The following is a 142455-nucleotide window of genomic DNA, read 5'->3' as shown; positions in this document are numbered from 1 at the left end:
TTATTTTTCAAACTGATTAAGTTTACACTTCAGATTGTATACCATTGCACAACGCATGGTGTGTCACTGAGATAGATGGGGCTGGAGCAGGATGGAAAAAAAGAGCATCACATGAGAACACAACAAGGATCACTTATAGATGGTTTTAATTCCCTCATTTTCAGCACATCTCAGCTTTCCCTACTGCAGTCTTCCTCTAAGAAAAGAACTAGTCAGCGTCCTACTTCCTTCCTTTTTGGGAAGCATTTGATCTGAATCAAAGACCTTCATTGACTTTTTTTTTCGCAAGACCTAGTCATCAACACAAAGCAGCTTTACAGAAATCTGGATTTAGATCCATAATGAGCAAGCCAGAGGTGGCAGTGGCAAGGAAAGAGGGCATGAGGAAGAAACCTTGAGAGGAACCAGATTGAAAAGGGAACCCATCCTCTTCTGGATGACAGCTAGGTGAATTATAAATCATTTTTATCAGTACCTAGCCTAATGCAGACTACAGCCGTGGGGCAGACCATTTTCCTACAAATCCCCTCAGTACTAGAACAGCCTTCCAATTAGCATTTGGGACTCAGACACAGTGTCTTTTTCCACAGCTTCAGGTTTTGACTTTAATTCTTTTCCTTTTCTTTTTTTTTTTTTTTTTTTTTTAATTTTAACAAGTATTTTTGAGTGTGCATCCCATAAATCCAACAGTTCGCTGCCTTGTGAAGTTCAAGCATGTGTTGTGCACAGGCTCTACTAACTCTGTCTCTCTCAGGTTCCCTGCGTCTACAGAAAGGAAAACACACACATAAGTAGTTTGCTGGTGCAGGTGAGGACAGTCATGATTTACCTGCAAGCCACTAAGGTAAGGCCCCTGGTGCCACACAGGCATTTTGTTAAATAGCTTTTCTCTTAGGTAAAGGTGCAGAGCTGGGGGGTCATTGGCATAGAGTGTGGAAGAAAACCAGAGCACTCTGAGGAAACCTACATGGACATGGGGGGCAGCCAAACACAGACAGTAACCTGAGCTAAAGATCCAGCTGGGGAACCTGGAGCTTATAAGTGATTTTTGAATAAATTCCAATTTTTTTCTCAGTTCAAACAAATATGTTGAAATTATTATCCATGGTAATCATATACACTACAGATGCACTTAGGAAAAAAAATTGAAGTAGTCTCTCTCTTTCTCTCTCTCTCTCACTGGATCTTTACATTTGATCTAGGAGCAGGGGAGAGGATGAATAATTCTACAATGCCTCTGTATTTATTATTGCACTTAGTTTATTAGGAGTGTGTTTTTGAGCCAGCACAGGGTTAGCGTGTGGCTGTGTATGCCAGACAACCTGTTCAGAATTCAGAGATGATGGGATACCTCTTACCACCACCCCCAACCACCCACCCCAACATCTCTCCTTTAGTCTGCCTTTCTTCCCTTCATTTGCTCTCTCTCTCTCTAAGCAAGCGAGCATGTTGCTCCCCCTCCCATTCTGTAGAAGAATTGATTCTAAGAATGGAAAGTCATTGAGAAGAAATGAAAATGCACCATAATCTAGCATGTACACACCTACACCCTTACACACACGTACACTATTATATGTCGATTTTCAATTTCAAAACACATGCACACTTTCATGCTGAAATTTATACTATACCCTTGTCGGTGAAAAAACTTAACCTGTAATGGAGCAACCAATTTCTGTGCAGTGTTACCATGCAGCTGTTACTGATGACTCTCCTCCACTGACATTGAACCAGAGAGATAGAGTAAGAGAAAGGGTGAAGATAGTGGGAGAATGGAATAGAGCAGAGAGAGAGGAAGTAGTCCTGAATCATGAAGTAGTCTATGTATTTAACAGTGAACACACTTATGTACTAACATGCACACTCAGAGTAATCCTCTGCCACTGCATTTATTCTTGGAGTCATAAAAATGACAACCATGACTGCAAAGGGAGAAACACATTCACACCCATTTGGCTGGAATAGCTACAGCCGAAGTGAAATAAACAACGAGCGTACAAATGAAAAGAAGAAGAAATATCTGGGGTGAGAGAGATGTCAATTTCATTTATAGCAGCAATATGTAACGTCTAGGGATTTGGACAATTTTCTTATAGAAATATATTATTGGAACCAAATGTAATGTGCATTTAGGGGCAGGATGTAAGTGTGTAAAATTAGCATGCAGTTTATTGAGGTAAATCCAATACTGATTGTCATAATTCCGGGCAGGGAACAAATCACAGGCAGACATCATAAAATAAAGATAATCTGTATTTCAAAACACAGGAAAACAGGAGAGGGTCAAAACCAGGAAATACTAGACAGAGAACTATGAAACGAGGTACTGTGAAAACAAGGAATAGAAACACAAGACTTAGCAACAAAACTGTAATACAACATGGTATAAAGACTTGACACAGTCTTAAAATCAAAAAGACTACAAATTAATCAAGGACTTTAGGCAGAACAACTGGACACCATCAAGAAATATACAAACCACAGGACAGCATTCAAAAGCAATATATGTCCATGAAATAGTCTCTTTTATTCTATTTACATTGTCATGTGCATGTCTGACTATTTCATGGACATATAATGCTTTTTGTACACTATATGGCCAAAGGTTTGTGGACACCCAGCCATCACACCCAAATGTGGGTCTTCCCCAAACTGTTGCCAGAAAATTCTAAGCACACAATTGTATAGAAAGTCTTTGTATTATATAGCGTTACAATTTCCCTTCACTGGAACTAAGAGGCCCAAACATGTTCCAGCATGACAATGCCCCTGTGTACAAAATGAGCTCCATGAAGACATGATTCGCCAAGGTTGGAGTGGAAGAACTCGAGTATCCTGCACAGAGCCCTGACCTCAACCCTACTGAACACCTTTGGGATGAACTGGAAGGCCAACTGTATACCAGGCCTCCTCACCCATCAGTGTCTGTCCTCACTAATGCTCTTGTGGCTGAATGAACACAAATCCCAACAGCCACACTCCAAAGTCTAGTAGAAAGTCTTCCCAGAAGAGTGGATTATTATAACAGAAAAGGGGACTAAATCTGGAATGGGTTGTTCAAAAAAACACACGGTTGTGCTGGTCGGGTGTCCACAAACTTTTGGCCATATAGTGTATATATGGTCTTCACGTAGTAATAGTGCATTTTCATTGTTAAGTTTTGATTAGAAAGTAAAAATATGACATGCCAAAAGGAAAATTATCCAATCAGATTTTCCCCACACAGGGTCTAGCAAGCTATAGCCATTGTTTAGATTTCAGGAACAAGACAGAAAGCCTTAATTAGTGAATTAGTTGAATTAACCAATTACATTTTGATTCCCAATAGGTGGGACTATTTTATGAAAACGTGTCCCACTACACTTCTGGCACAATTGAGTGCAGCATAACCGTTACTTACACAGAATTTACACATCACACATTTTACATACAGCTAATCGCAGTGTCTGTGTTGAGAGTGCTAACAGAGCAATGAACTAGTTAGTCGTGTTGCCGCTGGTGGTCTATAATATCCAAGTGCTATACAGTGAAAGAGAGAGAGACAGAGTGAGAGAGAGAGATGGATGGAAAGCAAAAAAAAGAGAGTGCTACTTTTGTCTTTTGCATACTAGGATGACTCATCTCACTGCTGCACTATGACTATGTGCTAGGGGTGAGTAAAGCAGTGCTTGTGTGTGTGTGTGTGTGTGTGTGTGTGTGGGTGGGTGTATTAAAGTTGCAACAAAATGACCATGACTTGCATTCACTAAATTAAACTAATTTGATCATTAATTTAATTGAAGACCAGTAAAGTATTTTGAAGTATCGACACTTGCTATTAAACCTCTAACTTCCATAGATTTTCCACGTTGACAGACAGTGTGTTCAACCTTCTTAACACAGAACCCAAGATTTTATATTTCACTATAGCTAAGTAGACACATCCAACTGAAAATGTGGAATAGAATCAAGATGGTTGTGCAAAAACATTTGAAGTTTGGGAAATGTAAACATGTATGTAAACATGAATTAGCACAACAGCACAACTTAGATATCTGAGTACCTGAACACTGACAAAACATGCCGGAGTTAGCACCTGAGTGCCTGAGATTCTGTAAGGTGAATTGACTAGCACTAAAATAGCCATTGGTAAGACAAACTGTTTTTTAAACTGCTCCGGTCTGCTAGCTAACTTTCCTAAGAGGCTTAAAGTCCTCATGGAATAGCTTCTTGATTTCGTATGTTGAGATATTTCCTTCTGAAACAGGAAATCAGAGTGACGTCATTTTGACATGCTTGACTGACTGACAACCTCTTCTGAGAATTAGTGCCCATCACATAACTGTGACTTCATACAGTTTACACCTTCTTCAAAATGAATAAACTCCACCTGTTTTGTCTCAACCAATGAACAGTGAAAAGTACTCGGGAAGACGCATAGTCAAAAACACACGGAGGAACCTTGTTTTCTGCTAATGAGTTGCTACTGTAGAGCGTGGGACATATATGTGGGACATATATGGTTCTAATTGGATAAGCAAAGTTTGTCTAGATATGAATCATTATATTTTTGATTTGTAGTTTTTCAATCTATAGTACCATATTGGTGACCATAACACTAAAGAACAGGTACAAAAACCCCTGAAACACCAAATTTGATTTCAGGTGCACTTTTGATTGAATTCAAGCAAATGAAAGAATGCTAGCTTGCTCTCTGGAATAGTAGTCTGTTCCTCAGAGTAGTTGTTTAACACATGCTCAGGTATACAGCCTTTTTTTAATCATTTATCCTCATGTTTTGTCATTTATCAATCAACATTCAGACCACAAAACTACTATTAGCATGCAAGACAGTCACCTCATAAGACTGGAAGCATTATTTGATATGGCAGTGAAAGTACTTAAATTAAAAACTCAGTTGGTCATTATAAAATCTAATTTTATTGTCATTTTTGTTACCTCTGTGTCATTTATGCCGATCAGCCATAACATTAAAACCACCAGCCTAATATTGACTCCACAAGACCTCTGAAGGTGTGCTGTGGTATCTGGCACCAAGACGTTAGCAGCAGATTCTTTAAATCCTGTAAGTTGAATTTGGAGGCCAAGTCAACACCTTGAACTCTTTGTCATATTCATCAAACCATTCCCAAAAAATTTTTCTAGTGTGACAGGGTGCATTATCCTGCTGAAAGAGGTGGTACGTGTCAAAGTAACATCCACATGAATGCAAGGACCCGAGGTTTCCCAGCAGAACATTGCCCAGAGCATCATACTGCCTCCGCCGGCTTGCCTTCTTCCCATAGTACATCCTGGTGCCATCTCTTCCCCAGGTAAGCGACGTACACGCACCCAGCCATCCATATGATGTCAAAGAAACATGATTCATCAGACCAGGCCACCTTCTTCCTTTGCTAAATAGTCCAGTTCTCACACTCACTTGCCCATTGTAGGTGCTTTTGGTAGTGGACAGGGGTCAGCATGGGCACTCTGATCAATCCCATACGCAGAAAGCTGCGATCTACTGTGTGTTCTGACACCTTTCTATCACATCCAGCATTAACTTTTTCAGCAATTTGTGCTACATTAGCTCTTCTGTGGGATCAGACCAGACGGGATAGCCTTCACTCACCATGTGCATCAGTGAGCCTTGGGTGCCAATGACCCTGTCGCCGGTTCACCGGTTGTCCTTCCTTGGACCACTTTTGGTAGGTACTAACCACTGCATACTAGGAACACCCCACAAGACCTGCCATTTTGGAGATCCTCTGACCCTGTTGTCTAGCCATCACAATTTGGCCCTTGTCAAAGTCACTCATATTCTTACACTTGCCCATTTTTCCTGCTTCAAACACATCAACTTCAAGAACTGACTGTTAACTTACTACCTAATATATCCCACCCCTTAACAGACGCCATTGTAACGAGATAATCCATGTTACTCACGTCACCTGTGAGTGGTTTTTAATGTTATGTCTGATTGGTGTACAAGCAAGCATTTTCATCTGCCTTGTTTATTGTTTGGCATGGGAAATTTGTTACTTATATAGTGTTGATAAAGAATATGTTTTAAATGTTAAGCTTTATTTAGATTTAATGGACTGATGTCCCACAGAAGAGCCTTTCATATGATTTGCATTCTACTGTTGTTTTAATGAATGCGTTAAATGTTGTGCTTTTCTTATAGAATATAGTACAGTATATAGAATATTCAGAATATAGAATAATCAAATATTCAAGCCATTATTCATCAGAATACCTAAAAACCAAAATAATTGATAGTTGCAGTCCTAGTGTGTGTGCATGCACATGCACATGCACATGTGTTATACAGCAGAAGAAGAGGCTGTGTGAGTTCTGCCTGTCACTCCCTATTCTGCAAAACATACATCTCCCATTGCACTCAAGGCCATATCAGCCTCCTCTCTCTCTCTATCACACACACACACACACACACACACACACAGTTACATTTTACATCCCCCAGAGAGCAGATTCAGACCTTCCGAATGTTCTCATCAACCTCAGAGTTGTAACATAAGCCACTCACACACACTGGGGAACACACACGATGCAGCCAGTGGTGGATCCTCTCCCAACTGTACTGGCAATCAATCAACAAACCAGAACTGCAATCAAACAATCAATAAGACCTTCAAAACACAAGTGACCACAATTGACTTCTCAAGCGGTTGAGCACACGCTGGAAGATTGCTCTTACCTTTTAAACTGTAACTGAGTAACTGCAACAGACACTAAAGAAGCTTAGAGCAAATCCCACATGGACAGCTGAGGTGTGGATCAAGATCATCCATGCTGCATTCACATAGTATGTTGTAAACCAGGCATTCCCAGCTAGAGGTCGCAACCCCCATGTGGGTGTCAAGTTATTTCTAAATGGGGTCGTGAAAGAAATATACAGCAAAAAATGACAGCAAGTGAAAGTATCTTTAATTTAGTCAGATTTATGTAGTATTAATAGAGTACCATAAACCAAATATAAGATTATTATAGATTTGTTAAATGTTATTATTATTATTTTTTTTTTACTAATTTCAAGCTTCTGATAAAATTTCTTATTCTACTGGCTGAATAGTCTTGTTCTATTGGCAGGTAATTTAGCTTTTTTCTAGAAAAAATTTGCTTAAACACAGCACTAGTGTAGGATTTCAGCAATTAAAATGGACAAATATCTCCATCCATCTACCTCTGCTAAAAAATCTGAAACATTTACTGAATGTGGATTTACAAGTGTAAATGCTAAGGCTTGGGGTTGTAGGAAATTCATAATGTCCCTTTGGGGTCATTTACCTAGAAACCCCTGTTGTAAACTATACATGATTATACCACAGTGCTGTTGAATACTTGAATTCGGTTTCTCTGTAACAAGCAATGTTTTTTTCATCTTCAAGAGAGAGAAAAAAGAGAGAGACTGGTGAGGGGATGACTGTTTATACTGTTATAACGAAAGTGTTTACGGGAACTCGCTTGTTTCCTAGACATTCCACAAAATTACATGTAACTATAAATGGATAGAAAGTAGGATGTGTTGATATTTAATTAATTTTAAAAAATGTTGGCAAATTGCTGTGGTGTTAGAGAAAAAAAACACTTTAGGACAAAGTCAACTTTGGAGAAGTAACCTTATGGCTGTATTTATTCTTATCACTACTGAGATCCAACTTATTAGTTGAAATATAGGAAACGTGTAACTAGTGATACAGCCAACAAAATAGAGGAGAAATGGAGGGAAGCTTTGCATTTTCTCTGGTTTATCCCTTGTAAAGTAATGAGTTAAAAATTTGTATTTCCTTTGGGATGTCTCGTTTAATTTAGTCGCAGAGTCCTGTAGATTCAGATTAGTACACAGGATCAGTTTTTATGAGCTTTACAGTGGAAGGTTTGGAGTAAAGCTTAAGCTTAACCAAAGCAGCCTAGTGGCTGGGAAACTGTTTTAGGTTACTTAAAAAATACTTAACATGAGTCTGTTCACTGATTAGTCTGGGACTCAAAATATAGCAAAAATATTAGATTGGTTTGATTTTTTAGCAAGTCTTACATCTGGGCTGGGGTAACATGAATTACTGGCTGTCATTTTACCCATCTTGTCTAAATTATATGATGGACGGAAAAGAAATGTCAAATAATCAGCTTTATCAGGATTTTGCAAGTCCTTGACTTGATATAAGAGACTATGTTCTATGTTTAAGTAAGAAATAGTATACAGTATGTCATAAACTGCTTCTGAAGAACTTGATGATCGCAGCTCTCATTAGTCTGTTTAATCATTAACATTGGTGGGATAATGATGATGGTGTCTGTAATCTTCAGTACCCTCAGACAGAGAGCATCTTCTCTGGTCCTTCTACCCACCAATCCAACTTTCCATTACGAATCTGGGTCTCTAAAAAGGGACCACCAACTTTGGAACACCAGGATCAGACCCTTGAGGAACACCAGTCTTCAAAATAAAAACAAACATGAACACCTATGCTGGAGCTGCCTCCAAGCAACGTCGACTGGACAGCATTCAGTTCCTCAAACCTCTCTGGCTGGCAGCTCATCCAGGGGGAAACGAAAGGGCTGCTTGCCAAAGGAGAAGAGACAGATTCTATAAAGCACTGTAAAGCAACAGTACCTCACACTAACATATTTTTCTCTCCTCCACTCCAGATTGCCCTGTGCAAGTGTTCCCTTCAGCTTGGCACTAAGCCAACAACCGTCCCATCCTATTCTTGATGCACGAGGATTCCTCCAATCACCAACATGGACACCACGTCAGACACATTTTCACCTTCACTTTGCACTTTCATGCAAAACCTTTCTGATGTTCAAATACCTACTGAGTTACTGTATGTGTATTTTGTGATCACACTAGGTCCTTGCCCACTTGAAACATCACATATCAAAATAATCTGCTGATTCCAGTTTCTGATTTTTAATTAAGTTTTTTTTTTTAATGAGCACATAGTGATCAGCAATAATGCAGTTGCTGAGCCAGACAAATTTCTGGGTTAATTGATGCTCTTGTGTGTTTGTGTCTGCAAAAATGCTTCCAACTCTAAATTGTCATTCAGTTCACTGGTTCCTTCTTTCCAACTATTTATTGGATGCAATGCCATATATCTGTGTGTTTTCTACAAGTCTCTACAAAATTGTAGTGGAGGGATGACCACTGGTCTACCAAAAGATGTTCTCTCAGTGTGTTTTGTTGACAGTGATGGAGAGCGCTCTCTAACACGTTGCTTCAATATCTCCCACAGGTGTTCAACTGAGTTGAGATCCGGTGACTGTGAAGGCCATAGCATGTGATTTACATCATTTTCTTCCTCATTTGACCATTCAGTAAACTCTTGATCCCTGTTTACAGGGGCTTAGTCATTCTAGAAGAGACCACACCAATCAGGATAGAAATGTTTCATTATAGAATCAAGGTGATCAGAAGAACTTTGTATTGATTTGCAGTGAGCCTTCCTGCCAAAAGGACAAGAGGACACAAACCACACCAGCATAATGTCCACCTTGGCATGACAGAGCCACTGGCTTTTTTTTTATTTGTCACCCATCTGTATAACTTAACAACAACTAGAGCTTTAAATCACCCCAGATAAAACCAAACACACATAGATTCCATCATTTTTCCATCTGTAGTGTATTTATGATTATCATGGACAACAATTTAAATTTTTCTCTGTACTGAGAAAAGAACTGAAACTATTTCAGACACTTATAATGAAAGTCTAGGGACACTATTTGTGGCAGTCAATAAACGTTGAACACTTATTGGTAGAAATGGTTGAATTTTTTTTAAGTCAATGGTATTTGTATATCTGTATAACTTGACAGTATTTTTTTTCATAGGGAAGAATCTGTGCACTGCAAACAGGGTCAACATAGCAATGTTACACTTGTTTACACTTTCCCTTATGGAAAGCTCAAATAACCAGAACAGCTTTTTTTTTTTTTTTTACTGTATCCTTTTACTGTATTACTGATTGAGTAAAACCACATAAGAACCATTTCGGTAAGACTTTCTCTCCTGTTGGTCCTACAACATTTACCAATTGTAATTTTAAGTTTGTGTTTAATATACATATTTTAAACTCGCCAAGGTTTATAGCAACTGGGCTTAGACTTCCTTTATAAGTAAGTTTTGAATACATAAGTTTTCTTTTCTTCCCACATTACAGCACCAAATTTCTTGTCTATGGTTATTACACATATGCTACTGATCCTGTAGATAGATATTAAGATGAAATACACTGGAATATTCATTTAACCTAATCGCAGAATTACAGAGATGAGCTTAACAAAGGTCTACGATGGTGTGTTATCTGGGAAACATTAAAAAGCTATAAAAACACACATTTGTTACCAGATGCTTCTACATCCTTGCAATCAAAGTGTTATGAATATTCATATTATGAGCTGTGGCCAGAGGAGCAAATGCATCAGAAAAGGTGGTTTTGTGTGTGTGGGTGTGTGTGTGTGCATACAAGCACCTATAAAGCGCCTCCATTTACATTTCTTCCTGTCTCTGAGTAGTATAGAAAGTGCACTAGGTACATATGTATAATCATGCACAGGCATGCGTGTGTTTCTGAAACAGAACTGGTATATGTGTAAATCAGGGACACTCTGTGCTAGTCTCCCCAGAGGTGCCTCTTTCTCAGCTGGGATGCTCCTCTCTCGCAGCTCTGATAAAGACAAATGGGACATAAAAATTCCAATTAAAGTTTTGTGAGCGTGAGGGGCCCCAACACATTGGGAACTAATTCATTCTGCAACTCCTCCTGTCCTTTAGCAACTCTTCTTACACCCTCCTGCTCCAGCCGGCACCCCATAACTCCCTAGTTCTTCCTGCAATTTCTCATTAGACATTTAGTGTTCATCTCAGAGCACTGCATTTGAGTGTACTCTCACACTCAGTTATCCCTCTGCTCTCTGTGTCTGGGCTTTAGATTCTGGATCACAGGCTTGTTTAATCCTGTTAGGTGCAGCACTGGCACAAAATGGAGTAATACACACACACACACACCTACGCACACACATCACTCCCACGCTGAAAGCTCTTGATGTGGCTTTCATCAGACGGCAGTTGATGTGTATTATGTAAGCCGCGTGTGTGTTGTGGGGGTGGGTGTCAGCGTGCTTGCTGTGTCATCCCCATCTTGTTTTAAGCAAAGCCATATGCCAACTTGTCGCTTACACACGCGCACACACACACTCACACACATACCAACACATGCACACACACAGCATCCACTGCCAGACTGTATCCGCTTAATTCAACGCCAGTGTAGCCAGAGGGGAAAACTCTGCAGGGGTGCATGTCACACACCGGCTCTGCTAATACATTTCCATGAAGGTCACACATTCTGAGAGATGAAGTAAATGCAGCGTTCTGTTTAACTATGCTTCAATCTCAATATTACTGCCAGTACTATTACAGCAATAAAACAGTTTATTTCTTACACTAGCTACATTTAGTCTAATGATGCATTAATAATCTGACAACTGAAATAAAGAAATGTCATGTAAACACCTAAATCAGATTGGGGCAAATTGACTGAGGTCGAGCTGAGTAAAATTTCTCTCGGATTAAATGAGGTGGATAATCTATTTAATAACCACTTCAACAAAGCAATAATTACAATATAAAAAACTTTATAAATCTGAATAAATCTTTGCAAAACCAACATGACAGATGAAAGCATTGTAGCCATTATGAAAGGAACTTCATCTTTCATATGTTTAAATGTTTAAGCATAATAAACCTACAAAATGGATAGTGGTGAACAGTGGTGTATAGTCATTAATTAGAAATAATGTTTTCTGTACTGAATTATGTTTGGTGGTAGTTTTATGTTAGGTGGTAGGGGGGGCTTTTGTTTTGTAAGATGATTTTTTTAAATCTGTGATTTGGCTTTAAACATTCATCTAAAAGAGCCAATCCAAAGATTTGAATCACCAGCAAATGACAGATCACTACTTTCTATCTAATCAGAGAAGACTCCTAGGGGATGACTGTAAGTCAATAATGTTAACATTAAAGACAGTTGTTTTAACATTAAAGACCGTTGACAAGGTAACTTATCTCAGATACTTTAAACCTTGTACTTAAGACATTTCCTCTGGGTTATTTTAACTTTTAACTGAGACATTTCTCAGTAAGGTGGCATTTAATTTTACTCAAGTGTACAACACTAGAAGTGGGATAGGCATCAACCTAATATTTTGAAGCAGAATGATGCAGGACACAAAATGTTCTTATACATTTTACCTTTCCATCTGCAATAGAACAGCTTTTTTTTTTACTATTTTCTTTTTTAATCTGGATAAATGAAGCTGGATGAATCCAGCTTTTGCATTATAGTGTGTATGAGGGAAAACATTTTTTTGGTAAAGCTCACATATGATGTCCACAATTCCAAGATGGTGGAACTCATAGCGATGGCATTTTCTGTCTTAGCTATTTTAATTACGCTAACACATGAGACTTGGGCGAAGTTAGAGACTCACTAGTGCTTGAGGTTTACTATAAAAAGAAAACAAACAAATTGACAGTCCAAATTTACAGTCAAAGTTCAGGCAAACAGGTCAAAAGGAAATCAAGGAAAAACACAGAAAAAGAGCAAATCCAAGCATGTAATTGAGCTAGCATGGGAAAGGTCAAGATACACAATAGACACTGACTAAAACCAATGCTCAGACTTTACACACACAATGAAAGAGGCAAGATTTTGCACTGAGTATGAGGGTTCACTGTCCTTATGTAGAGAGCAGTTGAGCAGGTTCAGTATTCAGTAGAGGGGTACCTCTTCTGAAAGGGTGCAGAAAGGAGCCCATGCTGGTATGACATGTGCGGCTGCTTTGTATAGCAGACAAGCAATGGTGGGATTTTCAGGAGAGCAAGTTTTATGTTCATGTTGTCAAACCAAACAAAATTGGCAGGAATGAGATAAAGGTCATGGGTCAGATACCCAGTATGGAATTAAATTTCACATTTTCACTGTGGATTGGAAATATCTGGGAATAGAATTCAAATGCTTGTGTGGCCAAAACCTAAATAACTGTGTTTTCAAAATGAGCCCTGTTAGTGTGAACTAGGCAATAGATTACATTTTGCTGAAACTGTTAAAAACTCAAACCGTGTGATTTGAAATGAACATTAAAAATATACCCATTGGTGGTGATGATTAGGGGAATAATAGACTCAGTTATGAAATCGATCATTGTGTATTTTTGGGAAACCTCAGCCTACGACTGTTTTGATGCTTCACATGTCATTATTCAAAATTCAATGGACAAATAAGTAAATAAACCAAGAGCATATGACAGCGATGGCACCAACTGGACAGAATGAGCATAAGCACTCTTGACATTTTTCAGCTTATGCAAGATGGGTCAAACACAAATACACACACCAGAGACATGGGGGACAGATGTTTTAAGATGAAGGCCTGACCTCTCTTCCTCCCGTTGTCACTCTTTTCCTTCATGTCTCTCGCTTGTCCAGTTGAATGTGCTGTGATGAGTGGTCAGGTAGCACATGCCTGAGACCTTGTTATGGCAGCAGCTGAAAGCTTCTCCTCACTTTGATGACTTCTCTGACCTCCACTGAAATAACCACTTCAATATGGCATATCAGCCTGAAAAGGCCATGGAGCAGTCATAAATACAGTCTGCACACTTTATTTACACAGAAAGACTGGCGTTTTGACTGACTGTCTTCTCCCTGACCTCCACTCAGAAATCCAGCCAGAATAACACGAAAACTGACGTCGCTGTCCTCCATCTTGATTTATTCAAACAAATGATTGGTACAGAGAGCGCAGCTGCATCCCAAAACAATTTCCTTCTCCCTTCTCTTCTTACTGTAGGGAATTTTCTTCTGAATATCAACATCCAACAATAAAGGACATATCTTAAGGAAATGAACTTCCTCTGCTCATTTCCATTAAAATTAGCACAGCACTGAGTGGAGCAGATTAGAAAAGATTTAAAGGTCACAACAAGACTTTTAGTGCTTTTAATGACATCACATTCGTTAGGATACAAGAGTGAGAAATTGATCTTAGTTCCATGCTGTTTGATACATCAGCCCCTTTGTATGCTTGTGTTTGATTTACTGCAGTGGAGAGGCAACTTAAAAAATACTGCGTAGAAGAAACCATGACTCACAAGCAGACATGACTATTATATGCATTTTATTACAGAACCCCAGGGCACAGGACCAACATAAAGAACCAGTCAACGGAGATTAAAAAAGACCTCCTAAATCTGTCTAATATGTTATACAGTCTGCTCTCTAGGCTATAGATTATGCACAAGCAGAGAAAAAGGTTTTCACGCTTAGACATAGAGCCATGAACATAGAAGCGAGCTTAACCATTTTAGACCTACATTAAAGGGAAAATCATTCCTGAACAGCTAGCATATTAATCTTTATTATTAACATGTGATCTTCAATACCATCCAATATTTCTTTTGTAATGAAATTCTGAGTTGACTTTTTATTTTAAACTTCTTTTGCTGACATGTTGGACTATTTTATGCATTACCCACAATGCTACCTAGATCGACTACCAGCTGCCGGTGGGATTTAGCCCTCACTTTATCTCTACCTGAAGACAGCAGCGCTTTAACGCTTTAGTAGTTAAGACAGACTTTTTCACCTCATCTGTACACTCTGCAGATCAGCTTTCAAAACTCTTTTTTAAAAAGAATTTTAATTATAGCTGCACTTCATTCCAGGAGCGTCAGTCCAATGTTTGCTGTCTCCACTACTTTTACATTGGATTTCTCATTTATATGACAATGAACAATGCTGGAAAATGGTGAGAAAAGAAGCGCTTGCTCTTTTGTTTTTGGAGCTAACAGTGAAACCTGAATGTTGCTTATGTTTGAGATTGTTAAAAATATTTTCCTATTGAATGCCATTTTAACTGCGTAAGCAGTATCACACTGCAACGTTTGTGTGACATAAAGTCGTGAACTTCTACCTGGAATAATGAAAATACAGCAACAGCAAACCACATAGCATCAGTATCATGAAACACATCAGAAATATTTCAATATAAACATATTTATTGTGTTTCAGGGTGGAGACCTTTAAGGGTCCTTTTTGTTTTAACCAGAGTTTTAACCGACAAAGACTGGATGAATACTGACTTGCATGTGAAACCACTGAACAAACAACACACCAGAAAAACTATCTGGTTTTTTTTTCTCACATAGACACAGTAGTTTGAAGACAGAAGGAACCAGACAATCTACACAAATTGGCATTTTCCTGGGAGCACAACATATCTACAGGGTGTCCCAAAAGTCTCCATACATAGGGGAAATCAACACTTTTTAGCAAAATATCTTCCAAAACTTTTCATACTTAGTTTATATATATATATATATTTCCAGATAGCCTTTAAAAATGCCTTTGACAAAAGAAGAACGTATTGAAATCATTCTCATGGCTGGATCGGGAAGGTGTTGCAAGCTTCAGAAGGATCAGAAGGATGCTGCTAGACTGATAACCAGCTGCCTTTTTTAGGATACATTTTTTCCCTCTTGCTTCAGTCTACACTCCCTAAACACTGAAGACAGAACAAGCTGACATTTATTCTTCTTGCACTTGTTAAACACTGTCTGTTGGCTTTAAATATTTGTCATGTCTGTCTGGCATATTTTCTGATCTACTGCTGCTAGGCCTACATCCTTTCAGAGCATTAAAGATAAATGTGTCAACTCAGTTAACTGTAAATTGGCTGAACCTTATCCCTTAGCTACGGATATGAGACCACACTACATTCTACTGTACCACATGTTAAACTGGACCCAGTGTCTTCTGCCAACCTGAACTTAGTGATGAGATGACCACATTTTATTTGTACTTTAGAACATTCCTTTGATGAATGGTCACTGAGAGCAAGCCGGGTTTCTGTTTGTTTGCACTCAAATTGCCTGATTCAGCTGGAAGAAGAGATGCTGAGAGCTGGCTGTATCCATGAACAGCTTTGTTCAGAGTCAGCCTCTCCATCTTCATTGGAGTGTGAACCAGTGAAATATTGCACTATTCTAAAAACCCCTGGCCTGTTTCTCTTTTTTTATCTCTCCCTCGCTCTTTTGGATCACAGGCAGCTAATCTCAATCTGTTTCACAGCGATAGTACAGCAGTGCTATTGTCAATGTTCTGCCATCTGATTGGTTGGGCAGCCCTGTCCCAGAAACCCCCAGCTTCTCAACTTAAATGCTCATGTCAGAGGTTTTGACTTAAGCCTCCATTGATTCTTCCTGCTCTCAATCACTCTGCTCTTCTTTCTCGGACGTGATCCTTCCTGCTCGTGTTTTCTCTTCTCTTTATTTTTGTCTTCTGTTCCCATCACTTTCTCAATAGCTTTAATCGAAATTACGTCTTCTTCTTCTTCTTCCTGCGTATTCAGTGACGTCAGAACACTTCCCATCCAAAGGACTCATGTATTTATCCCAGTCTCATGTTCATCATTCCTGTCCATGTACTCTCCAATACTCCAGTTTAAAGCAGTGATGAATTGACATAGCCTGGACCAACATTATATAGCTGGCGCCAAATTACTTCTGAGGATCGTTTCATCTTCCTGGCATGATCCCAAAGCTAAATAAATTAGATCTTTTTTTTTGGCTAGCTGATGTTTAATAACAGATGTATAGAGGTCATCATGTTCTCTCTGCTTGTGGCCGGTTATCCATACACCCAGCTCTGTCCACCCACTCTTCCTCTCAGCAGGCAGCCTGTTTATTTTTGACATTCATCCGTCGACAAACGCTCATCTGCATGTACACTCTGCTTCTCTTTTTAATCACTGCCTGAAAAGCCTATTCTCACTAAGCTTGTGCCAAAATTAAGCTTTTATATAATGCTTTCAGATTCACTTTAATTAAAAATAAAGGAATAAATCAAAATTTTAAGCATTTCCTACAGAACAGCTAATGGCTAGGGTTTTCGAAAATGGAATATAAGAGATAGGACGAGCAGACGGGTTCAAAGAAGGACAGAAAATGTTTTTTCTGCAGTCCTTTTTCATTTTCTTTCCTGAATTTGGCTTGTGAAGTTTATTCAAATTGAACCGTTATGGTGAAGGGTGTATTGACCGTTGCAGAGACGTAGCATACAGCTAGGAAACTGAAAGATTCAAATTAATCTTCTTTATCTTTTAAGATAAGTTAACACTTTTTTGATCCCAATGGGAAATTAGAAAATTTAAATATTCATCTGCTACAGTAAATCACTGGCTTATGACATTACCTTACCGTTAATCTGAACAGTCCAAAATGATACAGTATAAGCTTAATAGGTTTCCTCAAACTATGAAATTGCTATGATAGTATTTCAAACTTTGATTACATTGCAAAGATATTAAGCTTCTTCTATGAAACAATGTGTAATATGAGGTTAATGTCAACCAGTTATTGTATTTAACTTACTACATAGGAGCTGAAGATGCTGTGTAGCACAGCTGCTTTTGTTCTAAGCGGTCGTACATCATCAGTGGGCTTCTCAGGTAGAAGAAGCTCTTGTGATTTACATTCAGCAGGAAAGTGACCTTTTCCCCACAGTACAGACAGAATCCAGCCTTCCTCTGTACTTTTTTCTTCTGCCAACAATTTAGCATGACCTATCTCCATTTGCTTCACATTCTGGCTCCAGGGCGATCAATGGCAAACTATGCCAGGCTCAAAGGTGTATGATCATCCTTACAAGCTAGCTCAGTCTGGAGATCAACATTTACTCCATAATGGAATGCAGTTTTCAGGGCAGGCTCATTCCAGCCATGATATGCAGTGAGGGAAACTGAGTACATAATCAGAGGCAGGTAGTTTTCCTTGTTTCAGCAATTGCACTGCTGTCACAGATTCACATCAGCTCATCTATGGTGTGAGAGATCTACTTTAGTTGATGGGCCCCTAGAAGATGACCTCGTGAAGCGACTGATAATTGGAAATTCCCAGACTTCCTCTGGATTTACAGTAGAAGATGAAGTCTTTTGTAATAGACCAGACTCAGGAAGAGAGTTAAGATCCATGCGAAGAGGTACTTTACAGGATTGATAGCGCAATTCAGAACTCAGCATGGTAACACCGGCAATGGTCAAAATGCACAGCTGAAAAGACAGAGGAAAATCCAGAGATTATTCAAGAGAACAGACAGAGGGTTGAACACAGCTAGGAACACAAATAACCAGTTGTAAACAAGGTTGAGAACTTATGTGTTAGGAGTGGCAAGACTTTGCAAAGTTATGCAGAAACTGTATACCATTATACATTATATATGGTAAAGCCAGGAAGTGAAACAGAAGTGGTTAGCAAAGGTTTTTCTACAATTCTGGAGATCATGACCTCTTCTAGTGGGAGGGGTAATGTCCTGGGCTGGTGTTACACTCCACTCACATTAACATATCATACTCACTAAAGTCAAGGGCATCAACAGACATAGTTTAGGAGAATTGGTAACCAATGTAGACACTCTACAAACAGTCAAGCAACTATCTATAGATTGTCAACAACCTTACCTGACTGTCATCAACCAGGCTAGCAATTAAATTTAAATATGTTTATGATTTATATTCTTTACAATGAACAGATCATAGAGGGAAAACTCAGAGTACCTTTCCTTGCTTTTAAATGATTTACATTCATTCATGTTGTCATAATAAAGCATTGTGTGGGCTAGAAGTCTTTTAGTTTGTGGCTGAAAAGCAGCACCTCATCCACATCTTCTTTGGACATCATGTGAACACAACTCATGGAGACATCTGTGGTTATTAAAAAATAACAATAAAATAAAAGGACCCTCAGCTGTCTGCCCTCTGTGTCTGAATGTGAGTATTTGTTCAGTTGTATCTGTTTGAGTGTGTTATCTTTTCCTCTCCTGCCAGTTAAATCCTTGTCCTTTGAATCTTTTGTTTCTTGTCAGTCTCATCTTCTCTTTCATTTTTTTTCATAACAGTCCTCTCCTCTGGGTTATTCCTTCTCCTTTCCTTAGCTAGCTGGAATGCTCTCCTCATTTTTTTCCTAGTTTTCCTCAGTGTGGCTGAAAACCCAACTGAACGTTGTTTAAAACAGGCATTCTCAGGTCATGTTATTCTACTGAGTGACAGCACAACAGATGGGATCTGCATTATCCTAACATTGAGACACTTTAATTGCAACAGCTGGAGTTTACATGCACACACATGCACACACACGCACACACACACACACACACACACACACACACAGCTGGAAGCAGGGATTGGAGGGCGTTCTGTGATCCGTGTAGAGCGTCTGTAATCTGCTATAAGGCCGTTAAAAAAATGACCCTCGTCTCCTCTGCCATAGACCAGAGCTGAATTGAGCTGCGTTCTGATCGCTGACCTGTAACACTGCTGATGTCCCTCTCGGTAAAACCAGAATATCAGTTCTGCAGTAATATACTGGTTTTATTGTGGCACTCAACATGCCATTTTCCACCTGACTTCAGCCAGTACTGCCATTTTTTTTGCCACATCCTTGCTGCCTTAGGAGCACTTTTACTGCTCAAGGGTAGATCTGGATTTCCACTTCTGATTTTACAGCTCCATACCACACTACCAGAGGTCTCCATCTCCAGAATACTAATGCATCTCCAGGACTGCTGAACTCTCACCTGTAGCTCATTACTTCCTTATTTACCTACAGCTTATATACCCTGGTTCTGTAATAACTCATTACCAGATGGATACCCTAAAAATTGCACTTCCCAAAAACAAATTACACCCAAGGCTCATCTTTTCTTCAGTGGATATCTCACCTGGACACTGTAGACTTAAAAAACTGCTACTGTACCTAAAAACTGCTGCTGTGAACATCTCAGCTCATACTGAACATCCTTTCAACACACGTAACCGTTTAATTTTATAGTATACAATTGAAAAATGTTGATTTATAATTCGTCTGTCTGTTGTTACCCAGAAGAGGATGAATTCCCATCTGAGTCTAGTTCCTCTCAAGGTTTCGTCCTAATGTCATCTCAGATTTTTTCCTTTCCTCACCTCTGGCTTGCTCATTGGGGATCTATATCAATTTCTGCAATGCTGCTATGTAACTATGTCTGTTGTCAAAAGCAATACAAATAAAATTGAACTGAGTTGAATTGAAATCTTGCCATCTCCTAGATTATATTTCTGAGCTGTCTTATATCATGCTAGTTTGTTTAGTTTTAACTTCCCATTTTGTAATCTAGTATAATCCTCTTGCTTTTTATTTTGGCATGCTTTTCGGCATTGACCCTTTGCCTGAGTTCTGACCACAGATTGTGAATTTCCCTGTTTTGTAATTGAATCCAACCTTCTTCCACTGTGCCTGCTTTAACCAGGAGTCTCATGTGTGGATGATCCTCAAGCTGATACATTACCAGAAAAGATTCAGTGATATGTTTTAAGATGTCTGAATTATAGCAGCAGAGTGCGTTAAAAGTAACAGAGCTATGATCCATTCATGCTAAACATTAAATTCTTCTTTCTACTCTATAGAATGTGCCATTTATGAGCGAATCACCAGCAAAATGTGAGAACCTGGTGAAAGGATCTCAAATTTCACCAAATCCCACATTGCTGGTAAAGGCTTTCCTATAATGTCATGGGTTTTGATGAAAACACTATGTAAGTTTTGCAGCCAGGGACCCCTTTAAGTGTAAAAAAAAAAAATCAACTGACCCTCTCAGAACAAATTAATCCAACTATTCAAACATTACTCACATTATTTAAATATGTACACTAATATATCAGCTATTTATTTGAGCCATAGAGCTTTTTCCTGAACTTTCCACCAACAGAATACATTTTTTGTCATTAGAATCAAGCTGATGTTATTTATTAGCCTACTTGTTTTTGAGTTATTGAAGAGATTTGATTATGGTGAATTGTGATTTCTACCACTATAACAATATTAAAAATAAATAAATAAATAAATCGTAGACCCCCTGGCTATGCTTCATGCAACCCTAGGTCTGCTCTCCTTCACTGAATTGTCTCTTACTCCACTGCCATCTCAGTATACCACCCACGTAAAGGACCGGATTGTTTAAAGCAATAAGACTATTTCATGTCCCCTGTCTGCATGCTGATACCGCAGCCTGCAGTGTTTGAATCTTCCAGGGTGTTTTGCTTTATTTGGTGTACCTTATGTTCTGTAATAGAATACAACAGGAGAAGGTAGGAGAATATAAGTTCCTGAGAGAGTCTGGCACCCTTTACATACACACACCCACATATATACTCAAAGCCAAAATTTGCCCACTCAGTTGTGCTGTGTTTGTTCAGACAGCTAGCTCAATTCTGGAAAGCTGAAAAAAAAATAAATAAATTGAATAAATTTTCATATGGTGTCTAATTTGATTCAAATCAGATTTCTGGATATGTGACCCAATTTAACAAGGTCAAAACAGGGTTGATATGATTTATTTATTTATTTTCGTGTTTGATACCAGATGTTTGTGACATTTATTCACAGATATATATCCATAGCAAAATCTCCTAGTTAGTAGATAGCTAACTAGCTAACTTTAGCCTACCATGCAACACTCAGCATAGGTTACTGTATGTAAGCAAATATGACTAAAGTCCCATAGCCATAACTCTTATGCTGGAGATGTGTTTCCACCACATTTTAAAAGTGCAGTCCTTTAAAAATCATTTTTATAACAGCTTGCAGGGGAAACTGATCCGCACAGTTTCTAACAGTATCAGTTTAGCCCTATTTACATTGTTAATTTTTCAGAATGACGTATATAATAAAATGTCTTCTCTGCATCTTTTGCATCAAGGTATCTATAAATTAACACAGCAGGCATGAGTTTTTGGCAGCCTTCCTTTCCTGTAAATCCGGATGTTTACGTCACGCACATATTAATGTATAAAGAACACATTTATGGAAAACGTGTAATCATATTGTGGCATACTGTATGTGGATATAAAGTGAGATTTTATACGACTGCAGTTGTCATTATAATGGACAGTTTAGCCTGCAGGATTACGCTCTTTTTTGATTTACTTCATTTTTCTTGTAAGGGACTCAGTGAAGACTGACACAATGTAGGTGATGTAAAGCAATAATGACTAAAAGACTTCAAAAAAACCTAAAAAATGTCCATACTGTGTTAAAGATTTAAACTGTTAAAAGGAGGATTTTTTCCCATAAGACACATCTTGCAAATGAGGTTTGCTCTGCTGTGTGAACTCTAATTACCTTTTCATTTAGTTAGTGATAGTGACATCGTGTTCATTGGTGTCTGAACAAACCAATGTGGTGCTATTACAGTGATTCCTGCATTCAACACATCCAGTATCTTTTATCATCGTTTTTGATTTGTCATCTCTTTTGCAGTAATGCAAATTTTCCAAGAAGTGCTTGGCTGTTTCCACAGCTCTTAAGTGGCTCTCTCTCTCTCTCTCTCTCTCTCTCTCTCTGATTGACCCAAAACCATAACTCAGCAGACCTCAGTCCTGACACACACACCACTTCATCAACACTATATTTACCTTGTTGAGGCATCATTAAGACATTTACTATATTTCCCATTTCCCTTCAATGCAAGCGTGTGTGTGTGAGAGAGAGTAATGGAAATAGTGTGGCGCATCTTCACTGAGTTATACGGTTATTAAACACTCCCTGGAGGCTGGTTCGCAGTATCAATCCTTGTTCTCAAGTGATTCATTCAGACTGGTTGCCAGTTAACAAGCTCGGCCTGACACCCACTCTAATGCACTAGTAACAGATTCGGGCTTGCTGAGTGTGTGTGGAGGCTGTAATTTACACAGCCCTGAGTGGGACTATATCAACGTATTTCTCTCTCTGCTCTCAGAAGTCTAGACACTTGAGCTAAAGTGACTTCCTCTAGTTTTCATCAGTGTACAGATTCCAGCTTCTTTTTAATTGCTCGCATTATTTGAGCTTTTGAGTTTCTTATTTTGACTCTAAAATCCTGTGGTATTATATTGACGCCATTTACCTTTTTCCACTCATTCCTGTCTGTCATTCCCCTTGAGCTCCATCCATCCCGTGCCCTTTCCATCCCTGCTGCTATTCCTCGCTTTCTCAACTTCCAGTGGATCAGCACTTTCTGTCTGCATTGGCAGATACACTCTAATTCCCATAGATCTGTTAAGATTAAGCATTATGCTAATTACTTCCTCCAAAGCTTCCCTCACACTCCACTCTGCTCTTTCACTCTCTGTCACTCTCTCTGCCCCCCCAACTCTCTCTTTCTTCCTGCACAAGATTAGTGTTATCACTATGCCTGCACTGAGATGCAGTAGGCTTCATGTTATAAAATAAATCTGAGCATTTATGAAAGTGAGGTTATGCCCTCCTATTCTTAATCTCTTGTCTTGTGTAAAGGGCATTGTATTTGACATCAAGCATTTAATTAATTATTTTTTAGTAAATAATGTTCATCAGAATAATGATCAGAAGTGAAAAAATACAAAGGTCCTTGTGTAGAAATCCATAGTTTGTTCTGCACTAATTAAAAATACTTTGTATAAATCACAATTCTTCTTCTTCGTGAGTGATCAGTGAGCTGCATTTTTTTACAACTCTTTCTTGTATATCCTTTTATGTCAAAATTAGATTAGCAATGGAATAATATTTGATCAGGAAGATGAGAAAATGTCTGTGCATTAATATTTCTGAATGAATTGTTTGGTTTTGTAAGGGTAAGGATGCACCCTCATATTTTACACACCAAGAAAACTACTGTACATTGCTGGGCATGTCTCGAGTCTGAGACTTTATGTCCTGAAAGGGAGCAGCGGATTTTAAAAATGTTTATATCCCACTACACGTAAGCACCTCTCCAAACCTCCAAAAGTGTGTCCAAGCCAAAGTAATGGTTTTCTTTAAACGTCAATAGTCACACTATCTTTGCTATCACTTCTTTATGTTCTTTTGATACAGACCTTCTATTTCAAGTTCAGATTTTGTCATGAGTTACAATAACTACAAAACTAAGACAGTGTGTATGTACTGCACAGTGTGTGTCTGTGTGTGTGTGGTATAACTGTATTTGCACGACACACTTGCAGTCTAAAACTGTGACACAGTCATTACGTTGGAATTTAAAGTAACTCTCAGTGTGCATGTTTTATAGGGATTTCAAAAGATGTCTGTTTGCCCTCCAATAAAATGAAATAAATAAAATATTCACCGTAGTTTAATATGGATTTATGGTATTTATGGCTCTCAAACTCTGATCCATGATAATACTATGGTTTTATTAGGGTACTGGTAACGTCTTTTACATACAGTATTTATTACATATTTTACTGCCACAGTTTTACTGTGGTATCTTATAGTGATTCTGTGTGTGATACTCTTGCTCATGACATCACACTTGAATTATATTGTATTTGCATTAACTGTTGTACAAGCAAGTCCATAAGTATTTGTACAGTGACACAATTTTTGTAATTTTGCCTCTGTACACCACCACAGTGGATTTGAAATGAATCAATCAAGATGTGAGTGAAGTGTACTTTCAGTACTTTCAGCTTTAATTCAGGTTTAACAAAAACATTGCATTAACCGTTTAGGAATTACAGCCATTTTTTGCATAGTTCCTCCTTTTGGACAAATTATCATAATCATAAATATTACGATTATTTCTAATACTTGAATGCAAATCCTTTTTTCAGTCAATTCATTTCAAATCCATTGTATGTATGTATAAATGTATACAGACATGCCATAATAATCAGGCATATACAAAAATGATGGTTAATTTTTGTAAGGCTTCAGCCATTAATCACACACATGCTGCCTATGGAGTCTGTACAGACACCTCTGAAGGCAACTGAAACAAGCCAGAATGTGTGTGTGTGTGTGTGTGTGTGTGTCAGCCAGGAGCTGTATGCTCACTGGTAAGTGTGTAAGTATCTCCTCAGCCATGTTGTTGATTGTGTTTCTCAGCAGGAGTTTGGAGCTATGCGATACACACTCTGAAGGCCGTCTGATTAAAATGGAGCAGGTCCTTTCCTCCTCAGCCCTCGCACTGTTACTCACATTATTCAGCCCCTCACTTCCCCTGCATTGCTGCACTCCCCCCGCTGGCATGCAGGCTTCATTCATTCTGAGATGTTTGAGTGGTTTTAACTTCTCACACACACACACACACACACACACAGACACCACACACATACACAAACATTTCCTTTATAAATGACAGCCACTGCATAATATATCTCTTAAGATTGATGATATACTAAATGACTAAGTCTCTTGTGTGTGGGTGGTCACATCACATTCTCATGTAAATACATAAAAGAAATTGCATCATGCAACGTGCCATTAGGGTATTACAGTGCGTAATAAGGATATTCACACCATTATATAATAAGCAAAGGATGATTTGCAGAAAAAGTCTACTTCCACATTGAGTTAAAGACAGAACAAGAGAGAGAAAAACGTGGTGACAAAGGGAGGTTTCACTGGATTGTGACAGGGTTGACAAGAGGAGAAGGAGACGAGAGAGGGGAAACTGAATAAAGGAAAGTAGACACACAAGCACACACACACACACACACACACACACACACACACACACACACACAGTCGGAGGCTGACTGTAATCTCTTTAGATAGACAGTACGACCTGGTCACATAATGTCTGCAGGTTTTGACAATAAAAATGCAGCTCATGTAAGCACTTACGTCAATATTGTGTCATACAGAGTGTCCTCTACAATAAGGCCCCACAGTCTGCTTAGTCAGATTATTTCAAGCAGCAAGTTCCTCTGACGCAATCTATAGCATATCCACGACAAGTGTACATTAAAAAATGTGCCAACATAATGTCCAAGAATTAGTCTCAATAGAAGCTTACTGAGCATCTGTCTTATTTGTGACTAACTGGCAATGTAAAATATAGTGACATCAATCTTCTTGTGTTTACTCCAATATTTAAGAGACTATTTTCATTTTTGCATTTTCCTTTACTTTATCTGGCTTTCTAAAGGAAAGGAAAGATAAGCAAAAAAAAAATCTGTTATTTGAAGAAATACTATATATCAAGTTATAAGTTAAGGGGAAAAAATGAAAGCATTTTACACAACCTTTATGTAGTCCACTTGGACTCTGTGGCTTGTGGACGTTGGATGCCAAGCTTTTTTAAAGGTTTGATAAGAAATGTCAAGCCAAACTGTATACAGGCTACTGGATAATTTTGTTAATTCATTCATCCATTCATTTTCAATAACCGCTATATCCTGGTCAATATTGCAGTGGCTCTGGAGTCTATCAGAGGAATACTGAGTGTGAGGTGGGAATACACCCTGAATGGGACACCAATTCATCACAGGGCACCCCACACACACACACACACACACACACACACACACACACACACACACACACACACACCACCACCACATCAAGGGGCAAATTAGTCCCTAATTAAGCCAATGTTTTTGGGAAGTGGGAAGAAACCAGGGAACCAGCAGGAAATGCACATGAGCATGAGAAACTTCATACATACAGCAACGCGAGCTCAGGATAGGACCAGGGACCCTGGAGCTACGCGCTGTCACTGTGCGACCCACATACAATTATGTTCCTTTTATTTAAATTGTATTTACTATAGTAATAAAACCCAGGAAAGAAGGAAAATATGGTTATACATCTGTGTACACAGGTAGAACAGGTAGGAGCTGAAATTGTGAGAGAGAGTCTCACAATCTGCTACATACTATAGGATTGTTCCTGGAGAAATTTACTATGACCATTTGGATTTATTACTTTTGCACATCCTAATTTGTCAAAATGTGTTGCTGTCTCCATTATTATAGCTCCATGTTACAAACTTACACAACAAATCAATGGTCAGTGGTTGCTGTGTGACTTGATATTCTGACCATAAGATATCTTTATCTTTAAAAAAAAATGCCATGAAGGTCTTGGTCTGCAACGATGAAGTGAAGTGAAGTGACTTGTGGCCAAGTATGGCGACCCATCCAAGTGCACACAGCCTTTTTTTGCTGTGGCGCCCAGGGAGCAGTTGGGGGTTTAGTGCCTTGCTCAAGGGTCTCACCACAGTCATGGTATCGAGGGTGGGAGAGAGCGCTGGTCATTCACTCCCCCCCACCTACAATCCCTGGCGGCCCTGAGACTCGAACCCACAACCTTCAGGTTCACCTTCGGGTTACAAGTCCGAGCCTCTAACCATTAGGCCACGACTGCTCCCAAAGTAACTACTCTGTCACAAGCCGGGCTCGAACTCGGGTCCCTGGTGTGGTGGTTGAGAGCTCTACCACTTAGCTACAGAGGCAGTTTAGGTAAGTTTAGGTAAGTTTAGGTAAGTTTAGGTATGTTTAGGCATGTTTAGGTAAGTTTAGGTATGTTTAGGCATGTTTAGGCAGTTTAGGTATGTTTAGGTATGTTTAGGCATGTTTAGGCAGTTTAGGTATGTTAACCCTTCAGAACATTGCCCAGAGCATTACACTGCCCCCAACTGGCTTGCCTTCTTCCCATAGTGCATCCTGGTGCCGTCTCCTCGCCAGGTAAGTGACGCACACGCACCCGGATGTCCATATGATGTAAAAGAAAACATGATTCATCAGACCACCTTCTTCCACTGCTCAATGGAAGTTTAGTGGTGTGTATGATCACCTGCATGCATGTCTTTCTGCTGTGTCAAGTTATGATGTCTTATTCTCCCAGCTTATGTCCAGGTTTTAATAAAAACTCATCTGCACCATTCAGATCACCAGAGGCAGAGCTCTGGCTGCACAGTCTCAGCTCTGGGACAAATTCAACAACTCTCCCTCACTGTGGACGGCAGAATGTGCCTGCCAACCATGAGGAGTGTGTAGCACTAGTGCTTCTGTCAGTGCTGGCAGCCTCATGTCTAAATGTCAACATGCTGGCCTGAGGTGCAGGAGGCGACTGCAAGAGAAACACTAATGTCATGATTCACGTGGCAGCTGCATTAGAGCCAATTTCAGAGCCACGATTGGCAAAGCAGCTTGGTGGAGCTTATCACAGTGTTTCTCTCATCTGTTAGAGAGATTGTGTGTCTGTGTGTGTTGGATTTAAAAAAAAAAAAAAAAGTAATATATAAGGGAAAGCAGGAGAGACAAAGTAAGAAAAAAGAATGTATGGTTAGTGTTTTTGCAGGTAACTAGAATTGTTTGGAGATTAAAGCTTAAGTTTCTACAGTGGGATGCAAACCTAATAATACAACACTTACAGGGACATATGAAGACATTAACTTCCTCTGCTCTACACACAAATATTTACATTTTCAAAACAATTTTTTTCTATCAAAATTTCTAATGAACTCATAGGCAATGTGTTTATGTGTGCTTTGTGATTGTGTGGCATACATGGCATACATGCCGTGGTCTGGGAAAACCCATTGGATGTTGCTGTGGCTGAATTCTGGAAAACATCCAAAAATTTACTCTACCAAAACAGCACGGGAATGTTTTGTTATATATTTTAGGGGTGTAATGCAGTGTCATGATCTGTAAAAATATTCATATCTGTATCTATATTCAGATATAAACCAGCATGAACTAAACCAGGTTTTTTTTTTATTATTATTATTTAAATATGAACTGTATCACTATGCCCATGGAAAAATGAAAAACACTGGGGTGGAAAAACAGAAGTAGAAATGCCGGCACTTTCAGCATGGTCTATAATTTCTGGCTCTTGACAGTTCCTCAACCTCAGCTACATCACTCCAGTTCCTACTTGGTCACAACTAGGGATGTGTGCAGAACCTTCTCACACAGTTATTATTTTTTGTTTGTAAACATCCACAACATTTTAAAATTAATTTTGTTGGTTCTATTTCCCAATATATAAACAAAGTAGGCTAATTTAAACCACAGCGACCCTGGCTAGGCAGTTACTAAGGATGAATGACTGAATACCATAAATGCATCATGCAGTGACTCAAGTTCACGTCTTTGTCCCATGAGCTTTATATGTGTATGTGACTGCTTGCTAAAGCCCACAAGCTTCATATACCTAAAGTCTTTTTATTGTTGTTTTTATTTAGACTATCTTCCTAAGGCTATGTTGAACCCAATTTAACAAACACGGTGGTGAAAACAGTCTATCACAGATCTTTCAAAAAGTGTCTAAAACCTTGCTAGTAAGTGTTACTTTCTCACACAGTGAATGTCAGGATTTGTTACCTGCTGTAGTAAAATGGACATAAGCCTAATCATTCAGTTTCCTAATCATATACTGGCTGTCAAAATACATGTGATGCTCGGGCGCCACAGTCAGAATGCAATCTTTAAATGCGATTTTCTCTGTTTTCTCTTGTGTGGGTAACTACACTTTAAAATGCTAGAACTTTACTTCTGGTTGAGATATGTGTAAAAGGGAACATATTGTAGTTTCACTTACAGGAAAGTCTGTTGTTTTCAGAACTATATATAGTGCAGTAATGTCAAAATTTCACAATGTGAAGGGTTTTGCCTGACATATGTCAAATTGTCAACCTCTCAAGCAGCTCAGACCTGAAAAATGTACAATTATCGTAAGGGAGGTGCAAAGTTTGTTGTAGTTTGTGATAGCCTGAAGGACAAAAAGAAATAAAGTACCAAAGCTGTCTTATACTTCCTTCTGAAACCTTCAGATTATCAGAGAAAATGCTTCAAAGTCTCCAAAAACAGTCACACACAAACGTCCCACTCACTTCTACAGCAATTCACAGTGACCTATCGAGAGGTCGGAATAGCTCTGTGATGAGATGTGCGTGTTTAAAGCGAATTTGGATGAAATGCAATGCTAGGAACCAGTGTTTCACAAGTAGTGAATTTATAGTTTATCTCCATTCCCCAGGAGAAGGATGGCGTGATTGCTCTATTTTAAATTAAGTAGTTAAACAATGTTTAATTTTCTAAGTATAGTTTAAACAATATATATTTTTAACCCATTAAGTCATGTAATTCCTCTTGGTTGCTTAGAGGCACTTTTTTCTTCAGTTTAATGCTATGGATAATTCCCAAATATCTAAGCCCATAGTTTAGATCAATTTAGAGTTTACAACATAAACAGACAACATTAGAGAAGGCAGACAAGCACAGGTCAAAGGCAGGAAACACTACAGAACTAGGAAAATATACAGGAAACTAGAACTAGCAAATGGCTTGGAATTGAAGGTTAAATGAACAATAAAGGATTAAACCTTCATTCATCTTCAGTAACTGCTGTATCCTGGTGAGAGTTTCAGTTGAAGAAACCTTAGATATCAGTCCATTACAGAGCATCACATCCGTTCAGACATTCACTCACACCAACGGGAATGTTGATGTTTTGCTGTTTTGAGACACGAGAGAAAAGCAGAGGACCTGGAGGAAAAACATGGACACCTGAGTTAAAGGAGCTCAGGATCCTGGAATTGCCCAAAGAAATACACGAGCTAAATCAAAACAGAAGCTCAAATCAGGGAGAGCAAGATTGTGACACAGTGTTTAGGTTTTAATTTTGTAGAAAAATTTGTGGCTTAGATACTTACATTTTTAAACTGTCTTGCCCAACACTTCCAAGAAGAAACGTTTATTTCATCTTCCTCTGATAAGGTCACAGTAAAAAACTCCAACATCTTCAACTCTATCAAAGTGAAGTGCACCACCCTGCACCCTTGTATGATACATCCATCTACTCTTCGGGAAAAACCATTAATATTCCTGGCTCTCAGAAGTTCATCATCTCTGACCAAGCAGGATAGAGTATACATCAGTATCAGTGATACATTAGCGACTTTGTATATTTTACAGTTTTGTTGTTAATATGAATTTAGGTAGTCATCCAGTTTTTTAGCTGCTATACATTCTTTGCATGTTGAATCTTTATTAATTGCTTATGAGGCACTTTGTCGGTATTAGCAGTGTGGACAGCACACACAGTCACATTACTACACTACTCACAGTCTCATTCTCTGTCCCTTTAAACCAACATCAGGCAGGCAGGCTTAATTTTTTAACACTCCAGTCCACACCACACCGCAGCCGGAGAGAGAGAGAAAAAGAGAGAGTGAGAGAATAGACAAGGGGGAGGGAAGCAGAGGAAGTCAGGAACGAGACGGGAGAAGGAGTGACCGTGAGTGATCGAGGAAAAAAAAAGGAGGGATATGAATGACAGAGGGAGGGAAAACAGGAGGGAGGAGAGAAAATGGGAGGGCTTTGAGAAAGAGGGACGGAGTAAGAGAAGCATGCTTCCAGTGTTGGCTCGCTAATACAGGCAAGAGGGGGAGAGACAGGGAGTCACACACTCATACACTCTCTCTGTCACACACTTATGCCGTCTCTCTCTCACACACACATACACATACACATACAGAGTTCCATACTGACAGAGTTGCCACAGAATCAGGACCTGGGGACTGAAGAGAACTGGACCAGAACTCCCATAATTGGACCTGCGGGACAAGGTTTCTTTCTCAGGACTTGTAAAGCAGGACCGGTGCTCGGAGATGACTGACACGTAGAGCCATTCATAAAGTAAGGGACAGAAATCTGCATCCATCTTCTCCACACCTCCCTCTTCCCACTCATCCCTCATTCATTCATTCCTCTCTTCCTCGTGTCTCAGCGTGGGTGAAGGACACAGGACTGCCTGCTCCTCTGTGCTAGCTGCACACCACAGTGCACTCCTTCCTCTCTCCCTCTCACTCCCTCTCATTCATTCTCCGCTCTCTCCCTCGTTCCTGAATGTCACCTCTGCATGGGGGAGCCTTTGGAATTTACAAACCTTTTCCCAAAGGCCAGAGATGGAGCGAACGCTGAGGGGGCTAAAAGAGGACAGAATCAGTCTTCCGTCCAATTCCTTTCATCCTCGCTTCTCTTTCTGTCATCCCGTAATCTGGACGTGAGCTTCTGGCATTGTTTGAACCTGGTTTAGATTTCTTCATTTTTTTAATGTATTATAAAAATGATTTCTTTGCTTTTGAAATTGTGTCATTTTGTAATTGAATTCCACTGCGGATTGCCGCATTTGTAGTTTTTTCCTGGAACATTTCTGTACATTGCAATTTGCGTTTTTGAATCTGGCTCGCACAATGTTCTCTGCTGTGAGACACTGATAACATCTGGAGTCGATGTAAAGCTGAAGTGTCTGCTCGAGGTTTCTCTGTGTGTGTGGAGCTGGGACTTACCGGACAGGTCAATCTGCGACGGGACAAGAGACACAGACAGGTCAAAACTAGACAGAAGCATGCTTTGTCAGTGCTTAGTTCTTCCAACAGCAACATGACTCTGATAATAACTCACTGTCACACTCGAGGTCCGACACTGGCGTATCAGAGCGACTTCTGAAACACGACACCAGCAACCCAACCAACAACTTCAGCATCAATAACAGCCTCCACCCTCAAGAGACTTTTCTTTAATTTGTATCTTTCTGGCTGTGCCCCGTTGCCCGTCTCTGTCCATCATCCTGGGTGGTTGGGCGGCTTGGCGGCTCAGTGACGCCCTCCGTGCCCCTTGGGTGAGCTGGGCACAGCAAGATGGCCGCCCTCGCCAGCTCGCTGATCCGGCAGCGCAGGGAAGTGAAGGACCAGCAGGCCAACCGGCAGATCTCCAACAAGCGCAAACCCTGCCCCAAGAGCAACAAGTCTCTGTGTCAAAAACAGATCCTCATCCTCATCTCCAAAGTGCGACTATGTGGCAGTCGGGGGAGAAAACTGGAGAAGAGACCAGGTAAGTCCAAAAAAGGCTTCAATTTCTCCACTGGTTGTCATCTCATGACACAGACACTTTACGTTTTAGGGTTATATGGTTATAAAAGACACAAACAGTCAGTATGAGTGTTTGAAATTAACAGTCATAGCTTATAATTCAGTTATTCATCTTGTAGCATATATGCAGTAACTGCAATGAAACTAACAGGAAGTGTGTGTAGCTATGAGGGTGAAGAACAGAAATCTGCACCTGCCAACTGGTCCTGGGAATTTTATGGAGTTAATTTGAAAAAGTACACATTGAGGTTTCAAAATTCATGCATAAGCATGTGAGTGGTTTGCATACATTTGTATGGTGAGGAAACACTTTAACAAAATTATCATGACTATCAGAATGTGTGTATACATGGTGCTCTGCGCTGGAACGGCATCCCATCCAGAGTATTTCAGGGACAAGCTCTGGATCCACCATGACCCTGAGAAGGGGTTACTGAAGATGAATGACTGAACTACAACTTTTCAAGTCTAATTTAAAGCTTTCCATAAAAATATATTTGTATGCTCTGTGTTGTCCTTCTCTCCACTGGTAGGAAGATATCACTGTTTGCTGTGATCTGATTGTCTGCCATGTCTCCTCACCTGTAAGCCACATACAAGACAGTAATAGTGTGTGTGTGTGTGTGTGTTTTGTGCTGAATGCTTGAGTGTCATCTGTTTGTGCAATAAAGCACATCGAGACCTTTACTCTGTTACAATAAATCAATCACAGCACTGATGAGTTCATGGTCAGAAACACAGTAAAGAAGGGGGAAGGCCCTCCCGAGCTTTACGGCATCATGGGAGAAGTGATGTGGAACAGAACTGTCTTGGTCAGAGCTGCTCCTCTTCCTCCTGAGACAGCATGATGCATTGTTTACTGTCACCCAGCCAGAGTGACCTTACACAGCTCTTGGAAAAATAGCTGCATTAGATTTGTTTTAGACCAAGAATTCAATTTTCCATAATACATCTATTTTTATGTGCCCATGACCAAATTACCATATTTTACATGTACATTAAGATGGAAATATCAAAAAATAAATATCGGTTCACTGAAAAACAGCAGCAAAAGATTAAATCTAGAGCAGCAGACCAGAGACTATAGTATGTGAAAAGGCATTGCCCTTGATTCAAATGGATTTAATTAGTAACTACCTGTGCCAGTAGAGGGCGCCACTGAGATTAATGCTAAATAAGTCACAGAAATGCCTCTAAAGCTTAAAGAATGTGTGCTGGATCTGACAATACCAGACTTTATTTTCTATTTACACATTTTTGTATCTTAGAAAAAGTTCCACACATTCCAGCAGCTGTCTTTAGCATATCTGCTAGAGAAGCTTTCTGGTCTCTGTAAATATATATATATATATATAAAAAAAAGACCTCTCTACTTTCCTGTCAAACAATCACAACAAACCTGTTAATTTAAAATGCTCCACCGCTTGCACTAGTGTTCAGGGGTACTAGTTTAGATGTGTGTGTTTTAGGGTGTGGTTTTTAAAACAACAGTTCTCTGTCCTGAAGTCTTTCTTGTAGGCTCCTTCAACAAGCATTAAATAAACATCTCCTTGCAGAAAACTTATCAATGATTATATATGTTTTTTAATCTATTCATGTGGAGTGTAAATAAAAGATCCTCTGTACATTGTTACTACAGAAACAATAACATATTAGTATGAGTGCATTAATATAAATCTTGAAGCTGGAACTATGGTTGAAGCTGCTATTATAGAAAATTAATCAACACCTTCCGACCAATCAGAATCAAGCATTTTCTAGTGCTGTGGTATAATTAACATTAACAATCACTGACTTTAGTATTAATGATCCATAAGTAATGTTAACATAGTAATCAATACTTGTGTTAATTGATGTTTGTTTGAAACTCCTTAATTTGCTAATGTTTCTTCCTTTCCTGACTAAAACATGAATTAATGCATAAGTTCTTAGGAGTTATCATTTTTTAAAATAATTCTTATCAACAGAATGGCTTGGCTCACTTTTTTTTTCCACTCTGCAAGTTAATATAACAAGAAAACACAGGTTCATAATGTCATGTTACCAAGGATCCATCAAAAAAAATTCTCTGTCATGATAGACAGATAGAAAACTTACTGACCATTATAGTGCTGACACTGGAGTGGTGGCGATGGGGCAAGATGTATATTAGGGTGTGTGTTGGGTTGCATATGTTGGAGTGTGTGTGTTGGAGTGTATGTTGTGTATATGTTGGCGTGTGTGTTTGAGTATATGTTTGGGTGTATTTTGGAATGTGTGTTGGGGAGTATGTTGGGGTGTATGTTGTGGTATATGATGGGGGTGTATTGGAGTATATGTTAGAGTGTATAGTATATGGTGAAGTGTATTGTTGGGTGTATGTTGGGGTGTATGGTGGAGTGTATGATGTAGTGTATGTTGCAGTGTATGCTGTAGTGTATGGTGTAGTGTATGTTGGTGTGTATAGTGGAGGTGTATGTTGTAGTGTATGTTGGGGTGTATAGTGGAGTGTATTTTGAGGTGTATGTTGTAGTGTATGTTGGGGTGTATGTTGTAGTGTATGTTGTAGTGTATGTTGGAGTGTATGGTGTAGTGTATGTCGGGGTGTATGTTGGAGTGTATGTTGGAGTGTATGCTGGAGTATATGTTTGGGTGTATTTTGGGATGTATGCAGGGGTGTATGTTGGAGTGTATGTTGGAGTGTATGCTGGAGTATATGTTTGGGTGTATTTTGGGATGTATGCAGGGGTATATGTTGGAGTGTATGTTGGCAGGTATTTTGGAATGTGTGTTGGGGAGTATGTTGGGGTGTATGTTGCGGTATATGATGGGGTATATGATGTATAGTATATGGTGAAGTGTATTGTTGGGTGTATGTTGTAGCATATGTTGGGGTGTATGTTGTAGTGTATGGTGGAGTGTATTGTGGGATGTATGTTGTAGTGTATGTTGGAGTGTATGGTGGAGTGTATGATGTAGTGTATGTTGGGGTGTATGTTGTAGTGTATGGTGTAGTGTATGTTGGTGTGTATGTTGTAGTGTATGTTGTAGTGTATTGTGGAGTATATGTTCGGGTGTATGTTGGAGTGTATGTTTAGCGCTTTTTTGTTTCTTATTTTCTGTAAAGCTGCTTTGAGACAATGTTCATTGTTAAAAGCGCTATACAAATAAAATTGAATTGAATTGAATTGAATTGAATGTTGTAGTGTATGTTGGCGTGTATGTTGTAGTGTATTGTGGAGTATATGTTGGGGTGTATGTTGTAGTGTATGTTGTAATGTATGTTGTAGTGTATGTTGTAGTGTATGTTGGGGTGTATGTTGTAGTGTATGTTGGGGTGTATGTTGTAGTGTATTGTGGAATATATGTTGGGGTGTATGGTGGAATGTATTTTGAGGTGTATGTTGTAGTGTATGTTGGGGTGTATGGTGGAGTGTATTGTGGAGTATATGTTGGGGTGTATGTTGTAGTGTATGTTGGGGTGTATGGTGGAGTGTATTGTGGAGTATATGTTGGGGTGTATGTTGTAGTGTATGTTGGGGTGTATGTTGTAGTGTATGTTGGGGTGTATGGTGGAGTGTATTGTGGAGTATATGTTGGGGTGTATGTTGTAGTGTATGTTGGGGTGTATGGTGGAGTGTATTGTGGAGTATATGTTGTAGTGTATGCTGTAGTGTATGTTGGGGTGTATGTTGTAGTGTATAGTGGAGTGTATGTTGGGGTGTATGTTGTAGTGTATTGTGGAGTATATGTTGTAGTGTATGTTGGAGTGTATAGTGGAGTGTATTTTGAGGTGTATGTTGTAGTGTATTGTGGAGTATATGTTGTAGTGTATGTTGGGGTGTATAGTGGAGTGTATTTTGAGGTGTATGTTGTAGTGTATTGTGGAGTATATGTTGTAGTGTATGTTGGGGTGTATAGTGGAGTGTATTTTGAGGTGTATGTTGTAGTGTATTGTGGAGTATATGTTGTAGTGTATGTTGGGGTGTATAGTGGAGTGTATTTTGAGGTGTATGTTGTAGTGTATTGTGGAGTATATGTTGTAGTGTATGTTGGGGTGTATAGTGGAGTGTATGGCAGGGTGTATGTTGTAGTATTTTGGGGTGTGTTTTGGGGGTTAGGAGGTGAGGCCCAGTGGCACACACAATGCACAAGTCTAAAGATTTACTTCTCTTTCACTTATTACACACACACACACACACACACACACACACACACACACACTGATGCACATTTCAGAGAGCTGCATCAGTTCAGAGGGTCAGGCTCTGCATAGTCTCTGTGTCTCTGTGGGTATATTAATGACAGTCATGTGGCAAGTTCATCATGGTAATTATGAGGGAAACCATCCTCCCATAGCACAGCATCTGCTGCAGCAGAGTTAATTCCCAGCTAAAATACCACACCGTTCTCCTGGACACAGACTTCCTTCTCCCTTGGTCAGTGTGTGGATCAGCATAAACTCCTCCAAAGCGCTGCAGTTATTCAGTTATTGTTTTATTATGTGGATGATAGAAGGAGATCTGTATCAGAGAGAGTGAGAGAGAATGAGAGAGAGAGCCCTTTGTGAGTAATTTCACAATAAACTCCTTAGAGAAGGCTGAATTCTCTCTCTCTCTCTCTCTCTCTCTCTTCCTCTTTTTGTTTTTACTTTTCTGTCATTGGGTGAGCAAGAAAAATGGGATCACAAAAAGGTAATCCCTCATTCTAACTCTCTTTCAGTCCTGTCAGAGAACTTCAAGTTTACTCCAGCTTGTTAAACCTAGATTGCAAAGGAATTGGTAGATATTTGTGTGTGTGTGTGTGTGTGTGTGTGCCCATTCCAGGACTAACTCAGTGAGGGGACTCTTTCTCTCTCTCTCTCTCTCTCTCTCTCTGTCAGTGGGGAGCAGGTAGGTCACTGTGACTGCTCAGTGATTTTATTGATTGAGTTTCTGATCTTTCACTGCACACAGATTTATCTTCACCTGCAGGACGCAAGTCTGGGTGCTGCAGCTCAGCATGGAACAAGTGCTGTCACGAATGAGCAGAGTGTGAGTTGATGTGTGTCTGTGTGTGTCTGTGTGTGTGTGTGTGTGTGTGACCTCTGTCTTTTTTGTTCAGGGAGCTTTGGCTGCACCAAGCCAAAACACAAATACACACACACACACACACTCACACACACACTAACCCTAACCTTAACCATAGTAACCACAAGTACTTTTTTATTTTTATTTATTTATTTATAATAAAAGTTGCTTTTTCGTGTAAAAAAAAAAAATCAGATTTCATTGTGGGGACCAGCCAAATTCTACCCACAACTCTAAAAGACCTAAAACCTATATAGGAATAAAGTGAAAAAAAAAAAATTGAATGTGAATAAGTGCTACAGAAGCAATAGAGTAATCCCTAACCAGTATCCAGACCACAGTAAGAAAAAAAGGAAAAAGTAAAATAAAGTAAAAGTATAAAGGGAAAATGGGGACTTTTATGGGGACATTTGGGACACGAGGTTCCCACAGTGCTATATCTCTTGTGTCAAAGAGTAACAAACATGTGATACAAATAGACACACACACACACACCAACTCACAAGAAAGGTGATGACATTTCAGTGACATTTAAGCATTTGCAGGATTAAAATACAATGGAACACTGGAGTCACTGGTGTGCAATGCATCCAGAGGGCAACCTGCATCCTATTCACGTCACATAACCTCACTGGCTTTATCTGCCTACACGCTCACAAATAAAGAAATAAACTGGACCTTTTCTTGTTGCTGGGGTTGAACTCTCAAGGATACATCTTTTATACCTTTACAGTGTTTCTTTTACTTGGGAAGGTAAAGATTTATAGTATGTACTAACTAAGACACAAAGTAATCCCAATGCTCTAATTATGTGTGCCTATAATTTAAAAGGCACACTATATTCACATTTCCCAAAGAAAGATACTTGTGAAAGATGAGGGTACTACCCCAGCGACAAGACAAGGTAGAGTTTAGTGACAGTGACAGTCTGTGTGCTGTTTCTGATTTCTGAATTTTAAATTTAACCCCAGTACTGAGACACTAACTAAATAAGCACTGCTAGAGTGGAAAGGCTGTGTGTTTAACATCTTGGCTATAATGAGAGAGACCTTTTACTTAACAGCAGCATCAGTCTGAACGGTCAGTGATAAACTATCTGAGAACTGTTTTATATTTACTCAGGCTGAAATAGTTTTCATTACCTCTACTAAAATGCCCTGGAATGAGAGAAACACACACACACACACACACACCTGTTTTGCATGGCTCTATGAAATTCACTAACTGCACCATCACTCACACCTGCTGCGGTGGTGTCATTGTGTTTCAGATGGGTATTAATGTTTTTACACAGGCTCAACTTCAAACATATATAGATTTCTTTCACACACTCTGCCAAGAGTCCACCCCTGTTGGAGTGTTAAGCTGAGTGTCTAAGGCAGGTGGAGGTCAGCAAAGCACCATACACTCAAAAAATACTGTGGCAGAACATCTGTTCAGAGTCCATGACATTAGTCAAAGGGAGTAATGTGAGTAAAGTGCCAATGTGAAACAAAACATAATCACTTCTCTTTATCGCATTCATAGCCATGAAGTAAGCATTAAGGTGGAACTGTTGTCGCCATTCAGTCATGTTAGTCAAGTCGCTTATCCAGATGTTTGTAAGCAAGGAAGTTTATTTAGCTAAAAATTTTTGCTTATAAATTGGCAGCGTTCAAATGAAATAAAGTGACAATGCAATGAAAATGCAAATTTTAAAACAGGATTTCAAGAGTGTTTCATTTTTGGCAGAGCTGGAGCATGAAGATTAAAACCTGACTTTGGCAGCCACTGTATGTTGTTATGCACATAAGCTTGTTTGTGTCTGAATATAAATTATGTATTTTATTTTAAGACTAACACAGGAAGTGCAATTGTGAATGCAGGTTTGAATTAGAATTTTCTTAGGCTTTGAAAAAGTCCAGAAAATTCGCCCATAGTCTGAGAAAGAAAGAAATATTTCACTGGTATTTGCTAAGAACACAGTAGTTGGAGCTGCAGAAATAACAAAAAATAGTAATGATAATAAAAAAAAAAAACAGGTATTTAACTTTTTTGTGTAATTATTGTCTATGATAATGTTTTTGTGCTATAGATAAATGCTTTGGATGAAAAAGCCGGAGGTGCTACTTGTAAATTCATCCAAGGTTGTCATTAATTTTACACCATGCATTAGCAAAACTCCCACATCTGACTACATAATGGCTCTGCTTTTATACTCATGGAAATACACACTGGTTCTTAAAAAGGTTTCCTAGTTCCCAGAACAGTGCTAGCTCTGTGTCAGTGGAAAAGAAAAAAAAAAAGAGGAAAAGCGGTCAGCTCTCCCCTCCAAGGTCTTTCCCTTTTAGCTATGTCTTCCCTTCAGAGTAAAACACCCTCATTTGGATCCTCCTCCCAAAGAACTTGCCAGGTAGATATTTTTGGTGCTGTGTTGTTCTGCAGCAGAGGCACAGTCACAAGATGCATTAACAGAAATAAAAATCTATTCTATGACACTTTTATGTTTGGCTTTATGTTTTGCCATCTTGTAAATTTGACTCGAGCCTTTACATTAAATGTAATTTAATTTTCTACAAATTACCATCATAATTACCAAATAAGTGAAAAATGAAGTCTGATTAAAATCATCAGCTTATGTGGGATTGTTATTCCGTACTGTAAACATTGAATAACAGAGCTAAACTCTCACTAGTACATATACAGACATTTCCAAATAATCATCTGCTGCTGTCTGCGAAACAAATCGAATGAATTCACTGCTTGTAAAGGACACATATGACAACTTTGAAAGCTTAGCAAAACCTTTTATTTGTCATTATTTTCTCTTCAATGAAAAAAAAAAATCTACAACAGACATTATCACTGTACTGTAATTACTGTAGTTTTTTTCCCTTTCTGCTCCTGTATGTCTGTTGTAAAAAGAAAAAAAGTCTATAGAAATAGAACTAAATGCAGCTATGGGTACATGACACTAAAAAATAGTGATGCTATATATAAAAAATAGTTTGCTTCATATCCATGTTAATAAAATAGAATGCATCAACACGATTATTACCAAAAGTAAGTAAACTAAAAGATTGGTATATATTTTAGTCATGTGGAAATGATATGTGTTTGAATGAAGTAAATTCAAGGCATCTTTTTTTTTTTTTCAGTGTGCTTCTGTTACCACGTCCGATTTTAATTATACTGTACTTTAGAGTTTCATTACATATGAAAGCTGATGGGAAAGATGACAGTCAGCCTTTTTTTATATACCACAGGGACACTGTGACTCATTTCCCCATGCCAGTGTGTGTACGTTTCAGGGCAGCACCGTCAGCTCTCGACTACACAGGTCTCAGACGTAGCCCTTACACAACCCATCAAATTCCTGCTGACAGGGTTATGAGTTGAGTGAGGACTGAAGCTCTGCGTGAGTGTGTTGCAGCTCTGAGTGACATTACACTCATATGATTTTCTTTTAGCTTACAGCATTTTGCTGGTATCGAACATGTTACTGTACTGTATACATGCTGTACATGAGACCTGCAGAGACAAAGCTGAAGCAAACTATGGATTAATGGTAAAAAATTAATAGTGATTTTCCAGAGCAGAATGTGATTCCTTTTTTATCACAAAAGAAAAAAGGGCTGCCAAAATTACTGCATTAATAAAATGCTAAAATCAAACAATGTAACTCATACAGTAAAAAAAAAGAGAATAATAAAATAGTGATTTTATTATATAATAATAAAACAATAAAATGCCTTCAAAAATAATGAAATTAAATGTTTTTACATTTGCAAATACTGTAAAGAGCAATAAACAGTAATGAATCACACAAAGTCAATATTTGGTGTGACAACTCTTTGCTTTTTATACATGCATCAGTAGACGAAGGTACATTTTATAAGGAAATTAGCTGGTAGGTTTTTCAGTAGCATTTCTGTAACAAACATTTTCTGTAATATTTAACTTTCTGATGGAAATGTAATGTTTGGAAATCTAAAATGTTTTGTACTGACTCAATGTTGCAGAAGTCATAAAATAAATATCTATCACAAAATTTGTATTTATTAAAAAAATAGGGTGCTTAAGAATTTTGCACAGTACTGCATATAAGTTTAGGGTTTTTTCCAAGTCTGATCTATAGAATGCTAGAGGAAACTGTGATCATTGTTAAAATAAAGACTACTGGATGTAGGTGATAATTACCTTGTGTATGCACAACATATATTAATGAACACTGGAAACTACAGTATGTTCACCTTCTTCGGCTGTAATTAAAAAATAAGTAGTACTAAGCGCAGAGCACATAGCAAAGCACTGTAAGACTAAAAGGAAGTGCCCACTCTTACCACTGCCAGGACTGCGACTACGGCTAAGGGCAGAGGCTGAGGCTAGGGCTAAAGGTTAAAACTAAAAGCTACGGTTACGGAACATGAATGCAGTTGCCCACACACAGTCTCCAAGTCTTTTTTACAGTGTCCCTACAGAACAGTGTGTTTGACAATGCTCTTCAGGATTAGTTATTAGTTATTAATTAACATTAAAATGATTAAAAGAAAAGATAAATAATCAAAAGAAATCTTCTTCTCAGATACCAGAGATATGATCTCTTGTTTTACAATGTGCATCCCATTTTACAGACAAGTACAGATCAGCCTAAGCTCAGTGTAATTCAAATGAAAATATTTAACAAGACATTGATCCCATGTCTAACACAACTTCATCGATTTGAGCCTATTTTTTAGTCTTAAACCACATCATACTAATCAGGAAGATAAGATTTCTGATTTGAAATGCTTTGGGAGAGGCTAAGAGACTTGTACTGATATATTTTGTTGATTGGCATTCAATGACTTTATACACTTTTTACATTAAATGAAAGGGCTGTTATGTTAATGCCATGTTGTAGTGATGATATAACATAACGGCGTAAATCAGAATCAGGCATTTTTAAAATAATTCTTCATATTCAGGCATTTGAAATACAGAGAAACAAACATCATGTATTTGTTTATACTGTAGCACTGTGCTGTCTATGTAATAGAGAATAAAATGTAGTCAGTGTTTTCTGATACTTACATCTACAAAATATATATTAGATGTGTGTGTGTGTTTGTGTGTGAGAAAGAGAGAAAAAGAGAGAGAGAGAGAGAGAGAGAGAGTTATATCTCAAACATGTGAGTATGAAGATCACCAACACAGAGAAACAACCTAATTTTACGTTTTTTAAACATAACATGTAACTTCCTTTTTGTCTTCACATTTAACTGCCTTTAACTATAATTGACAGCATATGTTTTATAGCACATCACACTACTTGGGCAACTTTTTCCTCAACAAAACATTACGACATTACAGTGGTGTTCTTATATTACATTCAGGAATAAAGAGGAAATATTTAGTATTATAAAATTATAAATTTGCAATTGTGAATATATTAATCTACTTAAAAAGAGTTATAATGTAGTACATACCAACTTTTGTAAGTTCTAATTTCTCTGTACACAATAAATAAAGATGTTTTTACGTTTACATTTAATATGTATGTCTATTTCTAAGCTGTTCACTGGATAAATCCTGGGAAAGAATCTGTATTTCTCACACATTATTTTATTTTGAATCCATGCTTTTTTTCCCCAAGGGATATAATCATGGGATATAAAATAATAATTATATCACAGTGCTGTTGAATTCTCAATTCTGATTGGTGAGAAGGTGTTGATTAATTTTTAATAAGAGCAGCTATGAAATTGGTGCCAGCTGCAATTCTAATCATAGGATTATATTAATGCACTTATTCTAATGGCGGACACTTCACATAATCTAAGCCTTTGTAAAAGTCAGTCTTCACCATGGGGGAGCATTCAGGACAGATGACTTTGTGCTTTGTGGTTTCTTGGTCTTTTATTGTTTTATTAACTTCAAGAGAGAGTAGAAGAGAGGAATGGGGAGGCTGGTAAGGGAATGACTGTTTAAAGCTGTTATAACGTAAGTCATAGCAGGAACTGACTTGTTTCACAGACATTTCACAACAATAAATGTTACTAAAAATGGTTAAATGTATGATGTATCGTTCTTTAATAAATAGATAAAATAAAATTGCTGTAGTGTAAAAGGAATAAAACACGTTGGGATGTGTTGCTATAGGAACATAATCAATTTCATGGTGTAACAGTAACTCTGCTTCACATCGTAGTGCATCACGTTTTGTTTTTTTTTTTTAAATCTAGCTCTAAAAGCCTTATTGCGTCACGATATTCAAAAAAGTTGTGTACTTGACAGAAACTGGTGCATGTTGTGTGGGCATATACTGTATATAGAAGTGCAGATAGCCAATCAAATCACAGCCTTCGAGAGTCTGAAGCTTGTGGCTAGTAGGCTGTGGGTGGAGCATCTGAGACCTGAGACTAATGTTAAAGAAAGAGCTTGATATTTGTTACTTTTTTATTTTTTTGATAAACTGATCTAATACAGTGTGCAGAGTTTGCATGTTCTCCCTGTGCTTCGGGGGTTTCTTCCGGGTACTCCGGTTTCGTCCTTCAGTCCAAAGACATGCGTTGTAGGCTGATTATCATTTCCAAATTGTCCATAGTGTGTGAATGGGTGTGTGTGTATGAGTGTGTGTGCGATTGTGCCGTGTGATGGATTGGCTCCAGGCTCCCTTGCAACCCTGTGTAGGATAAGCGGTACAGAAAATGGATGGATGGATGGATGGATGGATGGATCTACTACAAAGCCACTGATCCAACAATGCAGTAGGCAGCAGGTCTACCTATCAGGTTCTTCTCTAAGTTTACAGAGCAGTTTGATGATGGAAAGAAATTGCTGACATTGACAAACTGGGGCTTGCTAGGAAATAAACTTCATCTCTTTCAATCAAATAAACAAAGGAGTGATATTTTAAGACAATTCAGTGTAGAGCTTATACTTACATTATATACTTCAAATAATTCATATAATAGTTCACATGACTGATTTTTTTTTTTCTTGTGTGTTTATGTACTTGATTTCTCACTGTCTTTCTGTGGGTAAACGAAGTCATGTGTTTTTTTTTTTTTTTTGGCTCTGTTATAAAAGAGCATGAGTGTGTATGTGTGTGGGTGATCCGTCTGGTGTTGTTAACACTCTGGCATGTTTCCAGCATGTGTGATTGATGGCACATTAAAGTGAAGGACGCGTCCCACACCTGTGCTGCTCTTGATCCTCAGGAAAACACAACACACAAACACACACACACACACACACACGCAGAAACGGGCTGCGACCAGCAAAGTGATTCAGAAACACTGCATACAGTTGATCTCTCCCTTTTTCACACTCTTACATGTGCACACACACACACACACACACACACACACGCACACACAGGTAAACAAGCAATACAACACCCAAGTTTCAGCTGTAATTCTTCTGTGCTTTTGTTTAAACAAACACATGTACTCCAATGCGCAGTACGTAATGTGTGTGTGTGTGTGTGTGTGTGTGCGTTTGTGAGTGTATGTTGATGTTGGAGGAAAACACAAGGGAATTTTCCTAACTCCTAACACTGCCATCTCCTTTGGAGTCACATTATTATTAGTGATAAGGGTAATTGTGTAATCACTTCAGCAATAATTACGTTTTATTCTCTTTCTCACTCCTTTATTAAAAACAAGAAAGAAGTACTCCAGTTGATATGATGTATGGTACAGAAACAGTCTATGCAGAATGGAGGGAAATCACAGTGTCTTTGTCCAATGCAAAAGGAGAAATTTACTGTTAATGTGTGTTAGAGTGAATACTGTTTTATTACACATTACTGTCCATACACTTATACAGAGTCATAGTCAGAACAAGACTAATAGTGTGTTCAGCTTATATCAGAATTCCACTAAAGCTGTTCATCTCAAATAGGTCTTTTCTAAAGTAATCTTTTTCTAAAGTAACACTCATTACCAAAATGATTACACTGATCTCCATAATAGCTAGCAGTTCACTAAACCTTATCTTACTGTCTGTCTTCTGCTGGTTTTTAAATAGAAAGCTGAAGTGTACAAGTTAAACTCCACTATAATAAGCTCATTATACAATGACATCATTAGGAGAACTTGCAGGAGATGCTTAATTGATTTTGGTTTGCTGGATAACATTTTGTGGAAATACTCCAAGACTGTTCTGGTAACTGTATTGCAATTACAACATAGAGATCACATTCAACAACATATATGTTTGCTCCTGTGTTGGTCTTGTACATTGTCCATGTTCCAATAATATCAGGAAGACATTCTTGTAACATCCGGAAGATGCTGGAAAGGATGTCCTTTGTAGTGGTTATTAGACCCACCAAAAATTGTGTACTTTCATTTTGAGTATATTCAGAGGAGATACAGAGGACATTATTTTCTTATCTTGGGAGTTGTTAAATCCTGACATTATATTCCTCACTACCTTTAACTGTGGAAGCTGTTTTGGGTGTGTTTGTGTATTACTGTTGAGGCCGACCTTAAAATTTTTGTTTTAGAAAATTACATTTAAGGAAAATTTAGTTTCTAATTGGTAATTTTGAGTTTTGCAAAGAAAATGATTGAGTGGTGATTAATTTGATTCCTGGACAGGGACCCAACCCCAGCCACAGGGGATGCACACAACAGTGCACCCACAGTGCCAATCCCAAACCCGGACAAAATTTGGGAGGCTTGGGTCAGGAAGGGCATCCTGGGTAAAAACTGTGCCAAATCATATATGCGGACTAATGATCAGCTGTGGCGACCCCTAACAGGAGCAGCCTAAAGAAGAACAAACAACAAACTATAAATAACAATATACATACATTTACTAAAACACAGGCAGCATTTACTAAAAGTTATATGTGCTTATACCACACCAGTGTTGAAGTTTCAGTTCTGATTGGTCAGTAGGTGTTTTTTTTTAAAACAACGTGGTATCTATAGTAACAACTTACACAGAAATGTGTATGGAGGACACTTGCGTAAACAGTTTCGACGCTTTGTAACAGTAACTTTAAGTTTTCCGCCACAGAAAAGTCTTCAAGATGTTCTGCTTTCCAGTTTCTCTGTAACATGCCAAGCTACATATTTTCATGGACAGTCCACAATGTTAAATGTAACTATAAGCAGTTACAAATTTTGAATCATCTGCAAATTACTGTGGTAGAAAAGGTACACTTTGAGACATGCTGATTTTGGAAAATAATCAACTTCGTGGTTGTGACAGTAACTCTGCTTTGCTGTGGGTCACATCACACCACCCCATGGTTGATTATTTTCTTATAACAGCACATCCCACCATGTTTATACCTTACTTGTTATTCTTAGTATTCTTAAAAATATTTTATTTTTTATTGTGAGTGTGTGCAGGGGTGACTCCTGCAACTAATAAGTGTCACCCTGTCCTCCTTTTAATGGGCTTTGAAGTTACTTTTTAGGCAAATACATGTTAAATATCCATGAGAGTGAAAGAGAGATTGGTTAGAAAAAGCTTTCTGAAGGCTTTTCCATACTGACACACCTACAGACGTGAAGTTTAATTTTATATTATTGTGAATATTCTGAGTTGCTGTAGGAAGGATCAATTGTCCCAGGGGTTTCTCTTCCATTTCCCTCTTTTTTCATTCTGTCTATCATGCATTGATTTTGTCCTGTCCTCTGCATGTACACCTTGGGGCTGAAAAAAAATGTCCATGCATTTGTGTATGCGTATACGTCTGATTGTAAATGTGTGTTCCTCCTGGTGGTCCTCTGAGTCCCGTAATTGCTGACATTCAAGACAGCTGAGACTCGGAGGTGCTTTTATAGAATGATTACCCCAGGCTGAGTCCTCTTTTCCCTGTCCCTCTCAATATGTCTCTCTCTGTCTTTCTGTTTAATTGCACTTGGGGCCTCCCTGTGATATCCGTGCTGATGGGAAGCACCACTCGGCACTTTCAGGGACTCCCTAGTCAGCAAAAAGCATGATGCGGAAAAAAAAGAGAGAGTGAGAGAGAGAGAAAGAGAGAAGTGTTATGATGAAATGAAGGTGGAAGACAGAAATCAGCAGTGAATATGGCTGCAGTGACTCATTGGAACTGGATAAGAAGACTTAATTAAAAGCGTCTTAATGGACCTATTAATTAATGTAACATCAGTGACAGTGTGAAATGTGAAAAGTGTGTGTGTGTGTGTGTGAGAGAGAGAGACAGAGAGAGAAAGAGCGTGAGAGAGAGAGAGAGAGCACAAGAAAGGTCAAGAGAGCAAGAACACCTACTCATAACTTTTCTCTGGCATAAATGGAAAAAAAATGGCTATAATTTTAATGAATCCCTTCCTCTAAGTGTCCCAGAGTAACTGTCCTTTTCAAATGGAGAGAGAGACATTATCGAAAAAGGATGTTGTGCTTTGGTACACTATAACCCCGCAAGAAGAGATGCAACTTTCAGCTTTCAGAAGTGCATTAGCTATGTATATTAGCTATATTAGCTGTAACCCTTGATTATGACCACAAGAAATACTGCTTACTTGTGGTTTTCCAAAGTCTGTAATAGAGCTGCGGTAGGTAATCATTGCACTTTAAATAAAAAAAATGCATGAAAGAAAAAATAGGCTTTTTTTTTTCAGGATCCTATCGAAAAAACTAGATGAGGAAAGAATGATGAAAACTGAACTGCCTGGAGGCAAACAACCTCTTATTCAAGGGTTAGATGGCCAGTGTGTGTGTGTGTGTGTGTGTGTGTGTGTGTGTGCTCCATTATAATAGGAAATTTTGTTTTATCCCCATAACTGACTGAGACTAAGACATTCACACACACACACACACACATACACACACACACTCATAAACCCATCCCTGATGCACAATCTCTATTGTGAGCACTGTTCAGTGTTCCAGCTCTATTTAATGTGAGCACACACACAACTCTAATCTTTATGGATAATTAATGAAATCATAGACATATTTACGCCCACTGCCTTTCTGTAACACAGAATCTCACTTGGCATTTCAGAGATAAAAATCAAACTACTTAAAGCACATCAGTGTTGAGTGACAGTGAGCCCCCCTCCTCTTTATTCCCCTTCATGACTGGTCCAAGGTCATTGTCCTTTTAAAAACACAAACGCTGTAATATAAAGGCAGGTCAACATGTCCTTGTTCTAATGGGCTTTTAAGGTGTTTTTTTTTTTTAGCCACATACATGTTCAGTGGCAGCCAGGAAGACTGCAGATGTACTGTTGATTTAGCATACCATTTACTATAAATACTACTAACTATTTCGACCATAAGGACACAAATGGTGTAGGTTTCTTTTTATTTTTGTTATATATAAATATATAGAAATATATATTTAGAAATGTAAACGCCACAATGATGTGGTAGTGGTGTGTTTTCCTAGCATAGCATGACATAGTGTGAGCAGCTAAATATAAAGAAGGGAATTTTTAAACAAAAAATACTTGTTGAAAAAAGTACAGAGAGATTGTATGACCCTGCTATATAAAGGTAAACTATCAGTAGTGTAACAGATTCACTGGCATGTTGAGGATCACTAGTTACATATGGAACTGTGATCCTAATTACCCAAATAACTTCCAGGGGCAGTGACAGTCACCTGGATACCTTGTTGTGCACGTATGCACACATGCCAAGACCTTCCATCAAAGTCATAAAGTGATGTATTATGCAGTATTTGCAATAAATATGGCACTCATACAGCATTTTTTCCCCTGAAACGTTCTTGCCTCGATCTGGCCTGGTCCACACTGGTTCCAAATGACAAGAAATCCTGGCAATTATCCAGAGTTCATAGACCTACAGTTATATATGTAAGTGGCATTCTATTTGACCCCTCTTAACCACCAGGGACAGTGAGATCACCTGGATAACATATGCCGCAATGTCATAAGAAATTAACACATCTTAGGACTAACTGGAAAGGTGTTTGGAGATGAACGCTGCACTCATGCCACTGGTAGCAGTGATATAGATGACAATCACAATGTGGTCTGAGTGAATCAATGAATAAAAATGTTTCTCAATTGGAGCAAAGAACTCGAGGGCCAGATGGACACATGGAGCCGTGCCCCTGTGGCACCACACTACACCCCAGCCAGTAACGGAAGTGTCAGTGGCAACTATCTTGCTCCAATGGGGCACTGCTCTTAGCAGTCTAAACCGAGAACAGTGTGTGATATGGGAAGGTGTGTGGCAAGGGAAAGGCACTCAATCACATTTGTGTTATGGAGCCACAGTTCCATATGTACGTGTGGTCCAATGTGTGTATAAGCCGAGAAGATGGCTGTATGACAACAATAAGATAAGTGAATTTAAATAAATCAAATAAAAAGATCAAATTTTGACAAAAGGTTAAAATTTAGAAAGCTTAAGGGTTCTTTGGCTTGTCCCTCAGGGAGGACCTTTAAAAGTTCCACCCAGAACCCAATTTCCTATTAAAAATGGTTGCAATCTAGCCATTTTAGAAAGCTAACTATACTTTAACATACAAAGTACTCCTTGAAGAACCATTTTTCTAAAAGTGCATTTAGCATTACCCTTCAAAATATATATATATATATATATATATTACCTATAAAGTTTTGTTTAAATGGTCTAATAAAGTCCTACTTTTGACCCTCCAAAGCAGTATGGGGACTCTGATCTGGACCAATGTCAAAAAGATTTTCTTTCTTTGCTCTATTTTGCTTCCTAATGGAAAGACCTGTTTTACGTACACTAACTAAAACTAGGAGAACCCACGGAGGTCTGTGTTTAATCATGTAAATATAAGTATATTATATGTTTTAGTGGCCACTAAAGTGGCCACAGTTCTTGGGAAGCGAAAAAGACCATCTTTTAGACCATCTATAAGAGATGCAGTTTAGTAATGAGAATTCTACTCCCTCCCAGCAGAGACATTTATATCAGATACATTGATTACATCAAGTTGCATCAGCATGTTGCTGCCGGTGGATAACTTTTACTCTACTTTAACAAACAGGGATCAAATCATATGCAGTAGTGCCCACTTCTGGTACTGGTATATGCTGAGTCAGGGTTACTGAGTGTAGTTAGCATATTTGGAGCACAGTCACTGGTCCCGAACATTAAGCACAGTTTTTTCCCATGTGCCATAGTGGCACAGCAAGGCAGTGGTCACTTAGTGGGGAAGGCATTGGGCTAGTAATTCGAAGGTCATGTTCAAATCCCATTACCAAGCTGCTACTGTTGTAATCCTGTCTCATCTGTAAGTTGCTTTGGATAAGAGTGTCAGCCAAATGAGGTAAATCTACAATGTAAAAGGTAGCCTCAAAGTGTCTATATGGGTTTCCCTCAGGTTCTCTGGTTTCCTCCCACCTCCCAAAAACACACCAGTAGTTTGGCAGTCAATTCTAAATTGCTCCTAGGCATAAATGAGTGTGTGAATGTGTGTGCACACTGTGCCCTGTGATGGGCTGGCATCCTGTCTGGGGTGTATTCCTGCCTCGCTCGCCGTGTTTCCAGGATAAGTTCTGGATCCACTGCAACACTGACCAAGATACAGCTCTTACTGAAGATGAATGAATGAATGAAATTCTGTATAGATGTTTATGGATGTATGAGGTCTTACTCCTGCTTTAATTGGAAATATAAATGACAGCTAGCCGAACGTGGTCCTGATTGATGAGAGGTTTCCACATTAGATCGGATATGTGTATTATTCTTTCCTTCTTTCTTGTTTGCATAAATATCAAACATGGAGATGTGTATGACCAAAAAGGAAACAGTTATTAAACATAAATCAAATAAGAAAATAAAGTCATTCAAATATATTATATTTTATACAAATCTATTATCTTCCCTTTTAAGAAGTTCTAGGTAGAGCATTTTTAGAAAGCTAGAAGCATTCAGTGAACTGTAAAGGAATTACCATGGGTGCCGATGAATGTAGCAAATTTACTGACCAGTGAGTTATTATACAGCAAGACAAATGATTCCAATTATGTGCAATCATGCATACATTTTTATTGATGAAAAGGGAACCGAAATCAAAACTCTAGCAGCAACAATAAATGTGTAGTCTTTATACTGCACATAAAGACTGTTTGGTTAAGTCTAAGGTATTTATCTCCAATTCAGAATATGCCATTACTTCCTGTTCTACTTCTACCTTACCTTAATCTTCATCTTTCCACAGTGTTTGGCTTTAGTGTACAATCAAAATAATCATTTGGGCTTCGTTCCTACCGAGTATTTTGTCCCCCGTGAGTTTACAACCCCTTTTCTTCATTGTTTTCAATAATTCAGTGTCAGGGAACCTACTTTATCTAATCCCTTATTGTGTCTGTGCCAATTAGGCTGCTGTTCTGTTTCTCTCCTCCGCTTAATGATGACAGAGACTCCTTAGGCTTGACCGGCTGTGTTTCCCGTCTCTTTATGCCTCTGTGTTGGCTGTTACAGTGCGGTAAACGAGTGAAGAGGGGGATGATGAGCTGCCATGAGAACGACAGTGAAAGTGAGGGAACAGAGCGACGGAGAGCGCGAGAGAGAGACAGAACAAAGAACAAATCAGATTAATTAAAGAGTATCGATGCGTGAGATTAGACTGCAGGCTTATGGTGCAAAGGATATGATTACACAGAGAAAGAGAGAGAGATAACAGGACAAGGAAAGAGATGGAGAGATGAGTGGAAGGGAGAAACAGACTAATGTACAGACAGCAACACTAAGATGAGAGGAAGAAAAGAAAAGTGGTGATGGTGATGGTGATGGTTTTAGAGGTCCATCTTTTTTTTTTTTTTTTTTTTTGGTATGCAGGAACGTTTTCCTTTTTGTTGCAATGTTGGTGCAGTGTGACGATGATGTGGTGTTCTGACATCACCAACAGCATTTCCAGTGGTGCATAGCAAACGTACACACACACTCATACTCTCACACATTGATTAATTTCTGGTGTAATTAAAAAGTGAATTTAATTTTATATGTGAGCAATCAGTCACTCAATCGCTGAGGCCTTTTATCCGACATTCAGGTCTACTCCCACACACTCCGCTCAGGCTGCGAAGCTGAGTGAGTCAGTCTGGATGCACAATGTAGCATCACAAAGCAACATTTTAAAGGTGCAGTTAGTAATTTGGGTGGAACAGTGGTGCAGAAGGTAGTGTTGGTGCTTCATAACTCCAGGGTCTGTGGTTTAATCCTGAGTTCATTCTCTTTCTGCAGCTGTGTGGGTTTTCTCCAGTTTCTTTTGTTGTTAGGCGAAATGGCTAATCTAAATTGCCAATAGGTGTGTGCGTGTGCGTGAGTGTGTGTGTGTGTGTGTGTGTGTGTGTGTGTGGTGCTTTCAATGGAATGACATCTAATCCAGGGTGTATTCACCACAACCCTGACCAGGACAAGCACTTACTGAAGATAAATGAATGAATGAGTTCGTCATTTTTAGAGCCCTCTGCTGTCTGCAAGCCGGATTGCAATTGCAATGAATTCAGAGACAAGCCCCCCAAAAGACCCCACCCCTTCTAAAGAGTATGCCTCCCGAGTTGCCTTTTAAGGGGGGAAAAAAGCAGAATTGTGCAGCTCTGTTGCAGCTAGGGACGGGGCTAACCTCAAATGAAGGAACTAGCGATGTCCAGTGTATGGCAATGTTACACAGGCGGAAAGTAACAATGTAAAATAACTTCAGGTTTTTCTTTCACTTATAGTTTGTCTTTTCCATACTACATTTTAAAAGAAAATATACAAAACATGGGGGGAAAAAAATCAACTTTCAAAAACAAATGATTACCGTTTAATCTACTGTAGTATTTCTGAAAGTAATAATGTTAATTACGATTCTTAACAAATCAATGTTGTATAACTTTATGTTTTGATTTGGACATTTCTATATTTGCCACCAAAATTAACCAAAAATTAGGGTAAAAATCAAACAAACATGAGCTCTTGATGTTAGCTGTATCATGATATCATGACAGCAGTTAGTTAGCTTTAGTTCACATTTGCCAATGCGAAAAAGCTGTACTTCTGCTGTTATCATTTTTTTTATCTTTTTGCATATTTGCACTTTTACTTGAGTAAGGCATTTGTGTACATCTCATACTTCTGCAATATTGTGAGTTTATTGTGAGGGATTTTTGAAATGATTATTACAGGTCTATAAACAAATGGCACGTTCAACATTTTTTATAGTCAGGCCTGACTGTAAAATTGAGCTGTGTGTGAGAGTAATTAAAGTAATAGACACGGACGGTGGAAGTCATAAATGTGTCAGTTTGGTTGTGGTTCTCTCTGCAGTAGCACTGCAGGAGCAATATTAGCTGTGCTTATGATGTATTTCTGCTCTTGAGTGAGATAGTGAGAGAACGACTGCGAAGGGGAGAAATGAAGGCATCGCACTACTGTTGTTTCGCCTTTATGGATCCTGACATCAGAGGGAGAGAGAAAGAGAGTGGGAGGAGGCCTGATTAGCATTGTGTCCATGTCCCACTGCCGTGTCTGTGCTGAGAGAAAGTGAAAGGATATGTGTGTGTGAGAGAGAGACAGAGAGAAAGAGAGACAGAGAGGGAGAGAGAGAGAGAGAGAGAGCCTGCTCAGCACATTTCAAGCGGGCACGGTGATGGAGAGAAGAGAGGAAGAAGAAGAAAAAGTGGTGAAGAGAAAGAAAGCAGACAATTGGGACACATTCATCCACTTTCCACTCCGGTCTCTTTTTTTTTTCTCAGTCTCTCTTCCTCTGTTGACTCTCTGGTGTATTTTGAAAACAGGGACTCGCTGTCTGGTTGAGTTCCATCCTTCTTGCTCATTCTCTCTGTCTCTGTGTTTCTCCATCTGTCTCGCTGCAGTCTCACTTCACACTCCAGTGTTAACATCAGAGAAATGTCAGACAGCTTACAGCACTGGGACAGCTTTTGTAGACAGATATTTTTTCTGTCTTTCTTCTTAACAAGAACACATACACACACCGCTTTTACCCGTGTTCCAGGAAGACTTTTCTTTCAAGCAAATCCTCTGTGAATTCATAGTACATTTCTCAAAGTATTTTTCTTTTGTAGGTAGTTCTCACAAGTGTTCCACACACACACACACACACACACACACACACAGTAACTCAGTCAGTGGTGTGTGAGCAGCAGGAGCAGCCACACATTAAATAATGTGCTGTGGGTGTGGATGTGACTGTGTGCTAATGTGAGTGTGACTTCTAAGCTGTGCTGCTGAAGGAGGACGAAGGGTCAGCACATGCCCGTGTCCTCATACTCCATTTATCTCTGTCACACACACACACACACGCCTCAGGGTTCCACCATGTGTTAACAGTGTTTTCAATTTTTATTTGTGTAGTGATTTTAACAATCAACATTTTCACTGAACAGTCTTGTCTTCATGAGGTCTTGTCCTAATGTTTTGAAAAGCACCGAGAACAAAATGAGGAGAAAAATAAAAACCTTGCATGATGAATGCAGGCATATTGAAATCATTTCTAAAGAGCTTTTAGTCATATCAAGTGCTCATGCTTCCATTTTAACCAGCATTTATAAATCCACACCAGCTTATTAAACATTTCCAGCAATCACAGAATGATGGATGGTTTGAAAGTTGGAAAATGTTGTTGCTAAGGCTTACATCACCTACATTCTTCACTAAGAGCCCATTAGAAGCAAAAAGAAAGCAAACCAAAGAACTGCAGGCAATGGACCATTACAGTGACAGCCAGCATAAAGCATTGTCTTTACATTGTTAGAGTTTTATCATAGAGATGTCGTTTTAGTGCAGACACCAAACTCACACTGCAAATAGGGTTTAAGTAATAGGCTACGGATCAGTTTCAGCTGTAGAAAGTTTTAACAGACTATATTGTTATAAAACTGTACGGACAAAATCACACGTATAAATTAAAGTGGTGCAAGTTATGCCTATACTTGTCTAAACACACATAATTAATATATATATATATATATATATATATATATATATATATATATATATATATATATATATATATATATATATATTGGATAACATATATAAATTGAGGTTCATGGTTTATTATAGCATGGCTATAGTATGGGTCACCGTGAGGGGTGCTGTCCCACAGTATACAGAAACAATCTCCCCTTTAGTAAAAGCTCATATCTAACTTATATATAAGATATAAAACTCCCAGTGATTGTTACTATTAGTATTTTAATCCTCAAAGGTCTATTCCTGTTTTTGGCTATTTATTTCAAATACATATGTAGTGTTTTATATATATATATATATATATATATATATATATATATATATATATATATATATTTTTTTTTTTTTTTTTTCAGCACAGATTTATGAAGCACACAAACCTGTTTCTGAATCACCAGACTTTTGATTGTTGTTGGAAGTCATGATTGGTTTGTTTGAAAGCTGTGGAACTGCTGTGTATAGTACAACTAACTTATGCATTCAGAATCAAACGATGGATAAATAGAAATACAAATCCATGGGTTCATTGGGTGCTGGTGCATAATCTGAACCAAAAAAAAAATGACTGTTAAATTTTGATGCTATGAGTGGATCTAAAATTAGTTCTCACAAGATGCAATTTAAATTCTCTATGCCAAATAATCCCTAAATTATTGAGCAACAATTTCATTTATAAAATTAAATTATTATATTATATTTTAAGAAATAAAAATTTATTATAAAATAAATTGTATAATTTAATTTCCTCAATTGCTCATCCTTGTCTTTAATACCTCTTATATACAGAAGCTGTAGTTAAATAATTATCTTAACCTTAATTTCATTAAGAAACTGTGTATATTCTATGGTACAGGGAAGTGACAGTAATCGTATAGTCATAGAAAGTGAGCTTAATAAACAAACAGTAATTTTGCATATAGTAGCCTTGGTGTGAGTGGAAAATAACAGACTCTGCTTCGGGTTCAGATTATCACTTTCTCTGTCTCAACAATGTGTGCACTTGTATAGGTTCATGTGTGTGTGTGGGGGGGGGGGGATAGAAAAAGGAGAGAGAGAGAGAGAGAGAGACAGAGAGAGAGAAAGAAGGAGGTCTTGGTATAATCATATAGGGTTAAAACAGGGCATCTATAGGTGTCTGCTAGATAAATAGGCCATTGCTTCCTCAGGAGAACCTCCATAAAAGTGTGTGAGAGTGTGAGGGTGAAGTATGACTCGGCTCATCATTAACTTTAACCGTTTCCTTTGTCTCATGTTGAAGCATTGCACAAAATTGAATCAGGTTCAATAAGAACCTCCCCTCCATTACTCACACACACACCCACACACACACACAAACACACATGCACTTGATCTAGCTGTCAGGTTGTAGGGAACAGTCGAGTTGGAGTCTTTGTTGAAGGGATCGTTAAAGTAATTAACAGCTGTAAAGGGGGCATATTAGAAACCTCAGCGGTGGCATTTCAGAGAGGAACAGTCTCTTTTCTTTTTTTTCTACTTCTCTCTGTTGACTTACTTTAATCATTCTGTTCTTCATTTAACCACATTAAAGATTACAGAAAAATGTCATACAAAATACACTTTGGTGCCATATTGCCATCTGTGTACGCACATGCATACTGTCTGTAGCCAAAGTGGGTTTATATGTCAATGTGCATGTGTGTGCATTAACCCCTTGTGTACATCCCTTCTCTTCATTGTTTTAGATATTTCATTGTTACTTTATCTATTCACTTATTACCACTATATTGATCATTGCAAATAGAAGCCTGTGCCATTCCCATTCTTGTCATCATAAAAATAAGATAGAAGGTCACATGGTTGTACTGTATATTCTTGGTATGTCTGTGAGCATGACTGCTGGTGCTAAAATTGGTGAATATTGGTGTGATTGTAGTAAGAAGTTCACTCACTCTCACTTACTTTAAGTAAGTGCTTTATTCTGGACAGGGTCAGGGTGAATCCAGAGCCAAGATGGGTGCAAGGCAGGAATACTCCCAGTCCATTACAAGGCATCATGCACACATACATTCACACACTCATTCACAACATGTTTTTGGGAGGTGGGAGGAAGCTTAAGAACCCAGAGGAAACCTATGCAGACATGGGGAGAACATGCTCAGAAACTTCACATAGACAGTAGCCCAAGCTATATTGAATACAGTAAATAATCAGTACTTGTGTTTCGGGATGTGGCTCTGCTCCCATCAGATTAGCTTATTGTTGCAGTGACATTTTCAAAATTACATCTAAGTAAATAAATTATAGGTCACAGGGGTCCCTAGAGGACCAGTGGTTAGGCCTCGGCGCTCTCACTGCCGTGGCCCGGGTTCGATTCCTGGCCAGGGATTATAGATCATATATCTGTATTTCTATCCATTTACTGTATATCTTTTTGCATATATTGCATGTTTGATGTTTTTTTTAATATCTTACAGTATACTCATGTAACTCACTGTACATACACACATACATCCATATATATATGGATGCCACTTCCGGGAAGGCTTTCCACTAGATTTTGCAGCGTGGCTGTGGGGATTTGTGTTCATTCAGCCACAAGAGCATTAGTGAGGTCAGGCACTGATGTTGAGGTCTGGGGTACAGTCATTATTCCAGTTCCTCCTAAAGGTGTTGAGTGGGGTTGAGGTCAGGGCTCAAGTTCTTCAAGGCCACTCAAGTTCTTCTAAACCAACCTTGGTAAACCATGTCTTCATGGAGCTCACTTTGTGCACAGGGACATTGTCATCCTGGAACAGGTTTTGGTCCCCTTAGTTCCAGTGAAGGGAAATTGTAATGCTACAGCATACAAAGACATTGTATACAATTGTGTGCTTCCAACTTTGTGGCAACAGTTTGGGGACGAGGCACGTATGGGTGTGATGGTCAGGTGTCCACAAACCTTTGGCCGTATAGTGTATTTCATTACTTGTGCTTTTATTTCTGAGCACTAAAAGAGGAACTTTGTAAAAAGAAAAAAAAGCAATAGCACTAAATTACGCTTGTATTCCCTTTGGCTGTTGTTTCCTCTTCCACCACAATTTCATGATGATAAGATCTGCGTAGATTTAACTGCCTGCATTTCCTGTTTGAGTAAATCAAGAAAAAGTCCAACACCAATAACCTAAAGTAAGAAACTAAGCCAACTGATTTAGCGTCTCTGCATTATTGTCTTCTTAGCCGCTCTCTAAAGTCTCATGCAGTTCAACTCCAACACTGACAGCTAAAAATTGCATAGGTTGCACTTTTATTGTTTGTAGATATTGTTATTTGCTTCTCATCGTATCACAGTTTGCTTATTAAGCTTTAATAAATCAGTTATAAACGCAGTATGTGGCAGCAGCTGTATAATACATCACTATTGATTTTCCCTAAGGCCCCCGCCTTAAGTGTGCATTGCAGAAACGAGTTTGTTTTAGGGGTGTCATGCGTCGTGTTGGATGAGGAATTGAGGGGGGTTTTCTCTGAGAACATGATTGATTGTCCAACAAAATATTGATGTTCCAGCATGGGCTCTCCCTCTCTTTCTATCCATTAGTCACAGTCAGATTAGGGCAGAGGGAGCGCCCACTGTAATTTTATGCAGTTTAGCTGCTGACTGCTCATGAATATTAAACAGCACCTGCATGCTGCTGCTCCTACAAACCACACACTAACACATTCCAGCACATGCTGTGGAGGTTTCATAGAAAATATTTGTGTGTGTGTGTGTGTGTGTGTGTGTGTGGGTTTGATTTAAATTGTAACTAGTGCTGAGGACTGCTGTATCATCAGTGCTATGATGCAATGTAATGAATGCTTTCATCTACAGTAGGCCAGGTCCAATCTGTCACAGCATTTTGAAGACAATATCGGTGTATTATTGCCGTATGGTAACTTGCTTTAATTTTCAGAAATGCTTTGCTGTTTGTATTTGAAGAGATTTGTGAGCTAAAACATCTGATTAAATATAAAAAAAAGCTAACATATACCAAATTGTCCAAACAAATGCTGTGGTCAGTTCTACACATAGGTGAATTAATAGTCACATCCTTCGAAGGGCCTAATTTTAACTTTGGGCCTAATTTTAACTGAAAAAAGAAACTAGATAGGCATGATGCATGTAATAACTTTGAACTGCACACACAACCTTAATTCACTTACTGTTGCTCACTAGTTTTTTTGATTTACACATATACAATGAACAGCAAAGGACACAGCTTACATAATATACACTGTGTAATACTTATACACAATATACACAATATATAATCATTTACACAATGGACAGTAATTGACAGTAAATATACAATAATTTACAATGAACATCAGTTACATACCCAGTTAGCAAGTTATCCCCATAAGCTAGCTACATAAAGTATGAGGTAGCGTTCCATCAGCTAGTTAATTTTAACAAGGCACAACTTTTGGGAATCTACAAACACAAATATAAACACGGGTAAGACTGTTAGCTAGCTAAGAGCCTAGCAATACACCTACATTGGTAAACATACATGATGTTGGTCAAAACTTGCATCAAATTCTGTTCTGGTGAAGAGAATTTTGGTATTGTCCACATCAACAAGGAGGTTATATGTACTGCTTATCTCTAATCCTGAGGTAACTTAATAATGTACCTCAGTGGGCATCTACTTCCTGAATATAAAATTATTTATGGTTTGGTCTAGGAAAACCAGTCAAATGTCGTTAACAGGCAGACAGCCAAAAAAGAAAATAACAAAGCAAAAAAACAACTATCCATCCATTTTCTGTACCACTTAGCCAGCACAGGGTCACGGGGAGCCTGGAGCCTATCTCAGGGAATCCTGCCAACCCATCACAGGGCACAATCACACACACACTCCGGGCAATTTAGAGATGCCAATCAGCCCACAACGCATGTCTTTGGACAGGGGGAGGAAACAGGAGTAGCCGGAGGAAACTGCCGAAGCACAGGGAAGACGTACAAACTCTGCACACACAGGGCAGAGGCAGGAATCAAACCCCCAGCCCTGGAGATGCGAGGCAAACGTACTAGCCACTAAACCACCATGCCCTCAACAAACAACTATATTTCATTAAAATTAGCTGGCGGTGCTTTTATTTACTTTTTAAACCTGCTTAGGCTATCTTCCTGCAAAGATCATGTTGGGTAAGGAGCCAGTTTAAATGCAGTATTAAGACCAGTCAGTCTGTTTAAACATATATAAAATCATTCTAGCTAAGTGTGATTTCCTCACACAGTGAATGTCACACTTTCATAAAAGTTGTCGAATAGTTATGTCCACAAAATTATCTTTGTACCTGCCTTTTAATTGGAACATCACAGGTTTAGAGGCAAGAAGATGTAGTGAGCTGATGTGAACCTTCCATGAGACACTTCACCAGTTACAAACTCACAAAGCGTTAAATGCTGTGATTCTAATTCTACAGATTTATAACAAGAAGCAGCTCTGCATGTGTGTAAACATCATGGCCCCTAATGGCATATCATCATAGCTCTGATGAGGGTGACTCCAGAGGTGATTTACTTACTGTTATTCTGCAAAGCCACAGTGCTTTTACTCACTCTCACTCTCATTTCATCTTTCTCTCTCTCTTTTCCTGTCACCAGTCTTTCACAGAGTGAGATATGGCCGACTTCCTCAGTGGAAGGGCAGGTTTTTGTTAAGCACCGTTGCGCTTGAGCGTTTTATCGACAGCTAGTGTAAAAGTATGGAGTGCATCCTCTTTTATTTAGAGTGTGAATCTCTTTTAATGGAATCGGTGTCATCTCTTTTTTTCTCTCTCTTTCTTTCTCTCTCTCTCCTTCTCTCAGTGTCTTTCAGCAGAGAAGAAATGACTGTGTATCTCCTGCTGATTGGTTGATGTATGGCATTATTCTAAGAGATGCTTAACTCACATAAGTCTCTCCACTGGGGTTTGGATGAAGCAAAAGAGAGCAAGAAAAGAGGAAAAAGAAAGTGAGGACAGGAGAGAAATGAAAAGAAAACTGGTGATATTCACATGGGTTAAAGTGTCTGTACTTTTGGGGGAAGGCCCAGGCCTTGGTAGACTAATATAATGACACATTCACACAAACACAGCAGCATGGTTTATCAGAATATCACTCTGCTCTTGGAGAGAAATCTAATAGATGCAATAGTGGCTGGTGGTGATATTAGACGGGTGGGCTAAAATATAATATCTATCGAAAGCACAACAATGAAACTATTATAGTAGAGCAATGCATTATACCACTACATCTCATCATCATGAGGTCTCTATGGCATAATAAAAATGATGTAGGGCAATTTATTACACACACACACACACACACACACACACACACGCTCTTAAAGACAGATCCAGCTGCATTGTCAGCAACATGGCCTGAAAAATATCAGCCCAAATGCAGATCAGATCTAGGGGCATTTTACTGACGTGATTGTGACTGATAGGCTGCAGTAATCTACAGACTGGGATAGAAAGAAATCAGCCCCATTCTTGCTTCTTCATACAATTCTGTGTCATTTTATGGCCATTTGTGGTGCTGTTGTGCTTGGTGCCACAAAAATCCAAAATAATCCACTTTAAGACATTTGTTAACTGCAAATAATCTGATGTCACTGCCAAAAATGAAACCTTATACTGATGCCCCGCTAGCCCACTTATACACGTCCCTGAACATTAAGTTTCTGTTGCAACTTGTTAAAAGTCTAAAGCCAATGTGTCTCTAATCAAATTGGTCTAAAGAGGAAAAAAAAACATTCAGAGCAAATAGGATTATATCAGGGCACACACTCATTTTGTGGTTAGTTTGCATTATTTACTCCAGAACCAGGGCTGGGAAGCTACGATTAACACTAAAGATTTGCCTGACCATATTAAGAGAATTTGCTTGCCGAATGTTTTTTTCACAAAGTCCCAACATTCATTGAAAGCTGCATTATGGAGTTGTGTTACGTAATTTCTCTTCTGGAATCAAATTCAATTTCCTTAGAAGTTGTTGAAATTTAATAGAACACACCAACCTGCTTCCTATCTTTCTCCAAAACCATAGAATCTCCCTGTGTATAGCTATTGTACATGACTTTTTATTCCTTCGTGTAATTTTTCTTTCCTCTGTTGGCTACATGAAGGAAGATCTGCATTACTGGACACCTGAACACAGCCCCAGAACTCATGCATATTTGATTCCACCTATTATGCTCCAATGTAGCTTAGTTCCTGGTGGGTTTTGAGTCCGTTGCTTTCATTCTCTTCCTCTCTCTCTGTCTGTCTTGCTGATGTCCTGGAGCTAATAGTTAACTGCCAGGCAATGGCCAGTTGTATGGTTTGTGAGCTGCCAGTGATAAACACTGCCAAAGCAGAGCAGGACAAACTTCTAACATTCTCCCTTAGCAGCTTTCCTTCCTGATGCTGAGTTTCATAAATGTGGCACACTCGGTTATTTGTTAGGTCTGAAGTTGGACTGGTTTTAAAGGCAAGGAATGAGGTGTTGAAGTTGCAGAAAAACCCAGCCCTTTATTCTCATGACGCCCAGCCTGAACGCTGCATCCATCCATCTTTCATGATACATTGCTACTGCTTTCCTCTCTCACACACATACATACAAATACACATTTGTCCTGCACAGAGGAGGACAAAAAGCCCATTTTAAAGAGGCACTGTAGGCTAATCAGTCCATAAAATGCCTGTGAGACTGTGACCAGTGTTGGCTAATGGATCTCTCTCTCTCTTTCTCTCTTTCTGTCTCTCTCACTCTCACTCTCTCCAGAGCCTCAGCTGAAAGGCATCGTCACACGTCTGTATTGCCGGCATGGATTCTACCTCCAGATGTTACCAGATGGCACCATGGACGGCACAAAGGACGAAAACAGCTCCTTTTGTAAGTTTTTGTAAACTCAATTATCATGGAAACACAGCTCTTGTCTTCCTAAGAACTCATTCTTACACATCATTCTGCGTCATATCAGAAACAGTAAATGGATAAATGGAGATATAGCACCCTGACTCATTGTGTTCACCCACAGGGCTCAGTATCACGCTTTATATAAGCATTCCCATTAAATCAGATACAAAATCAGATTTTCTTTGTTTATTGCATAAAGCTTTATTGGCTCTGTTTTCGTGATCATAGCCCACCTGGGAAAATAATTGTTTTTGGAATTTTCGTGATCATCAGTGCAGGTAAATGGCATAGAGAGGCACAAATGCAAAAATGGTTGGGTTTGAGTAAATGCATTATGAAGAGGTGTTAAGTGAAGTGTGGTTAATTTTAGACAAAAAAAAATTGTACAGTCACCTAAAAATTAGCAGATGACATGGTAAAAGTTGTAGTCGCAGGTTGTAGTCTGCATGCAAAGCTATAGCTAGATAAGCAACTTGGCTAATGTTACTGATTTGGGGTTTTACTGATATTAGGGTGTTAGGTATGATAGGGGACATGGGGGGGAAATTCATGCATATTCATAGATCCAGACTTTAATGAGAGTAAAGGTGTAGAAATGTCCCTATGCTATTCCTAGACATTTCTTGCCCATGTACAAATAAAACACATTAAATAATTATACATTTATCTATTGATTGTTTTCAAAGGTTTAAACTGTACTGTTTAGGAGTGTCACCCAATGGCACCAGTGTCACCATAGTGTCACCCAATGAAAGTAATTCAGAAATGGAAGTGAGCACACCTCGTCTGACAGCTAACTGACAGCTCCATCACACTGAAAATGAAAATTTCTGTGTCTGACAGCTGAAATTCAGAATGTGTGCACTCCATGTAATGTGTTAACAGGGAGGGGGGCATTTTGGTATGTTTGCTATACCTGTGAATTTAATGACTTGACATTACAAAAGATCAGCACTTTTCTGACTCAACATGAATGTGATTTCCATATTTATTTATTTATTTATTTATTTAACCATGGTATTGTGAAGACGTAAATGACCTAGATATTTCTTGACTATATCTAGATAAATATAAATCCCTTAAACTATTTTAAAATTGTGCCAAGTGATTAATGTTGTAGCTTTAATTATTTACAGTAGACAAGTAGCAGTGATCAGCAGGATGGAAATCCAAGAGCTTTTTTTGTTGCTATAAGCAGACACAGAAGAAATGAAGAAAAGACTCATCACTGATCATGACTCCTGACACCTAGTCTGCAAAGGGCAGATTTTTCTACTTCCAATCCTACCAACCTGAAGTAATTAATTGTCAGCAAATAAAGTAATCATAATTTAGTTTACACAATTACATAAGAACTTGTGCCATTTTAAGCCGATCTGCACCTTGATTGGTAGCTAGAGTTAATATACAAAGCTTTAAACAAAGCATCAACAACAAAAAGTTTCAGAGGAAAGATGACTTTTTCTAAAATATTACTTTTAAAATAGGATTTGGGTTAGATAGTTTGCTACTCTCTCGGGGTGTAATACAACGGCCCTATCTGTATCTGTTTAATGCTCCAAATATCTCTATCTGTATCTGGATTTGGATTTAAACCCAAACTGGGCATGGTCTAAACTGGAATTATTATTATTATTATTTTTTATGAACCGTAACTATGCCCCAAGAACGCCAGAAACACTGGAAAACATTTGCACAGTTATTATTTTTGTATGCACCTGCCCATGATTATTTCTAACAAATTGTGTTGGCTATATTTCCCAAAATACTATAAATAAAATAGTAGCCTTATTTAACCCACCTTGACCCTGACCAGACAGTTACTAAGGGTGCTGTAAATGTATTGTTCAGCACCGCATGCTCACGTTAATGAATGTGGTCTTTCTTTGTCCTGCGAGGGACTGACCATTTGCTCGCACCTGCATGAAAGTAAAATCCTCCCACTCATGTACGTTTTTTGTTGTGTCTGACAGGATCCCAGTCACAATACACACCTCTAGTCTCAACCAGACGCTCTGTGAACCTTTCTGGCAAACGTCCTTGAAAAAAATGAACAGTGACAAAAATTCCTATTCATATCTGTATTTGTATCTGGTAAGAACACATTATCGATTCATTCTGAATAATGTATTTGTATTCAGTTACATCCCTAGTGCTATCAAAAGGTACTGCTAAAGGTGAATAATGAGGCCTAGTGCTCATAGGGTGATAGCTTAGCTGTGGTGGCGGACCCCGTTGAGCTAGCTCACCCATGCGTACTGCATATAATGTGCTACTTCTTATACCTTTATTTTAAACATAATAATGGTAAAGGTGTCCTTGCATTTTTATTTGAAAGTACCTCAAAGAGCTAGCATAGGAGCTATGAATTACAGGCATTTGAAGGGAATTAGATACTGTTAGCTTTGTGATAGTGAAAATGGTTTTTGTCCCCGATTGTCTGCCAGGCTTGAATGCCAAAATGAAATGTCTCCAGAGGTGTGTGCCCTCTCTTCAGCAGTATCAGACTCCTCATTATGCGCTGCACTGCGGACTATGCTAATGAGCTGAAAAAAATGCTGAATCAGCAGTTAGAAAGGCTAAATAATTAACACACGCAGGCTGACTTGAAACTGGAAACAGCATTTCAAATATCCTATGTTTTTCTCGTTGCTTTTGTCAGTACTGTAATGGTCTGTGGTTGCACAGTATCAGGGTTGTAATGGAGACAATGCCCTAGTTTCAAGCCCAGCATAAATACCGTGTTGTTTTTAAAAGCCCCATCACTCAGATGCAGTATCTCTTTCTCTCTTTCCTGGTCTCTCTCTGTCTCTATCCCCCTCTGTCTCTCTCTCTCTCTCTCTCTCTCTCTCTCTCTCTCTCATATTTATGCTCCAGAAATACACACATACAAGATATCTACCAACAAAGAGCCCAAACCAGCTTCCCAAGCCACCTGTCAGAAACAATATGTCATCTCTATGGTTTTCCCACCTCCACTGTCCCCACATGGCCCTGGCTGCCCATACAATCTAAATAAAGAATCAAGCCACAGAGTTCTGCCAAGCCCAAGGCCATATCCAACCACACATAAACACACAAGCACATTAGTTCAGCGATCTCTTTTAAAAAGTACAGTTGACCGTTCAAGTCTTAAGGACAGTGCACTTTCTCTTTTTTTGTCCCTGCCACAATTTAGATGAAAGGCCGTAGCTGGCTGGCTGGAGCTTGGTGGCTGTTGGCCTCTGTCCAGAGTGATTACACACTGCGGTTTGCTCATCTCAGCCAGTTAAGGACTTGTTTTAATACAGCTGCTCTGTTTTATTGATCCCCATGGCTACTGGTCTCACCTATTTGTGACCTTCCCAACCTTCCCATCATGTACCTCTTCAAGAAGCTGACCATAAGCTTATCTTGAGCAAAAGCTCTCTTACCATAAACTGCCTACCTACTAAGCTTCTAGAGCAGAGGTGTTAAACATACAGCCTGTGGGCTGGACAGGGCTGATAAAGTTCTCATCCAGCCAACCAAATGAATTTAGTATCTGTGTTCTAAATTAAAATGGTCTTGTGGATGATAATTGAATTGAAAGATTTGAACTATAGAGCTAGTTTCACTAGGGAGGTGAATAGAGCGATAACCTCAGGGCCATAAACTCAGCTACTGACAAAATGTGCTAATGATATGTAATTCTTCATTAGCAAGCCAAAAATGTGTCTTTCCAAAAGAAGCAATGTAGAGGTTTCACAAAAACAGTGGTTAAGAATTAAGCAATCAGACCAGTTTTTTTTTTAATTATTATTTTGCAAACTACATTGATGCTCACCCCACTTGAGTATTATGGGCTATTTTGTATCGACGCATGACACATAATCCCAATTAAATCCATTTCAGTTCCAGTTTGGGGGTGAATTGTTATGCATTTGCAGTCTGTTCATCTGTTTTGATATATATTCAATCTGTTTGTGCATATAGAACTTTTAGACAAAAAAAATGCAGGTAAATGAACACATTTAAGAGAAGGTGCTGGTGTGTCGTTGGTCTGGCTTGATTTTTTTTTTTTATTCTGTTTCGAGGTTGACACTCCTGTTCTAGAGATTATAGTGGGGATCCATGTTTTGGCTCTTGCGTGGGCTCTATCATGAAAAACAATTGTTGTGATCACAAATGTTGTTAAACATCATAGAATGAAAAGGACCCTGTATAGGATTAGGGTTACATTTGGGATCAATAGCAAAGGATTGCTGAACACTGAAATAAGAGCTACATTTCTTTATTTTCAAAATGGATAATTTGTTTTTGTTAATGATCTGTTGAATTGGATAATGAGTTATGATATTATAGCTATTGAAAACCCGCTTTCTAATTTGTCTACTGTACACGTGCTGAATCAGACAGGTGTGTGTGTGTGTGTGTGTGTGTAATATCCCTAGAAGGATGGGTAGATGAGGAGCCGAGGCACGCCAGAGGAACAGCTGGTGTCTCACTGACGGGTGTTCAATCACAGAGTGTGCCCTGTCTGTCTGGTGCCTGGCACACGGTATCCCAGACTCCACACCGCTGCTTATGTAACAGCCTTAATGAGAGAAGTAGGAGGACAAAAGAGCTGGAAGAGTGTGTGTGTGTGTGTGTGTGTGCGTGTGTGTGTGTGTGTGTGTGTGTGTCTGTACAGTATGTGTATACTTGAAGGTTTTGTACATGACAATGAGAAACTTCTCAGCTTGTCTATCTTCCAAAACTGTCAGCAAACCTAAAGAGTTATAGAAACCTATTTAAACTTTATTATCAATGAGCAAAAGTGGAAAATACATAGTGAGGGTTAAAAAAAAAAAGAGACAAAAAAAGTCAGATCACAGACAATTAAGATAATCTAAACTTAAACATAGAATGAATTACTTTGTTCCAGAAATGTCAAAACAGATAGCCAGGCAAGTTTAACTACAAAATGAGCAAATATTAGTTTGTTCTTTAAAGTTTATCCTCCTCAAATGTAGGTCTGTTAGGAGCTAATAACACATTTTAGTAAACTTCTGTAGAAACAAAGCCTCAGTTCACTGTTTAATCCCAGCACGATTCTTTCAGAAAGGCAGTGCTATGCTAAAACCGAAAGACAGCGAGCTCAAGATTTCACCCCGCCACTGCAGAAGAGGTGTGTGTCGGGAAAACAATATAGATTCAGCTAAAGGAAATGTGATCATCCATGAATACAGCAAAATAATGTAACAGGGTAGAGAAAGAGAAATGACAAACTGGCTGAGACGTTACCCGACATGAACCTGTTCTCTTTTCCCAACATGATGAGCACAGCTGGATGCCCCTGGAGGGGCCTGAAGGTTGTCACTCTGCATTGTGCTTCTGTAATTGTTAATGAGCAAAGACAGATAGTAGGACAACACTTGTCTCTGGGGCATATTTGTACACGCACAATCCTATGACCCTGACCGTGTGCGTCACTACAGTTTCCAGGACATCGGTCTGCATAATGCCGGATAGCTAAACGACTTCTCGAGTGATGGCTGTAACCACGCTGCAGCTCTGATCTGACAGTTGTGAGAGATGACTCACTTGCTGCTGTTCCCCCTGCAGTGATCTAGGAAGGAGTCATCTTTCCGGCTTTTTAACAACCACCACAAGTTTTTTTTATGCAGATTCTAACATTTTCCATTTTCAATGGGTGCAATATTACATATTATCTCTGCTTTTGTATCTCCAGCTCTCACACATTCGCCCAACGTTTCTCTTTATTAGCTGTTCAGATTTTTTGCCAAGTACCCACCCCACTATACACACATCCAATAACACTCCATTTTTCAAGAGACTTTAATTAATCTAAAAGCTGCTGTGTGTGGAAAGTAACATCTTGAAAATGAGAAGCAGGAAGAGAGAGAGAGAGTGAAAGAGGGGCTGTCTTATTTATCATCAAGACAGAAGACAGTGAGGACAGTACAGACCACCCAGGACATTTATGATGTGGCGATGGAGTTGAAACAAGCTTTCGACCACATTTTTCTTTTTCACAGTTCTCAGTTTATGGCCAGACCATGTGAGCCTGAGGAGACTTCCAGATAAAGAGTGAGGTCATGGAGCTGTCAGATATATTTCAATCACATTCACTCCACATAGCCTCCTGATTGGCTACGTCCCAATCCACATATTACTGCACTAAAGAGTTTGACTAAATACTAATAATTAGACCCATCATGATTATGAAATTTTGGCTGATGATTAATTGAACATAACATTTCCGGCCGCTTGAGGTGGACTGGTTACGCCATAGTTCCCCTAGGTGTGAATGTATGTGCATGATGCCCTGCGATGGACCGTCTCCCGCTCCCGTTTTTATCCATCTTGACCCTGACCAGGATAAAGTGATTAACTAAGATGAGTGAATGAATGAATGAATGAATGAATGAATGAAATTTCATTTTTTGTTTTCTGTTCTGTAGATGCCTCTTTAAAATATAAAAATAAAAGAAAAGTAATAATGCCACATACACAACCAGGTAACAACACTGAAAATAGTAAATTACATTTCAGAGCAGAAGTAAAGACCCCCATCAGAAGAAGCAGAAGGAAAATGAATGAAAGATGAACGACAGAATGAATTAATGGATATACTGTAAAACCACAAATATTTACTGAACATTACTCTGTTCTATGTAAATAAATGTAATGAAATGTACAACCCTGTACTAATATGTTAAATTTGATTGCACTTTAGAATCTAACAATTAATGGCACCACATTAGCACAAATTAGGCCATTAGGCTATTAGGTAATATTTGTGAGAGTCCTAGTAATAAAAGTAAACCATCACAGGGTGCCAATAAATTAAATCTCTCTGATTCAAGCACCTCTGAGGTGAGTCCAAACTGAGCTTTACCACTAGGACTCATCATCTGGACAATAGCATATTGCAGTACTTTGTTTTTTTGGTTTTTTTTTGATCGTCTTCACTGTGCTTTCATATGTGACTACAAAATGGCAAAAAATAAATAAATAAATAAAATCCCAAAGGAGTTGTCTAGGATTGCAGTACTTCTGTGTAAAATATATCACTTTTTTCTCTTTCTCTCTCCATCAGTGTTGTTCAACTTGATTCCTGTGGGTCTGAGAATAGTCGCTATCCAGAGCACGAAGACGGGCCTCTATGTTGCCATGAACAGTGAAGGCTATCTCTACACTTCCGTAAGTTATGAACATGTTTAAAAACAGTTGTCATGAGTTTTCAGCAAAATTTTTATTCAACTGTTGTTATACAGAGTTATAACGTTAACATTGCCATGCTTCAGCCTAGTTTTATTTAATGTTAAATGCGTCCAGCTTTAGCCATTATCCATTCATTTCAGAGAAGTTTTTGTACCTTCAGGTAGTAGACTAGGTTTCATTTCAACTTTCTGGGGGACAATATGTCTATGATATCAAACCTTATTACTAGGTTTTATAATGATTACTAACCGTAGGTTTATTTTTGCACATTATATATTACACAAAATGTGCTGCTAATTCAGTGTACAAAAAATTTAACATTTAAAACACAAATTATAGCAATTAAGTGCAGTAGTCTTTTAATCAATAAAGTCTTTTCCAATTATTTCTCCAGTTATGCTGTAGAAATGGGCTAGTTGTTGTGTAACTTAATTAGTGGAGTGAGTGTATGTCTTAGTTAATGCCTGAACTTCCAGGAGCCATCAGCAAGTCTAGACTCTCATTCCTCACTCCCATACACACCTTCCCTACTGATACACACCTTCCCTTCACTGGAGTTATTGAATAACATGCTTTAAGATCAAAAGCTGAAAACAGGGAATTTAAGGGGTTAATTTCTCAAATGCCGTTAATCATGAATTTAAACTGCAAATCATCACCTCAGTGCAATATGTATATATATATACTGTATATACTGTATATATATATATATATATATATATATATATATATATATATATATATATATATATATATATAAAATCTTGGAGAATTTTTCTCCTTCCATTTTACTGATTAAGAATTAGTCAGTAATGCAACATGCAGGCAAGGCCACAGAAACTGCAGATACATTGTTCTATATAACAGTAATGTTACATTAAAGAGGTATACCCATGTGCAAGTACAAAAAAGGTGTGACAGAAACTGTAATTGGCTATAAATTTTAACGAATAATAATTGAAGCAATATGATCTTTTTTATTAATAGAATTTAGCAGCCCAATGCCAACAAAACACTAATAAATAGTGAAACCATAAGGATGTGTTACGCAGATGTGATAGAGCGGGCATACAGCATACGAGCATACAAATCTATGACTATACCTTCAGGGAAAACTTCGTTTTTTATCAGTAACATCATATATCGTTATACTGTGTTTCCCACAGATGTGAAATATACACTTTCGGGCTCTAGTATATTTTATATATTTTAACAGGTACATCAGGTGTAATGGATATTACAAATAGATGTGACAGATATTAGAAATAACAACGACAAATTGATTCACAGTAATACTCCGTCTCTCGTCACCTGTATAAGCTTGACTGTTATGGGCGCTGCCAACCTCCCTCTTTCTCGTTCTCTCTCTTTTTCTCTTCTTCTCTCTCTCTTTCTCCCCCTCCCCTTGACCTCAAGCTCGAGCTGCATTCATGTCACAGCCATAATGGAAACTAGTCGTGTTGTCGTCTCTGAGCTGGTAATAAATAAAAGTGATTTTTAAGGATTGAAATATACTTGGGTGTTCGTCAATACACCCGTGTATCACCTTTGTGAGGGAAACACTGTTTATAATAACAATGCCAGTAACAATATCAGAGAGAATGTAAAATGTGTCTAGAGGCTGATGAGAAGTTTTGGTCTAATAACCTAATAAAAGTACTGAATGTGAATTTGTGTCGAGAGGAGGGTTCAAGTAAGAATGCAAGATGATGGCAGCCAAGAAAGATCTGAGTGCACAAAGACAAGTCGAAACATACTCCCTTATGCGCTCTTTCTCGGTCACTGAAGACAGAAGTGGGTTAAATCCATACACACTTCAAAGGAGGAATAATCGCCTGTATGAACTACATTTAGAGCTGTGGTGCAGAGATGATACGTGCAAACTATGGATATCCTGCACAGACACAAACTTACACAGACTCAATTCTTTTCAACTAAGTGAGAAGGTTGAATTAACCCTAAGAGGATGTTACACTGATCTGTCATGCATTACATACAGGACTTAAAGCGAGTCTATACAAAGGCTCAATGTGTGTAAAAGGTTCAGCATGCTAACCTTTTCCACAAAGGTTCCAAGAAGATCCTCTTTACCAAGCAAGAACTAGCTAAATTAAACATATAACAGCCAAAGAACACTTGATGAAATTTTTGAAATCTTCTTGTACACCCTTGTGCCAGTCAAAAGTTTCTTTGTTTAAATATTTGAAAAATTATTCAAAACTTAATCTCACTGGAAAAGGCCAGTTTATCCCTCTAATTAGTCCCTTGTAACTCACCATATATTCATGTTTTATAGGTAATACTATTACTGTGTATGAGTATTTTAACTATAAGCCTAACTGCTTTACTCCTCTAGTGTATCTGCCTTTAATAAAGCACTCATTAAGAGTCCCATTAGCATCTGAGAGCGACCAGTTAATAACTTCCACAAAGATTCAGGTTTAATTGCTATTCTGTATCATGTTGTTTGGTCTGTGGCAATAACAGTGATTAAACTGCAATAAAACATAAGAAGCTCCAGGTGTTCAAAAACTTTTGACTGCCTTATCAGAGGCTTTGAGGCACACAAAGGCATCAGGCACACAAATGACTATCCTCAGTGTGAAACTCAAGCCCATGTTCATAACTAATCTAAAGTTCTTGAGAGCAAAGAGGTTTTTGTTAAGGATAGCATGGTGGTACAATTTGATCATGGTACTTCTCTGTGTGTGTGTGTGTGTGTGTGTTTTCACAATTTCTCTGCTGACAGATGATCGCAAAATTGCAGTTGTTTATTCCCAGTGCTCTGTACTCTTCTGGAGCAGCAGATGAGCTCTTTTCTTTTTTGTTAGCTTGTTTATTGTTTTGTGGTATTCACTATTTCACATTTGGTGCACGATCATTTAGCATCATGGCAGGGAAAAGAGTAGAAAAGAAGGGGGGGAAAACAGATGAAGGATTGGAGTACAGGTAAAACAAGGTGAACTCTTTTGCTCACAGATGGAGAAAGGAGGACAGTCACTTTCTTTGTGGGGGTTTTCTCGATTTTTTTTCCCTAGCTGCTGTGGTCCTTTCCCATAGTGAAAAATGGGTCATCTTACTTCTGCCCAGAGAATATAGAAGAAAGTAGCCTCTTTATAGCTCCTCATTCTCATCTTTCTTTCTAAGTACACTGTAATTAATTACTTTATCTGGCACAATGTCAGGATATGCTGTGTGTGTGTGTGTCAGCACCTACACTGAGTTTTTCTTGATCGTATTTAACTTAAAGCTCATCAATAATTCATGTTTTTTTTTCTGTGGTGGACATGCTGTCACTGCAGACTCCACAGAGACCACACACACACACACACACACACACACACACAACTTCCCTCTGTCCCACTCTCTGTACATGTACAGATGGATGACAAATAAAAAAAACTCAACATAAAGTCTCTCAATAAGGTGTTGGGCCGCCACAAGCCACCAGAACAGCTTTAAATGCCTTGGCAACAATTCTACATCTGTCTGGAACCGTACTGGGGGATGACCACTGTTCTGCCTGTACATATTCCCTCAACTGGTGTTTTAATGATGGCGGTGGTCATTTTGTCTCTTTGCCAAAGAAGCACGTCACTTTTTCACTCTTTTTCTTCTGCATACTCTGCAACTTTCTCTCTCTTTATTTCCTTAGTTCACTTTGTACAGCAATAAAGTGAAAAGAGTGAAGTAAGTCACGCCTAATGCTATTAAATGCCCAAATTATAATTAAGTTATAAATTATAATCGTAATTATGGGGTTAATGCATTTGGGCAATTTCTTTGAAGAAGAGTTTGGGTGGGACAAAATGATATGCACACAGGCAATAAATTAAAGGGGGAAAAAAAACAACAGAAACTGCCATAGTAAGGTGTTGGTCCAACACATGCCACTAGAAATCGTCAATGCACCCTGAGATCAATTCTACACATCTGTGGAACTGTTATGGAGGGATTAAAAAGATACTCACTCAGTTGGTGTTTGAGTGTTATCTAACCTATGGCTCCAAAATCTTCCATAGGTGTTCAATTGAAATGAGATCTGGTGATTATAAAGGCCACAGCATGTGATTTACATCAATTTTATACTTATTAAACCACTCAGTGAGCCTTCAGTGCAGTGTGGATGGGGGCGGGGTCATCCTGGAAAAGACCACTCCCATCAGGATAGAAATGTTTCATGATAGGATAAAAGTAATCAGTCAGAAGTATTTCGTATTGATTTGAAATGATGTTTATCTCTGGACCCAAACCATGTCAGCAAAACCACTCCAACGGCATAACAGGGCATCATTTTACTCACCAGTCCATATATTATAGATACTGTACATGGATGTCTATATGTTCAGTATGTACAGTATATAGACATGAATAATGGCGTGAAGCTCTGTGTCACTGGTGTGTGCTTGCAAGCTGGTGTTACCTGTAAGAGGCTGTTGGAAATTGCTTTTGATAAAAATAGTTCCAGTCCCTGTAACCTGACCCATTTTATTAACTTTGCTCTGAGTAGAACTCATAGATCATGAATGAGGAAGAGAAGAGAAAGTGAGATGGAAGCCTTAGACCAGGGGTGTCTAAACTTTTTCAGAGGTGGCCAGATTAGACCACATCATAATCCCCAAGGGCCAAATATTGTTTATGAATTATGCAAGATACTAAATATTAACAACATGTAACAACATATAACACACACACACACTATGGGCAAAAGTTTGTAGACACCTAACCATCACATTTTTTGTGCTTGTCGAACATCCCATTCCAGATGTAGTCCTCCTTCGCTGTTATAACAACCTCCACTCCTTCTGGGAAGGCTTTTCACTAGTTTGCTCTGATACAAAGTTGCTTCTGCTTCTGCCCTCATATCCTCTGAATATTTTTTGCATTGTGCATGATTTGATCCGTAATGTCTCATGATAATAAATTCCTTAATTACTGTGACAGTCTCTTGACATATGAGGCACACGCATTTGCTATGGCTCTCAATGAAAAAGTATCCTTGTCTCCAGCTCTTTTGAAATCCTTTTGTCTGTAGCCATGACTAAATATCATTCAGTAATTTAATTTGCAGGTTTAATGAGAGAAAAAAAACAGCTCTTGCATTTTAGCTAATTGTGTTAACCCAGTGGGAGAAAGGTGGCATAGTGGTTAGAACTGTTGCCTAACACCTCTGGGGTTGGGGGTTGTTCTACCTGTGCTTTGGGGGTTTCCTCTGGTTTCCTCCCTCAGTCAAAAGACATGCATTGTAGGCTGACCGGCATTTCCAAATTGTCCATAGTGTGTGTGTGTGATTGTGCCCTGCAGTGGGTTGGCACCCCGTCCAGGGAGTCCCCCGCCTTGTGCCCCGAGTTCCCTGGAATAGGCTCCAGGGTCCCCTGTGACCCTGTGTTGGATAAGCACTACAGAAAATGGATGGATGGTGTTAACCCAGTCTTCCGCTACCCTCAGGTGAAAGGAAAACCTGCAATGTGTTGGCCAGCAGGCCACCTATACCTCTAAGCCAACACACACATACACCCACATAATTTAAAGCTCATACTTATTACTTACTTGATATACTCAAATACAGGCACACACAGACAAACAGGTGCCCATGTGCTCAGGCAGAACAAGACAGATCTGGGCCAGATTTACTCAGGGCAGAGGAAGGAAGGTCTGAGTCTAACACATCCATGACAGTAAGCGAAAGTGATATCTAGAGAAAAGTTCTACATTATGGAAATATGGACTTGCCTCTATTACACGAGTCTTGAGTTCTACCAAAACTACCATAAATAAAATTAAATATGGATGAATAATAAATAAAATGCATGAATTATACATAGCTTAAAAAGAGACCAAAGGTGATAAGTTAGGCGAGCATACAAAAATTCTATAAAAATGTAATCACCATGGTACTACTAAACAATTTGACTTTCCTATAAATGAAAAAGAAATAGCAAATGAATTGTGCAAATGAGCCTGTAATTTATAATAATTGTAACTGGACACTATTTCATCCCTGGATGAAAATGACTTTCGCATTAATTACTGGCTTGGCAAGGTCCATGGAGGACGTTGTGTAAAAGCTGCAGCTCGGAGTATGTAAAAAAAAGTGCATATAATCAATATCAGTACTAACATGTAAAGCAGCTGTGCTTGTGCTCTGCCCATATTTTCAACATCTGCTCTAATGATTGCCTCACTCCAATATGACTGTAAAAGTCTGATTATGATTTATATCATTGTAAAACTTCAATGTGACTGAGAAATGTGGGCAATAATTTACATTCTGAGTCATCCACTGCAACACACACACACACACACACACACACATACACATATACAAACCACTTCTACATTTTCCATACTGCACAAGTGTTACTTATCAACCACTGGACTTGTATATGTAAACAAAACATTTGATTCAATAGAATATTTTGGTACTAGATAGTTCACAGGTTATGTGCATTTCTGCATTATGCTTTGAACTGTTTCTGTGTATGTGATGAAACAAGACCAGAGAGTAAGGGAATGCTGGATAAGGACATCCACTTCATAAAGCCAAAATCTCCAAAATGTCAAGCATGACAACCAATTACCAAGACAAAGGATCTCAAAGCCAAATTGAAATAACAAAGCACAGATCAAAAAACTGGGACCCATGAAGCAAAGGGTAAAAGCCCAGATTTAGTAAGGCTTCTCCATGATTGAGTTGACAACATTAGCAATTATTTCAGGAGCAAAATAACACAGCTAATTATACTTTTGGTGGCAAAGTGGTAACTTTTCCCACTCAGAAAGGCTGACTTTCTCAAGAGCTCTGACTTTTCCAGGTTGGAATTCCTGAAATCACAGTAAAAATATATTACATTGTATATAAATCGATCTATGAGATTCGGATAAAACAAATATAAGATTATTCAGCCTAGATTTATTTCAAGATTCAGCCTAGATTAATTTCAAGTTTCAAATTATAATGTATTGGCAAATAATAATGCTTATTTCAAGCATATACTGTATACCCAGAAGGAAGCCATCTTATCTGGTACCAGAATAAGACAGTTTCAAGCTTGCAATACAAAAAAGGCTAGAAATAGGCTTAATAGGCTTATTTTTGTTTATCATGATCTTGTAATGAGAAATATTCACTTAATTTAATTATATTCAAGATATTTTCACTTCTAGCAAAAAAAAGAAATTGTAGTGTATGATTAGCCTTTTAAGCAGATTTTCAAGTTTCTGTTTTTTACAATATGCTTTATGATCACTAAATAAATGAGGACAATTGAATAACTGAATGGTTACTTGTTATTTGTGATTTATTGGTTAAGATTTTAATCAAGATTTGAATCAAATTTGATCAAATTTTTTAGCAGATTGTTTTTTTTAATTCAAGGTTGTTTTTTGTCAGTGCTGTCAGCAATGAATTACTTCAGACTATATCATACGTTGGGTTCAAAATACAAAACAACAGCAAAAAAACCCTGAAACTAACTAAATCTAATCAACTAATTTGCGCATTTTTTTAAAGCTGTTTGACAGTTTTTTAATTATTGAGAGTGTCTCTTTTTTTCTGACCTTAAACAGCTGAGGTTGTCTGAATGTTCTGAGGTGGGAAATAGGAAGTTCTTAGTTGAAAAAAAAAATAGAGTTCACTTTAGTGCCAGAAATAATAAAGATGTATGTTGCTATTCAGTATTTGGGTAATGGCAGGAATGGTGCACTTCTGACTGTTAGCTATTTGTTGTTTTCTACAATTCTAGCCATTCTGTTTCAAAATTAGTGCTGAAACAGATGATCACAGTCTGTGAGATTGACAAACGTCTGCAGAATGCAAGTACCACAATATTTGAATGCATCCGATGAGCAAATCTAAAACAGGTTTAGTGTATCAATGATCTCTCCCTCCATCCCCCTGGATGGTAGCCTAGGTAACTCCTTTTTACTGCATAAATATTTATGATAGGGTGGTATGATGGTACAGCAGGTACTGTTGCCTCATTAGAGCTGTGTGGAGTTTCTCATATTCCATGTGAGTTTCCTCTGGGTTCTATGGTTTCCTCCAAATTCCCAAAAAACATGCCTGACTGATTTTGCTAAATTACCCCTAGTTGTGTGTGTGTGTGTGTGTGTGTGTGTGGGTGTGCAGGGTGCTCTGTAATGGACTGGTGTCCCACTCAGTGTGTGTCTCCTCCTCACATCCAGTGTTCCTGGAATAGTCTCCGGATCCATTGCGGACCAGGATAACGCAGTTACTGAAGACGAATGAATGCAGACCACAGATAACACTAAAATCTTTGAGGAGTCCTCAGGGACAGTCTGGTGGAAATCATGGCTTGAGATTTGTGCTTGAGAATGTGGTTTACCATGAATTCGAACCTCACTGAGCTTCTGTGGTTACATCATTCGCTAGCAGGAAAATGTGTGACTTGCATTTTTTTTAACCAAAATGGGAAAGACGTATTTATCAGCAGTTTTTTTAGTATAGTACATCTGGGTGAAACTATCAGCCAAGCAAGATCTCAAAATACAATAATTGGGTGCACTTTATATCTTTCCCTCTTATTTGTTCTCCCTTTCTCTCTCTCTGTCTCTCTCCCTCTCTCTCTCTCTCACCTGCTCTTTCTCCATCTCTTAGTATCTTAGTCTCTCTCATTTAGATGCTGAAGGTGCAGGTTACAAGCTAGGGATCACCTTAGGTCACATGACCAGCCAGAGTGAGGGATGAGGAAACGGGAGAGAGAAAGAGAGAGAGAGAGAGAGAGCAAGGAGATTCCTAAGTATGCTGCACTAGCATTGCAAAAGTGCTGCGGCTTGGGTACAGCATCAGTCACGTCACAGTTCACACACATACACACACGCACACGCGCACACACACACACACACACACACAGCTCCTCATGAATCTGTTCCTGTACGTTTCATTCTGATGATTCAGTATTTAGCATGTGAGTAATGTATTGTGCTGGAGTTTAGTCCCAATGCAGTTAGCAATTTAAGAGCTGTAATGTGTATTCAAACACCGCTGTGTGTATCGGTTCAATGCAGCCGTGACACTGGCAAGTTGAGCTGGAGACTTACCAGCTAGCAGGACAGCACATCAATAATCACACAGACTGTAGTGTGTGTGTGTGTGTGTGTGTTGATGCAGCCTTGGAAAAGGACACATGCCTGACTTTGACAGCATTAGGCAAGTGTTTCTTCTGTTGTGTGTCGTTTGTGTGCATGTGGTAGGGAGAGTTGTCAGGGTGACTGCTTAAATACATGCACATAAACACACACACACACACACACACACACACTCGCAAATAAGGTAATAAGTGTGTTGCTGCTGATATTCAATGACTGCAAATAGAACAGTATATATAAGTACACCTCCCAACACATATACACACACACACACACACACACAGTTGTGACCTTGTCTTTTCAAAATCCTCTTTCGTTTTGCTAGGTCAGCACTCTCCTCTTTATAAACACACACACACACACACTATAGTCTTGCTCCAAACTACCTTGTTTCTTTTTTTTTTTATTTTACAAACCTTTGCAGAAATGAGAGCAGAAAAAATTTGAAGTCTTCTGTGGGAGGTAAACAGAAGCAAAACTTAAAGTACAGTGTACAGGAAAGATAGAGAGGGAGAGACAGAGGGAGAAAGCAAGCAAGAAAAGGAGGGAGGGGGAAGCTGCGCTCTTGTTCTCTTTGGAAAATCCCCAAACTCCCTGTAGGTTCCACTAGTCAAGGTGAAAGGCAGAGGACACACACGCACACACACTTCTCCTGCTGTTTCTGGGTCAGAGATGCAGAAACATGCAGGTGTTCATTCAGGCCTGCTGCATTCTCCATCCTGACCTGAGGTCAGTCATAACGTTCTTAATCATACACAGAGCTGAGCTGATGTTTAAAGCCGTCATCCATCCGTGAGAGAAGAAAAGATTATCTATATAATGGTGCATAATTATCTAGTATATAGCTAAAATATGGTGATCATGGGAAATTGTTTACCTTGAGAGATTTCGACTTTTTCATCTAAATATACACTGCCAGTCAAAAGTTTTTGAACACCTGGAGTTGATTATGTTTTATTACAGTTTAATCATTATTATTGCCGCAGACCAAACTAAATAAGGAAAGCTAAATCTTTGAGGAAATTATTAACTGCTCTCTCTTACATCCTAATGGGACCCTAAATGAGTGTTTAATTAAAGGTAAGAACACTTGGTAAGTGTTATCATTAACTGTAAACCATGCTAGAGTGTTAAAGATTTTGGTCTTTTCTATTTAAAATAAGGGCATTTTTAAAAAAAATTTCAAAAACCTGACTGGCAGTGTATTTCAGTCACACCCTCTGGCCTGGAATGTTGAAGTCTGTTTACGCTCTGAAATGAAAAATGAAGAACATACTTGGAAATACTTGGAAATGCATTTGCATTTCTATTTTATAATATACACACATATGTAATAGTGGGCTAAAATGTGTGAATTAGTAATGTATGAAACATGTTACTGATACATTGACAGTAGAGACCAATGAGAATAAAAATAAAAATAAAATACTTATTCTATTTGAGCATTACATTCACTGGTTTTGATTTTTTTTAAACCCATTTTTAAAATCTTTTCAGACTGCTGCTCATGCAGCATCACAGAGCTGCAGAATGCACTTGGAGGAAAGCATTAACTGTCCTCTTCTGTACGTCTTCTGTACATGAGCTCAAACACCTCCATGATTGGCTTGTGAGAGACACCAAAAGTGAATCATGTAAAGCTTAATTAACTGTTTTTGCTGTTAATAAACAGCTTAAGATGAATTATTTTGGAATTTTTGTGGAATCAAGTGCAACAGCAATAATGCTCATAAGATAAATACACAGCATGAAGAAGCAAGACTGGGGCTGATTTCTTTCTAGCCCAGACGGTAGCTTTATGTAGGCTCTCAGTGAGATGCCTCCTAGATTTGATCTCCATTTTTTAAACCCACGTCGCTGACACATCTATACCACATTACCAGCAGTGATTGAGAAATGATTCTCCTTTCCTTTCCTGTCTTTTCCTTCCCTTTCCTTTCCTTTCCTTCCCTTTCCTATCCCTTTTTTTTACGCTCTCACTCTCTTGACTATTCCATTAGACCCATTGTCATGTCTATCAGAGAGTTTGACAGGAAGCTCATCCTCATGTCAGAGGCTTGCTGCCCTGCTTTAACTGACACATGAGCAACGGTGCCACCCCGCCATCTGCACTTTATTGCATCAGTTAATATACTGGGCCTACACCAGGCGACCGGAATCCAATTAGTGGAAACCTCAGCTGTGAGTGGAAAGTGAAGCAGAAATTGATTGACAGTGTAAAGGTGTGTGTGCGTCTGAGTGTGTGTGTGTGTGTGTGTGTGTGTGAATAGACGCTCTGGTATAGTTCTGTAATACTGACTTATGGCTCATCAGCAGTCTGATGACTCAGTGAACAGTGTGTTAGAGAGTGCCACCTACTGCCCATAGATGCTAATGCAATTAAGATTACAGAAATTAACCAAAATTAGAAAGAAAAAGTATTACATCTAGGCAAATAGTTGAATAAGAGAAAGCCTGGGGATGAAGATAAGCACGAACACATGGCAGCTTCCTCAAGTTTGGTATTTGTGAACTGCAAGTGGAAATTAACTTGAGTACAATAATTTGAAAGAAACGTAAATCAATTCTAATACAATCTTTGTCAAATCCATTAAACTATTTAATGTGATAAACCACACTAGACAGCGACTCACAAGCTACAATAAAGTATTTAGTCATTAAATCAAAATGTGTTCATTTTGCCAGGCTTTACTGTATCTGGTATCTTGGCATCAGAAGATATTTTGATATCATTTTAATTACAAAACTGACAGTGAATACTGAAACCTAAGCCCTTAGAACAGAAACAAGTTTAAATCTGTTATAATCACGTCTCGCTGATATCAACTTTGAGAAGCCCATATAATCCCATTTAAACCTAACCTCAGAATCTTATTATTTTAAATAACATATTATAAAGCACTACTGATGTTGCACAGCCTCCCCTGTGGATGTAGATGTAGAAAGCAAGACAGTGATAGAGAGAAGCGATACCAGCGGGACAGCAAGGGCAGAAAAAGGATGACGAATGAACAAATTCAAAGCATGGGATGGGGTCCAAAAGGAACGAATAAATGAAGTAAGTAGAAAGATGCAGATTTTGCTGCCATGCTGCACTGTATTGAAGCATCTCCTTTTTCTCCTACTGAGCTCGGTGTGTTTGCTCGGCACCCCCCAGAGAACTGCTGAAGATCTCTCTCTCTTTTCTTCTCCTTTTCTTGTTTATATAATCTTCTTGTCCCTGTCTCATCATACCTGCATACACATTGTGGAGAGGGTCTTCATTACTGATGGTGTCTGAGAGGGGCTTGTGCTTTAACAGGCCACGCTGGACCCTTTAGTGTTTAATAAGAAGGGAAGAAGGAGATCAGGAACTCTGGCACTTATTCAGAGGCTCCTAATTGCTGCTTAATAGAGAGGCTCGTCCTGTGTGATGTTAAAGTACTGTACATACTACACACACACACAACACACTCACACACCTACTCTCTCTCTCTCTCTATCTCTCTCTCTACCTCTCTCTCTCACAGTGTACAGTTAATGAAGAAGAGTTTTAATTTGAATTTCTATTTGTGTTTTTTTTTTTATCTATACTCCCTTTTCTAATACAAGATTAAATAGTTTTGGTTTTCCTTGTTGTTGTTTAACTTTTGTCAAAATATATGATGTAATGGTTTCAGTCTTTTTAAAGAGGGTTTAAACATCTATCTATCTATCTATCTATCTATCCCCTCTTTCTCATCCCCTCTTTCTCATACACTCTCTCCCTATACTTTCTCTCTCTCTCTCTCTCTCTCTCTCTCTCGCCCATTTTTTTGGCCTGTCCTCTGTGAGGCATCAGCTTACTCCAGTTAATTCCTTAATTACTAAATTAAAGCAGGGAGAAGGCTTGGCCCTAAACCCTTACTGTTTGCTTCCAGATGTGTTTTACACCAAGGATGGACAAATAAGTGTCTGAAATGTGCTCTTTGCCCAGAGTGGATTTATACAGAGAATATATAAATCTGTTGAGTACACAGCTATGTTATAATGTAAGCAAATCATGGAATGTATGTGTAATTCTAGTAAATTAAGCATAATTTGCATCTGTTTCTTTGAAGAACAGTACTTACCAATATTAAAAATGGAAATCAATTATGGTTGTGTAATTTAATAAGTCAACCATACTCATATCATTTGAATAACATATTAATCCCCCTGCTGACAGTGCACATGTTCCAAACAATTGAGACAGAAAGAGAGAGAAAGAGAAGAAGAAGAAAGAGAGAACTCCTTATTCAGCTTTTCAGCTCACCAGTCACACCAAGGATCCCAATCAATCCTGGAAATTGGTTCGTTCCCTGACAAGGTTACAAAATGACAGCAGGGGGTTGGAGATGGAGGGAGCGCATGCAAGAGAGGGAGAAAAAAGTGAAGGATGGATGGAGAGGAGAAGAAGGAAAGAGAGAGAGAGGCGAGCATGGTAAGAGGGAGGAAGAAGGATGAGGAGAGTGAGATGTTAGTCTTTGCTTACTGACAGGCTCCGATCTCCTGCAGGGATTTACAGATTGAAGGTGTTCAGTGCTTTGTGGCCATAGAGGAAAGATTAGACCTGCGCAGTGCTGCTGGACTCAAACCAGCTGAGTGAATGTGCTGGAGTGCAATACCTCATGTAGAAAGAGTAGTGGATAAAGAGAGAGAGAGAAAGAGAGAGAGTCTCACACATGTCTATATGCTTCTGTGTTTATGTATAGAAAATGCTGTGATGCAAGATGAATTTGAGGCAAATCTGACAATAATATATCATATCGTATTATTGGCCACAATAATGCTCTGTGTGTGTGTGTGTGTGTGTGTGTGTAATATCATTTTGGTCATGATAAGTAGTGCTTAATTTGTAAAACATGAAGTACCAGAACGTCAAGAGAAAGTTAATCCAGCAAGACTACAAGGATATTCACTCCAAGCACTTCATATAGTACAGTAGTGAATTGAATGCCATCATAGACCTAGACATAATGCTGCATTCAACTTAACTCAGAAATGGGAAGTCTGAACTTCGAATTACATCATTTTCAAGCTCTGTGCTCTTCAAGCTACAGAGTAGGGAAAACAAAACTTGGATGATCTCCATGAAAAATGTGTTAACAAGCTAGACAGCTAGCATGTGATCATGAGTTTGTGATGGATTTACTTTCTCAAAACAGCACAATGTATGGTCAGTGTTATAGATTTAACCAACTAATGTGTCTATGTTGATTGATCTAATGTAAATACTAAATAAACTAGTTTAAATTAATACAATGATTTTTTTTTTTAATTTACTGTTGATGGTGTGAGCATCAACATGTTGATTTGATGTTAATGTTGAGAGCACATTCTCGATTTTCCATTAAGGGCACATTTTCTTTTTCCTAGTCAGAGGCCAGAAATTACAAGCTTTTGTTGAATGTAGCATAATAGCGTAGGTATGATGCCCATGGTACAATCAGGGATTGCAACCCTAACATTTCAGCTATGCCACGGAATGACTGGAGGAGTCAACTTTACATTTCCGGTGTGTTTAACTTCATAATATGCTCTCAACCTCACTAACATTTTGCTCAGAACACAGAGTCTTATAAAAGTACATTATGCCCTTTAAACAACAACACAGAAATGACACCACAAAAACATTCTTAGCTTGCCTAATTATCCAAATTACTCCACAACACAATCATGTAACCTACAGTCTCCTCCCAGTGTCACAATTCCCTCTGGTTATACTGAATTTAGTGAGCGTTGGGCCGACAAGTTTCAGAAACAGAAACAACGCCTCCCTTGCTTTTTCAGCATCTTGTTCCATCCCATCATTGTCCTTTCTTTAAAAAGTAAACAATAAAGTCAGTTGCCTTTTTTTCACCATATACATGAGCATATGTGACTACAACAGTGAGCTTGCATTCAGTGCTGTCACATTTCTGGCAGCATTTACATTCAGCACAGTGAGACAGCAACTTTCTCTAACTGTTATTCCTATGTTTATAAAAGGTATTTACAGTATATCAATTATATATGAAATACAGTAGATATTTCTTACCTTTGTATTTGTGTATGTATGACAAGGCATACACAGCTGGAAGCCTTTTTCCGGCTTGCTAGAAGGGGCTTTTCCAGTATTCTTACATCACTGACATTCATCTTCAGGAGCTCTTGCAGACACCAAATGTAAAATACTGCGAGTGCATTGAAATAACCAGAAATGCAGAAGCAGTGTTAAGAAGAATGCTGAAGTGATTGTGCAAAGAGGAAATTGGTAATCAATTGCTTTGTGTGTGTGTGTGTGTGTGTGTGTGTGCGTGGGTGGGTATTTTTTGTCTTACAGGAACACTTCACGCCGGAGTGTAAGTTCAAAGAGTGCGTGTTTGAAAACTACTACGTGACGTACTCGTCCATCCTGTACCGGCAGACGCAGTCTGGACGAGCCTGGTACATCGGCATCAACCGTGATGGGCAGGTCATGAAGGGAAACCGTGTCAAAAAGACAAAAGGAGCCGCCCACTTCCTGCCGAAACTCATTGAAGGTGTGCTAGAACATTTGCTAGTATTAAACAGTATGGCCTTCATAAAAATTCTCTATATTTTACTAAGATTTTATTAAGGATTATATGCTTGAATATTTTTCAATTTTATGCAAACCTTCTATATCTCTGATACTAAACTTCAGTGGTCTTGGCCTCAGATGCTCCGACATCTTTTGTACACTTTTCTGTCTACTAGCTTCAGAATCTTGAAGGTTGCAAGATTGGCTATCTGCACTTCCATGTTCTGTGCACTGGTTTCCAAATGAAAAAGAAATATTTGATAACTGTGAAACACAGAGCTTTTTGGAGCAAGATATTATCAATGAACTGAAAGTTTTTTAAAAATTCTTTGAGAGTTTCGTTTGAAACCATAAATGTCTTTGGCAGTTTGCCGTGTCATTCAAAACACCTCTTGCCACATTGTACTTTTAAACAAGTAAATGTACTTGGCTGTGTTTAATGATAATAAGTGGTGAAATGTTCTGAACCATGTCTACCATTACCTTTACCATGGATTTGCTGTAGTACTTCATGGTAACTGTGATTATTGTATGATAAATGCTAAACTTGTGATTTTATTACTGCGCCTTATGAAAATGATGTTCATTACATTTTAACTATGATACAATGGTAACTAATCTTAACCATGACATGACTTTGCTGCCATGCTAACATTTATTTTAGCGGTAGAAAAATGATCACAGGCAACCCATATTTATGGCTTGAAAGCCATTTATTTATTTATTTATTTATTTATTTAAAATAGTTTTACAATTGGTTTCCAAGCCTTGATTTATTTATTTTTAAAAAATGGGTATTTTTGCAGAATTGCATTTATAGAAATTGTGTTAAAACACACACCCATTTTAAATGCGTAGCATTCATTATTTATTGGACAATACATCTGTGTCATTTAAATACACTGTAAAACTATTGAAACCATGAAAAAGGACACATCTATTGCTGTTGGTTAATATGTTAAAAATGATTTGGGCTTATGAGAGAGTATACTGTATGTTCTAACCTATCTCTCTGTGTCTGTAGTGGCCATGTACAGGGAGCCTTCGCTGCATGACATCGGTGAGCAGAGCCCACCACGGAAAACAGCCAAAACATCAGACTCTCCTGTCAACAATGATGACAAGAATGACCCGTTGCCTCCTAAAACTAGCGCCTCCTAGCGACCGGAGGATATAAGACTGGAGCATACGCCAACATACAAAGGGAAATGGCATGGGCATGATAAAAACAGTCAATGCAGTCCTACTATTGATGCCATTACCCATGATGCAGGAGCTCAATGAACCCTGCCTGATGGACTCCTCTTCTCCTGGTACCGCCTTCCTGTTTGAACCTGGGAATTTTTTGAGCAATAAGAACCCTGAGTTATTCCAGGTGTGTGTTTTAAGAGAGAAATGAGCTGTGACACCGTTCAGCACCTTTTTTTTTTTGCCTTTTGTCCGACCAGTGTCAGTTTCAAACACCATCTCATGACACCGGAAGATCCTGACATTTGGCCATATTGTTTTGGAAGCATCTGTTCGTGTTATCCTGTGCAGTCCTCCTCCTGTATCTCTAAGCTGAGTGTAATCTCCTCCTCGCCTCCTCTGCTGTTTGATTAGTTTGTGACATAGAGTCAATTTTCCACTCCACAGCACAGGAAAAACCCAGCATGTGCTCCAGGGTACCATTAAGACACTCGCATGCCTGTGTGAGGTTCACACACAAACACACACATACACCTTATACACTCACACACACTCACACACACACACACATAAAGAAGGAAATTTGATTTAAAAAAAAAATAACACACACAGGAGTAATACACTCTCCCTTTCCTGTATGATAATGCTATAAAGATATACACCCCAAGGAGCTAAAAAGCTTTCTCTGCCCATATACAATAGCCTCAAAACTGATGAAAGTGTGTGTATGTGTGAGAGGTGACTCGCGACTGTGGAAACTGAGGTACATTATCACTTTCTTTTGCTTTGATTGGTTTTTCGCTGGATGGCCTGGGAGCAATACTCCTGCTGCTCTCCTGGTTCCTATTCCATTTCATCTTGTCTTTTCTTTTCTTTTTCGATAGCTGTTTAAGCCTGTTTAATTTGACCAAAGGCAGTTACTGGAAAACCAAGCAAAATGGAACAACAAGCATAAATTGTCTTTTGTCTTCTAATATTATATAATGTACTCAGTAGTATCACATTCTTTTGATTCAGATTTTTCCAAGTAACAATAACATGATATTAGTGGCTTTTTCTTTACATAATGTTTCTAATAATTTTGTATATGTTGCCTAGCAGGGCTTTTAAACCATAGAGATGATCCACTCCCCCTGCTTATGAAAGTCTCTAATCAGAAACGTCTGTCCTAATTAAGAGCGACCTTCTTATTGCTCTTGGTGATGGTGTTCTGGAGCAGCTGAAATAACAATAAGTCTGAAATAATAGCAGAAATAATAATAATAGTTCAACATCCCGAAATACTGCATCTGGGTGCAACATGAAGGCACAAAGAGCACCCTGAGATAATGTGCTGACTGTAGAGATGAAGAAAGAATAGCAATTTTGCTGTTTAGATCAATGCAATGATCTTCTCTAACTCCAGTATGAAGGAATTGTGGAAAGATGATGGAAAGATAACAGATAGCAGATAACAGATTGCTTCATCAGTCTTAGGAATCATTGGCATTTATTTATTGCACTGAAAAACTGGTCAACTTTAAAATTAAATAACATTGAAATAACAGTGAACTCCAACTTGCTTTAGAATTTGCAACCATGAATTTATTTATAGCTCTAAGAGCCTTACAATACAACATAACAATATAAAAAAAAACATTCTATACACTCTGAAGGGCTAATTTCATCCATAAAGTTCACTGTATTCTCCAATAGCTTAAGTTTGTCACATATTCTCTTGTCACATGTCACAAAATTGTCACAAAACAATTTCCTAATAATGAATAAAAGACCAGTAGGGATAAAAAAGTATGTGGATGTTTTGATAACTGAAGGTAAAAAGGAAGATGCCTTGGAGGTTAAGCCTGATTAAGACCTAGTGGCCTGGTCTTATTAATGACTGTAATTACACTGCTAAATTGCTCTTTTAGTCTCTCATACTCCCTCTTGCCACATTGTCTCATGTGCCCAAGGCAGAGCTCGTTATTTGCATACACTTTCACAACTCAGACCATTTTACGACCGAGGCTGATTTCAACCGCAGCCAATTACAGAGGAGATTTACAAACGTTTTTAGGCTATGTAACTAGCTGAGATTCATCTACAACTAATTACACTACAAACATGACTTCTGTGGTAGAATTTCAAAATGGTCGGGATTACTTTATATTAAACAAGGAGCTCCTGTTCTTAAAAAGCTTGACTCTGGAGGAAGTTTCCGATAAACTATAGCTAGCTAAAGGATCGTTAATGAAAGCCCGTTTTTGTTCATGAGATCAATTTAAATGTATGTCTGCATGCTTGACGTGATTTTCTCAGCTTTCTATGAGGATGATAAGCTTGAGAAAGAACATCTGAAGTCTTGGTTAAAAGAGAGGGGGAGAACTTGCTGTATATTGTGAAGTTCTTCATTTAGTTTCTAAGCCTGGCTACTGTTAAACAATTCATTTAAGTTCTTTTTAGGTAATGGCAATTCCAACTTGTACAGCCAAACAATTCAAATGGTTTGTGTTAGAGTATGCCTATAGCAAAAGCCAATTATCTCTTCCCTTGATGCACTGAGTGCTTTCATTTGCATAACTGCCAAATTGAAAGTCATGGCTAAATAGTTATGTGGAATTGAAGTCAGAGTTGAATTGGTGGTGATGGCAGTATATTTTGTGTAACTGTTTTGTATTTGCATCTACACCAATTTAATTGTATCACAAACTGAGTGGGAAGGAGATGCAGTTATGAGTATAATCCTTTTAATAAAACTTTACAAATTTACAGGCACATTCATGGTCAGAAAGTAGTATATATATATATATATATATATATATATAGACAGAGATAATGAACGTAAGTGACAGACAGGTATGATCAATAACTAGGTGAGTTGCTATTGTAACGTATTTTTCAAATCAATTTACTAAAATTGAAGTTGGCATACCCAGTTTAAAGTTAAAACTTACACAGGTCATTACACCACAACACACTAGAAGGAAACAAATGTAAGTTTTGATTTTAAAAAAATCTGAGAGCTCATCCTTGGTACTGTAGATGGAGACAAAGTTCATTAATAAGATTTTTGGGTTCAATAATTTTAACTTGCATACTGTAAGTATTTTGAAAGCCAGGTAATATAACAAACACAATGAATGTGATGTTAGCATATTTCAAAGGGCAGTAGAAGCAAAGATTCCCAACTGGTGACCAAAAGACTGTGCGGTCAAATCCCAGGACTGCCAAAGAGCCACAGTTGGGCCCTTAAGCAAAACTCTTAACTTTCAGATCCTCGCTATGATAGACTTGGTTTCTGGTTTACAAGTTTGCCAAAAGTATAAATGAAAATGAAAGAATTAAGTATTAATTATTGACAAGAGTGCTTTAATTTTCATTTCATTAAATTTAACATTAACAATTAATTATAAGTTATTGTTTGTATACAATGTGATTTAAAAATTCTCTTTGGTTGTACAAAATGGCTTTACCAGCCCTGTGGCTCTTCTCCAAATACATCGGTGAAAAAAATAACTTAAAACAACGTTAATTAAAAAAATTCTAAAAAGAGTAACTACATAATAGCTCATAATTTGTTTCAGCCAATTTATGTTCATCGGCATCTTCCGCATCATCAACAAAAGAGTGATGAATCTAAAGTGGCAGATTGATCTAAAACTTTCAAATGACACCCAATACTCCAATTTTAATCTCTTCCTGCAAACTCTCCTGGGGACAAAAATTAAAAAACGATCCATACGGCTAGCAGATCATTTTACAGATCATTATGATAAAATGATGCTGTGCCATCTGCAATACTCCACCACCTGCTGAAAAAAGGAGCATTATACTTATTGCTGTTTGCACTGCTTCAGCTTCAGGTACAGGCTTACATTGATCACACAGTGAGCTGTGTTTATGAAATCTACATAAAATGTAAAATGAGATCATTTAGCCAATATATGCCGCTGTGTAGTGTTTCCCAGCTTCTACTTATTGGTAGATTTTATGTTTTAAATATTTTTTATTCAGTATTTCACTTAAAAGGTGTGTATCATTTAGCTTGAGTTAGTATTCTTGAGTTAGTTCCTGAAAGTTACTTTGCAGTGATCCTTATCCAAAAAACAATCTATGTTGTAGAAATTGTTTTCTTGCTCATTTATTTATGAAGTTGTGATGTGTGGTGTTGATTTCTTTCCAATATCTAAACTTTTCTCTGCTTTATCAGAATTCTGTGTATTTCTGACTCAAACTTATTGGAATTCCTTCATAACTCAGATATGACATCAAAGAATTATTAACGTGTGTGTGTGTGTGTGCGTGTGCGCGTGTGTTCCATGTCTTCCCTCTATTGTCTTCCTTCTGTTTCTACGTCAGTAAGAAATGAGTGTCTTAAATGGGTGTGTATAACACAGTTGCTGCCTGGTATGTCTTATGTGTGTGTGTCCATGTGAGTGTGTGTGAGAGAGGAAAGAAAAGAGAGAGATAAATGAGGCATGTAGAGTTACAAAAGACAAATCTATATGCTGTACCCTGGATAGACAAGCTCTGCCAAGCAGATTGAATGAAGTGTATTCAAAGGAAACGTGCCCAATCTGAGTGATGCTTGGTGGAGGAGTGTTGCGTATTGTGAAAATGTGTGTGTATGTCTGTGTGTGTCAGTTTGAGGTGTAGCCCAAACCCTGCATCTGCAATGCAGCAGAAAAGACAAAAAAAAAAAAGAAAGAAAGAAAACCCAGCCCTCCTCACATGGTCCAACTAAACGGTGATTCCCTCCGAGCGGTGGCTCTCCTCTCAGGCGCTACAGTAATTATTACACTCTCCTGTTTCCCCCTTGTGGAAACTTTACTCTTTTTTTCCCCCCTTTATGTTGAGCTGCGGTTATGTAGATATAGAGGAGTACACACCCAAGTGTCTCCATTGTTTCAAGATTTTAAAGTGATTTTTTTATGTGAAAATCTGACACAATATATTATCAGTCTACAATGGTGATGAATTTAAAGCCACTCTAAACATTATACAATATGGATTTTATGATTAAACCCTCTCAGATGAATTCAGTGGAGTAAGCAGACTGGTCAAAGTGTGAAATTAGTTTTTCTGAGTTACTGTTGAAGATGTGTGAAAGACGAGTGTTGTGTCATAATATATACAAGCCAATCAGGTTCCAATATGCAAATACAGGCCATGTAACACTGTTTTATCAGGAATAGGAAAAGTGGGTGAAGTCCATGTAGGGTTGGGGATATCACAGATCAGGATTTCTTGATGTGGGTAAAAGTCTACGTACTTTTGTGCCTTTTATGTTGTGTAATGAATTCTTTTGTAATCACCACATTAAGTAATTTATGATTCAATATCAGAAGAAAGTACTGGATTTCAAATGAGATTGTTTATTTGTTCTAAAGCCATTAGAGTGTTTACTGGCCTTGTGTGGGTCTCCATGTGCCATGTCACTGATAAGCACTTTTTTTTTATTTGCTTATTTGATGGAGTTCTGATTACGACTGGATTTTTACTGACATGTTGATGTAAGCATACGCCTCTGCATCATGACTAATATTGCAAAGCCTATGATTCATTCCTGTCTGGGAAAGTGTGAAATGCGAGTGTAGTATAAAACCTACAGTCTACGAATGAATTAACCAGGACTTTCTGAACAGCGGCCCACACTGTCACTCAAAAGGTGACAGAGCTCATGACCTTTCACCTTCGTCAGTTATGTACCTGGAACTTCTGCAGCAATATGGACTGCTTGTTTTGGTTATTACTCTCCTTATTAAAACACGCACACCTTATAGCCATGTGTGTGACCTACTCTGATTGGATAGATTACTGTAAAGAAGTCTTCCAAAAAGGATTTTAAAAATGAACTATATTGTTTTTTTTCTTGTCTTCCAAACCAAGACAGTTCAACAGTCTTCCAGTGACACTATTTTTTATAACAGAAAAGGACAATCCAAGTGGAATCGTGTGAGGATTGGTTTCACAAAAACAACACAAAGCCTAACCACATGGCACCAAAAACATAACCATAGACTGTTAGAAGAGGTTTGAAGGACACATGCTTGAAGACTCTGATGCCTGAAGCAAAATGACATGAATGAAGAATCCTGAAAGCAACCATACTCTAAAAGCATGCATGAACCGACATTTACTGGACACATTTAAAAAAAAAATCCCTATTTAATAAGTCAACGTGACCCCATCCATTATACCTTCCCCCCATCCATCCTCAGCCCTGCATTTGCAATAGAATCTGTATCTATTTCTATAATAACTTACACAAAGTCTGAAGAAGACATATTATTGGATATTATTGAATAAAACTAATATATTTGTATGATTGTAAAAATGGTGTCCTAGAGTTTTATTTGTGCTTTTCTGTGCTGTTGGAGTCACTCTGCTGTTATTAGTGATGTCTTTGTATTCCAATCAGGTATCTAGTATGAAAAGAAATGGTTATGGATCTACTGGTTATGGGTTGTTAACTGTGAGTTAACTATGATCATTCAGCTGGAATGCGGACCAAAAAAGGGGATAAAAGCAAGTCATTAATTAGAATAAATGCATAGCACAGGAAAGCTGGATGAGCGCATGCGCAGATATTATGTACATGAGTCATATTCCCTTGATATACGATAAAGAGCTAAGAGAGTGAACTAACAAAATCATGTCAGCCGTCATACTGATGTAGTAGTCTTGCGATATAAAACTCAATTTGTAATGTTATACATTTAAATTTACATTATTTACATTTATAAACAGCTTTGTCTGCCTTTAAGAAGAAAATTGCATCATATTTCAAGGTCTACTGGGAAAGGTTTTACTTATTAAGTCTACAGTTATGTTGATTTAAATGCCTTGAGCTAATAGATCCCTAAAAATGATGCCAGCGATTCGCCCGCAGGGAAGTGGAGAGGGTGGATGAGGGTATGTTGAAAACAATTATGAAACAGAGCCTTACTTTCCCCTGCTTGTGTATCCATCTAACTGTTACCACACTTCAACAACAGTATAAATCACAGGACTAAAAGATAAGAATCATATTTTACTCTAATGGCTATGATATCCTGTGAATAATTCATGTTAATGACACAGAACAACACACTTGATAATAATAATAATAATAATAATAATAATAATAATAATAATAAATTGTACTGGCCTGATGTAGTCTTAGTCTTGTATGATATTATCCAATTATTATTTATTGATGTATACTTTTCATTTAAGTGTTTGGATCTAAACAGACATGTTCCATTTATGTACAACAGCTATGTTTAATAATATTATTCAGTAATAATATTCAATTATAATTATTCAATATTATTTCAAATATCACTATAATTAAAGCAGAAAGGTCACACAACTCACATGTGAAGTTTACACATGGTGTTTTTATTTACACATGTGATTTGTATACATGATTCATTTCACATGTGGTTTGATGCTTTTTCATGTATAACATGATGTCGCATGTTGTCTCAAGTTAACATATACAATTTCAGGACATAACATGGTGAAATACACTATATGGCCAGACGTATGTGGACACCTGACCATCACGCCCATATGTGTTCCTTCCTCAAACTGCTGCCACAAAGTTGGAAGCACACAATTATATAGAATGTCTTTGTATGCTGTAGTATTACAATTTCCCTTCACTGGAACTAAGAGGCCCAAACATGTTCCAGCATGACTGTCCCTGTGCACAAAGTGAGCTCCATGAAGACATGGTGTGTGAAGGTTGGAGTGGAAGAACTTGAGTGTCCTGCACAGAGCCCTGACCTCAACCCCACTAAACACCTTTGGAATGAACTGGAATGCCGACTGCACCCCAGACCTCCTCACCCAACATCAGCCTGATCTCACTAATGCTCTTGTAGCTGAGTGATCAAAAATCCCTACAGTCACACTGCAAAATCTAGTGGAAAGCTTCCCAGAAGAGTGGAGCTTATTATAACAGCAAAAGGGGAATAAATAAATCCTGGAATGGGATGTTCAACAAACACATGACTGTGATGGTCATGTGTCCACAAACCTCTGGCTATATAATGTACATATTTTTTCATATGATCACATATGTCACAAAATCACGTGTAAAACTTGATCATATGTAAATCTGCTGTAGGGTTCTTTAAGGGTTCCCCAAAGGAACAAGCTGAAGAACCTAGAGTTCTAGATGTAACCAATTCCTCCTATACTATAGTAAAATCGTTCATTTGGAAAAGCTGAAAAGCTGAAGTGTATAGAAACTAGAAGTTTTTCTCTCTGTGTGTGTGTGTGTGTGTGTGTTTGGGTGTTGTTGGGATGGAGAGGGGTGTGTAAACTGTGCAGCTGTAACCCGAGCGCTTCAGTGCGGCAGCGCAGCGGCTGATAAAGACGAGCTCAGTCCCGAAAAGGAAACGCACATTCCCCAAACTGGACAGCGTGTATATGAGCATATTACTGAGGTTTGGACGCGTGAGTCAGGATGAAGGCCCGGGATTGGCTCCTGCTTACCTGCTGCCTCTTCAGTCTGTGCGTAATTGGAGGTAAGAAGACACCAAAAGCTCAAAAACTGCACTAATATACTGCTAAGACGCACGACGCAGTGAGCAGTTTGTGTGTATCTGTGTGTGTGTGTGTGTGTGTGTCAGATTATGTTTAGTACCTCAGCGCATTTTGTGCGTAAAAATGGATTTACATCTGCCACCAAGTTTCACACTAAAGTCTTGCAATGTCTGTCACTCCTCAGTCGACAAACGTTACAAAAGTTAACTAAAATTTCAAAGTTCATTAAAAACGGTAAAGCTGTTGAGCTTTTTTTACTTTCTTTCACAAGCATGTCAGTGTTAACTCAGGATTGAGTGTGTGTGATAGACAGTTACACAGCACTACAATGAATCACATTCATAATCCCAAAGTTGCTGAGATTAATTTATTGTACAGAAATGAAATTTGAGATAAAAAAAGATTCTTCCAGTCTGTTTTACATTAATATAGTCTAGTTCCCAAACTGCTTATAGAACTATATGGGGGTATAAAAGCTCCTAGTTTTGGTTTAGAGCTAATTTAACCAAAGACATTTGACATTATTAAACAAATCTATATAAAATGCTGCAACCCTGTACAGGATAAAGCAGTTAGTGAGGATGAATGAATGAATATAATCTACACAGAATTTAGATTATAATCTAAATAATCTACACAGAATCTACACAGAGCCTGAGAGCAGAGGATTTTCTTTTCAGAAAAGGTTCCAGGTAGAACCCCATTAAAAGGCTAGAAGTGTTAAGCAGCCAAAGCACCGTTAAGAGTACCGTGATCTGTTTACACATTAATGAGAGGACAGTGTGGTTAAACAGGTTAACTCCTGTGATCATTAATGAACTCATTTTGATCATTAAATTGCCCATTGGCTTAATAACTGGATGGAATCAGAGTTATACATTTCCCTTTATGCTTTTTTTTTATGTTTTATGCTTTGAGTTTGTCTTTATGGACTAGCTCAATAGCCACTCAAAACTGCTGGACCTTGAAGAGGATACTGATTATTAGTTTGAGGCTGGCTTGAGACTGCTTGTTTTCAAGTGTTTTGGTTCAGCAGAAAAATATTAAGCTCAGTTTTCTTCTTCTTCTTCTTCTTCTAATTTTTCCCCTTATACATTCACATGGTGTGTGACAGCTTGAGTGTCAGTGTTCATTTAACACAGATTTACAGTTTATTCCAAGCAACTGCAAGTTAAAAGGGCATTTGGCCTGTACATCCCAAAAAACAGAGGCTGTCGAAAATATTCGTCATGTGCCAGGATTGAGCACCAGGCCGTCTTGGCGGCTGCTAATGGCAGTGCGGTGTGGGGTGATGTTCTCATTTGTTCTTGTCAGAGTGGATCCTGGAGGGCTGCGGCTCTGAGAGATTTGATGGATGTGGCAGCGGTGAAGCTGCCGCTTATAAATGCTCCTAACCTTCAAAAACAGGGAAACAGGAGTAATGCATAAAAACTTCATGGAGCAAAAATCAAGGCTCCATCAGAATTGTGCATCATGGAGAGCATAGGTTTTTAATGAAGGCCACAGGCCTTTCCTGCACTCGTCTCATCCGGATTTGTATATTATTGGTTATTGCTTTTTACATTTGGATTCTCTTTGTGTTACTCTGCCTTTTTAGAATAAAATGTTCAGGAAAAAAATTCATGAAGAATAATTTCATTTTTGTTAAACAGCCTTGTGCTTTCTCCCACAGAGACCTCAGATGCAGAGAATCAGCTATTAAAGGAGCTTTTCTCCTCTTACAATGTCAAAGTGCGGCCAGCGAAAACACCCGAGAGCAAAGTGGTTGTGAGGATTGGCATGACCCTGTCATCCTTCGTCAGTCTGGTACAGTCCTATGTTTCATACACACTGTCTGAATAAAAAGTACATTCTTGTAGAATGTAAAACAGAATTGTGCTTTAGTGGCTAAATATACTTGCACATATGAGGAATTGGACTTCTTTCAGCTCTCAGTGTACCTGTGTAAACATTACAACAGTATTGTGTACCATAAAAGTGTGGTGCTTAACATTCAGTCATGTACCTTAAAGGCATGTTGAAAACTACACAACATCCTTCAAAGGTACAAAAGAAGTTTTCTGGGGGGTGAATTTACTGTGCCCTCCACTAATACTGGCACCCTTGGTAAATATGAGCAAAGAAGGCTGTGTGTCTTTATTCTTTAACATTTTGATCTTTTGTTCAAAAGATTCACAAAAATAATCTGCTCTCATCGATATCAAACAATTGCAAACACAACACAGGTTTACCCCCCCCTCGATGAAGTTTTTAAATGTGAAGTGACTCCAAGTGCAGTAGCATAACCTTTTTTATGCTGCACCTTTGAAACTGTTTCCACATCCCGGAGACATTTTCTAGCATCAATTAATATGACTAGTAAAAATAATTCCTACCAACAACCACACCACACCTTCAGTTCGCTTGTGTAGTGAAGCAGATGGTCGAATTTGGAAAAGAGTAGCGTATGCCACAGCATTGGTGTTTTGCACCACAGAGAGATATACATGTATTCTATATATTGGAGTATTTTAGAAGTATTGAGTATTGAGAAGCATTTTTTCTTTAAATATATCTAAGTGCTGCTACAGCTTATAGGTAACACTCATGGTAATGTGTAAGGGGCATCTTTGCTAAATAGCTAACTGCATAGCTAGAAATATGTATGAAGTAACATGAGCTAGCTAGCTAACAAACCTAGCAACTCCAGAAACCCTAACAGTATTTGGCTAAGTTAGCTAGCCAGCTAATGATACCTTTCTTTATATGCTGTTGATAATGGAGGTGGTGTTCACTTTAGCATAGCTCACTGGACTAATTGTTTAAAAATATATTTCTCAGATATAGAAAGTTTTTTCGAATTAGTTGTGTCAATTGTGTACATGTATGAAAGTAATTTGGCAAATAATTACTCAAGTAGTATTTCACCAGACAAAGTATTTACTCTTACTTGAGGAATTTTCTTGATCACTAGTTTTACTTTTGCTAGAGTGAATTATTAGTATGGTAGCTGTATTTTTACCCGACTTTTCCGCAGGGCAACTGTGAATGAGAAAGCTGATAGCAGGGATACCTAATCTGCTTGTCCCGTGTGCCCAGGCTAGCAATTTGTCAATGCTTATGGTGAGAGTTGTGAAACTTATGAATCATTCCCAAGGGCTTTGTGAAACTTATCTGCTCTTTTGAATTTAGTATCTACTGTTTACTTCCCCTAAAAAATAGTGCTTGTATATATATATAAAAAAAAGTTAGAGTGCAAATAACCAAATCTTCTTTTTACTTCCCCCTGTAAACTTTTTTCCGTCAAGCCCAATGTGAGCAACAGTGTCCTCCTGAGTGTAAATATTACAGGGATATTAAGTATCATTTCCTGTCTTGATGGAATATCATGATACTGCAGCATGTCAGAACTGTGTACTTGCAAACTGCGTCTCACATGGCTAGTAAAAAACCTGAAGCACTACACAACACTATTGCACCTGTTATCACACTTATCACCAAAGCTTTAGACTTGCTTTATACTTTATAGTAGTTTGACCTAATTATACAGTACATATTACATTCTAAAGTCTGCCTGGGTTACATCTCAGAAAGGAGGCACTGTGTTTGAGAGGAAGTGTCTAAAGCTCAATATTCTTATCCATTCAGATTTTTTTAAGCCGCTGTGTCTGTAACTGAGTTTGGCCCAGCTGTTGGTGTCAGTGTGTATCTGTATGTGTATTCATCACACAAACTATTGGCACCCACTGTGTTAGCCAGGTCACAGTATCCTCTACTTCCCATCCGCGGATTTTAATAGGCAGTCTCAGATAACACACACATATACACACACCCAAATACATACACGTAGAGGGAGACACAGCCATGTCTCACTCTTTCTATCTCTCTTCCTCTTTCTGTAATAAACACATACACAGATCAACACATGTTTTCGGTGTGAAGTTATCTGCTAGCATTTTATAATCCAGCACTGTGAACTGGTGCCCATTTACAGTCTAGTGCAAGTAAAGAGCAGTTATTCCACAACTTAAATATAACTCATATAGCTTGACATAAATATAAAGTATTTATGTCAAAAATAACTAGTCAAATAGAATTTATGTCAAATATACCTAATAAAACAGCATTTATAATAACCTGCGAAACTTGTATAAATATGAACTGTATATCTTTATTGTATGTACTGTATACTGTATAATCGGGGTGTAACAATACAGCGTATCGAATCACTCAGGCTTTAGATTCGATATGTCTGTGCATCGAACAAAAACTGCATAATACAGTAGGCTATTCACCATAAAATACCACTTATAATACATGAAGCCCACACTACCTCCTGTGAAAAAGTGGGTTTGTATTTATCTTGAATCAGGAGAGGGTACAGGGATTAAAAAGGCTTCTCCTAAGCACACTGTTTTTCTCAAGCGAATATGGTAGCACTACCATACCAGCAGACTAGCTGGTGCAATTACTATTGCATCTGTGCCATCATCACATACACGAAAACATGAAGACTCTCTCTCTCTCTCTCTCTCTCTCTCTCTCTCTCTCTCCCACTCACTCTCTCGCTAGGTCTCTCCCTCTATCTGCTTTATGACAGCATTTCCTGGCTGATTCAGTCCATGTTAAAGAAATCAGCAGGTGATTGGGATGTTCATAGCTGCAGATATAAGGCACTACTTGCTAGTGGAGAATGCCAGATTCAAAAACTGCATGGCTTCAGACACGCAACCTAGACAGTTTTTTGCAGTTTTTACAACACAAATTAAGTTGGTTTAGGCACAAAGACAGAACAAGAAGAAGAAAAATGTATCTCCTTCCTTCAGCTCTGCATTCCAGTAAATGCCTGGCCCAAGAGCTAAATGTTTAATTTTGTTACATTCTAAGGAAGTAGTTCAAGTGAGTTTAAATCCCAGCATTGCCACGCTGCCACTGCAGGGCCCTTGAGCAAGGCCCTTAACCCTAAATTTCTCAATTACATAAATGAGATAAAAGTAACTCGCTCTGGATAAGGACGTCTGCCAAATGCCGTGAATGTGAATACATTACACAAACACTGTGTCATTATTAAGTTTCAATTATTGTACTTTTATAGTGTTGAATGATTGAAAAGGGAAACCTACTTTTACACTTAACTACTTTCACAAACACATTTTCAGGCAATGCTTATTTTTGTTGTATTGAAAATGTATTGTGTCGAGACACCATATGAGACACCGTATTGTATCAAACTTGAATACTGTATATTGTTACACCTCTAGTATATATAAATAGACATATATGTCAATATGTTGATCTATAACAGTAATGTTGGTATTGTGTTTTAAATTGTTATTATGTGCAGAATGATCCATATAATCACTTTTCATGTACCTAAAATGACATTATTAGTCTGGCCCTTATGTATGGAGCAGGTAAACTGATATTCCTGTCATGACCAGTGGCTTTGGTTATATCTTACTCTTAGTAAGTGTATGAAATGGTTGGTTGTGCTAATAAGTTGTACATCTTTTCCCTTCTGTTTCCCCAACCCCCACATATGTGTCCTGTGCTGGCGGTCAAGCCAGCTGTCTCTCAAACATTCCTCTGCTGGTTTTAAATAGCAGCTCCTGCATGCGTGCCGCCGTGCCCTCCCTGCTTGAACAATCCCACCGGATCACACGGCAGTATGGGGGAGAATGAGCTGTTCCCATCCCTCAGAGCCTGATTCATACGTATCACATACCCACCTGTTGTACTAAATGATTGGCCTTATGTGAGCAGAGGCTCAATATCCAACCTTCCATATACATATGAGGATCAGAAATCCTTAAAGGTGCATACTGGATACTTGAAATCGAGTGGCTATGCTACTTGGAGGTAGTGGTAAATACATTGGACTACTGCTTGGGAGGTTGTGAATTCAAATCCCAGCACTGCCCCCTTGGGGGCCCTTAACCATCAATTGCTCATTTGTATAAATGCTGTGGATAAGGGCGTCTGCCAAATGCTGTAAATGTCATGACGAATATAAATATCTATCTATCTATAGATATATAATATGTATATATATATATATATATATATATATATATATATATATATATATATATATATATAATGGTAATCATGATTGTTTAGCTCAATATTAGAATCATGAATATTTATTGCAATTATTTAGCAGATTTAGGAATGAAATCGTTGAATTCTCTATTCCAATTGGTCAGAAGGGGTAGACAGTAGTTCGGCTGTAATTTACGTCACATTTTTCTGTGAATGTGCTTGTTCTAATATGTTATTGTTTCTATCATAACAGCTCATTCACAGGTACTTGTATAGAGGATGTTCCACGTACCCTTTAAAAAAGAAAATAATAATAATAATAATAATAATAATAATAACAATAATAATTAAAGCTGTAAGCAGCATTTTTGGGGCTAAACACCCAGACTTGGTGACCCGCACATTCACAGACGCACTATAATTATTGTGTAAGCAGTCACAGGAGAGCAGAGCCATAATGCTAGGCAAAGGGATTCAAGAATAATTTGTAGTTTCATGCATTTGGCAGTCTGTTATGGGGGAGCGGTTTTGAATATCTGAGTTACTTTGATAACATTTGTTTAGACAGGTCTGAAGATGATGTGTGTCAAATTTGGTGAAGATTGGACAAAATTTGTAGGAAGAGTAGCAAAATTGGCAATTAGATGTAAGGATTTTTAGCATGGTAGTGTAACTTTTGACCAGTAGGTGGTGCTGTCACCAAATTTGTTGCATAGCCTCAGGTCAGTATCCTGAAGATGCATACCAAGATTTGTGCCCAAAGTCATTGCTGAGATACAGCCTCACTTCCTGTTTAGCAGCTTTGCCTTCAGATTCGTCGGCCCCTTACAGGCAAATCATTTGGAGCAATCAAAATTCTTTTGATAACTTTTGTGATGCTTACTCTGAAGATGATGTGTGCCAAATTTAGTGATGATTGGACAAAATTTGTAGGAGAAGTAGTGAAAAAATCCAAGATGGTGGAAAATTGAATTAATCATAGGGTGCACTTGAACCCAGAGAATCCTGGGCTTTTACATTTTGGATACATGATTCAAAAGTTATGACCATAAACATACTTCAGAATTAGGCCAAATTTGACCTGATGGTGGTGCTAGAGCATTGGCAGTACTTGGCCCAAATCTTGTCAGAATGTTCCTTAGACCCTCCCCAATCATTGTGGCAAATGTCACAACTTTTTATCAGACAGTTCTATGGGCTGCCATAGACACCCTAGGCAGAAGAAGAAGAAGAAGAAGCAGAAGAAGAATAATAATAAGAAAACGTAGAATAACAGTAGGGGGCCAAGCACTGAAGGTAATAATAATAATAATAATAATAATAATAATAATAATAATAATAAAACACGTTAACAATCATGCTGTTTTATAACAAAGAAAAACATATAATTGTTGGTATGGTGAAGCTTTCCATAAGGTGATGTTTATTTATCGTTTATGGAAAGAGTATCCAGTGTCTGCACTTTATAACTGTCAGTAAGTTTTCCTCCATGAGAAAGACATCAGGACAGAGGACTTTGCGCATTACAGGTTCTTGTTAACATGACAAGCCACATTTTTTGTTCTGGGGTGTTGTGTGGCTGATAAGTGATAGGTGTTGTTCCACAGATGTTCTACAACAGTAAATGTAACTATAAATGGATAAAAAGTAGTTTAGTAGTAGTTCTTTAATCAATAATAACTATAATAATTGGCCAATTGCTGCAGTATAAGTCAAGTCAAGTCAAGTCAAGTCAAGTGGAGTTTATTGTCATTTCAGCCATATACAAGTACACAGTGAAACGAAACGTTTCTCCAGGACCAAGGTGCCACATAAGACAACACAGAACAACATAGAACTACGGGGACTACATAAATTGCATAAATTAAACGTAAAGTGCACAAGTGCAAACGTGCAGACAGCACAAGACAGAACAGACAGTACATAACTACGACGCCGACCAGTACACAGTCCTGTTGAAAGTGATAAGGTGACAGTAGTGCAAATAAAGTGAAATAAGTGAAATAAAACTTCGGGACATGCTGTTATAAGCAAATAATCAAGTTCGGGGTGGTAACACTCCACCAATTAGCCTAGTTTTCACTATTAACATAGTTTAATTAAGTGACAAAGACAAAAATCATGATTGCAGCCTTAATACCCATATAACCTTTAAAATGAGTGTAATAATTTCCTGAAAGGTTTTGCACTTATTTACCATTAATTAGCAGATTTCTTCTCATGTGTTCCCCATTTCCCACCACAGAACATGAAAGATGAAGAGATGAACACCATCGTCATCATGAACCTGGTGAGTGCTGTTACTGCAGAGCTGTGATATGCTTTTGGCTTTTGCTACAAAACCAGAGGGAAATGGCAGCAGACTGAACAAAAAAACAATATTTAACCAGCTCATCATTTCAATTGTAGAAAGCCTTATTTGTACATTTTGTGAAATGCCAGCCTCAGAAGCACCGCAGCTTACTGAGCCCAAATGCCAACACAACACACACGCATCCATTATGCACGAGCTATGAACACTAGAAACAATAAAGAACAAATTATGCAAAACGAACCATTATTATTCAAATGTCCCAGATATTATTCACAGACAACTGCGCAGAGAAATTGCATCTAGTATAATTAATGGTGGAGGGAGGAAAATTTGAAATAACGTGATGAAATGATGAACTGGTTTGATTTCTCATTTCCGAGGCGTCTCGCTTTGTTTCCTGCATGTTTTATCCTCGTTTTATCCTTCACCTTTTTTGTTTCTAACTCTGTGTTCACTTTGATATGAGCCCAAAAAAAAGAGTAAAACTGCTGGATAACATTCAGGTCTGATATCTTTAACAGGAGTGGAACGATCACCGTTTGGCCTGGAATCCCAAAGATCATGATGGGATTGACGTACTGCGAATTCCCTCAGCAAAAGTGTGGCTCCCGGACATCGTTCTTATTAACAAGTGGGTGTGTGTTACCATGATTTGGACAAGTAATTAGAAATTCAGTTGTCTACTGCTGTTACGTACACATGCCTGGTAGTGTCTAGAGTTAGACACGTTTCTATTAAGGTAATACACTACAGGTAGACATCATTTTTCAGGGTTTTTTTTTGGATAAAATATAAATCTATAACATGTCTACTCTTAAATTGTAGCAATAGAAATTTAACAACTCAGCAGTAATATGTTTATTTCACTTTTTTCCCCACTCGAGACCTCCGCTTTATCTGAAAGTTTGCAATGGAAGAAGATTTTAAGCTCTGCCCACTTGGCACAATCACATTACATCAGATACATTTATTTTTAAATTCTCTAAATCATTTTTTCTCTGTTCCGAACCAAAAATCTAGATGACTAACATTCATGAAATTTTACATGTGAATTCATATCCCTATTTATAAGCTCTCAAAATGTTGAAAATTGGTGGATTTATGGTAGATTTTTTACTGAAAAATGCCATAAAAATTCCAACAAACTCCTGTAAAACTCTTTATCTGAAGTGTGTTCACCTTGAAATTAACGTTTTTATTCCACGATCATACAAAGATGAGATGTTTGTATTATTTTCACACATTTAATTAGACGAAGCCTCATTGCATAAATAATTGCACATTTAGGAAAAGGTTTCAATATCAAAAATACATGTAAAGCTATCAGCAATCCACTGACTGTGATATCTATTGTTTTCAAAAATGACCCTATTCGCCTGTAGTATCTTGCCTTAACTCTACATTAAGCTCAGAGTCTTGCATGGCATCTTACTCCTCCTCGCATTCAGAAAGTATTGATTCAGATGTACATAAGGCCCTGGTTAATCTTTTTATGACAGGAACTGATATAGTGTATATCAAACACAATAAGACAAATAAAGCTAATTTAATACAAGCTCTACATGCAATTATAACATTTATTAATACTAATTCAGGTGTGTAGGGCAATATTTTAGCATCACAGTAACCCCTGAAAGTTAGTGCTAGCATACTAGATGTCTCATCAGCTAAATACCCATCACCCATTGAGCTGAATCAGGTATGATAAAGGATGGATGAAACAGCTGTATTGAACAACTGTACTGCAGAACAGGAACACGATTGTGTAGAATAGTGCTACATTATTGGACAATTTATTATGATTTATGGTCCAAATAATGTTATTGGAATCTCATTTATGTACCTCACACTTTAATTGTTAGTGGAGTCCAAAGACAGCTGTCCACCACTTCATTTTAGAAAGCTGGCAAGTGTGTTAGTCCTCAAAACAAGACTCAGGCATTAATCACAATCACTTTGCAAGCCATAAGCTATTAGACAGCCTGGCAGTAAGTTTTTGTCATCTTGATTTTGTACTCCAGGACATTTTATTTGAAACCTATAAAGTTAAGATAAGTACCTATAAAGTTAAGGTACAGAAATTTTACATCAAAGTATCCTATAGGGGTGTTTTAATTCCACTTTTTCATTTAAGCAATATCACACGAGCAAGAGTGCAGTTATACTGAATATTGGCCTATATTGCTTTTATACAACAGGTCTATAAACATGTCTATAAACATATATATACATTAATATAAAGTAAGTGACATTTCGGACAAATATGGCCACATTTTTGCTTATTTTTGCTCCTCTAGTGGAAACAGATCCTGAAGAAGTCACACTCACTTTATAGCCTGCTGGCTAGCTCACATTAATCTGTACATTCCTGTTAAAGGTGCTTCCGATAAAACTGGCATCCCTTCTTCATTTTCATCTTCAGTTGATGAGCTTTCATATTTTAAGCCAAAAGATATGTGCATGGAATCTGATGGCAAAAAGATCCAATTAGCCTAGCAACCAGAGTTACTTGGATAGCCCTACTAACTGGCATGTTGTTTTTGTATTTTTACAAATGAGGTAGGCTCTTCCTATTTTAGCAGAGCCAGAGTGCCGTATCAGAGTGACATGTCTCACTCACAGGTCCAGATTGGTTGATCACAGTAGGGATTGCCAATGGATGAATTACATCATTGCGTATTGCATGTTGAGTATTATAGGTCCAACAATGGTTATAATAGTGATCCTGATATTTGAACTAGTATCTTTAAATTATTTGCTCAGAACTTTAACAACCTTTACCGCCCCCCTGCCGTACTATAGACATAGCTACATTCCATATGTAGCTCTATCTGTACATCTGTATTTGGCAAAACCAAGTAAAAATCGCAGCTGTTTTTATACATAGTCACCCCATTTCAGAGGATACTGGACAATTTACTGCTTAGTTGTTTCTTTTTTTTTTTTTTGCTTGCAGTTTGTCATTAATTCACATGTCAGGGATATTTATGGCTGCTATTGGAAATGCTTACTTATTTTTACTGGTGTGTGAACTACAGCCAGCTGTGAAATGATAGTACAGAAACATGTTAACTGCTCATATCCAACTAAACACCGTAAAACTCTATGCAGTGGGACAATGAGCTGAAATACACTGCTAAAGTTAATATTTCTGTAATATAAACAGTATTGATTGAACATGTATTTAACTGACTTAAGTGAAAACACCCCAGGAACAAGCTGGTGAATGAAAATTGCTGCATTAAAGCTTTGTCAGAGAATCACCAGGAACGGCACTATGTATAAGAGACTATATATAAAAAAATTACTGACAATCTTATATAGCTCACCCCAGGAATGGTGGAGACTTGAAGGACGCAGTGGACACAGGGGTGTGTCCTAGCTACCTTCAGAGAATTCAGTCTTTTTGTCAAGCAAATACACATTCGGTTTAAACCTAGAATAAGAAAGTTGTGTCCATACCTGATTTGTATTTTTTGGGGTAGTTAGCTAAACACTGTTTCGTGTCATATCCAAAGAGCCAATACCACTAAAATAGTGACACTGTGAATTGTCTCATTACATGAACGCTGTATTATATCACTGTTTGCATGAAAGAAGGCAACAAATGCACGACCCTACAAACTAGACCAGCAAGTCTGATGATAAGAAAAGTTATTTACTGTTAACATGGTGTCAACTCTTCAAGAAAAGAAGGTGACCCTATGTGGTTAACTCCTTCATGCAGAAAGCAGGGGCTGCTTCATTATTGACCCTGTGAGCCTGCGGGCTGATGGTCAGTGGTCCACTACATTAGCTCAGGTTCAATATCCAATATGTGTTTCTCAGCATGTTCTATAAAGATGACTCAGCTAAATCATATAGTGTTTTAACTTTTTAACTGACGTTCCTGTAGGAAAATGATCCATAATATTGATACTGAATGCAAATCAAGCGCACTGTTAATGTAAATCAAGTGAATTGTTCAACAATATGCAAATGTTTATCTGTAATACTTATGTGAAGGTATTTACATCATCTTATTCCTCCTCCATGTGCGTGTGCAGTAACGACGGGGTGTTTGAAGTGGCTCTACGCGTTCATGTTCAGGTAAACAGTAATGGCAGAGTGACATGGCACCCTCCTGCCCTTTACCGCAGCTCTTGTGGTGTAAAGGTAAGAAAAAAATTTACAACTTATTGAAGTATTTGGATAGTGACACAATTTTTTTTTACTCCGTACAGCACACTGAATTTGAAATGTAACCATGAGTATTACATTAAACAGCAGAATCTCAGTCTTAGTTTAAGGCTTGGGTAACACTGAAGATTCAGAGGCAGAGTGAGGATCCATGTGCAGAAGGTTTAATGAGAGCAAGGCGAACAAAGTGAAAACACAATCAGAAATGGTAGGGCAAGCAAATGATTGGTCAATAAATAGCACAGCCAGAGACTAAAACAAAAGAATACTTCAAAAACACAGAAACGGTGCACTAAGCCAAACCACTATAGATGAGGCTCAGAATATACACAAACACTGGGAATGGCAAGACTTCGCAATGAACAAGTCCTGTTTAAGTGAAACAGACGTGCTTGTAGTGAGGGAAAATGAGTCCTGAGTCCTTGTTATAGCCATACCTACATCCATATCAGTTATACCATGTATGACCTGAAGCACCTTTTATCCACAGACCTCTCATTATATGAGTCGAAAAGCAAATGGACAATTTCACACACAATTTCACACATGACCATGAAACTAAAAAAAAATCAGGACAAATCAATCAGCTATGTATTCAAACATTAGAAATTAGTTACAGCAGTAGAAATTAGTAACACAGCAGTGAGTGACAACAGATCAAAAGACATGGCTTTCAGTCAAAACACAGAGTACTGAACAGATGAGGTGTCACAGACTGACATTAAGAAATAAATACAAGTATCATAGACTCAAGAACATAAAAACCAAAGTCATTGAGTTTCTGGGATTATGTCCTATGGACTTAAAATGACATATATTGTATGAATGTGCAAATACTTATGGCCTGCACACAACAGAGGTGGATAGAGTCGCCAAATTTCTTACTCAGTAAAAGCAATAACTAGTTGTCTTCCACAGCACTAAATGTAACTGTAAATATTAAAAAATGTGTGACATAGTGCTCTTAAATAAATTGTAAAAAATAGGATTGGCAAATCGCTATGACATAAAAACATTTCAGGATGTCCTTTTATTGAAAAATAATCAGCTTCAGGGTGGGAACAATAATTTTAAGTGTTTATTCCAGGCTTATATATTTGTCTCAACCATTTTCCTCACATTAATCTGAGTTGTTTCTCCTAAATTACTCTCTCCATCCTTTGTTCTCACTCAGACATGTATTACTGCTTATTCTCTCTTTTTTCTCTCTCCTTTTATCTTTCTCTTTCTCTCACACACACACACACACATTATTTTGGAAAACTCACCTTCCTTTATTTATATATTTGGTTTTGCATTGCTATTTGGATGTGTACGTATGTATAAGAAAGCGAGAATAAAGGACTAATGTATGTCATAGGATGACACATACACACAAAATTACTGTCATATGTACACGCATAATACTGACATACTGACTCTCTTTACCATTCTTATACTCTCATTTTTGTATCTGTCTTCCCCACAAATCCTTCATTTCGTTTTGCAGGTGACGTACTTTCCGTTTGACTGGCAGAACTGCACCATGGTGTTCAAGTCATTCACTTATGACTCCTCTGAAATGGAACTTCATCATGCTCTCGACGAGAAAGGCAACGAGATACGAGAGATAATCTATGACACCGGTTTCAGTGGTAGGAATACACACAAGCAGCTCAGACAAGCCTTGGCAGATTCTGAGAGAGAGAACTGAAAAAAGATCTGCCTTTTTCATTATAGAGAGCATTGGATGAATAAACAAAATACACACAAACACACACCTCCACTCTTAATTGGTTGCCTTTTCCACAGAGGGCGGTGAATGGCATATCCGTCACAAGCCTACCAGGAAGAATGTAAAGAAAGAGGACCTGTATGAAGACATCACCTTCTATCTGATCATCGAGCGCAAACCCATGTACTACGTATTCAACATCATCCTGCCCTGCATCCTCATCACGATCATCGCCATCTTCAACTTCTATCTGCCACCCGACGCTGGTGAGGCCCAACAACTCAAATCTGCCACATTCTTGAAGCTTCCAGTAATAGCTTAATATTTCTTTGGGAATTATCTATTGGAAAGGTCTTTTAGAGGTAGGTCAATATTACCATTCATCAATTGCAGATGTTGTTTTCATCAAATTAGAGGGATGTTTTGAACCAATAGTTCCAGCCAGAATTTGCTTTTTACTCAACATGATCTTTGTAGTAGACTCATTGTAGTAAACAACAATCAGCTACAAGGAAAAAATTGAGAAAACTAAAATGTTTCTAATTACAATTGCAACTGTTTAATTAAACTTACATTTAATCATTTACCAAGACATAAAATAAATCAGGAATATTTAGCTAAACCTTTTATCAAATAGCAAACTGCTACAAAAGCAACCATCAATTTTCAGTCTGTCTATGCCCCAAGCTATTCTAATTGGCAATTATTCAGGAGCAGATTAAGGCTAGTCAAAAATATAGAGGTGTCCCAAAAGTCTCCATACGTAGGGGAAATTAACACTTTTTAGGAAAATGTCTTCTTTGCATACATAGTTTATATTCTATGTTTGTTTTTTTTTCGGATAGCCTTTAACAGTGTCTTTGATAAAAGAAGAACGTATTGAAATCATTCTCATGGCTGGATCGGGAAGCTGTCGCAAGGTTGCGATGGACGTGCAATTACATGCATAGCACCAGATGTGTTAACACGAGTTCATCATGAGTGGGGGAGACTCACTGTATGTTTACAAAGAAATGGCAATCATGTAGAGGATTTTTTAGTAAATAAAGTTACATTTTGCTAAAAGGTGTTAATTTCCCCTATTTATGGAGACTTTTGGAACACTCTGTAGTCCAAATACTACTATAAGTTGATCCTAAAATGGAAAAACTATGAATCTTAGTATAACCTGTGGCTAGATATCAATGACCAGGTTCATCCTCATTCACTCTACCCCTAATGCAATTATCCCAATAGATAATTCCCAAAGAAATATTAAGCTATTACTGGAAGCTTCAAGAGTTTTGATGAGTAATACAAAGCTGGTTATTTGATATAATATGATATATGTTATAATATTTGTTTATTTTGTGACATTTGTTTTTGAGTATTTGGTATGTAGACTCTCCTGTGTGATAGAATGTTCCATACAGTTAACTGGTATAAATCTGTGACTCAGCCAGTGGTGATTTACCAGAGCTGTCCCCTGTGTGGCCTCTAACAGCAGTGTTACAGCTCATTACATGACCACTGGGTTCATTTTTTATCTTGGTAAAATCCACTCCATAAATCACTGTTACATGCAGTTGCTCAGACCTGACCTCAGTGACCTCTGCGAGAAAGCCTCGGGGAAGAAGCTGCACACTAGAGAGTGTGTGTTTTTCTGTATTATTATGTAGGTCATGTATGTACAGAAACAGCTTTATGAATGAAATGGCTGTTGGATTGGGATGGGTGTATATGGACAAGGTAAAGATATTCTTGCCACTATATTTATCTTTATGTATGTCAATGCCTAAGAACTTCTTACTTCTTAAGCATGCATGTCTTCCTCCTCTTATACTCTTTCCGTTTGTCTCTGCTCAGGAGAGAAGATGGGTTTGACCATCAATGTGCTGCTGACCCTTACTGTCTTTCTGCTCTTGCTGGCTGATAAAGTTCCTGAGACATCTCTGGGTGTCCCCATCATCGTCAACTACCTGATGTTCACCATGGTCCTGGTGACGTGTTCAGTTATTCTCAGTGTGGTGGTGTTGAATCTGCACCACCGCTCACCAAGCACCCACCATATGCCCCTGTTGGTGCGCAAGGTGAGCCAACAGTGCAGCACTCTTAACCATTCACCCTACTACACTGATCTTCTGAGTTATTCCATACACAGAGTCAGATAAGTAGATATGCAGCTTCTTTTCACCAGATGTCTTTAGCCCTGTGACTCTTTCACTATATGTTCAGTAGCTGTATAAAAGGGGAATCAAATAATATTTAATACATATATGGTCACATACATGGTTAAAGCTGCTTAACACTTAAGATTCATGGCTCAGAAATGTTATAGTGATCAGTTCAGGCTCAGTCGGATTCTCTGGAAAGCTCTGAGAAGACGGATGTAAAAGTACATGGACTTTCCAAAGTAGTACATCAAGAGACTAGCGGGGGATTGCAATACAAAACTGATTGATTTTTTTTTTTTTATTCAGAATCAAATCACTTCAACTATTCAGTGTTTATCTGTATGGCTTGTATTCATAAAGGAGCTTATAATAGCAGTGCTGGTATAAAAAAAAAAAAAAAAAAAAAGGGTCCATGTAGGTTGTGTTCATTCATTTTTCATTCCAAAGCACTTTTTTCTTGTAATACACTAAAATAGGAACTTAGGGGTCCCTGGAGGACTAGTGGTTAGGCCACAGTGCTCTCACTGCTGTGGCCTGAGCTCGATTCCTGGCCAGGGAACCAACCCAAGCCACTGGCTCTCAGTGCCGGTCCCAAGCCCGGATAAAATTGGGGACAGTTGTGTCAGGAAGGGCATCAGGCGTAAAAACAGTGCCAAATCTAGTACGCAGACCAATGATCTGAGGAACAACAAAACTAAAATAGGAATTTATTTCATTTTTCATTTTCAAGGAATTATTGAATTAAATTTTTTATTGGTTCTACTTGTTTCACCAAATCCAGAAGTCAAATATTCATGAATCAAAATATGAAAAAATGCCCGTGGTACTCATTTCCCTGTGAATAGAGTCAACGTGGAAGTACACGAGCTTATGGTTATGATGTATACTCTTGTTTTCATAAAGGATATCATTAAAATGGGATCAACAAATACATAGAATTAAATGTTATAATATTTTTAATTTTATAATATGCTTAAATTGCAGCATCTGGAAAACCATCACCATTTTGCTATTTTTATCCATATTAACAGTACATCAGGCATGAACAGCAATCTTTAGTCTATTTTTCTTGCTTCCCAGTAATTGCTGATACACATCCGGGTTATTCATTGATCTTTCACTAATTTTAGCTCCAATATGAATCTGAAATAATATGAGAACTTCCTGTAATATTTATTGTTATAAACCCAGAAACTGTTTTGAACATCTCATTTGCATAGTTTTTTTTATTTCAAAAAGAAAATCAAATTAATGTTATGAATACAAATTCAGATTTCTTGCATCCTTTAAATCCTTTCTGTGTATGTGGTCTAAATAGTCAGACCGACCCAGAATTGGGATTGTGTGTGTGTGTGTGTGTGTGTCCACTAGGTGAGCCCTCATAACATCAATTTCTGACTCTCACACACTTCATGAAGTCATGCCTGGCAGCCTCCACTGTCTGTAGCTTAAATAGTTGGCAGCTACACACCACCCCACTACTTTTTTATTACCGTTCAAGGTTATTCAAGGAAAACGTCCAAACACAGGGTCTTAAATTACAGTCTTCTGTCGTTTTTACCCCTACTATATTTATAGCACTGTCTCTGTAACAAACGTAAATGTGTGCTCATTAAACTTTTCTCTGAACAATGCATGACCTCCCTCAACATTAGCAGTAATTAAAATAAACGGATTTCATGCGTGAAACATGGGGCATTCAGAAGGCTGCACAAGGCAAAAATCTTCTAGAGTTCACCTGTCTTTCATTTGTCTTTCGCTGACAATGTTTGTTATATTTCATCACACACTCAACCTTTTTTACACACTGACCCCTCGTTTTCTTGTCAACACTTTTAGAGTACAATTATACACTCTAGTAAACTTTGAAAGTTCAAACCAGATGTTGCTTGATTGCAAACAAGTATCTCATATACACTGTTTATTGCTAAGAATTTCAGTCACTTCAGCTAACTGCTATCATTAAACATTTAATAATTATGGAAAAGTTTATGAACACTATTAAAAGAGGTCCATTAAATGGTTTTAAATTTGAGTTTAATGTGAAATACAATAACAGACATCTTAACATCATAACTATTTTCATTGTGGTCCATTTTCTCCAGATTTTCATCCACATGCTGCCACCATATCTGGGTCTCCTGAGGCCGAAGGTGGAGACACCGATCTCTCTGGAGCGCCCACACAAGAAGGAGAACCACAAAAGCATCAGCCGGGCAGCAGACGAATACTTCATCCGCAAGCCCAACACCTGTGTGCTCTTTCCCAAACCCAACAGGTAACTCCAACATGCACTCACCATGAAGACCACCATCGCAAGGGGGAGGTAGTGAATGTGTGAAGCGATGGCTGATGTACGCAAAATGCAACAATTAAACAAACAAACGTTTCACACTAGGACTTTCTGTATAGCCAGGGGTCACCAATGGGCAGGCCTCGGTACAGTTGTGGACCCAGCAAGGTATTTGCTTCCACGACAGGAAGCAGACTGAACTGAGCACTCGAAAAATGCTGTAGCAGAGCAGATCAATATATGTAAAAAAAAAAAAAAAAAAAAAAAAACTGGCTATAGTTCAGAAACTCCCAGAACTACAATTTTTTTAAACTTGATCGATTTTGGCTTCTATACAATGAAAACCGAATTTTTAACGGCAGCTGGACAAAGACATTAGTGTTTATTCTTCAAAACAGTTCAAAACAGACGTCTGTTCTCTTCAGTGTCTGTGGCACTCGTCAAAAAGTAATAAGCACTGGTGTGAAACTAAATATTACCACTTCAAACTGTGTGTCTTACTTGCAGACATGAACTAATCACAGTTAAACAGTGAATGCTGAAACCATTATGTCTGTTTAGTCATGTTAGTTGCTTATCTGGACATGTAAGCATGGAATTCTATGTAACTAATCCTTTACAATTTTTAGTTTCATACACCTGCTATATGATAATGAGAAACTAATGAAACTACATAACAGTTCTCATAATGCAAAATGTCACTACTTGGCTAAAGTCTCAAATAGGCTTTTGCTATTATGTTGTACAAATAACAGAAGGTATGTGATCGCAGCATCACAGAAGTACATGTCTATTTCTGCAAAATCAATGTAGAAATGTGAATAAGTCTGACAGATTATACATTTTACAGACTGTATACATATAGACAGCCTCACATTATTATGCAGTAGAGCGGGGACATATAAAAATGCTTTAAGTATCTTAGAATAATACCCTTATAATGATTTAATGTTCATAATTTTATAAAGTTAGCAATATGTAAGTAATTATAATAATAGGTAATATAATAATATAATATAGTAATAAGTAATTATATTCATTTTTTAAATTGATTTCATAAGCTAAGTTTGTTTCCCACATGGAATTTGCTCTTCTCAGTGGATAATAAGTTCAAATAGTAAAGAATTTTTAGTGCTATATATTTTTAGTCGCCATGCATGATAACTCTGCCTCCGGCCTGCTCTGATTGGACGCTCATTGCCAGAAAGATACAAGAGAAAAAGAGACTGTGTCTGTATCCAGGTAATCACACTGGAATGTGAAAAAACAATAACGATGTGAGAGTTAGAGAGTGAAGGAAACAGGAAGGAGAAGTGGAAGAGAGAAGAGGGAGAAAAATGAGAGGGAAAGATAGGTGAAGGAATATCTAAGAGATTTGATGAAGCAGCAGTACTTTGCGCTTTTTAATTGGTTTTAAGATGTGTTTTGGCATCACAAGAACCCTGTCTTCCTCATATTGTATTTGATTAGTCATTTGTGCCTGCTGACCCACAGCTCAGGATCTACAGTGGAAAAGACAGCAGGAAGATATACAGCAAGTTAAGTGAACCTATCAGCTTAAACATATCAGGGTTAAGGCATGAGAATTATGAATTATTGCCATTGCTGCCTGTTTGTCTTAAATCTGTGCAGCAGTAAGGAAGTAGTGTGTTGAGTGTACTCTGTGTACTGTTGTTAACTGTCGTGAAGCAGGTAACAAAATGTCATCCTTTGCTGGGAATCCTTAAAAGTTTCTTGAGATTGCAATTTCAAATCCAGATGATGCTACAGTCATCCAGGTCAGGAGTCAAGTGAGCAAAACTGGCTGTGCTCTCTGTGTGGGAGGGATGGCATACTCTCTTTCATGTCACTTTACATGTCATGGAGGAAGTATATGTTACCCTCCCTGGTTGGTCGCTGTCGTGTGATAGAGGGTTACTGGCTGGTAAGAGGGAATTGACTAAGACCAAATGGAGGAGAAAACGGGAGGAAAAAAAGTTTTCAGGACATTATTTTGGAGCGTCCAGTAAATGATAAAAATGTAAACGAGTAAAATGATGTTCTTTCCGACACACAACTTGCAAAACCAACACACAACTGACTGTATACAGTGTTGAATGTTCTTTCAACTTAAAACATATTAATACATATAGTATATACAGCAGTATATGTCTGTAATATTCATAGAGTTAAATAGAGTTGAATTCCATTAAATGTTACTTCTAATGTAACTATCTAGGAGAGCAGAATTGCACATATTTCCAACATTATTGTGACGTCCCTTGTTAGCTGCTAACAGTTAGACTGGGTATTTTCTATAGTTCAGTGCAGTACAGTTTCTTCTTTCTTCTTTCAATGGAGTAGCTTTTTGTAAAATGAACTTTAATTAATGGAAGGAGTCTCCAGTGTCAGTTCTTTGTAACTCTTAGCAACTTTTTCTCCATGTCAAAGTATTCAGGAAAGTTTGCTGATTTCTCAGTAACATGACAAGCTCTAAATGTCAAGAGAAAAAAGAGAGGCTGATGAGGGAACGATTGTTTCTTGCTTTTATAACACAAGCAATAACAGCAACTACATTATATGTATTTATATACTAATAAAAAATATGAGGTATCATTCTTTAATTAATTAAAATTGTAATTGTTGGTCATTTGCTATGGTCTTAGAGGAAAAAACACTTTGGCACATGCTGTTATAGGAAAATAATTAACTTCCTATTACAGCACACCCTGTTGTGTTTTATTCATTATGTAAATCATGTCCATGTTGATATTTTTTTCTTCCCATCATTACAATTAAAACTTTCTACTTACCTATACTTTATCGATCCAATAAGGTGGATCAGAACAAAAATGTCTGCCTAGCTCTTTTTTGAATCAATATTCATGTTTTAAGATGATTTGCGGTTTGAATGAGATGTCTGCACTCAGGAGGCTGTATGTGTATGCATGACATTGTGTAGGTAAATATAGAAAACAGATACCGTCTGAACAAATAAGGCACTTAATCAAATGAATGGGCTTCCCTCTGTAATAAGAGTACTGATTAGGTCTGTGGTGCATGCTGGGATTCCACAGCAACTGCAGCATACCCAAAATACTCAACCAGCCCACAGGAAGGGCTCGAGAAACATGTGCAGAAGGAAATGAAGAGCTACTCTGCCTCCCAGTGGCAGGATCGTGCAACTACTGCGCTGCGAGGGCCAGCAGATTAACTTGATAAGGTGCTGCTATAAAAGGTCAGGAGTGGGATGGATGGAGAGGGGCTGAGAAAGTGAAAGAGTTTCATAATGAAACAGATGTTAAAGGACACGCCAATGGAATGGAGACACAGCACAGCTGTTGTGAGAGCCAGATAATCAACGTATAGGGAATTTAACAGGTGGACCAACAACTCCCGGTCACCAAAGAACAAAGATGAGAAAGAGAGACATGTGAAAGGAAAGAGAGATTTGCTGTCCTCAGTAGCAGAAGTCACCTTGGAAATAGTGTTTGGGGAAGCTTCCATTCAATAATTTGGGATTATATCTGTAATCAGGTCATATACAAACATGTACATAAGCTCATAGTAATGCAGCGTCATCAATGTCTTTCTATATCCCTGTCAATTTCACCTTAAAAAAGTAATCATGTTCATTTTAGATTAAGTGGAAAATTACTTTCTTGACTCTTTAAAGGGGAAGTCTGTAGTGTTTAAAGCTTCCTGCAATATGAATTGCAATTGTAAATCAACAAACCTCCCACTCCCAAGTACCACTCATCGCAGAACAAAAAGTCCATAGGGTGGAGTCAGATTCATTCTAACTCCTCCTACCTGGCTATCTACCTATCAGGGTTAGGGTTAGACTTATAGGAGGAGTTGGATCCGGTCCAGCTCCACCTCCTGGACTATTGGTTCTGCAGAGAGGACTATCTCCATCCACTTGCCCTTACAGACCCTACTCCCTTTGTTAAAAACTAAATATGCCTTAGGACTTGCCTTTTAGCAAGGAGGAGGAAGAGGAACCAAGTAACTCTGTTCCATCTGGGGCTGAAAAAATTTCCTCAGGAGCCCAAAATAAATAAACCAGGGTGATGCACTGCATGACAAAAGCTTTGGTACCAGCGGTATTGTGGCCTTGTGCTAATGAAACTTGCTGAAGTAACACACAAATTAATTCAGTAATGGAACTGTGTCCCAGGTACCAGCCAGACGGCCTGTGCACTGACCTGCGGAAGTTCATCGATGGCCCCAGTCACTACCTGACTCTGCCCCCTGAGCTGAAATCGGCCGTGGAGGCTATCTGCTACATCGCTGAGCAGCTACAAGCTGAGAAAGACTATGAAGCTGTAAGAGACTCTTGCATTTACATGCTTTTTAGTATTAACCATTTATTTAGTACTCATATTTAGTACATCTGTCTGTTAGTTGATAATCAAACTCAGTCATCTGAAGCTGTCCAGAATGGATTTTAGAATCAGAGATAAGGAGATGAGTGCATTTAAAACATCATAATTCCTTCAACCTGATGCCTAGCTGTCGTCACGGCTTCTTCAGTGCATATATTTCGCCATTGCGGTTGGTGCTGACCTTTGAACCTGTCTGTTTATTTAAGGTCCAGTGATGTTCCTCTTGAGTTATGTTCCACTACATAAGATGTACCCTTGAGAGTACCACTTCAAAAATCATACACAAAAAAAAAGTTCAACCATTTTTTACTTTCAGGTTAATTATCTTAAAGCATGTTATTCAGTACTCTGAATTATGCAGGAACTACAGAGTAGTTAGCTAAATGTATGTAATTTGAGTATCATATAAAGGTTAACTTTGGTGGCTCTGTGGAAAAGCATATGGAATAAGAAAGAATATAATACTACAAAAACAGCAGAAAATTTAGCCTCCAGAGTCGTGACTCATCAGTGGGTTTGGATGTCATGAAGCTGGCACAGTTTCTAATATTAGCATCAATGAGCTGAAGCAATGTGTCTATACACCTGAGTTGAGCAGTTAGAAGCATGAAAATAGCTTCAAAGTGATGCTTTTTTAAAAGAAATATATTTCCACATCTGCTAAAGGCGGAAAATGGCAAATAAAATGATTGATACGTGCAGCTATTATATACATTTCTTGTGAAACCAGAAAACAATATGTGTTGATCTGGAAAAAAAAAAAAAAAGTTTCAGCACGGAAAAGCAGTGTAAATCTGTGTGCAGTTGACTGAAGTCTGAAATATTATGAAGCTCTTTGCCCATCTTTCTTTTTTTTTCATTTACCTTACTGCTGTGTTTGCTGTGAATATGCTCATTTATCCATTTTCTGTTCTTGCTTACTCTCATCTTTTTCTTCCCTTTCATTCTCAGTTAAAGGAAGACTGGCAGTATGTGGCCATGGTGGTTGATCGACTGTTCCTCTGGATCTTTGTCATCTTCACCACTGTTGGAACATTAGCCATTTTTGCTGATGCTAGTTTCAATGCTACTCCCACTGACCCCTTCATGAGTCCTTGATCCTAGCGGTCATCGCTCGGACCTTTTGAACTCCACAGCACTAGGCAGTGTGTTACTTACATACTGCTGGCTATTGACATTTACTCACTTGGCAGATGCTTTTATAGTATGCAAAGTGATCTGCAAGGGAGGCAGTGTACAGCCTACAAATCTGGATGTTAAAGAAGCTGACAGTGACACATAATAATATCAGTACGCACCAAGAACAATAATAGAGCGATGTAAGTAACTGTAAGCAACACAGGTTTTAGACTCACTTCAGTGCTTTTGTGTTGGTTACTGATAATGCGTATTGGATTACTGTTTCAGCCACGAGAAATTGTTTCTGTAGAAATGTATATTTTTTTGATAAATGTATGAGCTTGATGTGTTAAATAAAGATATTTAGGTACGTCAACAAGAAAGCACCATCTATTAGTCAGAATCTGTATGTAATCTACTTATACCTTGTTCTAATGCATGTCTTAATCCATCAACTATATCAACAAATAGGGGAATTCTCAATAGAAACACCAGCGCATGCACTGAGCTATGCAGTGAGACAGACAGCAGTTGTTTTGCTGTTTAACTTCAAAGACAGGGTCAAGGAGAGTGGGAGAATGAAAAGTGGTAGGATCTTCCATCTGTTGTTAGTATGTGATCTCTGTGGCTGTGTGAGCGATGTGACCTCCTGATCTCCAGTAATACAGCCGGAGGGTACAGTCAAGCGAGGACATGCAGTGATACGTTGACTAATTAGTAGCTAATAATGAATAGAATGCAATACTACCAGTTAGAAAGATGCAATTCCACACTAGCATTCACACTGCTGCTGTAATCATAAAGACTGTCCTGTGCTCATCCCAGGACTCTTATTCACAACATGTTCACACTGAACATCTTTTCAGCACACTTAGTATTGCTTGACATTATTTTTCTACAACTGTATAGTGTAATGATTTATACTATAAACCAGTGTCTCCAACGTTCCCTTTGAGTCTGGTTCCTATCAATGTTTCTTCTTCAGGTTATCTCAGGGTTTTTTTTTTTTTTTCCTTGCTGCTGTCGCATCTGACTTGCTCATTAGGGATCTAACTGTACAGTACATCCGGATTTCTGTAAAGCTGCTTTGCGGCAATGTCTGTTGTTAAGTGCTCTACAAATAAATATTGAATTGAATAATGAATTGTATATTGAATTGAATTGAATAACTAACTACATCCATCACATTTTAACAATAAAGGTCTTAGGCAGAAACAGAATGAGAGAAATTTTTAGCAAAGCTTTTATCTAGTTTTATCCAGCTTTCCAGTAATAAAAAAAAGTAATTCAGGTTGCTCACACTTTCCAGAAGGTTTTATGGTATCCACATGCAATCAGAGAGAAACTGAGGTACTTTTATCTATGTCGTTAAAGCCTAATTGCAAATCATTCTCTTTGGAAAAAAAAACCTGAAAGGACACTATACAAATTAAAGCTTAACATTTCTTTTCTCCTCAGTACAAATGTGGCCAGGGTTATGTTTGGTAATTATACATTACAAGTGCATTAAGTTGAGTATTTCTTTAAATAAAACTCATAAATACATTTTGAAAGGCTTCATACCTGTCACATGGTCACCTTGCTGGTCTCTGATTGGAATACAACAAATTGTATAAATGAGCTCAAAGAGTCAATTGCCTACTATGCACAATATGTATGCATTCCTAGGTAAAAGATATATACTAAAGGTACAAAGGTGTACACTCAAAGGTTCCAAAATTACAACAAGAAATGATACAGTTTAGTACCCATTTTTCTTAGAGTATACAATGATCAGATTTAATTTTATTGTAACTTAGTTTAACCCTTTACTCTTGAACCCAAGCAGGGCAAAATGAAAGGATTACTTTTTAATCTTTAGAGCAATCAATTCTGTCAATTACAGTGAGAAATCACTAGTTGTATAGCCTCAGTTTACAGGTAACACAATTGCCTGGCCAAACTGGCATGCTAGATAATTGTGATTAAAGAAAGGGAGTGTGTTTCCAATCAAACCAAGCCATCAAAACAAGACAAGGTGTGATGAAAAGGAAGAGGTTAATAAAAGTAAAAGTAGCTGTTTTGAAATTTAAGACAATGCCTTCGGTTTGCCTTCAGTTTGTAAATTCTGGGTATCATGTATTATTTATCATGTATTTATTATACAATATATACAATATGAGTTACGGTCCACATTCTATCCAAATTTCATGTTCCTCAGAGATTTCTTATTTTGAGTAATCATGTATTTATTATACTATATATACAGTATGAGTTATGGTCCACAGTCTATCCAAATTTCATGTTCCTCAGACATGTCTTATTTTGAGTACCAGCCACAGAGTTTGATCAAATCAGTGTAACTGCCATGTTATGTTGCCCTTTTATGCTTCACTTGGCTCTGCTGTGGAAAACGGCTTGCTGTTACATCCGGTTCAATTCTGGACTCGGTGCTAACTTGCCAAGCATGTATTGCATTTGAACAGCTCTACTAATTCAACTAGCTCTTATCTGAACTGAATATATCTTGGCTTACTGTCCAAACAGAATTAAAGTGGAAGTGCAGGAAGCTCAGTGATGTCATCTTCCACTTGCTCTCTGTGCGCCTGTGCATGTTACTCATGTGTGGTGTATGGTAGGAGAATGTAGCAGGATTCCCAGGCAGGATCAAGCCTTGTTTATAGATGGAATATAAAAAAAGACGCTGAGGCTGAGCACAATTATTTATAATCTGCATGGGGTAGTATTTGATGGCAGCCTCCAAATTCCTGCTGAGGTCATAGGTTCAGGTTGTGGAGCCACAGGAGTAAGCCAGTAAATGTGTTTTAAATATATTTTTTTTTTACAATGTAATACAATTTTCTAACTTTTAATTCAATTCAGTTTTATTTGTATAGGCTTTTAACAAAGGACATTGTCACAAAGCAGCTTTACAGAAATCAATACATTCAGGATATAAATTTTAAATGTATGAATTTATCCCTAATGAGCAAGCCAGAGGCGACGGTGGCAAGGAAAAAAGTCCCTGAGACGATATGAGAAAGAAACCTTGAGAGGAAACAGACTCAGAAGGGAACCCATCCTCATCTGGGTGACACCGGATAGTGCAATTATAAATAATTCCCTTCTATAACTGTGTACTACGTGGACAAATTGTGGAATTGTGTGACCAGGAATTTTATTACAGTTTTCACATGAAGTCTGTTTTGTTGAACTTATCCACTGTCCACTGATGGAGACTTGAGTGCAAAACTGTTCGTTGAACATTTACTAACACAGACTACCATGTGAAAAATTAATACCATGTGGAAAATAAATTGCATAATATATACTATATGGCCAAACGTTTGTGGACAACAGACCATCACATCTATATGTTCATGTTGAACATCCTATTCCAGATTTAGTCCCCTTTGCTGTTATCATAACCTTCACTCTTCTGGGAAGGCTTTATTTGGCAGTATAGTGTATATTGTATAGTGTATAGTGTATTGAAAAAATAAATCATATGTCCTACATGTGAAAATAAACCTTATGTCCTTTGTGTGAAAAACCCCACATATAAATTTCATACGTAAAATCGTGATTATTCACATGTACATTTTAGGTGACTTTTTTTTGTAAGGGAATTGTTTCTAGAGCTCCTACTTGTAATAACAACTGAAAGGACGTTCATGTGAAATTTTAAGGTCAGGAACTCACACTTCGAATGTACATCTATTTTTTATTTTATCCTGTGCATTGTTTTAAATTAGTTATTATTTAATTTCATTTAAATTAATTTAATTTTGTCTATTTGATTGTACAGCAGTTTGAAATACCACATGAATGAAAGGTGCTCCATAAATAAAGTTTATTATTATTATTATTATTATTATTATTATTATTATTATTATTGTTGTTGTTGTTGTTGCTGTTGTTATTTTTATTATTACTATTATTTTCCATTTTTTGTGTTTTTTATGTCACATCGTAAAAAATAACTACTACACAACAAAGCCCTGTTTTTTGTTTTTTGTTTTGTTTTGTTTTTTTTAGATGTACGTGTGTGCATGCATGCTTGAGTGCCCAAAGCTTTGTACTGGTGACACTGGGCAGCCCCGATGAATGCATGTCATACCTCTGAGAGACACAAAGAGCAAACTGACCACAGCAGATAAAGCCAGGAGCCGAGTGACTGAGAGACAGATGGTAAGGGAGAAGGAATGAAGGAAAGAGAATGAAAGCATGAAAGTGTGGCATGTTGAAAGGTGTCTCAGAGATGTGCCGGGTGCCTACTTCCTGTGTGTGTGAGAGTCCGTGTCCTCTCTGGCCTCTGGAGGGGAGAAGCTCCTGCTGTCTGCTTTACTTTGTTCTCACTGCCAAAATACCCCTATTGTGGTAGATTCCCCCTCTCGTTCAATTACCGAAAACACAGACACAGCCACACACACACACACACACACACACAAACCCATCAACAGGTGCCTCAGAGTATGTGACCATTCCCTACATCCCATAATTCTCTGTCCTGCCAATCATCCCACAGATCTACAGAGCACTGAAACTCAGAGAGGAAAGAAAGGATGGTGTGACCATACCATGGTTCAGGGGGAAAAGCTGCATTCGGTCACAGGAGCCGTGTTCACGTCACTGACGCAACTATTTTCTGAGCAAACCTCTGATCGGAAGAGCAAGGACAGGGATCCAGTGTGTATCCAAGAGTGAGAGTGTGTGCCACGTGCTGCACATCACTATCTGGTAAAGCGGCCAGTGTGTGACGTGAGTCAAACAGGCAAAATGGAGCCAGGAATGAAGGTTCTGCTTTGGGTACTTTATTCCAGTAGCATGTTCGCTCTCACAGGTAAGACAAATGGGTTTGTGTGCTGTAATCAAACGTCTTTTGCTTGTTTTTGGTGTGTTCCATAATGTTATGAATAATAATAGTATAATTATTTAGTTATTATATGCCTCAATCTTTAAATATGATGTATTTTATAATGAGTACTCAGTTGTGCGTGTGTTGACAGTTTACAGTTATGATCTCTTGAAGTCAGTTTTAAACAGATTTCTAAAACAGGAAAGGATTTAACCCCAAGTAGCAAAGGGCAATGTTACAGTCTTATGTGACCTTGTAATGTACAGTGAATATAAACAGAAAAACATACAGTGCACAGGTGTACACAGGCTCTAACACTAATGCTGTGTGCCACATGACACATGTTATGATCATAACAATGAATGACTTTTGTGCATGAAATAAAGAGAAAAACAAAAAAAAAGGATTGATGAAAAATATCATAATGCAGGGTGAATTCATTTATGCTGAGTTTTTGAATTTCCACTTTGTCTAAGGTCTCTCTATGTTAATGAAATAAAATACCCAACACCATACATTTAAGAAATTTTTAAGGTGTTGACTAACTGCATGTGAAGGAAAAATATTAACTATATCATATTCTAGAGAAGCATGCCTTATGCTTTGGTCAAAACTGACTGAAAACAATTTTAATGACATGTTTGGCATGGGACACATATGATTTAGGCCTTTACTTTCATCCTGGATTAGATTTTTAAAAAAATATTTATTTGTACAATACTTATTCAGGGCATCAATAAATCACATTTCAAAAGCAAGATTTGATCCAACAACATATTCTAATATTGTATGAACATAGTAGGCTAAGTAAAATAAAATACATATTAAGATGCTGAGTAATATTGTATAATTAATTTCTTACAGCATTAACAACAATAGCAGGGTTTAGAAAATCAGATCTTCAATACTTTTCCAAATTCATACCCAATATTTTCTAAAGTTCAGTATGAACAGATTAAGTAATAATCAAAGTAAGAAAAACTCCACTAAAAAACAAGTAACATTATATGATTTATTTCTTGCTGTAGCAGTATGATAAAAAGTTATATATACAGCACTGTGCAAAAGTCTTAGGCACCCTTTTTTTTAGTACAAACTTTGTTATAGATTTTTATTTTATGACTTCTACATTATTGATTAAGTACAAAAACAATTTAGATTTCCAAACATTACTTTTCCAGCACAAAATTAAATGTTACAGAAAAATGTTTGTATGTCAGTAAAGAAAGCAGCATATTACATAAGAGACACTTTTCAGACAAAAAAACATAATGAAGGCTGCTGGGTTTTGCTGCAAAAATAAGAAGCAAGTGTGAGAGTCAAAGTCTCCAGAAGAACTGTGGCTGCTTCTGCAAGATGCTCAGTAACACTTACAGCTTATTTCCCTATAAAACTGCACACATTGTACCTGAGACTACTTTTTTTTAAGTGAAGGATCATCACACCAAATATTGACTTTGTTTCATTTATTACTGTTTACTGCTCTTTATAGTATTTTTTAAATGTAGAAACTTTTAGTTTCATTATTTTTGAAGGCTTCTTTGCGTCTATGTATATATATACAAACTTAAATACAATGGAAATACAGAATTATATATTTTATATTTATTATATATTTTATATAATATATTTTGTGAGGGGGAAATATTTATTTCTAAAGGCAATTCAACCAGTAAACATAACATTAGCTTCCTGGTGGATTATAGCTAATCTCATCAAACCTGTCTAGATGGTTATTTTGGAAATATATGTCTCAGAAATATTGCCTGTGCATGAGACTATGTGGTCAGATCACGCAATACAGACCCATTTGTATGATCTACTGTAATATTCACCTAAAGTCCTCACTGTAAATGTTTCTTGCCATGCCCCGCACCACTAAATACACAAAAATGTTGTGTGTGTCTGTGTGTTTAGGAGGTTCTGAGGCAGAGCGGAGGCTGTTGCAGGATCTATTTGAGGATTATAACCTGAAGGTGCGTCCTGCTCGGGCCTGGAACGAGACAGTGATGGTCAGAGTCGGGATGACGCTAGTGCAGCTCATTAGTCTGGTAGGATTTCATACACACTCATATACACACACTGTATTTCATATTTCAGGGCCCAGTTTGAAGAGGAATGCAAGGAGAAGCCGGCTCCCTGGTTAAACCAATTAGCAATATCATATCACCAGTGCTATTTTCCATATTTCTGGATTACATTTCAATATAGAATATACAATAACAATACAATATGACTATTATGAATATTGCATTGTCATATTTTACACAGCAAGTTGTCTCGAACACATGCCTCTTGATCCCAAACCAACATTTTGAGATAGGAAACTATGATTAACTTTCTTCTCTGTTTGAAATGTAGGACATTTTGAGAGCAATCCAAAGAATGTCTTTATAAACATAAATTAGGAATAACTTTATATGGTAAAGAATATCTAGCATGAATAAATGATAGCATTTTGTAAGTGTAAGCTATAGTGGAAGTGTATTTAATTGATCTTTGGTAATATAAGACTAGTGTATTGAATTTAAATCTGGTACATTGTAACTCAGTTAAAAGTTCTAATGACTACAGAATTATGTTAAGATGATATCACGATATCTGAAACTGTATTTTTTGTATGTAACTAATATGTGTCTGTAACTATCCCATTACTGTCATATAAACCTCCATTCACACTGAAAATATTATACAGTTCGATTATTGACCATTAGTTAGTACCACACTAGTTAGTTAGTACTACATTAGTTAGTTAGAACCATGACTATTGACCATAAGTTAGTGACCACAGAAGAGAGAAGCTAAAGGAAATAGTCTGATGCAATGCTATTTTCCCCAACATTTCCTCATCGCTGGCTGTGGCACCACTGAAAGCTTTAATAAAGTGCCGGGCCGTGTGTGGGCCATTAGACTTCATCTAACAGGATTGAGTGTTCCACTGCTGCAGGATTTAGCCACCGCATGATATTGTCAGTGTGTCTCCTCTCCTGCAGGATGAGAAGAATGGAGAGATGACAACGAATGTATTCATGAACATGGTGAGAGGCACACTCCATTTATCTTTCTCCACGATTCGCTCCATTTCTGTGCCATCTTAATTCACTTGTCACTTTGTGTAATTAGAATTTATTACATCTCTGTTTTGCTCCGAGCCTTTTGCTCTTAACTGCTTTTTTGTAACATCTCTTATGTTCTCTGCTGTTGTAAAGCTAATTAGAGAGTGCTGTAATTTCTACACTAATGTATCATTCTTTGTGTGTCTGAAATTCAATTATAAAATCAAAATACTGTTTGCTGTTTCCTGATAATAATAAACCTTCCTATGTAATTCAGTTCTGCCCCAAACCACAGACTACTTATTATCCAGATGACATATGGGGTTGGAACTGAATTTTAGAGAAAGGTAGATTTCCAGGAACAGGATTAGAAGCCTAATCCTGTTTCTGGAAATTTAATCCTACATGTATCACCCGTGTTCCTAGCCTCGCTCTCCCTCTGTCTGTCCCTGCCTACTTTTTCTTCTCCTTCCTTCCCACTTCAGGCATGGTCTGACTACAGGTTGTCCTGGAATCCAAAGGACTATGACAATATTGATGTTATCCGAATCCCCCCTACCAAAGTATGGCGTCCAGACATCTACCTAATCAACAAGTGAGTGCTCGTCGTCCATATATAAACCATCTTCATTTTTAAATATAACAGCTACACTTGTAACCTGTGGCTCTACTGTAATATGACGTCCCACCTGTCATAGCTTCTTATTTAAGCTCAGAATATATGTGACCTCTGTGTCCATGTACCCAAAGCTATGCAGGGGAAATAGCAGAGTCAAAGGCAGCGCATTTGTATCTGTTGTATATCAGATGCTGTTAAAAAGCACTAAGCGAGAGTGGTTTTGTCCATTTTGCAGTAACGATGGGCAGTTTGACGTTGCTCTTTATGTGAATGTGCTGGTTAATAGCGATGGCACAGTTTCCTGGCTGCCTCCAGCTATATACCGCAGCTCCTGCTCCATTGAGGTACAGCTAAAACTGTAGCACACACAACTTACAAACAACAATCATTCATCAGCTTAACAATATTAAACAAGCAATCACCTGATGAAAAGCTAACGCTAATATGCAGCTCTATTTCTCCAGGTGGCCTATTTCCCGTTTGACTGGCAGAATTGCACAATGGTGTTTCGCTCGTATACGTATGATGCCTCAGAGGTGGATCTACAGTACAGCCTGGATGAGGATGGAAAAGAGATTCATGAGATAGTCATAGATGAAAATGCTTTTACTGGTCAGTCCACTTCCTGTGTCTGGGAACAATACTGTACCTCCTGCTCTCTATGTTTTTGAACTGCCCTGTGTCAAAAAAATGACTCTCTACAAACTGCAAGGCATTATGGGTGCCATGCATCCTGTAGACTAGATTGTTTGGATGCTAAATTATTGGAGTGCATTAAGTTTTCTCCGATGTTGATTATCAAGAGTTCTTTGGATACTACTTAGCTACCTAAAGGTTCTACTTGGATCTCTCTCTGATATGTAAATAGTCTGTAGATGGATGGATGGATGGATGGATGGATTTCAGTGTTGATTTAGTGTCATCTTTGCTCAGAGAATGGAGAGTGGCAGATCTGCCACAAACCCAGCAGGAAGAACATCCAGGAGGACCTCTATGAAGACATCACCTTCTACCTGATCATCGAGAGGAAACCACTGTTCTACATCATCAACATCATCGTGCCTTGCATCCTTACTAGTGTGTTGGCTATATTCGTTTTCTATCTGCCACCAGGAGCAGGTGGGTTTCCATAGTATAGTTACGAATTCACACTTACTCTTAGTCTTTAGCTTTTTAGTAGTGCTTAAATCTTCTTAAATCTTCAGCCAGTGTAAGAGATTCACTCGATAGCTTTTAGCAATCGCACTTGTAAAAGATTAGCTTAAACATTGATTTAACTGCATGTTGAGCCCTTAGGGTCATTTTTCTGCTCTATAAGATTGTATAATTAAATCATTTCTTAGGTACATCTTTTTTGGTGTTCCCTACAGGAGAGAAAATGACTCTGTCCATCTCTGTCCTTATTGCCCTCACTGTCTTCATGCTCCTGCTTGCTGATAAAGTCCCTGAGACATCTCTGGGAATCCCAATTATTGTGAATTATGTGATGTTTACGATGATCCTGGTGACCTTCTCAGTCATCCTCAGTGTTGTGGTGCTAAACCTGCACCACAGGACCCCCAGCACACATTATATGCCCATCTGGGTGCGCAAGGTCAGCCTGCATGTTGATGCTGTTAATCATTACTGTAGTAAGGTTTCTGACGATTTAACCAGTTGTCCTTATTCTTTTTCTTACTGTCTTGAGCAATATATACTCAAAGTGCAAGTGTATTGTAGTTGCTGACAACAACAGGCAAACAAGATACTTTAGGAAATTGCTGCTTACTTTCAAGTTTACTTTCTTTAACTACTTGTTACACTAACTATCCTCTTAGGGGGAAAAGATTAAGTCTAGAACCATTAAGGGTTCTTCAGCTGTCCCTCATAGAGAACCCTTAAATGTTAAATATAAGAACACTACAACTGAGTGTTTCCCTATTGTAAAGGAATCCACATAAAATGCTTTAAGGAAGTCAAGAACCCTTTATTATCTTTAAAGAACTCTTTTTCTTTTACAAGACTGTAGTTTGTAAGCACAAAATACCAAACTCCAAATACACAGACTGTTGTTTGGATCAGATTTGTTAAGACAGTCCTAATTTCAGTTTTTTGTTATTTATTTTTAAACTCATAACGTTTCTCTGTATATCTGTTAAAATATTTGGGGAATGTTATGTATGAGCTCACATCTATGAGATGACATCATGAAATAAGCACCATGTCTTTGGGCTTATGACAGCCAAATTTAGAGGATGATGTGATACCCTGAAACTTTTAGCTGCAGAGCCTGCATGCTAAGCTGTATGCTAACTAACGTAGCTAGTTACTGATGAACAAAATCATGGTTGTTATGGTATGTTTGTTGAAAGATTTAACTAGTGTCAGATAAATCACTGAGAATATGCTGGTTGAAACTCTGATACTGAAATCCCACTAATGTCTACCTGTGAAAAATGTGAGTTAATTTAAGTTTATTTTCAATGGATATCAAATTGTGGTATTTTTATGAGAATGAAATTTTCAATGTGTTTTTTTAATATACTGAGTATTTAAAAAAAATATCAAACACATTATTAATTAAAGTAAATGATTTTAAAGGTTTAAAATGACCTGTTCAGGGTTACTCTGAATCACATCTTATTCCCAGTGAGAACTTACAGTTTGCCAATTATCGAATTATTGATTATCTCAGGTGTTCATCAACTTCCTGCCTCCCTACCTGGGTGTACTCAGACCCCGCCCAGAAGAACCTGTACAGAAGGAGGAGCCTAAAGAGGACCCTCCCATAGCCCGTGCTGACTACAATCTCAGGCCCGGAGGAGAATATTTCATCCGAAAGATTAATCCTGAACTGATCGCACCATGGAGGGGAAGGTAATAAGCAGAAAAGAAGATATAATGTCCTCAGTTGTCTCTATCATCAATCAAACCATCAGTTAAATGACTCATGAGTCATTCATGCCGCATGAATCATGCTGATTCATTTTTTGCTTCACTGATAGCGTTCTGTGTTGAAACACTGGGCATTCAAAATCAGAAAAATCAGAAAGTTACGTATATGTAACTGTAGTTCTATGACTAAGTTCAGGGCTGCCAGGGTGGTTTTTCTTCAGATCTGGTGGGGTATTTCCTTGTTTTCTTGGCAAGTACCAGTTGCGTCCCTTCATGACCATGACCTTAAATTGCCAGTTAATAAAAGGTCCCTGCTATATTATGCTTGTCTTTTGGCCATTCTGAATCAACCCAAGTGACCCAGGTGGCCCTCCACTCAATTGCAGAACCACAGAAACACAGTATGTAACCTTCCATTCTACTGCTTTTCATTCTGGATTGCCAAGGCAGTTTCCTTGGAATTGGTGGAGGCCATATTTCAAAGTCTTCATAAAGGTTCATAATACCTCCAGATGAGTGTACCTCGCCAGGTAATAACAGACAGCAATCATAAATAGTGCTGATGCTGTACTTTGTTGAAAATATGAGTCACTCGCAGTGGTGATACTGCTCCCTGCTGAGGATGAGAATCACTCAAGTGCTGATACGGTTCTTTATTGAGGATGTGAATCACTCACAGTTCTGACACTGTTCTCAATTGAGAACAAAAATTGCTCAAAAATTTGATATTGTTTTCCATTGAGAATAAGAATTGCTCAAGGTGCTGAGACTGTATTCTACTGAGGGGGATGATTACTCAGATCACTCAAGCTCACCACAAAGCATATGGGCTGCGATAAAGCGCCGCTCATTCCAAAATCTGGTAAAGTTAGATGATGAGTTCCACTGCCAAATGTCAGCAAGTGGTGCTCAGGAAATAGCCATGGTATGCACCACATTACATTTAATGGAAGAAAGCATCTATTGACCTGTGTTTAAGTATACTTACACAATCACTTCCTTTAGCCAATCGTTTAACCTGTCTTTAGACAATGGAGCATCTTTATGATGTTCCCCAAAGCACATGAACAGCTAGTCAGTGACCTGCCAGCTGGCAGTCACTTCCACATAGCGCTTCAGAGACCTCACTGGACACACGGATACTAGAATTACTCACTCAAAGTGCGCACTCATCTGACAATGCAGATTTAACAATAGCAAGATTATTATTAGCAAAGAAAGAAACAATTGCAGGGCTACACCCAGCATCTTTGAACCCACTACCTCAACTACCTCTAACTCAAAGAATGAGAAGGACCTTTTAAAGACTAGCCACAGAAGTGATGACCTTGCTATTGGAATGAAGGGAAGTAGAACTCAATGCATTTTGGAAAGAATGAACATCCTTGGTTGTGCATACAATAATGACAGCACAGATTAATCCAGTACAGCTTTGACATGTTGGCACTAAATGGACACCAAAACTGCTGAACGCTCATTCCAGCTGGTCTCATTTTCACTGTGTGTCATCTCATTTCCTCTCCTGTCACAGTAGACTAAATGTAATAGAATTGGCAGCAGTCTGCTTATTAAGGAATGTCCCTGTAGAAGGAGTTCAGCTGTTAAAGTATGAAGCAGATGATTCAGTGCTCTTTATAGATCCCTGTAGCACAGTCCAAAGCAAAAAAAAAATCTAAACCTCTCTCTCACACACTGTCTCTCCGTCTTTTCCCCTAAAGGGATTGTCTGGCAGTTACAGGTAAATCTGTCTGATGCATACACTAACAGTATCCTACATTGTGCAGGGAGCTTGTAAACATGGCTCTGAGGTCTTCCAGTCATATGGTTGTGGTCATTTCTCTTCTCCTTACAAAGGCATTTAATTTCAGCCCAGCTAAGCCCAGTCGCCCACCACTGTCGCCAGCTTCTAAGCCCATGTTTAGTTTAGGCATTAGGGCTAATCCAGCCCAGGACACAAAGGGAGGATGAAGTGAGGAGGAGCGGATAAATGCATGGAGTGCTGCTGAGGAATGTAGAGAAATAGCTGAAATATTGAATTGGCGAAATGTCAACCTTCATAAGACGTTTTATTTTTTAGTGTTATGTGCATGTAGGTCAATTAAAATGTGTTTAAGGAGATGACGGTACAGTGTGTGTGGGTGTGTGTGTGTGTGTCTAGGAATGAATGTCAGGCGCTGAATGGGAGTTCCCATCTGTCTGTGGTACTGAAGCAAAGTAGTGGAATGTTCGCAGGCATGCAAAGCACTATATCTCTCCATCATTATTTGTTTCTCTCACCTTACATCTCCCTTTTTTCTCTCCCTCGCACTGTTTCTGTGCCTTTGGATGGATGGTGTCACGAAATAATTCATGACCTGTTGCTTTATGCTAATGCTCTCTTCCCCTTAATTCGGTTCCTTGGTTCTCCGAACTCTTATAGCGGTTTAACAGGTGCCTTTAAAATGCACAAATATAACATGTAGGCCTACTCTTAGAAGTGGAGCCTATACGTCTGCCACTTTAAGATATTCCTGACCATTTTGACCTTGTGGGGATGTTTGGCTGGTCCTCACAAGGAAAACCTTTTTACAAAAACTGCAGCTTTCTTTTAAAAAGCCATTTTACATGGTTTCCATTTGGTTACTGAGGTTATGGTTAGGGTTAGATTTTGGTGTAGCATAACATTAGCTGTTTTAATAGTTACATCAATGGAAGGATAGTTAGACAAACATGTGTGTGTGTGTGTGTGTGTGTGTGTGTGCATGTGATTTTCCAGACATGTAGTCAGTGTACGAACCCAGCTGTCTTTGAGGTGGTTTTCACACCGGGCACATTTGCTGCGGTCTGAATCCTAGTGCGATTGTTCCCAGCAGCCCCCGCAGCATTGGTCACTTGATTCTATTGAACCCCGGTGCATTTGCGTTCATCTTACGTCATCACTAACATGCATGGAGAACACAACGCGACTCACCATATTTTTTGTTTTTTTAGTATTTTGGTGCTATTATGCACAGCAGAATGAACGACACTTAACATCTGCATTCTTGTGAGTTTTGTTTAACTGCTTCTGTATGTTTTCTTCTCCCCATAGCTGAATAAAGCACCTCACCTCTTCTGTGTCCCACAACGTTCCCCTGCCACTCATAGTATACGTGTGTTGTGGAAACTGATGATGTCGTCATCAGCTAAAACACATGCTCAGGTTAAACACATGCTCAGGTTAGTGCTAAACCGAGTACGAGTTGCGTTCACATTCACAGGAATCCCGGCACAGTTCCACTGCAACCGAACTCAGACCACCTCCTACAGGTAGTCTCGGGTTTGGTACCGTGTTGCACTTCCCTGTCCACGTGACAGCTTTCACATTACCACTTTTTCATGCAAACTCTGCTCTGTTTCAGACTAAACTGCCAGTGTGAAAGCCCCCTGAGAGAACACTTCACATAGCCCTGTGCACTTGGTCATTTCACTTTTCTCACAAGTACAAGCTTTCAGAACAATGGCTTTGTGTAAAATTGTGCACTTTACCTACTTTACCTACCTCTAGCGTGAGTAGTGTCTTCACACAATACTAAGTGAGGCATTGTGAACTATTCATACCTGGATAATGTACTAAAAGCACTGAGAAATTGATCAAACAAATTTTGAGGGAGTTTTTAAATTAGCATGTTCCAATGATAAATTGCCAAATGTTAGTGTCCCAATTAGATGTTACTACCCTCCAGGTACTATATGGCCAGGTACATTGCATGGGGTTTATGAATACAGTGCATAATTTTGCAAATTGTGACACAGCCAATAGTGTTCCCTATTCCTAACTCTTCACAGCCATTGATTTATCACTTCAATAAATTTTATTTAATCCTTTAAGATAATGAAGCCATTCATGAGCTGAGATCAAGGAGATGATAATGGAGTCCTCAGAACTGGTTTTTGGAAACCCTACAATAGACAAAAGAAAAATCACTGATCAGCTACTAGTCGCAAATCTTACATAAAGTAAGATAAAGTTACATAAAGTTAGCAGAAACTCCCAAATAGTGTTAGTAAATTCAGTTTTACTACAACACCTACTGTAGGAACACTTACCGTTATTTTGCTGGTAAGGCAATGAGGGAAAGAGGATCATGTCACTCAACATTGAGAGAAGAAAACATACCATTGCAGTCATATTTACAGTATCCACTATGAATATACATGTGCGTGTGCTTGTATCCACATCATGTCATTTGTCATTGAAGAGAAAGGTCACCAGCAGACATACCACTGCAGTCATATTTATAGTGTCCTCTATGAATATACAGTACATGTGTCTATGTGTGTGTCTATATATTTCTCAGGAATCTTGTTTATGTCTCAGCTAATAAATTTCGGTTAGCACAATTTTCTGAACATTATGGTTGCATGACATTTTGGTTCTAAAATCTGTCTATGTTTAATGGGTGATCTAAGATCTTTTTTTACATATGTTTAAAATTGCTGCAACATTTAGGAATGTAGGAACATGACTACAAATATATAGTGAAGAACTGGCATCCCATCCAAGGTTCGTTCCCACTTCACGCATAGTGGTCCTGGGATGGGCTCGGGAGCCACTGCGGCCATGACCAGGATAAAGTGCTTACTGAAGATGAATGAATGAATTACCACACGCAGGAAAATTGTATGCTTGTTTTTATCTATGGTTATGTGAGCAAAATATTAATAACCTGAAGTAACCTATTTTCTGGCATACACTTTTTAAAAGTTGTAGAAACTTTAGTTTTGTAATGTCTAGCCTTCTTCAAACCCATCGAACACATAATTGCACATTCTGGGAAGCTTATCTGTAAGTTGGAGTATCTCAGTGGATAAAAATTGTATGTCTTTTTCTGTGTTTACTTCTCCTGGAAATCAATGTTACATGTTAGTGGTTTCTGTAGTTTCTGGATTGGCCTTGATTGGTTAGTAATAGTATTTTGTTTTCCGTATATTAACATCTTTGGAAGCAAGTAAATATTACAATATAAAATGTGGTAATGGTTTAACGAGTGATCAGAGACTGACTTTATATGCATGTGATTTTTTCTAATGGCATTCAGAGATGTGCTAGAGGACTCTCTGAGGGTGACCTTGTGGCAATAAACACTATAGACTAATAGTGCAACTATGATTTAATGGATTATTGTAATATTCTGTGATATGTGTAATAACTGCATACCTACATACCTACATAACTACATAAAGAGCATTAATGATTATATATGTTCTATGAAATATTCCATTAAGACACAACACTACAATTCATTACGCATCAGTTACATCCTAGACCTGTAACTGAATCAACAGACTCCATTAAAACCATTAAAACCATTAGATGCTGCTATTCAAATTGGAGCATTTTTAACAGAAACCATCAGGCCAAAAATATTTCTGATTAAAAATGTTTCTGGCGTGTGTGCCTGTGTGTTGTCTGGTGTGTGTGTGTGTGTGTGTGTGCATATATGTGCTTTGCAGCCACTCTGATAACACGGTGCAGCTGCAGAGACTTTTTGACAGTGACAGCTACTGTCTGATCCTGCCTCCTGATCTTAAATCAGCCATTGCTGCCATCACATACATGGCTGAGCAACTGAAAAAACAAGATATGGATGATACTGTGAGTACACACACACACACACACACACACACACATACAAACACACATACATACATATATACATACATATACACACAAATATACACTCATACACTCATGTTTTTCTTTGTTTTATGCAGTAACCTTTCTCACACCAAATGCCACTGGTGTGTAGGTTTGTTGCTCTTTTCTTGCCATTTCTCTCTCTCTCTCTCTCTCTCTCTCTGCTTAATATTTAATTTTCTGCTTGCGTGTGTCGGCAGATGACTGATGACTGGCAGTACATTGCCATGGTCGTGGACCGCCTCTTCCTCTGGCTTTTCGTTATCATCACCACCTTGGGCACCCTTGCCATGTTTCTGGATGCCAGCTTCAATCACACACCTGAGGACCCTTTCCCATGAGTGTATCACACACACCAGACCAATCTGACTAAAAGCGCACACACACACACACACACATCCATACTCTTTTCCAAAGGAAAACACACACAGTCTCTCTACAGCATCTGTGACCACCCATCTGTCTCCACCTAGGTTCCAGCATTTGCCTAAAAGTTTTTAGTGCAAACTGGATATTTTTCAGCTTGTAGTTCCTACAACAAATCAGAAGAGGGCACCAGAGTGTGAGTTATGAGTTACAGTGAGTGCAGTTATTAGTACTTGTGCAGTTAGTTAGTATTTGTTCTAGTTTTTACCTTGCATGGACTCATGAACAAATTCTTCAGATTCCACAGATCACTCATGTCTTTATACAATTCCTGACTTTTCATCTACTAATTTAATGGTGTCACTGAGGTAGGTGTGTATAGGGAACATGGTTACTCTGATAAAACAGAGGAAATAATATTTTGTACGTTATGCAGTGTCTGTTTGATTAAAATGTGTAATGCACTGCTGTAAAAAAAACGCATTCTCTTTCTCTGTGTAAACTTTAATTTGTGAATAAAATACACTCACCAGACACTTTAATAGGAACACATTCATGCAATTAACCAATCAGCCATGTGGTAGCAGCACAGTGCATAAAATCATGCAGATACAGGTCAAGAGCTTCAGTTAATGTTCACATCAAACATCAGAATGGGGAAAAAAATGTGATCTCAGTGACATGTGTCCACTGTAGCCTCAGATTCGTGTTCTTGGGTGACAGGAGTGGAACCCAGTGTGGTCTTTTGCTGTTGTAAACCATCCACCTGAAGGCTTGGTGTGTTGGGGATTCTGAGTTTTTCTGCTCACCACGGTTGTAAAAGTGCTTATTTGAGTTACCGTTGCCTTCCTATCAGCTCGAACCAGTCTGACTAGTCAAGGCATTTCCACCCACATAACTACCACTGACTGGATGCTTTTTTTTTTTTTTTTTACTCAAACCAGACGATCTGGTGAAAATAACGATGCCACAGGCACTAAGGTTACATTTTCCCCCCATTCTAATGCTCAATCCGACTATTACCTGAAGTTCTGCATGATTTATGCATTGCACCGCTGCCACATGATTAACTGACTGGATAACCACATGAATTGAGCAGGTGTACAGTTCATTCATATTCAAGTGAAGTGAAGACACAGGAGTTACATCACCTGTTAATCACTTAGAAAGTGTGTTTGAGCAGGGAAAACACTAAGTCCACATATAATCTTAGAAAAGAGATGTTTTGTCTCATTCCACATCTCTCTCTCTCTCTCTTCTTATGCTGTCTCTTCTAATTTCTCTCTTGAGTCCTGTCTCAGGCATAACTATGATCAGGAATGTTGGGGCCTTTTTCAGACAACAGTATACAGACATGAGATTGGAAATCATAAACTAGTCAAGACAACATTATTTATATAATTAAATTACAAGGTATTAAAACTATGGCAATGCATGTCTTTATACAGGCATGTCACATATGTATTTATTATGTATTTAATACTAATAAAAATGAAGTGTATCAATGAATATCATTGATTATTTAATTCACTGTATCTATTCTTGATTTTCATAAGAACACTGATGCTTTTAAAATATATATTTATATATATCACATCTTACACATACATTTTTTTGCCTATAAAGAGAGCTCAGTATAAACTGACTCAGTGTTGTAAGTGCTGGCTCTAAGGGAGAACTAGAACCCAGCATGTTATACTGCACATGGTTCAGCACTCTTCTAAGCAGGCTTCGAGCAGTTCAATCAACCTCCTTTCACACTATCTGCTCCCCTTACAAAAGAACCAAGCTAGCCAGGACTAGAGCAGTGAGGGGAGACTCTGCTCTTCAGGGGTGATTTAGCAGTTTCTGTTACCATGTTGTGGTTTATACACTGGTGAAGCACAAGACAAATGTGCGATTACGGGAACCAGGAGAGGGAAAACCTTTGAAAAAATGCATAGCTCTTTTGTGTGTCAAGGTTATTTGGCCCACAGTTTGGGAACTGGCCAATGAGCTGTCAGATAAATCACATAACTGTGCCATCGTATGCGGTTCCTGAGACAAGGACTTGTTCCCTCCCTCCTCCTCTCTTCAGCCCACTGATCTCCGCTTTTTTCAGTCTCAGTGATGACCGAAAGACTAGAAGAATCCTGCCAGAACTGGAATTTTGAGTACAAAAAAACAGAAAGTGAGTTTCACATATTTTAAAGTGAGGGAGGGCAGGGTTCAAAACAAGGGGAGTTCAATTGTCCATGCTCTCAGAGTCTACTGGTATTTCATCCAACCATGTACCAAACACTTCTTTTATTGGGGTTAAGGGGTAGGCGATACAGACCACTCTGCACCAAAACAAGGCACAAGGACAGGCTTTTTTTCTCACAGCCCATCTCTCGCATGAACAGTTAATTTGGACACTAATCTTTTCAGTACAATTATTGTGCTATAGTGCAAAATATTACTGCTACTTTATAACTGACATTTACTGGTTTGCATATCTGTTTTTTTAACATACCTGATGGACATATGCAACACTGTGTATAGGTTATATTGGTCATTATTTTTTTTATATTGTGCTATTGTGTTGTTTTTTTATACATTGTGCTTTTTTTTTCATTTTTTTCCTACTTTAATATATTTCTTTGTTATATGTTGTACCACCTTGTGTGTTGTACTTATTGTAAGTATTGGAAGCACCTGTAAGCCTTTCCTTTTGTGTGCAAACACACTTGGCCACTAAAGCTGTTTCTTCTTCTTCTTCTTCTTCTTCTTCTTCTTCTTCTTTTTGCCAGTGACTGGATGGTTGTGAGCTCAAACCTAGAACTGCCAATATTGGGACCTTGCCCAAGGCCATTAAACCTCTCTAGGAATATCACACAATTGCTGAACCTGTGCTCTGACCCTTTCACTTTTCCAGTATGAATATCATTTGTGTATCTGTTATTTTAGGTTAAGTGGTACGGTATCGCAAAAGCCCATCTGCCTCCAGTGCCCTTTTCACACCCCAGTCCAAGTCATAAATCTTCATTTAAAACAACACTGAACGTTACAGCATAGCAATGGAGTGGAAGTGAAATTAATTTCCTCTCTTATTTACAACTATTGCTTCCTTTCTTAAATAATGAGCATGGTCTCATTCCCAGTGAGCTCACTGTGTCAGTGGCGCCAGCTCAGATCACTGTGGTACACAATAGCTCACACTGTTCCAGGACTCGTTGCTCTCTAGCACACACACAGGACGTGAATAAACGGAGCACTCCTGTATGACGCATCGCACACCACAGGTTGGTTTTTCCTATAGAAAGTACAGGCAAGCCTGCCAAGGTGCTGAGGATATTGTAAGGCCTGAACATATTTTGTGCAGCATTCTCGTGGTGTTTATTTGCATTTGCTGGCATTTACTTGTAAATTTGTATCAGCAACACAGTGATTTTGTCCAAAGACTTACAGTGGGAGGGGATAGAACACATAAACTACTATCATTATATTATCATTATATGTGGTACATGTGTTTATTCCAAGGCAACAATTAAGGCGGGATACAATCCAAACAAGGGTTGAAGGTCTTGCTCAGGGCCCAGTACTGGCTCATTGGCAGACTTAGGACTTGAACTTACGAAGGGTGGAAAGTAAAGAACTACATGAGGGCCTTTCACACCGCAGGAACCTTTTCATAGTACCTGAACTAATTGTGGAACTACCCACTTTTTGGCGTTTTCGCACCTCCAGAACTGGGTGCGATTTTAGTACCAGACTGCCTTTTTCAAGAACCAAATTAGCTCCTACTCCGGAGCAGGGTCTAACCAGCACAACTGGTACTATCCGTGACGTAAGTAGACGTTGATTGGCCAAACGCGTATCACTAGCCATGATTTAAAACGCCGTGTAAACATACTGTAGTGTCAACTTATTTCGCAAGTATGGAGAACAGCGATAGATGGACGCGAGACACAACAAAAACACAGCTCCGATCACAGCGTCCTCCATCCTCCGGTTGTTTACGATGTTCTTCGTTTCTGTTGTTGAACTCCACGCACAAATGACGTCGCTGTCGACCGGCTTACATCACTTCCTAGTGCCCACTGTCAGTGCGAATGCAACCCTTTAAACGGTACCACGAAATAGTTTGTGCAAAATCGCCCAGTACTTTAGTACTGTAAATTTAGTTCTGGAACTAAAGCGGTGTGAAAGGCCCTATGTACTCTCATTACAGTACTTGAGTACATGGTTGACTGTAACTGTTTTGAGCATAATTAAATCATAGTACTATTACATTTACTATTCGACTTTGTTAACAAAAAAAAAAGAATTTGTTTATGATCACCGTTAGGAAGTAAAAAAAAAAGACAATGCATTTAACCCCAGAAGACTCTAAGCCAATTGTGCAAATGTAAAATAATTCAGTTTCTAAACCTAATCAAAATAATGTGAAAATGATGCGCAAATTATGCAAGCCAAAACCCATGGAAATATCTGCATTTCACAGCACAACATCTAACTTGCGGAAACATGTACTGGAAAACCATTAGCTAGCTGAATGAGCTAGACTAGCTAGCCAGATCTTTTGATGTTTACAGTATGAAAGATCAGTATTAAACTTAAGATTTCATTTTGATGCTCGGTAGCAACCGTCTGATGTGTTTAATATATTTAAGTGCTGCTACAGCGTATAGGTAATGTCAGGATCATGTGTATGGGCATATTTGCTAGATAGCTAACTGCATGTGTAGCTAGAAACATGTCCAGCTACTGAAACTGAAACAGTATTTGGCTCAGTTAGCTAGCCAGCTACTCTTATCTTTCTTTATATACTGTTGATAATGGAGGTGGTGTTTGCTTC

The 142455-nt window shown here is 38.2% G+C and overlaps 3 protein-coding genes across 4 annotated transcripts; all 3 read left to right on the top strand.

The window, feature by feature from the left end:
* Positions 1 to 31153: 31153 nt before the first annotated feature.
* fgf11a (fibroblast growth factor 11a) lies at positions 31154 to 94333 on the top strand. The gene is made up of 5 exons (XM_026935993.3): positions 31154 to 32687; positions 63386 to 63496; positions 70584 to 70687; positions 86142 to 86340; positions 87385 to 94333. The coding sequence occupies exons 1-5, from the start codon at positions 32495 to 32497 to the stop codon at positions 87519 to 87521; spliced, it is 744 nt and encodes a 247-aa protein (XP_026791794.1). The 5' UTR covers positions 31154 to 32494; the 3' UTR covers positions 87522 to 94333.
* Positions 94334 to 95871: 1538 nt separating this feature from the next.
* Positions 95872 to 121369, top strand: chrnb1 (cholinergic receptor, nicotinic, beta 1 (muscle)). 2 transcript variants are annotated; one of them, XM_026936130.3, is made up of 11 exons: positions 95872 to 96046; positions 97738 to 97871; positions 104332 to 104376; positions 104922 to 105031; positions 108447 to 108555; positions 110069 to 110213; positions 110371 to 110559; positions 112139 to 112362; positions 114552 to 114724; positions 118899 to 119046; positions 120058 to 121369. In XM_026936130.3, exons 1-11 carry the CDS (start codon positions 95986 to 95988, stop codon positions 120202 to 120204), a joined length of 1485 nt encoding a protein of 494 aa, XP_026791931.1. In that variant the 5' UTR covers positions 95872 to 95985; the 3' UTR covers positions 120205 to 121369. The 2 variants fall into 2 exon arrangements, with proteins under 2 accessions (XP_026791931.1, XP_053089659.1); XM_053233684.1 differs by lacking the exon at positions 95872 to 96046 and having other exon boundaries at positions 97777 to 97871; positions 104922 to 105035.
* A 2982-nt stretch (positions 121370 to 124351) lies between these two features.
* chrnb1l (cholinergic receptor, nicotinic, beta 1 (muscle) like) lies at positions 124352 to 139066 on the top strand. Its single transcript, XM_026936949.3, has 11 exons — positions 124352 to 125047; positions 126980 to 127113; positions 128056 to 128100; positions 128604 to 128713; positions 128973 to 129081; positions 129202 to 129349; positions 129671 to 129856; positions 130108 to 130331; positions 131412 to 131593; positions 137087 to 137228; positions 137471 to 139066. The coding sequence occupies exons 1-11, from the start codon at positions 124984 to 124986 to the stop codon at positions 137609 to 137611; spliced, it is 1485 nt and encodes a 494-aa protein (XP_026792750.1). The 5' UTR covers positions 124352 to 124983; the 3' UTR covers positions 137612 to 139066.
* The last annotated feature ends 3389 nt before the right edge of the window (positions 139067 to 142455 follow it).

The sequence above is a fragment of the Pangasianodon hypophthalmus genome, chromosome 4 (assembly GCF_027358585.1).
Source record: "Pangasianodon hypophthalmus isolate fPanHyp1 chromosome 4, fPanHyp1.pri, whole genome shotgun sequence".
Classification (NCBI taxonomy): domain Eukaryota; kingdom Metazoa; phylum Chordata; class Actinopteri; order Siluriformes; family Pangasiidae; genus Pangasianodon; species Pangasianodon hypophthalmus.
Note: the sequence above shows the minus strand (reverse complement) of the source record. Positions and strands in the feature narration are given on the sequence as shown.

Excerpts from the sequence above, each read along its gene's own strand:
- fgf11a (XM_026935993.3), top strand. The coding sequence starts at position 32,495 with ATGGCCGCCCTCGCCAGCTCGCTGATCCGGCAGCGCAGGGAAGTGAAG. Across the intron at positions 70,688-86,141 it reads AAGGCTATCTCTACACTTCC|GAACACTTCACGCCGGAGTG; the intron begins GTAAGTTATGAA and ends TTTGTCTTACAG. Across the intron at positions 86,341-87,384 it reads CCTGCCGAAACTCATTGAAG|TGGCCATGTACAGGGAGCCT; the intron begins GTGTGCTAGAAC and ends CTGTGTCTGTAG.
- chrnb1 (XM_026936130.3), top strand. The coding sequence starts at position 95,986 with ATGAAGGCCCGGGATTGGCTCCTGCTTACCTGCTGCCTCTTCAGTCTG. Across the intron at positions 97,872-104,331 it reads TGTCATCCTTCGTCAGTCTG|AACATGAAAGATGAAGAGAT; the intron begins GTACAGTCCTAT and ends TTCCCACCACAG. Across the intron at positions 119,047-120,057 it reads CTGAGAAAGACTATGAAGCT|TTAAAGGAAGACTGGCAGTA; the intron begins GTAAGAGACTCT and ends TTTCATTCTCAG.
- chrnb1l (XM_026936949.3), top strand. The coding sequence starts at position 124,984 with ATGGAGCCAGGAATGAAGGTTCTGCTTTGGGTACTTTATTCCAGTAGC. Across the intron at positions 128,101-128,603 it reads CGAATGTATTCATGAACATG|GCATGGTCTGACTACAGGTT; the intron begins GTGAGAGGCACA and ends TTCCCACTTCAG. Across the intron at positions 130,332-131,411 it reads TGCCCATCTGGGTGCGCAAG|GTGTTCATCAACTTCCTGCC; the intron begins GTCAGCCTGCAT and ends TGATTATCTCAG.